The sequence below is a fragment of the Taudactylus pleione genome, unplaced genomic scaffold (assembly GCF_031769625.1).
Source record: "Taudactylus pleione unplaced genomic scaffold, aTauple2 ptg000726l, whole genome shotgun sequence".
In the NCBI taxonomy this organism is placed as follows: domain Eukaryota; kingdom Metazoa; phylum Chordata; class Amphibia; order Anura; family Myobatrachidae; genus Taudactylus; species Taudactylus pleione.
Window position 1 is genome coordinate 10,035,157 of NW_028285128.1, and position 144,179 is coordinate 10,179,335.

The 144,179-nt window shown below is 43.7% G+C and overlaps 2 protein-coding genes across 4 annotated transcripts; both read left to right on the forward strand.

The window, feature by feature from the left end:
• Window positions 1–9,719: 9,719 nt before the first annotated feature.
• SGSM3 (small G protein signaling modulator 3) lies at window positions 9,720–82,653 on the forward strand. Of its 3 annotated transcripts, none has more exons than XM_088456868.1 (22): window positions 9,720–9,845; window positions 38,632–38,814; window positions 41,389–41,474; window positions 41,602–41,668; window positions 41,861–42,069; window positions 44,538–44,645; window positions 46,237–46,380; window positions 46,476–46,671; window positions 46,855–47,000; window positions 47,991–48,218; window positions 49,451–49,505; window positions 57,902–58,029; window positions 59,432–59,587; window positions 59,676–59,730; window positions 60,707–60,756; window positions 66,578–66,730; window positions 75,992–76,062; window positions 76,193–76,241; window positions 78,323–78,408; window positions 78,763–78,885; window positions 81,380–81,440; window positions 82,178–82,653. In XM_088456868.1, exons 2-22 carry the CDS (start codon window positions 38,808–38,810, stop codon window positions 82,259–82,261), a joined length of 2,262 nt encoding a protein of 753 aa, XP_088312994.1. In that variant the 5' UTR covers window positions 9,720–9,845; window positions 38,632–38,807; the 3' UTR covers window positions 82,262–82,653. The 3 variants fall into 3 exon arrangements, with proteins under 3 accessions (XP_088312994.1, XP_088312996.1, XP_088312995.1); XM_088456870.1 differs by lacking the exon at window positions 9,720–9,845 and adding an exon at window positions 21,218–21,303; XM_088456869.1 differs by lacking the exon at window positions 9,720–9,845 and adding an exon at window positions 21,417–21,749.
• A 37,938-nt stretch (window positions 82,654–120,591) lies between these two features.
• On the forward strand, window positions 120,592–130,826 carry LOC148477344 (leucine-rich repeat transmembrane protein FLRT1-like). The gene is made up of 4 exons (XM_088456886.1): window positions 120,592–120,666; window positions 123,916–124,354; window positions 125,449–126,053; window positions 129,212–130,826. The coding sequence occupies exons 2-4, from the start codon at window positions 123,916–123,918 to the stop codon at window positions 130,043–130,045; spliced, it is 1,878 nt and encodes a 625-aa protein (XP_088313012.1). The 5' UTR covers window positions 120,592–120,666; the 3' UTR covers window positions 130,046–130,826.
• Window positions 130,827–144,179: the final 13,353 nt, after the last annotated feature.

The following is a 144,179-nucleotide window of genomic DNA, read 5'->3' on the forward strand; positions in this document are numbered from 1 at the left end:
AGGTGCAGGTGTCTGCCTTGTCGGTGTGGTTTCAGCGTCTGATTGCTCCTCTGGCTGATGTCCGCACCTTTATGCAAGGGGTTCTTCACATTCAGCCTCCCTTTGTCCCTCCGGTGGTACCTTGGGATTTGGCGGTGGTGCTGAAAGCTGTTCAGGGTCCCCCATTTGAACCACTGGGCTCAGTGGACCTCAAATGGCTTATGGCTAAAGTCGTTTTTCTTTTGGCTATTGCATCTGCCAGAAGAGTATCGGATTTGGGGGCTGTTTCTTGTCGTCCCCATTATTTGATTTTTCACCAGGATAGGGCGGTTCTTCGGCCTCGCCCTGGTTTTCTCCCAAAGGTGGTATCCAGTTTCCACATTAATGAGGAGATCATTGTTCCGGCCTTTCACTCTCCTGGTTTGTTGGCGGGTGAGGCCACGTTGGATGTGGTTCACGCTCTTCGCATTTATGTGGAGCACACCTGTTCTTTCCGGAAATCAGATTGTGTTGTACGGTTTTCACAAAAAAGGTTGGTCGGCCAATAAGCAAACCTTGGCCTGTTGTTTTTTTTGGCGATTTCCGATGCCTATGTTTTTGAGGGCATTCCTGTTCCGCCCTCTGTCACTGCTCATTCTACGAGGTCTGTGGGTCCCTCGTGGGCAGCTCGGCGTGGCACCTCAGCTGTGTAAGGCGGCCACACGGTTTACATTACAGACCTTTGTGCGGTATTATGCTTTTGATACCTTCGCCTCTCAGGATGCTTCCTTCGGGCAGCGGACTCTCCTTTCTGCACGGGAGTGTCCCCGCCCTTGAAGGGTATTGCTTTGGGACATCCCCAAGGTAACTTTCCTGTGGACCCTAAGGACCCTGAAGTAGAAGAGAGATGGTAAGAACTTACCTTTTTACGAGGTCCTTAGGGTCCACAGGGCGCCCGTCCTGATGCCCTGTGCTTCAGAAAGGTCTTGTTCTGGTCACCAGTTTTTCTGCCTCCTTTCTGTCTGTATGAGATTCTTGTGCGTGCCGGACTTTCTTCTTTCTTTTTCTCCTCCTCCGGCCTCTGGCTTGATACGTAACTGAGGTGCCTTGGCCGGGGGGTGGGGTATACGAAGGGTGCCTGGTGCACTCTGAATGGTTCTGAAGTTTTTAATTGCGTGGTGCCCGGTCTGGTTCCCAGCCTACCTCTACCCCCCCCCCTCCCCCAAGGTAACTTCCCTGTGGACTCTAAGGACCTCGTAGAAACAGAGATAACAAAGGTAAGTTCTTTCCATATCTCTTGTTTTTTTGTTGTGCTTTTCCTAGGTTTCCAAAAGGAACTAGGGATTAACTGTTTGGCAAGCGCTAAATATGCTGGAAAGTAAGCATTTGGATCTGCTCAACAGCCTACTGTTGAAGATATAGAAGAAACAAATTGTTTCCTTCACCACATACAGGACCTCATTCAGAGTCGGTCGAAGCGGCCGCACGGTCGTACGCCACCGATGTTCGCTATACTGCGCATGTGTAAAGTTCGCAATGCGTGTGCGCAAACTAGCCGCTACGATCAGAAATTTCTCTCTCCTTGAACACAGCCAGGTCGGTAGTTTGAGTGACAGATTGAGGCGTTTGTGGGTGGTAACAGGGGAAGGTGCTTGAAAAACGGGGGAGTGGAGATCCAAACGCAGGCGTGCCTAATTATGCGAACGGCGTTTTATGGGAGTGCATACGGTTTATGGGAGTGAATAATTAACAAAGTAGCGTCATGGCACATGTGACATGGGAGGTTTTTACACTGACATGATTGTAGAGCTTAAGAGAAGGTATGATCAACCTTAAGCTCTATGACCAGTTCCGATGGTCTCGATTAATCCTTATATGCCCGGGGATGACGTGTAATGCGTACGAGAAGGGGGCGTATTCTTTTGTCTTCCGGCCGCTTCCTCCCCTTGGTCGGCCAGCTACCGATCCGAACTTAGAGATGCAACTTGCGAGGGAATCATTTGCATATCCGGCCCCTTTTCCCGTACGACCGTGCGGCCGCTTCGACCGTCTCTGAATGAGGTCCTCAGTTCCTTTCACAACCCTGATATTTCCACCTCCATAGTTTCCAAAGCAGGTCCTTCCACTCCCTGGAGGTTACTAAACCACTCATTTATGCCCTTATCATTTCCCATCTTGAGTATGTAAAACCGGGATGTAGTTAGGTGATCGCTGCACGGGATGCAGGTGGTCGAAATCCCAGCGCCGAAATCACGACCCACGGGTAGAACACCGGCGCCAGAATCTCGATATCAGTTGAGATGCTGACGCTGGAATCCCAACAGCCGGCATCCCGAACGTAAGTACATTTGGCTGCGTTAGCTGTTAGCCGTGGGGGGGAGGGAGGGTTAGGTTTAGGTACCACCAGGGGAGGGTTGGGGTTAGGCACCACCGTAATTAGACATTTTGGTGCCCTGTGCCAGAAAAAGCATTGGTGCACCCCTCATATTTTAAATAGGGACAGCACGGTCTCGTGGGGAAGGGGCGTGGCCCCACAATAGTACCTCCAATTCAAATTACGCCTTACAATTTTGCAACCTTATTTACATTACACTGCACAGCAGTGTCCCTTATTCAAGTTACGCCAAACAGTAGAGCCCCTTACACATTATGCTACACAGTAGACCACTTTATACACATTATGCCACACAGTAGTGTCTGCACATAATGCCACAGTATTGACCCTCACATATTATGCCTCACCATAATGCCCCTTACACATTGTTCCACACATTAGTAGTGCCCTTATACACATTATGCAACACATTAGTAGTGGCCTTATGCACATTATGCCACAGCAATACCCCTAACACAGAATGCCACCCAGTAATGTGCCTTACACATTACAGCACATATTATCACCCCCCCCCCCCCCAATCCACTCCATGTGCGCCTGTTAGTTAATCATGGTTACATTAATTCCAGCCCCAGTCCTCAGTGTCATTTCCAGACCGAGCTCCCAGTGCCACTTTTAGCCCCAGCCCCTAGTGGCACTTCCAGCCTTAGCAAGTCACTTACCTTCCGCTGCCTGGTCACCCACTCGCCGCCAGCCCACGGCTCTTCTGCAGGGGAGACGTGACATCATGACATCTCTTCCTGCAGACACTGTGGGAGACTTTTACAGAATACAGTCACCGGCACCGCCCGCTCCAATATATATTAATAGCTGTGCCCCCGGTAGTGAAGGGGCTGGGTGCAGAATGTGTATGAAGTCCCGGTGGCTGAATAGCCGCCAGTTCATATCGAGACCCCGACAGGCAGGTGAGTACCCTATCCCTACCCCTCTCCTCCCCTTCCCCCCCCCCCTCTATCCCTCCCTTAGTGGTGCCTAACCCTTACCCCCCTTGCCGCACCCTAAACCTAACCCTCCCGGGGGGTTGACTAACCCTCCCCCCAAAAAAGCCTAACCCTGCTATACTCCCTAAACCTAACACCCCCCCCCACACGGCTAACTCTAAGGGTGCCCTGGACTTGCCTCGTTTGGTCTGGCGTCCTCTGTATTTTCTACGCCTATCTTAAGTCCCTTGCCAGGATTCGGATGCCGGTATTGAGACCGGCGGCTGCAACTAAATCCCTTGGGTGCACCGCTACTAATATGCATTGCAGAGGGTGCTAGGCAGTGGGGGGGCACTTACAGTTCCATGGTGGTGGTGATGGCTAGTTCCGCCCACAGGGCACCTGGGCTCCGTGCGGCAGAATCGGCCACACCACTCTAGTTACGTCCCTGGTAGTGTATGTCATAATTGTAAGATATATAGCTATCACAGTAATCCATTTTATGCAGCAGTTAGGCCATCCTGCGGAGCTGAATGTTTTTATTTCAGATGTGGGCACCATTCCAGAGTATTGGAGCAAAACGGGAGTCTGGGGGAACAGCAGAAGAACCTAGCACTGCGCTGGACATATATATATATATATATATATATATATATATATTGGTATTAATAATTAACCCTATATATGGGCTATAGCAGTGCAACCCTAAACAGTGCATGTTTTGCATATCTCCTAGTTGATGCACAGGTGTCTTCATTATAGATCCATAGGTGGTGCTAATTATTTCATTTGTAATACTGATGAGAACATGCTGCACTAGTAAAATTGTATTATACACTATTTATAGTGTGTTCATGGTGTGGACTGGCAACCAAAAACCCCTCTGCATCGTGGGCACCGAAGTGTGAGCAGATGCAGGGTGTTCCAGACAGATGGAGGACCCTATTGTAGGGGAGTGGTGGACTGCTGTAGGAGTGATTGCTTGCTTTAGGCTGTCCTTAATTGTATGACTTGCCTGGTGGTAAGGAGCCAGCCAGTAAGCTTAAATTGCATAGTTTATGTATGAAGTAAAGAATGTTTTACCACAGAACCAACAAAACATCATCTTTCACAGACGAAACAAAATTCTTGTCAGTTAAGATGATGTTTTGCCACTGTGGAGGAAGAGCCAGCACTTGGAGATCATCCCCAAGCGTCGGATCATCACGTGATTCCGATGACGTAATCAATCCGTCATTAGTGCCGGCTCGTACCGCACCCGGGATTTGCACATGAACAAAATCCCGGGTGCGACCCAACATAGATCTAAAAGAGGTATTAGTTTGCTATTTCCACTGAACAGATTTTTAGCTAGCGGACCACTGGGGAAGGTAGAGAGAAAGAAACTCCTATTGACCACCAATTCTATGACCCTGGTCAAATAAGCAAAAGTGCTACGCTATGTTAAGATATATGTGCTATATATCACTCAGCTGTATCATAGTAATCAAATGTTGAAATGTTTGTGAATTTAGGCCTCATTCAGAGCCGCTCGCAAGCGGCTCGATGGTCCCCCACTGTGCATGCGCCGCGTTCTGCATGCGCGAGGCCCATCCAGCTACTGCAGCTCAGTCGCTACGGAGCTCGCTATAAGACAGGGCGGCTGTCGATGGTGAGTGACAGCTCGCCCCATTTTGTAGGCGGGGAGGGGGGGGTGGCAACACAAACGCAGGCTTTCCCTTATGAGGCCCTACTGACATCATTACTGATGTTAGTAGTGGACTTCCTGCTCTATTAGAAGCTTAGCGAGCGGCCAGAGTAAAAAAAAAAGCATACGCCCATCACACCTGCGAGCTGCCTCCGGCAGCGAGCGGGTCTGAATCAGGCCCTTAGTTCTTTATTTATATTGTGTAATTGAAGTACGAGAAGCAGACAGATTGAGGGTAGGGAAGCATTCGGCAGCATGGCCCCCGCTGACTATATTGCAGGTCTGACAGGGTGATGTCGCTGACGACGCATGGCTCGTCAGCAACCTAGCGGGTACACACTGGCCGATGTGCCTGATATGTTGTCTGATCTGCCGGATCGGACGACATATCATCTAGTGCACATGTTCTCATACTCGGCCCTCAGGACCCCAAACAGTGCATGTTTTCCAGGTCTCCTTACATAATCACAAGTGTGATAATTAGCTCCACCTGTGGATCTTTTAAAATGTGTCAGTGAGTAATGAATACACCTGTGCTCCTGCTGGGTGACCTGGAAAATGTGAACTGTGTGGGGTCCTGAGGACCGAGTTTGAGAACCTCTGATCTAGTGTGGACCCGGCATAAACTTGTCAACACAGGGGAGAGGGGAGGAGACAGAAGCTGTCACAATAAAAGGGAAGGAGACATATGGTGGGGGGGCTCTGAGACAGAATATAGCAAATGCTGTTATACACTGGGGGAGAGCCTGAGGGTACGAGATAAAAGGCTGTAACATGCAGGGAAGGTAGGGGGTGTCATGCTGTCATTTTAGCAGGCTAGAGGGGGAGACAGACTGTTGCACAAAAGGGATGGAGGTGGGGGGTAAACAGGCTGTCACACACAGGGAAGGGTGAGGAGAGATAGGTTTAGCAGAAGGGCTGAGAGCTATGTAGGCGAAAGAAGCTGTCACACATAAGGGGGAGGGGAGGGGTCACATATGGTGATGGGTGTCAAAAGCAGGAGTGGACACAGTGAGTAGCTGTCACACATAGGAGGGAGGGAGACAGGTTGTCACACACAGGTGGGAGGGAGCAGGGGCGCCGAGAGGGGGAGTGAGCGGGTACAGATTACCGGGGCCCGGGCCCGGCGCCGCTCCCCCTCCCTCACAGCAGCCCAGCACACAGCGTGTGCTGAGCTGCAGTGGAGACTGCTCATGGCTGCTGAGCAGCAGCCACAGCAGTCTCCTATGCCTGTGGGGGGGAGCGATCACACTGATCGCGCCCCCCCTGGCTTTGAGCAGGGTTGAGGGGGCACAGAGTGCCCCCCTCCCCAGCACACACGACGCTGCATATCTTTTTTTTCGGGGAGGGAGCGTGGCCACGCCTCCCGTGCTTAGGCCACGCCCCCTTTTACCCGGGCCCGCCGCAGCTCTCAGCGGGCCTGGGAGGGAGACAGGCTAACACACAGTTGAAGAGATAGAAGGTTGGGAGTAGGTAGTGGCAGTGACGTGCAGTGAGGTCAATGGCTACTCACCCCCTACTCACTGTAACTCTTCCCTCACTACAGTAAGCTTCAGTGTCCATTGATTCTCCTACCTGTATCACTGTTTCTTATCTTGCTTCTGGTGACTGAGCGCCGATCTCTAAACACTGCACTGGTCACATGACACGTCCAAGGTGTCCATCAGTGCTCAAGGCCAGTGGTGTAACTAGGGTATTTGGAGCCCAGGGCAAATTTGAAAAGGGAGCCCCCCGATGTGCAAAAAAATGGGCGTGGTCAACATGACACACGCCTTTATTTTCAAACTGAAAATTCCTATCCATATGCACCTTAACCCCAGTAGTACCCCTTATACAGTACCCCCAGTATGCAGTTGTGGTCCCTCTTATGCAGGCCCATAGTATTGCCCCTTATACAGTATCCCCAGTAGTGGTCCCCCTTATACAGCCCCCAATTAGTTCTCCTTACTCAGTACCCCCAGTAGTGGCCCCCCAAAATGCAGTGCCCCATGTAGTGTTCCCCCTTATGCAGTGCCCCCAGTAGCAGTCCCCACAATGCAGTGCGCCCAGTAGCAGTATCTCCTTATGCAGTGCCCTTTATATGGTGCCCCCAGTAGTAGTCCCCCCCCCATGCAGTGCCCTTTATATAGTGCCCCCAGCAGTAGTCCCCCCCATGCAGTTTTCCCAGTAGTGGTCCCCTTATGCAGGCACCCTGTAGTGATCCCCCCTATCCAGTGAGCCCTGTAGTGGCCCTTCCTATTATTGCCCCCAGTAGTGGTCCCCCGAGTGCAGTGCCTCTAGTAGTAGGCCCCTTTTATAATGCCCCCAGTGGTAGTTCCCCCCCCCAAGTAGTAGTCCCCAGTAGAGGTTCCCCCTCCCGATTAAATGCCCCCAGTAGTAGCCACCCCTAGTAGAGGTCCTCCCAATAATGGCACCCCCAGTAGTAGCCCCCTCCCCCAATACAGGTCCCCCCAGTAGTAGCCACCCCCCTCCCCCGTTGTGCAGATAGGTTAAAAAAAAATAATATATATATATATATATATAAAAATATACTTACCTGAATCCACGCTGCTCCTGCTCCTGTCCGCAACGCCGCTCCCGCCCGCCAGTCCGCCGAGGCTGGCTCGCTCAGCATTATGGGACAGACGTCATGAAGTTAGTCCCATTACCCACTGCAGGAGCCGGACGGAAGTCTGGCTCTTGCAGTGGGTGCTGCAGCAGTAAATGAGAGTCTATCTGACTCTCATTGGCTGCTGTTTAACACACGCATCGCCGCCAGCGCTGGCGGCGATGCGTGTGTTATGCACAGCCTGAGCCCACCTCCTAGCGCTATTGGGCAAGTGCTCAGGGGGAGGGAACGGGCTCAGGTGTGAAGCACAGTGCCGGTCCTGTGTAAATGTGTAGCGCTGACCGCACTCAATGCAGTCGGCGCTACACTGGCTAACTAGGGCGGGCCGGTACCATGGCCGGCGGCGCCGCCGGTTCAATGGCGCCCAGGGCACATACCCCGCTCACCCTGCCCTAGGCATGCCCCCCCATACTCAGAGGCATGCCTCTATTAGCTCTCTTTCTGAGCAGCTTACTGCCTGTGGTGTGGCCCCGCCCCCTGCTTTGCAAGCAGTCTGACTATACAGAAGCGAGGCTGAGATATTGCTGCCTCATCTTTCATCTCCCTGCCATCCCAGGGAGCTCCACAAAGCTGGTGAGTGTTAACTATAAAAATGATGACAATAAACAAAGAAGCGGTTTAGAAATTATAAATAGCTTTTTTTGTGTTATTCTAATAATTTTTAAAACAAATCACAGGAGTATGACTGGAAGGCTTCGCCTACCCTGACTGCATGTTCCTGGATAGTGGGGACAAAAACCTGTCACACATAGAGCGGAGGAGACACGGGAAGTGGGAGACAGAATATATGACATGCAGGGAAGAGTAGGGTAGTGAGAGGCTACTCGGGTAGAGTATAGAAGGCAAAGGCTGCATTACTGTATACAGGGAAAGGGGAAGGCTGTCACTTGCAACTGAAAGACAGGCGGCAGGACATCACATGCAGGGGAGGGAGAAAGGCGGTTTGTTTGTTTTTCCTATATGGGCTAATGTTATTTTTCCCTGTGGGGACCCATGTGGTTTTTTGTATTTCTGTCGGGGTCCATTGTGTTTTATTACTAAGGATTCTGTATGGTCTGATGCATATTGGAACACTTTTGAAAAGGGAACCCAAATTTATATTACTATTCCACCTAGGACTAGATTTTTACGAACTACACAACTTCAACTATTTATATCGGTTATGCATCCCAAAATTCATCCCAAAAGTCCAGTTCCAGGCCCAAATTTAAGTGAATTGTGATAAGAACATATAGATATGAGGGTTTATACCACCAAAAGGACGCCAAAATATTTTTTTGCTTACGAAAAAATTAAGCTTGGGCCTGCCCCTGGGCACTTTATCTCTCCCCTAGCTTTGATAAATCTCTGTGGGGCCCATTTATTATTGATTGCATTTGCAATGCGATCTGAGCGTGATATTAGTGCCCATGATTGCATTGCAGGATGCGATCATATCGCCCGGATATAAAAAAATAGCTCCCGCTGGCACAGGGGCTCCGAAAGCAGCAGCCCGTCACCGCAATGTGCTGGGAGTGACGTGACTGCGTCATTGGTCTCTTCACTCCTGTGTCGGGGATCCTGCGCATATGTAGTCCATAGGCTACAGAGGCTTTCGCCATCTTCAGATGGCGTAAGCTGCGAGGACCAAGTTCCGGGAAATGCGAATCTGACAGCATCGCATCCCCCATAGAAAACTATGGGGTTTGCGGTGCTTGCAGAAATGGAGGGAGAGTAGCAGTCAGATATCTGCTGCGAACCCTCCACAATACATCTGGGGATACTTCATTTTGCGGGTATCCCCTGAAAACAGGTGTTTTCGAGGAATACACAGCAAATATGATAAATGATCTCTCTCTCTCTTTAATAAACAGTGCAAAATGCAGTATTTCAGACTGACAGTGAACGTTTCAATGTATCTATTTCTAGTGTTAACAAAGTTGAACACTCATAAAGGTCTGAAGTGTACCATAAAGTTATTTTTGCTCTGGTTGGGTCATTTAATCTGGAAGTAAAATAAACACGTACAATATAAGTTTGCGCTTCCCTTCCTTCTACATAACAACGTTGCGCTCTAATGCTATGTAATGCACTGAAAATAATTTAAATATCCATTCAAAAGAAATAAAAAGACTACATCTCCCTGCTAGCTGAGTATATGGCGCAGGCGCAGTGAGGACAGCGGGCTTAGGAGTGTAGGAGGCGCACATGCGCACCTGTGACGCAGCTGAGTCGCTGCCTGACACTGCCGGGGAGAACGCTGCAGCTCCGGGAGAGAGAGGAGATAACCGGAGAGAGGTGAGTAGCCGGGGCCGCCCTTGTACGTGCACATGGGTGTCAGTGACAGAAAGAGCGCTGGTGATAGTGGGGTGTTTGCATCGGAGGCAGTGATCAGGTCATGGGCTGCTATAGGTGTCTGCAAGGATGATACATAGGGCCAGCGCCGGCAGGATCAGTGTAATGAATGCTGACAATGATGCTGAGACTCGGTAACTGTAGTATGGGACAGTATATGCAGCCTGATCTCTCTCGCATAGACTAGTAGTTGTATCATCTGCAAATTACCTAGATCTGTCAGTATACATTTAGGCAGACATTTTGAAACTATCATATTTGGGAATTGCAACTATATACATTAAATTGGAGCATCCAGTGGATGGGTATAGTGAGAGAGAGTGTACTGCTGCTCATTTCTCAGTATTGATTGACTGTATCTGTGAAGATTTCTGTTACACAAATAGGCTTGCAGGTAACCCCTTAGTAGTATCTGACACTAGACTTAGAGCAAAGATAGGATTTTCCTACCCATTCCATAGCAGCAAAAGGCATGCGGCAGAGGATGCATTATAAATGGATCAAGTTTGGGGTACAATTGGGAAAATGCCGTGCACATGATTGTATGCAGCAGAGGATGCATTATAAATGGATCAAGTTTGGGGTACAATTGGGGAAATGCCGTGCACATGATTGCATGCGGCAGAGGATGCATAATACATTGATTAATTTGGGGAAAATTACTTGATTGCATTGGGCAGAGGATGTGTAATAAATAGATTATGTTTCTGGTATATTTTCAAAGTTTTCTTATAGAACAAAGAGGTATAGCTTGGAATAGCTGCACCCTAGGCATGGAGTTTGTTTGTCATCATCATACATGATCAATAATAAGTTGACAAGACCCCTATTTATCATGCACTATGCCCTGTGCATATTTCATGTTATGTCACCATGCTGAGAATTGCACTTTAATTGTACACAAACGTTGCCAACCCCATTGTCCATTACATTTGTGACAGGTCTTATTTTACCTCCCTTTATTATTAATTATTATTATTATTATTATTATTATTATTATTATTATTCTGGTCCCTCCTGCCAGATATTCCTTTCCAATGTGATGTATCATCGTCTGTGCCCTGAGCTCCTGCGTCTTCCTCATCCCTGTTTACACTTTTGAGTTGCTGATCAGGACCCTTCTTGGTAGTGGATGTGTTAATGGAAACCACTGTCCTGACGCGTGATGGCGAAGGAGCTTCTGCCCTGACGTGGGTCTGTGACTCACAGCTCTAATCACTCTGTTCCTGGTCTCCTTTCAGCTTCAGTGAAGGCTGTGTTGCAGTGGGCTGAATGGCCATCTGTCTTATACAATACTGTTGTTATGCTTGATATTGACTTACTTCACTGGTTTATAAATGCCAGGTTAATTTTTATCAGTCTTTTTAATACAAATGATTTGCCTAGATCTTTATCAAGATGGGTTTTTGTTACATTTCTTTTAACTCCTATTACAAAAGGCATTTTCTTCTGGCATTTATCCTGTACCATTACAACCTGAATACAATGCGCCATATAAGGCTCTGTTCTGCAACAGTGATGATGTTGCCTAGAATATTATCGGGTAACATCGTCATGATTTATTATCAATTATTAAATTTGATGGCTGCTATTCGGGGCAGTGGTTGCATGAACACACTGTCCCTGCGATGTTGCAGAAGGCACTGTTTTCAGGATTCCAAAAAAACAAAACCTTGCGTTTCTTCTTCTGGGCATGCTCAGTCATGTGCTTGCGAATAGACGCCGTCCCTAATTTGCGGTGACTGCTGAGTGTAAAGCTGGCCATCCACTATACAATTTTCTGTCGGATATCTGTCCATTCTGGCTGGTTGGAATGAAAACCTGGTAATGTATGGGAGCAAATGACAGTTGGTCATATGGTTTTAAACACTGAAAAAAGAACAAAAAAAAATTGTTAAAATTGGTTACATTTGTGTGTTGTAACCAATTTGTCTGAACGGCCATTTTTGTCTGTTTTCCAGTGTTTGTGAGCAAATGGACGATTGTCATTTGCTCCCATACATTACCAGGTTTTCATTCCAACCAGCCAGATTGGACAGATATCTGATATTGCATAGTGCAGAGGTTCCCAAACTCTGCCATTGCAGTCCATATTTTAAGGATATCCATCCCTGAGCACAGGTGACTTAATTAGTACCTCAGTCAATTTGATGGACTCAAGCATGGATAGCCTTAAAACCTGGACTGTAATGGCAGAGTTTGGGAACCTCTGGTATAGTGGATGGCCAGCTTGTCCCACTCCAGCCTGTCAAAACTCTCTAAACTGATTGAAATGTGTACACAGACTTTGAATTAGTCTGTATACATTTATATGATGCGCTTTTAGATTTAAAATGTATATATACATTTTAAATCTAAAAGCACATAAATATAAATGTATACAGACTAATATAAAGCCTGTGTACACATTTCAATCAATTTAGAGCGTTTTGACAGGCTGGAGATGGACTTGCACTCCGTGGTCACCGCAAAGACTAGGGCGGAGTTTCAAGATCCTGCAGGGACTTATGTGAAAATTTCCCTCTGTCCCTGCAGTTTTCGGGATAATTAAGGATTTTCTTCATATAATGCCATTCTGAGATGGCGTTATGTACAGTAAAGATTTTTTAGAGTAATTTAACGCTTTTTGCTTTGCTAGATACCAAAAAGTGTTAAAGCACTGTAGAGGGCAATGGCTTGCTCCCTACAGTACGATACTCTGCGATATGGGAATTAATGGAGAAGATAATTGCATTATCTTCTCCATTAACCCATTGCCGAATAGTGGAAATACTTTAAAAATGCAGGAATTACAGTTTCTGCAGGTTTTTAAGTAAAAAAATTATTGCTGAATAGACCCTATAATATTTTTCATGCGCAAGTAAATACCATTTTGCTTATGTAATCATGGGATGGTTGTTTTTTTTCTGTAGGTCCCAAACTAGAGATGGCCATCGACCATTGATGATTCATGATCATTGATGGTTTATGGCCGATGTTTAATGCTTTTACCATCAATGGGCAGAACCAGGTGGTTTCCCTCCACCGATGGCACAGCATAACCAAATGTTTTTTTTTTACAAGGTGCCGGGGCATGAAGTATAGCTCCTCCTCAGGCATCCACGAAACCCCATCCCCCAGGTTCATATTGGACAAGGGGCCAGTCAGTCAAAGAACAGGGATGACCATCGGTTGGTGAAACAATCGATGGTCATCCATTGCATAGTTGGTAACCATCGGTGGCCACTTGCTATATCACCATCGATCCTAAACCAATCTAATATTGGGGTAAATATGGACCTATATCCTTATTTGTTTTTTACTTTTACATATTCCAAGTAGATTATGTTACAAAAATGCAGAAAACCATGGCAACTTGCCCAGGCTCACATTCAGTCATAGACAAAAGGAAAGGAAAGAAGAAGGCTCTTTTTGTGGGGCACTCTTGTATCAAATAGTTTAAATTAAAATATAACTTTTATTTTATAATCTAAAATTATGGTACCTTGGGGTAAATGGAGGGGTACACTCAGTGAATGGGACTTAAAACTAGACATACAGATATATGACACAAACATACACATAAATGGTTCTATCACCAAAGAATGGCGAAAATGTTCTTCATTATACTTTGAGAATAGGAATTCTCCTGCAGGGTACATTCCATTAATAGTAGGAGTATTATCAACTGTGCAGGACTCCCAAATTTTGTGTGACAGAGAGAAAAAACAAAAAAATTGAATATTATTTTGATCACACAATTTATACAGAATTAGTCGTAGTGGTAAAGGTAAATCTTATGCACAATAATATGTGCTATACACACCCTCAGGAGATATATGCATATATGACTGCAACATACTTCACACATAAGATTGTATATATAAAGAGAGACCTTTGTCAATATACGTTGAGCTAAAGAAATTTCTCATCACTTTTGTATGTATGCCTATCTTGGCGCCTCCAAAATCTTGTTAGAAAAAACAGGGGTGGTCCACTGTTCACAATTCCAAAATATATAAAACAGAACACATATAAAGAAAATTACCCTTGAGTGGTGAAATAGTACGCTAGTCACAAGCCACACATGTGTACAAGTGGATTCATGAAAATAACATAGAGCATCTTGTGTATGTGTAATACAATACTATCCACGCTGAGGTAATCCAGCATAGGGTATGACACATGGGCTATGAGCGTATAAGGAGTCCCATGTGGGGAAGATACATTTTACCCTTTTAGAAGATAAGTGAGAAGGAAGTGGAGGTCGCCGTGTGCACCCGCCGATATAGTCCATCCATCACCGCTGCACTGCCTGTAGAAATCGGGACGCGCATTTCGCCTATTGAGCTTGGTCACCAGCACATGACTAGAGAGTCTCTGCTCTCTATTTAAATACTAGTCGCCGGGAATTGCTCCCGGTCTGATGAGAAGTGAAAGGGGATTGTCCATTGGTTATCCGGGATACATGATGTGTTCCTAATGTTATCTTACTGCCTATTGGATGGCTAGGTCACATGATGTAAACACTACTAGGGAAACGGAGTATGGTAAGGATAGCCGCTAGGTTAGATGCATGTCAGCGCTATTTTGGACATACTAAGTGCAGTTTCTAGGTAGAGTATATTAATTTATAAGGAATGGTATGAGAGTAACTCTTTCAACACAAACCTAACCAGAATAAGGGATTATTGGAGAGAAGTAAAATAGGGAAGATTGCTGAAAGGTCATAGGTAGAGTCAATTAGAATAATCCTAATAGTACTTTTTCACATTTATAAAGCAGACAAACACACAAACATATGAGGAGTCTGTCTGGCTATGTGTGTGTGTGTGTGTGTATATATATATATATATATATAATGTATTTAACTTGCATATTAATTCAACTGGTGAGTGTTAATAGCTCATGCTGATGTTTATATTTAAAACAAATACAAAGCATATGAGGTGAAGGAAGGAAATAGGATAGAATATCCCTACAGATCGCCTATGACTGCAGCTGCTGCATGTCATCGTGTATCATAGGATGGCATGTGAGCGTACAAACTCAGCATAGTAGGGAAAGGAATAAGTAAGATGAGCACCTACTGTTACATTGTATCAGCAGGATAGATCCTGATAAGTAAATTGCAGGAAATTTCCCTGAAAATCTGTAATGAGAGTGCTCAGGATTAAGAGAAGAAGAACAATAAAATAAATCCTCACGGGCGGAAACCCGTGCTGCTGCTAATCATGTATCGTCCGATATTGATGAAAAGTGAGCATTCGGGCCATGCATGAGGTGATTTAGAAATAAGGTTGAAGAAGCTGCAATTATGACAGTACTGCCGAATGAGTTTGCTCTGTTGCAACAGCATTGCAGTGCAATATAAACATCCCCCTCCTGCGTAATCGTATGCTTAAGATCACAATACCAAGTAAGAGTAATGCCACTGGATTCAGATATAAGGTAATCTGTCGTGGCATATGTGTGTGTATACGGTGAAGGTCAGGGATTGTCCATGACACATATCTCTGACTACTCTCCACTAGTCGAAAGAGATTGGGAGAACCTAAGTACTCTAGTCAAAAAATGAGAGAATTATGTATTAGATTCTGGTCAACTGTAGCTATAAATACACACATATTGAAGCTATCTATTTTATGACCCCACATATGTATGTATACAGTGTTAGTATAATCATATATGTACAGCCGTAGCATGTATGCAAAGTCTGCTGAAGGATAAGCGATATTTAAAAAGATGGATGGATTCATAATCTATTGTATATAGTGTAAGAAACTGAATGAGAATAAGGTGTGAGTGAAACAATATTACCCCTAGGTAGTGTATGTCTCATCAGTTGGAAACCAGGATGTGTGTCAAACTAATAAATTAATATTAGTGTAGTCAAGTGAGAGAAAAAAAGGAATAAGTGAGGAAGCAACCCAGAAAATGAGTATTGAATTAGTAAAAAAAAAAATTTATAATAAAATGAGTATGTTGATTTACATAAACATGAAAAAAGATAGTGAGAAAGCTAGTGGTAAGTGATGTATAGTGAGATATCAAGAAGTGTTCTCACAAAAGGAAAAGTGAATGAAGTCTTATCCAGATAAAGTATAAAGTACTAATCGAACTCACAAATTGAAGTCTATTAAGGATGTATTCGGCTACTGTGTAAGTATATGTCCTCATAGGAATACATTATAATTAATGTATTCATTGAGTCCATCTGGTGTCAGTGATCCAAGTTTGAAGGTCCAGGCACTTTCTCTTTTCAGTAATTCTTGAGTTAGTTCACCCCCACATATTCCTAACTTCACTTTTTCCAGACCAAAGATCTTAAATTCTTTATTCGACCTTTGATGATATATGTTTGCTCAAATCCGTGGAGGCATTTTTGATTGAACCAATATGCTCAAGTATACGATGTTTAAAGGCACGAGATATCATTCCAACGTATTTCATGTTGCAGTTACACGTGATACAGTAGATTAATCCCACTGCATTGCAATTCATGAAGTTCCTAATTGGAATATTCTGGCCAAATTTATCTTCCACTTTATTTGTTTTTAAGATAAATTGGCATGCTTTGCATGTGCCACATGGAAAGGTACATGTGAGTTTAGTTTCTCTTGGTGGATTCTTAATAAAATGGCTCTTTACCAATTCATCTCTTAAGTTTCTTGAACGTCTCCAACTCATGGAGACTTTGTTCTCCAAAATTTTGGATAGATCTTTGTCCAAATGGAGTGTGTGCCAATGTTTTTGCACAATATTCTGTATCTCCCTCCACTCGTGACAGAAATCACCCACAAAGTGTAGTTTGTCCATTTTTTCAATATTATCTTTTCTTGGAAATATAAGCAATTCTCTCGGGATGCCTGCCGTAAGTTTTTTAGCTCTTCTGATAGAGCGCTTGTTGTAACCTCTTTCAAGGAGTCTTTCAGCAAGTTCACAGCTTTTCTTTTCAAATATTGTTTTATCAGAGCAATTGCGTCTCAATCTACGAAATTCCCCTTTGGGCAAGTTTTCTATGGTTGGTGGAAAATGTGAACTTGTCTGGTGTAGGAGATTGTTAGTTGCTGTATCCTTTCGGAATAATTCCGTTTGGACTAGGCCTGTGGGATCTTTATAGATTGTGAGATCAAGGATTGGTACTGATTGGTGACTGACATAGTGCGTCAATTTCAAATTTATCGAGTTATTAAGTTTATTGATAAATGTCATCAAAGATTCTTCATCACCTTCCCAAATCATCACGATATCATCTATATATCTCCACCATGCAGAGATATATTTAGTAAGGTTCTCATTATCCACATGGAATACTGTTTCTCTCTCCCACCACCCAAGAAAGAGGTTTGCGTATGTGGGAGCACACGCTGCCCCCATTGCCGTACCTCTTATTTGTAGATAGTGGTGATCTCCAAAAGTAAAATTGTTTTTCGTAAGTATAAATTCGAGAAGTTCCAAGATAAATTAATGAACCTTATTAAATCCTTCCATCATGAGGAAATATTTGACCGCATGGAGTCCAAGCTTATGTTAGATGCTCGTATATAGGGATTCGACATCCAGGGTCACTAATATCTGATGTTCATCTAGTTTTATGTCATGTAGCTTGCGTAGTACATCTGCTGCATCTTGGATGTATGAGGGTAAGCTCAACACATGATGTCTTAGGTGGAGATCTACAAACCTCCCTAACTTTTCTGAGATCCCTCCAATTCCCGAAACAATGGGTCTTCCTGGAGGTTCCCTTAGATTTTTATGTATTTTCGGCAGTAAGTAAAAGGTAGGTGTTTTGGGATATGGTGTTGAGAGGTAATCATCTTCCTGTTTGAGAATTGTCCCATTGGCTAAGGCCTTCTTCAGTATCAGATTTAAATGATATTAGAGTTATCCGTAGGATTGAAAAGTATCCTTTTATAGCATTTTACATCTACTAATTGTCGCATAGCTTCTTTGACATACATGTCCGTGGGCCAAATTATGATGTTGCCCCCCTTATCTGAGGGTTTAATTACTATATCGTGCCATTTTTTTCATTGACCTCAGGGTTTGTATTTCACTCTGGGTCACATTCAGTCATTCCTGCCACTTATACAGATGTGCCCGTCTACATCTTTGCCACGTGCCCGAGAATGGGCTTGTGCATCATGTTTGCTCCCTTGACCCATACAATTGCATGGAGCAAACGCTGCCGCGCCTGTTGTACTGTCACATGCGTGCGCTGCAAATTGCATAATGTGATACATGCGCATGTTTGCTGCTTGGAGGCAAATATGTAGCAGGACACATCTGTACCTTTTGTACAATTAGTTCATAAATAAGAACATTTTAATTATCATAGCTAGCCTGATGTTGGAACTGTGCAGTGTTCCATAAAGAACAAGGCAGGCAAAACGTAGCAGGTCACAGCACCATTCACTCGTATTTGTCCTACTTAGTGCAGTTTTATAATAAATGTGAATGTCTGTGTTTATCAGTTAGAGACCGTATAAAATGGGTCTGTCAGCGAGAACAAATGGAGACATATTGTCTATTTAATAAAGGGTAAGAGCCCAATTACAGTGTGACTTGCAATAGGGTGATTTTCTTGCCTGCACATACATCAAAGGGGTTAGTGATGTCTAAAATCAATCACACCTCTGAATGGGGAAGCACAATTATCAAGCGTCGATGCGGTACATAGTTTACCGATTTACTTGTTCTGTTATCTCAGGATGGCATCCAACAGAACAAATAAAAAAAAAAAAAATGCTAATGTCTTAAGGTGCCCACACACATAGCGATATTTTACCCGATCTGGCCGATTCCGACGCATTGGAACGACAGATCGTGTAAAATATGGCCAAATCGTGAAGAAATCATGAGTACTCACTCATGATGCGATGCGCGTCCCCACAGGTCGCAGATCGCATCTTACAACATGGCAGATCTGACAATCTCAAGTCAGGATGTACTGGAGTAGTTAGGAGGCACGATAGATAGTGTGTCCAATTGGCAACGTTTTCGGACCAAATCGTGTGCAGGACTGCCAGGGAGCTCCCAGGGAGAGTTCAGGGGGAAATCGTACACATCGTGTGATTGAGATCACATCGGTATGTGTGTGGGCACCTTTACAATAAAGCACTTTTATAATTGTTATATTTAAAACTTTCATAAATAAATGTATAATTTTTTTTAATACTTTAATGATAAAGAAAAATGGTGGAACTGAGAGCATGCATGTGCAAAACTACTGAAGCTGGCCTGGTGAGTGGGTAACATTGCAGTTATTGCCATTGACTGTCCTGACAATATGTTTGGGATAAATGCAGGCACTTTTATTCTATTTATAAAACTTGTATTGATCTTGTGACCCTCCAGCTGCTGTGGTGTTATACATCCCAGCATGATCTTTTGATAACTTATTGAGGCGGGGGCCTATTTGTCGGAAAGCTATCTCTTCTTATGTGTCTCCGTGCTTCTTAAACAGGAATGGCACAGTGGTTCGTTCATTTTCCCACTGTTTCCACCTAAATCCCTACGTGTCTCTAGGGGAGGTAGAACGTTTTTGTTGGCTATAAGCTCTGCAGCCAAGAAAACCATACTTCAAAATTGGGTAAACCCAGGCCCACCTGTATTTAATTTATATAAAGAGAAACTTTACCACATCTTCTGGATGGACTGAGTGGAGACCATGGGCACGATTCTATTCAACTCAAAGTGAATAGCACCGGGAATCGGCTCCCGGAGCTATTAAATTCATATGCGCTGCTAAGCCAGATAAGGATTTCTTCTCGCATCCCGACTAAACTTCCCGACGCGAAAAACAGCATCGTGCCGGGAAGTTTAGTCGGAGAATGCCCGTTCTTGCGCCTAAACACCCTGTTTAAGGTGTGAGAACGAGCCTTCCCCGACCTTGCTTTCTTGTCGAATTGAATATCTCCGAGAGCTCATTCCCGGCACTATTCACTTCGCTTTTAGTTGAATCGTGCCCCATGTTTGAGAAAGGGAAACTAGTGGGTGTTTTTTTTTATTTTATTTTTTTTTGGATGTTTTGGTAAGATACATTGGATCCCTGCCTCTCTCTATGCAGAGAAATATTCACAATTGCTTACATCTGACATCATGGTATTGACTGAGATTGCTGGAGGGCGATCCCCCCAATTGATATATAGGAGTATACGCTTTTATCTATATATTTTATAATCCGGGGAGCAGGTGACACATCTCATTCATTGTTCACTTTCTAAGTGAACATGTATTAAAAATATATTGTTTCAGTGTGTGAACTACACTTTATAACTTTTGAATGTTTACAATGCTGTGATTGGTCTTCCTTGAAAGATTGAAGAAAAATTATTCATTGTTATTTTGTCATTATTGTGACACTATTGTACAAGTCTTTATGATGTAATGATATGTCTTGCTTCAATAAAACCAATATAAAAAAATAATAATAATTACCTTTATGATATAGAAAAGTAGAATCGGTACATATATAGAATAGTTTTGCCAAGAAGCCCAATCTATTAATTTTAAATAATAATTTTCAGATAATAAAATGAAATGGAAGAGATCACAGAACAGGGACAGAACTGAGAGCTACTGAATTTGTGTATTCTCCTGTGTGTTCACTTGGCAGTAAAAGGGTTACTGGACGTTTTTGGTCAGCTCTTTAGACAAATTCTGCTTGGAATAAAACTATGGCCCCTATTACTTGTCTAGTGGGTATTGAAATTCTAAAGGTTTAGCACTGAGTTGCCCGGAGGGTCTGGGAAATGTATTACTTGTATGCAACTTAGCTTTTACTCGCAACAGGTTGAACTACAGAGGTTATGCCCGAGGGAGGGTTTCTGGGTATTACCTGACAGGTGTTACACGAGCAAGACATAGTTTAATTTTTTTTTCTTTTTGTTTGTTCTGAGATATATGTTTAACTCCCAAGTATTTTTCCAACACCTGTCAAACAGTTAACATGGTAACCATAATGTAGAGAGAGTATGATTCCTCACAATCAACAGTATTTATCAAATTAAGCTCTAAACTTCAGACTGTTCCATATGTTGAACCGTCTGCGAACGAACCTTTAATGACTGAAATAACAAATACAAAGGAGCCAGTTCAGTGCTGAAAGCAATGGGAGGGTTGTTACACTGGATTATAGCCTGCAATATCTGCAGCCTCTCTCACAAATGGAGTAACTATGTTAATAGGGCTTCTGGTGTGCCACCCAGCTATGATAAATAAGCTGATTCCAAATAGCTGTAGGTTTTTGTAATGTGAGGGGGAGGGTGGAGATCTGGGAGAGCAAATACTAGCAGCGCAGCAGGATGTGCAGATCAGGGAATTTGTTCCTGTGTTATTGGGCGAACAGCAGCAAAAGGAAAAGGGTGGGAGGCAAGAAACATCTATGGTAAAAGGGGATCCCCAGCCCCCAGCAGCGGTGAGTCAAGATCTGAAGCAGTAAGAAAAAAGGATCCTATTTCTTCTGCTTCCTCCCATATGTAGAGATCCTTTAGGCAGCTGTGTGCTCCCATGCACCTGTTGGCTTTTTGTGTGCTCTTGACTACACAAATCTTTGTGGATGGAGGAACAGAAAATTGAGCTCAACCAAGGTGTTCTGCTTTCTGGTGCTTGATATTTAAAGGCTATTGGATAAGTGCACAGGCATTCTAAGCTGTCTAACGTGCCTAGGAACAGAGGGGGATAAATGCAATACTGGTGTTCTTTAACTCTCCAGAGCCGCACCTGCCCCGTGTGTATGTGTGAGGTGCTGTTAGTGACACGTCAGTGACTAGACACACAGAGAGATTGGTAACTGCGTGTACAGGCTGAGAATACTCCATCTCGTCTTGCAGCACAGATCAAAGTAAAGACTAATACTTTTAGGTATGTTAATGAATGTTTACGTTGTGTCATTGCAGCTTTACTGGTCCTGTGACACCTTCTCCGTTCATATATTGCTATACATACTATTTCTACTTTCAATTGAGGCACTCCGTTTAACCCACATAAGTTAAACAGGCACGGAAATAAAGGTTTTCTAATTGGTGTGTGCATAATGCCAGGACTTATAAGTGTATTTGTCCAACTGTTTGATACAAATGAATATTACACAAAAATGTCTGATATTTTCATGCCATTAATCTGGGAAAATTGATAGAAGTTCTTATTACAAGGACAATGGCTAACGGACCAGCTTGCTTTACAACGTGCTATATTCTTCAAATATATCATACTATAATAGATCAATAATCAATCAAGATGTGGGATTTGCAAACTGTTTATTGTTGTTCTGTAATATTTCCTAGATCCATGTTTTCCACCTCTCTCTCTTAAATTTAGTTCAGCTCACAATAGAAGGCTCTGGCTGATCTCCATGTAGATAAAGTGCCTGTAAATGCCAAAACACTCTCTCTCTCCTGCTTGTCCTCTAATCTGTACACCAAGTACATTGCTGGTCGAGAGGTCTGTGGATTCACAGTCAACAGGAGATAAATGGGGAAAGATTATATTCTGCTTTATGTCTCCCACACCTCCTTCCCTCTACATTTACAGAGAGGTTTCCAAGGAGATGGCAGACCAGCAAGAAAAACCAGTCTGACCCCTTTCAAGATGCCTTTTTGTCATTTTATAGCTGAATAATGCTTAACGCCTTACCTTTCAGAAAGACGACAATATAAACTTCCAGTGTTTCAGGCCAATCTACATTTCTCATCCTCTGGCTCTTAGTTATTCCTTTGCTATCTTTTCTATTCATGTTTATGTAGATTGTATACTTATAGGCAGAGCCCTCTCACCACTTTGGGGTATATTTACTAAAGTGTGGGTTTTTAAAAGTGGAGATGTTGACCTTAGCAACCAATCAGATACTAGCTATTATCTTCTAGAAGGTGCTAGATAAATGTTAATTAGAAACTGATTGGTTGCTATGGGCAACATCTCCCCTTCTAAAAACCCACACTTTAGTAAATATACCCCTGTCTTGTTTGATAATTCTCAGTCTCCTTTTATTACTTGTGCTTGTTCCCGGCTGTAAAGCGTTGTGGAATTTGCTTGTTTAATAATTATAATGGTAGAATATACACATATCAAATATCACTATACAATCAAGGAAGCTGTAGGTGAAATACTACATTAGACAAGAACAGTCTTTTATGGATCAGGATCATAGGTGCAGATGTATCAAACCGTGATCACTCATTTTTCAGCAAAAAAAAGTGGTTTATTCTCGCTTTTCCGTATGTAAGACAAAGCTTGACGTGTAGGAATTAGTGGTTTCTACAGCAGCGCCTAACTGATTGTGCTGTAACGCTGCCACCATAGCTAGTTATGGTAACTTACCAAGCAAAGAAAAGTGTAGTTTTTTTGTCAATTAATACATTGGAGGCGATTTATTGTTAGGGGGAATTTAGTTCCCTGGAGCTATTCAATTAATTTAAGTGATGGACGTTTTGTTGCGCAAGTATTACCGCAAGAGTGGCTGCTTAACGCAGCTAAGTGCCAGGAGCGATGACGTTACAGCACGCCCGGCACTTGCGATCAGTCCCATAGCCCTGCTTAAAGTGGATTTCTGATGCAGGGTTAACCCGGGCAGCTCCCTGGTGTAAAAGGGGAGAGGGTTGGATCGCCGGGTCGAGTGACCCAGCAATCCAACCCAGGTAAATAGCAGGGTTTAACACGGGCGTAGTCCGTGAAACCCTGCTGTGAGAACAGCGCACTCAGGGTCACGATGACCTGGAGTGCGCTGCTAGCCGGCCGATTGTTCCGGCTTCAGTGGCGCTTGGAGATGACGTCATCTCCAAGCGTCCACTTTTTTAAATTCTGGGTCTGATCCAGATAGGAACTCTGGCCCTGACTCAGAGCCGGACGCTCTGACCGAGCGCTCGCTCTGAATCAGGGCTGTCCTTCTTAATTTTTAGAGCGGCCTCCTGGCCGCTCGTATAGTTGTGGGTGACCACCCACAGCTATAGCGAGCGGCCAGGAAGATGGTCGCGATGGTCAAGACCATCGCGACCATCGGGCTTGCGACGAGACCCTTGTGGTAGGGTCTCGTTGCCGCAAACCCTGGAGTGCTTTCGGCTCTATCAGAGCCGAAGGCACTCCCACTGCCATCACTTGTGATGTCAGTGGGGCCGGCCCAGACGGTAGGCGTTCCCATGGGAATGCCTCCATCTGGGCAGCCCCGGCCCGCCCACCAAAGGGGGCGTGCTGTCACTCACCATCGACAGCACGCCCCCTTTGGTGCGAGACCCGGAGCGACGGTTTGCCTGTCGCTATCCGGGTATCGCGCATGCGCACTGGGCAAACATCGACCCGCTGGCGAGCGCTCAGCGCTCGCGAGCGGGTCTGAATCAGGCCCTATGTTCCAGCTCCGGGTCAGACCCAGAATTTTGGTGGAAAAGGGGTATTATTGTAACACCTCTCTGTTGATTCAAGGTGTCTCACATCGCTGAGGAAATAGACATCTTAATACATCTTCCCTATAGTTCCATCTGTACGAACTGGCATATCTAGAAGATGATATCAAATATACTAGAGAAAAATTGCTTAACAGTCCTGAAGCTGGCTGTAAAGTACTAGAATATACACTAAAGTGCCAAAAGTCGTGGGATAGCAGTATGTAAAGGTAATGGTAGGTGGTGTCACCATGCTGTAACATCTTGGAAATGCCCAAACCTGCATCATTTGTAATCTGAAATCTCGTGTGTCAGTTTGAACACATGTGATTCCATTTCCGAAGTTGTGTGGACATTCAACATTCCTCAGAAGGCATTACCACCCACCATGGACAGAGCAGTGGCCGATCACTGGTGCTTTATGATCATAACCAGTGGCATCTGGCCAGAATTGTCCGTGGTAACAGACAAGCGACACTGGCTCAAATCATATCCACATGTAATGCAGGAGGTACCAGACTTTTTTCCAGCAGGTCAGTGCAGCGTTCTTTAGCTTCCATGGGATATGTGAGCAGAAGACCCACCAGAGTGCCCATGTTAACACTATGACATCGGATACAGCGACTCACCTGGGCTCGTGACATTGCTAATTTGACCCTGGAGGATTGGCAACATGTGGTGTGGTCCGATGAGTTACTGTTCAAGTTTCATGCTGATGATAGGGTACAGGTGTGGCGCAGATATCATGAGGCCATGGACCCCAGTTGTCAACAAGGCACCGTGCATAATGAAGTGGGCGGTGTTCACGTAGCATGTGTTTGGTCCGCTGGTCTCATGAACCCGTCATTTACCGCTGATGACCGTTTGCAGCCATTCATGGACTTCATGTACCCCCACAACAATGGAATAATCCAGCAGGGTAATGTCCCAAGTTGTCCAGAATTGGTTTGAGGAGCATTCTGGAGAGTTCCAACAAATTTTGTGGTCACCATGTTGGCCTGACATGACCCCAATAGAACATCTATGGCTCATTGTGGAGAGGTCCATTCACACCCAAGAACCTGCATCTACAAATATCAGGGACCTGTGGGAAGCTATCCGGCCGTCATGGGTCAACATCTTTCCAGAGGTCTTCCATCCACTTGTGGGATCGATGCTACGTCGAGTTGCTGTACTACGCTGGGCTAGAGAAGGTCCTACATGATACTAGGCACCTATGATATGACTTTTGACACAGTAGTATACACAATGGCCCGTATATAATGGTTTTATCGTTAATTAAACCCTAGCAATTGTGGCATTCAGATGATTGTCCTATTTATAGAGCAAAGTGTGCAGGAAATATTCAGTTCTTTATTGCCGTTTGCCTTATAGTGACATTGGGTTAGGACTGGCCTGCTCTTTTAGATTACAGGTAAGTCAGGCGGAGGTGGCTAAGCTATTCGGGCAGCTAAAGCCCCAAAAGGCATCTGGTCCGGATGGTATATCTCCCTCTGTCCTGAAAGCCTGTGCTGAGCAGTTGGCACCTGTTTTACAAGGATCTTTAATAGATCTTTGGAATTGTGTGGTCCCGTCCTGTTTTAAATGTTCCACAATTGTCCCTGTCCCGAAGAAATCTGCCATTTTCAGTTTGAATGACTACAGACCGATCGCTTTGACGTCTGTGGTCATGAAAACTTTTGAACGCCTACTATTGAACCATCTGAAGGCGGCTGCAGGCCCTCGTTTGGATTCCTTGCAGTTTGCCTATCGGGCAAATAGGTCCGTGGAGGATGCGGTCAATATGGGGCTGCATCATGTTTTGCAACATATTGTCCTACCTGGTACCTATGCAAGGTTTCTGTTCATTGACTTTAGCTCGCCATTCAACACGATTGTCCCCTGGGATATTGTACTCCACACTGATGTATTTGGGGGTTCCAGTATCTACTTGTGTGTGGGTTATAGATTTATTGACAGGAAGCAGTATGTGAAAGCAGGGGAGGTCACTTCATGTGCACGGTGGATCAGCACAGGGGTTCCCCAAGGGTGTTTCTTTTCCCCTATGCTTTTTTCTCTGTATACCAATGACTGTTGTGCTTATGAGCAATCTGTGAAGTTTTTGAAATTCGCAGACGATACCACTGTTATTGCTTTGATTAAGGATGGGGATAAGTCTGCATATAGGAAAGAGGTGGCACAGCTGGCCTCATGGTGTTGCAGGAACAACCTTGAGTTGAATCAGCTCAAAACAGCAGAGATGGTTGTGGACTTTAGGAAGAGTTCTGCCCCTGTGTCTCCACTTGTGATAGATGGAAATGCTGTGGCTATTGTTGACTCCTTTTAAGTTTCTGGAGTCCACAATTTCACGAGACCTTAAGTGGGGGCCTAACATCGATGTTATTGTCAAGAAAGCACAGCAAAGATTGTATTTTTTGCGGCAGCTTAAAAAGTTTAATCACCCCCGTGAGTTGCTGATTCTCTTTTACACTGCCATAATCGAGTCGGTGCTATGTTCCTCGGTTATAGTCTGGTTTGGTTCAGCGTCTGGTAATGATAAGTGTAGGCTCCAAAGGGTTGTGAGAACAGCGGAAAGGATTGTTGGGGTAGGTCTCCCCTCAGTTGAGGAGCTGTTCCTGTCTAGGGTAAGGAAGCAGGCTATTAATATTGTAAAGGATCAGTCGCATCCTGGTTGTCCCCTGTTTCAACTACTTCCGTCAGGCAGGCGTTATAGAATACTGCCTGCAAAAATTTCCAGACATTATAATAGTTTTTATCTGAAGGCTTTTAGTTATTCAGCAAACGAATGGGAGGATTTGCTTAACTCTGTAGTATGTGTTTTTATGATTGGCTGTGAATTGTTATATATGTGTTCAGTAACCGGAGCTAAATTCCGGGTATACGTTTGTATACTTGGCCAATAAAGATTCTATTCTAGTCTTATCTGAAAAGGAATCAGAGTTTGACTGCGACACAATATTTAACAAAGTTAATTATAAATTGTGATAAAAAAGGCACTTGGCCACTTCAGACCTGAGGTAGCAACTCAAGCAATTTGGGAGATGTATAATATTCAGTGTTTTATTGTTTGTTTTTTTACATTGATTTGATTTATTTTATTTTTTTTTGTTCAGTTTTTCTGTGCAATTTGTTTTTATAAATGTACCAAAGGAAATTTCAGTGTATTCATTTCTTCATGATTTCTCCAGTCAGTCTTTAGCAACCCCCTGGGTCATTCCTTCAACAAATTGTAATAATGCTCCACCCTTATTTGTGCTGCCAATTATATTTTTTGTCAATTGTTGAAAAATATATTTGCTCTGATTACTTATCTATGACTCAAGTATGTAGGGCACATTTGTCAGGCCTGTATTTGTGACCATGCAGAAATCAGATTCTCAGTTGTCTTTTCTCTTTCTTACAGGTATTTTATTTATTGCATGTAAGATGCTTAAAATGCATCAAAAATAGCCAAAAACAGTTCTCCTTATGTGACCTAATACAATACACATGGGTTTTTGCATATTTATACTATGTTCATTATAAAGCTCTTCCATAAACTTAGCCTGACCAATCTATGGGTGCACATAGTACTCTAGGAACATTCAATATAAAATTGACTAGTAACATTGAACAAAACACACTTGAGGAAATCTGATCATGTACAAATCCTGGTATTCCATGCAATATCAAACATTGCTTATACGTAGTTATAAGCTAAAACTGTATTGTCCTACCTGTCACTGCCGTTTGGTTCTGTTTATTCTGTTGAAAGCTGCATATTGCTATGTTTCTGAGGTCAGACTATTTTACATTCCTAGCAGCTGACTTTTATTAATTAAATAAGATGACCTATTTACCAACAACAAATGTTCCCTTCTCTATTTCTGACTGCGCCATATGTCTATTAGGAAGAAAATTATAATGATACACTAGGAAAACAGCTAGACTTTTCCATGCTTATATAGTTTGACTCCACATCTACAGCACAATTCCACCAACTGAGATATCACCACTTCCTGTCCCCATACTATCACAGACACGCGTGTATGACAACATACCTCGTACATCAGGGCTTGACAAGTTTTTCTAAAATCTAGGAGCCAGGATGAAAGTGTAGGAGCCAGACCACCGTGCCCCCCAAAAATTACAAGAGTGAGTGAGGTGCACAGCTCTGTGTGTTATGCAACTGTTATACACACTATACTAGTCCACAAAATGGTCACAGTTGAATGGATACAGTAAAACGGAGGTCCCCTCACTGCTCTGCACAGCTCCCCTGCTCCACCCTCCAGTAATAACGGACCACATTTCACATAAAATAATGGTGTCAGAAAGTACAACAACACCCCCCCCCTCATGGTCACACCACTATCCCTCTGAAGCCGCCCCGTAATCCCTGGCCACGCATAGACCTTACTACCGGAGAGCTCTATGCAGACTGAGATAGGAGACATTAGACAGCTGGGACGTACAGGAGGATCAGCGTAGACTGGGACAGACAGCAGGGATCAGAGCAGGCCAGGATGGAGAAGAGTCATCAGCGCAGGCCGGGACGGACACGGGCACAGCAGTCACTGCAGGCGACACTCAGCACATGCACTCCTGTGCATGATATGAACACCGCAATACTATAGGCACGAATGTCTGCCAGAGCTGATGAGGATCTGCTTCCTCCCTCACTGCAAAATCTGGTAGCCATGACGATCTGGCCCCCGGGATTTGTCGAGCCCTGTCGTAGATGCCGTTCTAAATTTAAGTTTAATGCTCCTTTACACTTTTAAGGACTTAAAAAGAATAGAATGCGTAGCAATTGTGGCCCAATATCTGTGTTCTATATAGGTATTTTTCTATGCACCTTTCCATTGTAATAGAATCAATGATTCCTATAAAACATTTTGCCTACCATGCTGTGAGCAGAATTCAGTATAAAGAAGTAAAATGCTCAAAGTAAATTATTTTACAGATGATCCCACCAAGAAAGGCTGAAATGTTCTCGGTTATAGATCTCCAAAGTGAATGCTGGGAAAGTGTACTAGATATAGATCTGTTATATAATCACCTATCCAGAACAGTACAGGTTGTGCCTTTCATTGGAGGTTTGCATATTGTAACGTGTTTTAGCCTTATAATATTTATTAATCTTCATGGGCTGAGGATTAAATTTTTTTTTTTTTTTTTGGACCAACCATTTTGTGTATGGTCTGTAAGCTTTATATGGAGGATTTAAAGGTCTGAGGACAAGGCTAGTGTACAGCTCCAGTCACCTGCAAACCTGAAGTAATAAGACTACTAGACACGAAGAAATAAGGGATGTAGTTACTATGCCGGAAGTCGGGATTCGCGGCACTCAGAATGCCGCTGCCGGAATCCCGACAAATAAGACATGGCATATTTGGGCAGTTTTATATTTTTTATAAAGTCAGGTTCAAGGTGTATTTTGATAAAGTAAATCTGTCTACCCTATCTGGTGACCTTGATTCTGATGCGTTTCTAATCTAACATCCTGGATATAACATTGCAGGTAGTATGGATGTTTCTTGTAAGTTGTTCCAGGGGAACAACTTCCCCTGTAGTGTTACAGGGGACATGGTTATGTTCTGTACTATGCCTTATAATATATAACGGCAATGCAACTTTTCTAAATAATTATATAGGAAATTTGACTTAAGTTTTGTTTGTTGGAAGGTCAGCCTATTCTTCGCAATGTGCTAGTGCGCACATCACCATACACTACTAATTTATCTACGCACCTTTATGGAGTATAAGGAAAAAACTTGCAATGTTTCAGGTTGAACTTGACAGCCACACCAAACATGTGAATTGCCCTCAGAGGGAACTATTCTATTCAACGCAAAGTGAATAGCGCCGGGAATCAGCTCCCAGAGCTATTCAATTCATTTGCGCTGGTAAGCCCGACTAAGGATTTCTTCTCGCATCCCTCCGAGGATGCGAGCAGAAATCCGACAAAAGTTCATGCACGATGATGTTTTCTGCCCTTAGCGCTGGGAAAACAGCATCACGCCGGGAAGTTTAGTCGGATAATGCTCGTTCTCACGCCTAAACACCCTGTTTAAGGCGCGAGAACGAGCCTTCCCCGACCTAAGTTCGCGCAGTATTGAATAGCTCCGGGATCTCATTCCCGCCGCTATTTACTTTGCGTGGAATTGAATCGTGCCCTTAGGCTACATACACACTAGTGTTAATATTCTACAATGCAATATAGACTCATGTAAATGGCTGTGAAAATTTAAATTCATTGTGCTACGTCCATGTTCAGAAGCTGTCTAGTATATTTTATTGTCGTGGGCAACACGACAGCAACGAGCCTATAATAAGTGGTTTTAGGTAAATCAGAAAAGCTGACTCATCAAAGGGTGAATTAAGCTCTTGATAAAAGGACTTATTTTTTCCTTTGTCCTATGTAATAATGGGGGTACTGCTAGTGATAACCACTATTGGAGAAGCCTATATATATATATTACGGATCATGATTGTACACCATGTTCGGGTTACCTGATCCTCAAATAGCTTTTCCAGAACAGAAGCGCTAAGAAAATGAAATAAATAATTTAAAAAAATTATTTATATATATAATTAACCTACCCTTGATCCTAACATTCTCTCTCCTACCTTTTGCCTCCAAACTCCTTGTGACTGTATTGTTTACAAGCGCCTCGCCACATTTCTTTTCTCCCACTGCCTCCTTGACCCTTTTCAGTCCGGCTTCCGTTCTCTCCACTGAAACTGCCCTCACGAAAGTCAGCAATGACCTCCTTGCTGCCAAATCCAAGGGCCTCTACTCTCTACTCATTCTCCTTGACCTCTCTGCTGCTTTTGACACCCTCTCCTGCTGCATATCCTTCACTCCCTTGGTCTACGTGACACTGCTCTCTCCTGGCTGTCCTCCTACCTCTCTGACCGTTCTTTCTCTGTTCCCTCTCACGAACTCCCCCCCCCTCCCCCCTCCCTCCCACAGCCTCTTACAGTAGGTGTTCCCCAAGGTACTGTTCTTGGACCTCTCCTATTCTCTCTCTATACGTCCTCTCTAGGTAAACTCGTCCGCTCTTTTGACCTCCATTATCTCTATGCTGACGATTCCTCACCTGATCTTACCCTCTCTACTGACTCATGTCTCCCACTGTCTCTCTGCCATTTCTTCCTGGATGTCCCAATGATTTCTCAAACTTAATATGTCTAAGAATGAGCTGATCGTCTTCTCACTTTTCCACATAACCTCATTTCCCACTATTTCTTTATCAATAGATGGCATAACTATCTCACCTCGTCCCAAAGTGCGTTGTCATCCTGGACTCTCCTTCAAGCCACAAATTCAGAACCTCTCAAAGTCATGTCGTTTCCATCTCAGCGTCTGATCTTGGAAATACTCCTTTCTCACCCAGGATGCCACCAAAACCCTCATACATTCACTGGTCATCTCCAGATTGGACTACTGTAACCTCCTCCTATCTGGCCTCCCCAATTCCCATCTCACTCCTCTCCAGTCTGTCCTCCAATGCTGCTGCTCGGCTCATTTTCCTCTCCAAACGCTCTATATCTGCCTCCACTGGCTCCCCTTCAGTTTCATAATCCAATTCAAGGTTCTTACACTCACTTACAAAGCCCTCACCCTTTCCTCTCCCATTTAGATCTGTGATCTCATCTCCCTTCACTCTTCTGTCCACCCTCTTCGTTCACACGCCGCCTTTCATGCCAATTGATTACTTCCTCTCACTCTCGCCTCCTAGATTTTACCCGTGCTGCTCCCCAACTGTGGGACTCCCTCCCTCTCCACATCAGACTCTGCACCTCTCTACAATCATTCAAACAAGCTCTTAAGACCCATTACTTCATTAAAGCCTTCCAGCTCTCATCCTAACTTGCTGCTACATCTTCCTTCCTCCCCGCCTACCCCATCTGTGTTACACCTGTTTGTCTGCCCCTCCCTTTTAGAAAGTAAGCTCTTTCAAGCAGGGCCCTCTACCCTCTTACTCCCCACTAGGGCAACTAACACTTGGCTGCTTATGTGGGTGTAAATGTTGCTAATAAATAGCTATGTTTATTATCCATGTCCGTGTCCTGCATTGTATTGTATTGTAAGTCGCTGGTTACTTAGTTGTTTATGTACTTAGTAAGGTGCTGCGGAACACTTGTGGCGCCATATAAATAAATGCTAATAATAATAATAATCTTTAAATAATGCAGTACTGTTTAAATTATAATTATTTATAAAAAGCAAAATGTTCTTGTAAATTATACAGGCACCACTGCAGCTCGCCAGTGTCTTTCACTTGTACCTTCCTGTCTTTCAAATTCCGTGAATAAGGTAGCACATGAGCCAGGCAGCAAGGGATTTGAAAACTGGTTTAAGTGAAAAAAGTGGCGTGGTTATGGTGAGCTACAATTATTAATTCAAAGAAGAAAAACAAACTTTATTAAGTGAAATAAGTTAATATCAATTTTATTCAAGGTTTTGGGGTCTATATACTAAGACGCAGAGAGAGATATAGTACAAATCAATCGGCACCTAACTATCATTTTTCTAACACTGCCTGTAAAGTGACAGGAGCTGATTGGTTGGTACTTTATCTACGTTCATTTTATCTCTCTCCAAGGCTTAGTACGTAGACCCCTTTATATACTGCTGTTGCCCATGGATCACTAGCTAGGGAAAAGGGTCGGGGTTAGTACAATGTAACGTGTAGGAGATGGTGCATCTTTAAGTCAATTTATTAATCACTTTACTCATATTCTGCTTGTGGGCTACAAAAGGCTTATTCAGCCTGAGACAGTTCTGGTATGGGCGTAGTGGATTGGCACTTATGATGTTGTAGGCGAGCCATGCAGGCTGGTACTTTGACCCTTCCTTCCATCCACATAATACCCCTCCTCAATCCTCTGAGATGAAGAAGATTGACAAATGGTGTGGAGAGAATATGCAGAGTTCCTTTCCCCCGTCAATCCCCTTACCTTAACCTCTCTCTCTTTTACACTCTCCGCAGTAACTACCACACTTCTCTCCTCGCAGTTACCCCCTCCTCATCAGACTTGCTTCTACTTGTTCCCCTTATCTTTATCATAAGTAACCCCCATTCATAATTGTCATCAACTCCCCTCATCTATCTATCCCCTCATCCTTAGTCAATTACCTCATAATCATTAATTTCTCATGCTGTGATAACAGCAACTGCCCAGTTCTCCTAGATAACATAGGGGATGGAATAGGATGGCACATTGATCTCTTACTATTTAAATAGTAACAAAAAGCATAAAAAAATATGACCGAAGTGTGCCGGGTTGATCCTGATTTATTATCCATGTGCCAGTGCCGGGCTGCTACATGGTCTTCGGCTGCCTGGCACCGACACAAGCCATTTGTCCCTTGGCTATGTCTGCCCCCGTCTGTATTGTCTTTGTGGTTTTTTTTATGCTTCTTGATACTATTGAAATTTGTCTGACGCGCATCTTTGTAATTGGAAAGTTTCATTTATTTCAGTGAGATTTCATTGAAAACGCAATGACGTGAGATTAAAGCATGATAAAAAAAACCCTGCTTAAATGTACTTGTGAATGCTTAAATAACCAATGTAGTTTGTAGTGTGTGTGTGTTTCTTATTGCATATAAACTCCGGTGTTCGAAGGGATGTTGTAGGCATCCCGGCGTGCGGGATGCCGACGGTCTAGATACCAGCGCTGAAATCCTGACAGCGTCGGGATCCTGGCACCAGTATCCCGACCACCGGCATCCCGAAGGTAAGTATCGGCCGTTGGGGGCTGGTTAGGGTCAGGTACTAAGGGAAGGGTTAGGTTGAGGGGGAGGTTAAGTTTATGCGTCGGGGTGGGTTAGGGTTAGTGCTAGCATACTTACCTATGGCTGTCGGGATTCTGACTGTCAGGATGCCGCTGTCGGTATTCTGACCAGCGGAAATCCATACTCAACCCGTGTTCGAAACCATAGAATCATAACTTGATCAAATTATGTTATCTCATCTATGTGACCGTGACCTTAATTTCTATAGCAAACATCCTGGATATTACTTTTCAAGTACTGTTGATATACTTTTCTCAGCATTGTTCAAATATAAATCAAGTTAAATTGTTGAACTTTATATTTAAATCGCTTTTTATATTCCCTTCATGTATGGTCTGAGTATTTTTAGTAGAGATGAGTGGTTCAGTTCTACTTGGTTCTGTTCGCCAAATTAGCGCAAGTTCAGATTTATCTTGTTGCTTATCCAAAACACGTGAGAGCCAGATAGCCAATAAGATGACGTTTCTCAGTTCCGAACAGAGCAGAACCGAACCGCTCATCTCTTAATTTTAGGTATGATCTCGCTCTACATTGAAATAAAGGGGATGCCTACAGAACAGTATTTTTACTGTTGTTATACATACTTTTACCATTTCTGGCCAGCAGCCCCGAAGCCTTGAATTTGCTATACATTAATGCTGCATGCAGGGAGTGAAAGGCAGCTTGTAAATTGTAGGTATAAAGTCATGAGACAGTGTTCTGTTTTAAAATGGAAATTGCATTGAAGAACACGAACTACACAAATGAAAAAAAAAAAACACATAAGAAACACTGCCTGCAGTAATATACAGGTTTTGTGTATTTGTATTTTTTTTTTTAAGTGTGTTTTCACCTTTTAGCTATCTACCACTCTCCATAAAAGTACTTTTTAGCAAGGAATCCTGCCACCCCACCAAACGGGATGTAGTTATACCGGTCTCAATCCCGACACTGTAATCCCGGCAAGGGATTTATCATAGGCGTCGAGGGTTAGTGGGAGGAGGGGTAGGGATAGTATATTTACCTGCGCTGTCGGGATGTTCACCCTTTGGGCTGCCGGCGTCTGGATTTGAACCGCCGGGTTGACGTCCGGCAGTCAGTCATACTGATTCCCACCAAACTACTAGTGGAAAAGGTGGAGAATAAACAATGAAGAAGAATTTATTTTAATTTTCATTAGAATTCTTTATATTAATTTAGAATTGTGTATATACTCTCTGTATGATTGTTTTATTCACCCAAGGTATAATGTCAAATTTTTATAATACATTATACAAAAATTAATAACCCTCACTCGGTTTATAGGAAGGGGGGGTGGAGTAATTTTGTAGGGTAGCTAACTGGGTGTGATCTTATATAACACTGGCTAATGTGCCAGGCTTTGCCTGGGATTTTTTACTTTCTCCACCTCCCCTTATGTGTTTGTTCTTCCCCTCCTTTTATTGTTTATCACTTTTTTCTCGCTTTCATTTAGATTTTTTCTTATGTGGTTGTTGGTCTCTTTTAGTCTCTCTTAATTTGTCATTTAGTCTCTCTCAACTTTTGTGTCTCTATCTCTTATTTAGGACCAAATGGAATAGCATGTGAATTGTGGCAATTTGCTTTGTCTATATAAAAAGTGACTGCTGTAAATCTCGTAGGTAAATCAGCAAAATCTCAGCACTTGCTGCAACCAACAGGCTATTACATTTAGACCTTAAGTCTCTCTTTGTTGGTTTCTTTCTCTGCTTTAGACTGTCTCTATTTTTGTCTCAGCCTCTCTCTCTTATGTAGTCCCTCTAAACTTTGGTCTGTCTCTCCTTTGGGGGGGGGGGGGGGATTTATCAAACCTTCTAAGAGCATAGCAACCAAGCCTCAACCTATTATTTTATAGAATCTACTTTATAAGTGCTAACTAGGTGGTGTTTGGTTGCTCTCGGCAACTTCTCCACTCTTTAGGAGGCTTGATAAGTCTCCACCTCTGTCCTTTTGTGTTTCTGCTTCTCTTTCCTGTAGTGGTGTGGTGTAGAGGATAAAAGTATGCATGTTGAATTGGTGCACGATAGAGAGGAGTTGGGTATGAAATACCGGCAGTTGGGATGCCTGGTGTCAAAATGCCGACAGCGACGTCTCGATTCCCCGGTGTACCTTCGTTCGGGATGGCGGCTGTCAAGATTCTAGCGTCGGGATTCGATGGCCGGCATCTCGTCCGCCGACATACTATAACTACATCCCGATAGAGAGTCAGTAAATCGGAGAGTGTTGGAGGTGAGGAGAAAAGATTTTCATAGATAGTGGCTTCTGGGCGGTTGTGATGGGACCACCTTTCAGGCTGACTGACTTGTTTTGGTGTGTTTTTTTTTCCCTGTTTAATGTATTTTCTTACTGTAGTTGGCACGGGCAGTGCACATAATGGCGGACTTGTGCTTGAGCAGCCGTGGTAAACTTGCCTTAAGCGGTATTTGAATGCTCACCTGAGTGAGTTGGTATACATTTATGGAACTGAACCTAGTGCGACAATATCACGCTAGGAGGCGTTAGTAGTGTTCTTGCTAGACTGCGGGAAAGGCAGGGCGCAGATGGTCCGGACACGGAGTATCTGTGCGCGTCGAAGGCGCGCTCCAGAAAGGTGGGCGTGACTGAGCAGGGGAGGGGCGTGTCCTTGTAACAAGCCCCCAATTAGTCACACTTGGGGGACGTGCCCTGCACTTATTGAGGTGCTGAACTTCCCCCAAGCTCTCCCTTCACGGTGAAAAGATGCATGGCATCTATTCACCTGGTGGAGATAGCTCACCGCAACTTTTCCTACCTGTGGGACACTGTGGCCCGTGGGTGGGAAAGGCACAGGGCAGGCTTTTTTTTAGAAGGGTGCCGTTAAAAGGCCAGGGTGTACTTTGCCCCTTGAAAATCGGGCAGGGTGCACTGCCCCACTAAAACAGCCTAGCGGGAACACTAGATAGTGAACCATGTATTCTGTGTGAGGCTGGAGGGATCCGCCCACACAGGGTAGAAAAAGGTAGTGTAATTACACCTGAGGGCTGCCCAGTGGATTCAGTCTAGGGAGTACTGAAGGTGCATACACACGTAACGATTTTGTTACCAACGATTTTCTGTCAGATTATCTGTCAGATTTTTGAAAGTGTAATGAACGATTTTCTGAACTACAAACGATTTGTGTAATTTCCCTTAATGAAAATCGTTCAGTTGGTCAGTCAGAGTGAACTGCAATCTACAAACGGGAACGCGCATGAACGATAATCGTTCATCGTTATAACTCAGAAACTGAACGTTTTTTCAATGATGGAATGATAACGACGTCGTTATTGTTAAATCGTTCAAAAAATCGTTACGTGTGTATGTATCCTTGAGGCAGACCAGTGAGGCTGCAAGTGAAATCCGTCCAAAGAGGACTGAGACAGCCAAAGCCCAGTGTGCCGTGCCAGGCCAGTGGAGAGCCAGGAGGTCATGTCCAGACCTGCAGTCAGGCAGGAAGGACCACAAATCTCTAAGACTGTGTATGTGAAGTTGTAACTGCCAACTACAGGCCAGGAGGCCGTGTCCAGATCTACAGTCATCCAGGGAGGACCAGAAGAGAGACTTTAGGCCAAATTAAATAGGATGAGAGTTTAGAAAATGTGAGAGTTTAGCAGTAACCTCTCACACTTTTCAAACTCGCCAAATGTAATAGAGTCCAAGAACATGCAAACTCGCATGTTTTAGACTCAAACTCTCACGATTTAAAATCTCATCCAGGTCTGTATTACTTATATATCGGATTTGACTGTGTATTGTTATTAATGAGACTATATGTAAATGGCTGTTTGTTGTGTTGTTGTTGTTTTTTTTTTGGGGGGGGGGGTTCATAGGGGTGGGGGGGGGATTTTGTTTCTTATATTGAGTTTTTGATGTGAAAAAAGTTTTATAAATAAACTCAATTTAAAAAAAAAAAAAAATCTCACTCAGATGTTTTCCCATTTTGAAGATAAAACTTGACCAATGTGACAGGTTACTGCTAAACTCTCACATTTTCTAAACTCTCACCCTATTACTTTTATCCCTTTGTGTGACTTGCAAGCCAGGCCAGGAGGCCAGTATCTTTACCTTTGAGAGACATCACTAAAAGTCTGTTACATTCGCTGACTAGCTGCTCCATTATAGTCAGGGTTCAAGCAGTGAGGTAGTGCCCTGCAACCATGTTGTTTATTATTTTGTTCCTGAAATACGGACAGTAAAGCACCATTAATTTAAATGTAACCTGCAAAGCTGCGTGTGGACCTTTATTATGCACCTCCTCACTGCACCACTGACCTCTCTACTGAGCTAATTACCCCAGATAGCTCCCACGAGTTACTAGGTCTATGCGCTAGGTTTAAGATCTCAAATAATGCCTTTTATATGGTAATGAAGTTGCATTTTTGAAAAATAATTTTCAGCATTCATTCATTATTTACCTGTTTGTATATAGATGGTATGCAGTGACTCACACGTAGCTTGTGTTTGTGCATGGCTAGCCCTTAGGGTGCAAACATTCAGGGACATAGATTGAAAACAAAACCACAACCCTTGGCAAGAATGTGTTACTGAATACGCCACTTGCAATGAAATTGTTCTTGATTTCCAATAGAGAACATCTGCTGCCAGCACACTACCCCCCATAAGATACTGATGCTACATCCGCACCTTGTGATCACCGCAAGTTCCACTCTTGAGCTCCACACGGTACCCTGAAGACCGCCTTTGTGACTTGTCTGGGCCATAGGCGAGGATTAACCCTGAGGCAGCAGAATTTACTCTGGCACCATGTCAGGTAAGAGAGAGACTTGCATATTTCTTTGTGAAGTGTATTATGCATTTATTGAATGTAGAGATTATTATTTTTTTGTTTCCTTTCTTTCTGTGCACATTGTAATATGTTAAAGAATGATGCCTAAACTCTAAAACTCTAATAACATATATAGCTATTGTTGACCGATGAGTATTTGGTTTTTCATTCATGTAGTAAAGTTTTCATGTCTTCAGACCATTTACGAGAGGCATTGCACATCTGAATACAGATATGTCCACACACACCTATCCTCAAATAGCCCCATTTTGTACGCCACGAACTTTGCGACCTAGCCGCGCCATGGGACTTGTTTTAAAATATGCGTCTTACTCTGCTACTTTTATACGAATTCCTTTGCAACAAAAAATTACTAATCCGAAGTATTTAGTACGCTATTAGCGACTTGGGGCATATTTCAGAGATAGACACAGTGCCGATGTTTTTGCAGTTGATCGATTATCAGTGGTCTGCATTCGCCTGGTTCGCAATGCACATGTGTCAATTTCCATAACTGTCGTCTCTTGAAGTGGGGATTTATTCATAGGGGATTCGCAAAGTGATTGGCAGGAAGAGACAGTTTGTGGGAGGCAGTGGGTGGAGGTGGCGGCAGAAACACAGATGTGTTGCAAGCGTTTTCGTGGCTTGTCCCTGACTGCGATCCCGTACGCAGAAAAAATGGCTCTGGTGTATGAGTCCCATCAGCCATTCTGTGAGATCATGGGGTTACCAAGCTTCGTCTTTGCTCGCAGTCGCTTGGATTGTCAAAGCTGCTGGTGGGCGTCTCCATACAAATCCCAGCGGCTGCGATATTTGCATATTTTCGCACAGCCACTGCATATAAATTTGTAGCGGTGGTGGCATTAGCGTACATCTCTGAATTGGGCCCTTAGGGCCTGATTCAGCTTTATGAATAGAGTAAGATATAGCAAGTAACCGAACCCGGCCACACCATATTGCAATGCAAGGGGTGCAAATACATACATTTTATTTGCATGCAGGGTAAATATTGGCTGCTTTTGCATGTAGCCCCCAAATGCTGCACAGATTTATTTTTACACTGCAATGTACATTTTAATTTGGACACATTCCTCCCAAATCTAAATCTCTCTGCACATTTTAAATCTGTCCCACCGGCAGTGCAGCATGGTTTTACCAAGATGCACAGTTACTTGCTCTTTCTTACTCTATTCCCAAAGCTGAATCTGGCCCCTAGTACACTATAAGTGAATAAGAAGCAGAGTTCAGGAAAAAGTACGTAATCTGGGTAAAAAGGCAAAAGTCAAAGGTCCTATACAAGTGACTCGTACCACTCGTCGTTAAACTTAATCTGCTACCTTATAGCAATACCTTTTGTGACAAAAAATACTCATCGTAAATACAGTACTTAGGGGGTGATTCGGCTTCGGATGGAATTGCAAAGCTGCACTCAGACAGCTTTGCAATTCCGTCCTTGCTGATATGCATATGCAACAGGAGGGGTGTGACACCCTCTGTATGACACCCACCTGCTGCATTTGTGATCCTAGCGCTGCAACCTGGACGTGGGCCAGCTGAGTAAGTTGAAGCTTACTCAGGCTGGCCGGCTTGCGAAGCCAGGAAACACTTTCCAGGAAACACTTTCCATAGACGCAGTTCCTGGCCTTGCCACTCCTGGAAAATGGGGCCGACACCCCCGTTTCCAGGAACGCCGGCCATCCCTGCTCCCGCACTGCCTCTTAAATGCCTCTGCCTTAAATGCCTTGTGCGATCACACAGGACCCGTTCCCCGATAATCGGGAATCTGCGTTCAGCATTGCATGTACCTTCAATGCTGAATCAGGCCCTTAGTACACAACTGTATTAGCTACTTCGTACACTATTCGCGAATGCAGATGCAAAATTCAGGAGAGAGCACAGAAATCGCTACCCATGGAGGAGCATCTAAGTTGCACTAGGCATCTCGCACCATATGGCGTAAAAAGGATGGAAGTATGAGGACACGTGTAGTGGATGTAGACTGGAATTCCAGGTGTAGGGCACATAAGTGTGGGATGTACTCATTTAAAAAATGCTGTAAAACCCCTGGATAATATTATATATATTTATTATATAATATTATATGTGCTTTGGCCTGGTGGTTCTTTTTGGATCCCTCCCAGCTACCCCTGCGGCGCAACTGTCCTTCAGCGCATGCGCAGAAGAACTTAAGAGGGACTTCTGGGTCATAATCCCAGAAGTCCCTATATCGCAAAGGACAGCTCTTATGGGAGAGCTGTCTTTTTTTGCTAGGTACATACCCACAATATTATCGCCAGTACGTACCCGAATTGGTGGTATGTACGGTATGGCAAATGCAATGCTTAGTACATCCCACCCATAGGATGATAATGATATAAGAGCTTATGGGAAGTGATTGTCCTGGAGAAATATAATGAAACATTACAAATAGCACCTAATTAGACATTAGGCTGCTGAAATCTAATATCTAATTGGCACATATGTGTTCTATAATACATGTTCATAAACAAGCCCTTCTGTTTAGTTACTAATGTTGCCTTCTTTATAACCAACTTTTAGGGAGTTGCACACCGTCCCCGGGCGGGTCCTTCTCAGCCCTCACACCAAGCATGTGGCCACAGGATATACTCGTAAAATATACACAGGTATGAGCCAAATCTAGGGAACAATTAGCTGGTGAATATTTGTGTGCCCTAGTTTATTGGTTTTACTTGTTTAATTAGCATATGCATTTTTATGTATAGATCTTTATCATTTTATACCGATTTGCAGAAGGAGCAATCTGTAGAACAGCCGGAGTTTCGCTATGATGAATTTGGTTTCCGAGTAGATAAGGAAGGTGAGAATGTTGCTTTTCAAGTAGTATTTGGAGAACAGGTTTTTTTCAGTGGGTATAAGGAAATCATTCCTCATAATGTCTTCTCACCTCTAACCATTTACCTCCCTCTCATTTATTTCTGTCCTATACTTTTATTTTATACTTGCATCTATCACTTTGTTACCAATGCCATCTTTACTTTGTATGTTACAGATGGAGCAGAACCAAATTCAAGCAAGCTCTTAGGTATCCCCTTGACAGAAGACCCCCAGCAGAGACTAAAGTGGCAGGCCCACCTGGAATTCACTCACAATCATGATGTAGGAGACCTAACATGGGATAAGATTGATGTAACCCTCCCTCATTCTGACAAGTTGCGCTCTCTCGTTCTTGCTGGGATCCCCCACAGTATGAGACCACAGGTATGAAGCAGAGAAAAAGAAAATCATGGCACACCTTTCCACACTGAAAGTGTTTATTGCTTGATTAAAAAAAGACAAGTTGACAAAGCTATGCAAGCAATGAGTAAAGCTAGACTCTTTATATACACCCATCAGCCATAATATTAAAACCACCTGCCTTATATTGTGTAGGCAGGGCAGTCGATCGCTTCGACGGGCCTGGGTACTGGAGGAATGTGGCCAGATACTATGCGCGCTCAGCACAGGGGCTGCTACAGTGTGTGGGGGGAGTTGATCAATGCAGTCGCCCTCATCTGTAACCTGCCCACCTCTGTATAGCAGCGCAGCCACCCACAGTGCCACATCAGGCGATGAGAGAGAGGAGATTGCTGCTGTGCACTGCAATACCTATGCCCAGGTAAATAAGGAATAAACACCCAAACACTGCAAATCAACCCCCCTCCCCCCTCCACAAAGCCCTTGTGCATAGGTCCCCCTTTTGCTGTCAAACAGCCCTGACTCATTGAGGCATGGACTCCACAAGACCACTGAAGATGTCTTGTGGTGTCTGGAACCAAGATGTTAGCAGCAGAACCTTTTAAGTGCTGTAATTTGCAAAGTGTGGCCTCAATGGCTCAGACTGACTTGTTTTTCCAGCATATTCCACAGATGCTCGATTGGATTGAGATCTGAGGAATTTGGAGGCCAATTCCTAAATAACCTTGAACTTTTTGTCATGTTCCTGAACAAATTTTGCAACATTATTCTGCTGAAAGTGACCACTTCCATCAGGGAATATAATGTCCATGAATGGGTGTACTTGGTCTGCAACAATGTTTAGGTAGGTGGTACTTGCCAAAGTAACATCCACATGAATGCCAAGACTCAAGGTTTCCCAGCAGAACATTGCCCAGAGCATCACACCGGCCACCTGCTTTCCTTATTCCTGTAGTGCATCCTGGTGCCACGCACCTAGCCGTCCACATGATGTAAAAGGAAATGTGATTCAATAGACCAAGCCACCTTCTCCCGTTGCTCCAGTGTCCAGTTGTGATGCTCACCTGCTCATTGCCGGCACTTCCGGTGTTGGACAGGGGTCAGCATGGGCACTCTGCAAGCTGCAATGCACTGTGTGTTGTGACACCTTTCTATCATAGCAACATTAAGCTTTTTTGCAAGTTGTGCTACAGTAGCTCTTCTTGGGATAGAACCAGACAGACTAGCCTTCGCTCCCCACGTCCACGCCTGTCACCAGTTTATCGGTTGTCCTTCCTTGGACCACTTTTATTAGGTACTAACCACTGCAAGACCTGCCATTTAGGAGATGCTTTGACTCTGACATGGGCCAAATTTGATTAATAGTCGACAAAGTCGATCAGATCCTTACACTTGCCCAGTTTCCTGCTTCTAACACTTCAGCTTCAAGAACTGAGTGTTCACTTGCTGCCTAATATATCCTGCCCCTTGTTAGGTGCCAATGTAGTGAGATAAGCAATGTTATTCACATCACCTGCCAGTGGTTTTAATGTTATGGCTGATGAGTGTATGCAACAACATACTGTACGTCAGTAGCTTTAATTTATTGCACAGATCTAGAGTTTTCCATAATTCAAGCAACAAAGGGGGATATTATTATTATTACATTTTATTTCTAGAGCGCCATAAGTGGTCCGCAGCGCCGTACATACAGTAAAGGGTACACAGAACATTACATTACAATACAGTAACCAAAATATAAACAGAACACAAGTAACAATTAGCAACACCATTCTCCATACACAATACAGCTCTGAAGGTGAAGGCTGTTATAGAAGTGCTGGAGAAGAAGGCTGTGAGACAGTGTGGGAGGAGGACCCTGCTCCTAGGAGCTTACAATCTAGGGAGATGCATCAAAGCTTCTAAATAGTGGGCCAGTGGAGAAGTTTCTCCCATACCGACCAATCAGCTTCTACCTATTATTGCATAGACTGTATTTGATAAATGCTTGCTAGAAGATAATTGGTTGAAATAGGAAACTTTTCCACTTGTCTGCTTCACTCTTAAGAAGCTTTGATACATCTCTCCCATAAGCTGTGAATGATTTGTCTAATTATGCTATCCTGTTAGGCAATCCTGACTTGTGAAACAAAGCAACAACATATTCTGCAATCATGAGGGAAAGCTGAAACAATGCTCAGATCACCGTAGAACACTAGAGTAAAACTCTTGTAGCTTTAGTAAATAATAAAGCTGCCCGAAATAAATGCAGGTCTGCTGTAAGAGTACCCCATAGACAGCCTGAGTGGACCTGGTTATCCTGTTGATATTTCTCTGCCGTCAGTGCCAGCAATATGTCATAGACTTTGTTTAATTTCTAGGCCTTTACATCTTCCAAAATGAATGACAGATTGCCACAGCACTTTATACCCTTAAATTCGCAAACATTTAAAATTCATTATGTGCAATGCTTAATTAAACAAGGATCAATAACTTATTGCATTATGACCCAGCTCTGGATGCGACTCTCTGGTGCCCTGCAGAAGAAAAGGAATTCAGAGATGACTTATAAAGATATTGTGCGCAACAGCTCCAATGACGAGACTCTAGCGGCTAAACAGGTACTGAGGACCATTTTCATACAATGCTGACAAACTGCTTTCTTTGTGTCCTAAGAGTTCTACTTACCTTTCCATTGCACATTGCTTTTATGTGAAAGGAGTATTTATTTTATTATTATTATTTATTACCAGTTATTTATATAGCGCACACATATTCCGCAGCGCTTTACAGAGAATATTTGGCCACTCACATCAGTCCCTGCCCCAGTGGAGCTTACAATCTATATTCCCTATCACACACATACACACTAGGGCTAATTTGTGTTGGGAGCCAATTAACCTACCAGTATATTTTTGGAGTATGCAATATTATGTTCTAATTGCTAATGATCTAAAGCAGCAATCTGTGAAAATGAGGGATTTGTTTAACATAAATCACAATTGTAGGTTTTAGGATAATGGTCATTTACCATTTCTTCGTTTGTTTGATTTTTTTTTTGTTTTGTTTTTTATAGGCTACTATTAATGGTTTCTAATTTTACAAAGTGCCATGGATAACCATGGCAACCACAATTACTTGGCACGTGCGATAGATAGCAGAGAGGCTTTGGAATGTCTCTTTGAGCTCTTTCTGCACTGTAACTTTCATGTCTACCATTCTACCATCACATCATCTGCTGAAAGCTGTGTGAGTCTGGGTCTGGCAGCCATATTTGTTTTCTCTCCTGAGAGACTTTGAAAGGATATTATGATTTTGTAGCGTCAGACCAGGGATGTTGAAAGGGCCCGGGTCAGTCACCCCCCCCCATCTCTCTTTCCTGTCAGTGGCGCTTCAAATGGGGTTTTACATGTGTTTTTTTTATTGTTTTATTAAAAAAAGGGGCGTGGCCACACCTCCCGCGATTGGCCACGCACTCCTCTTCACCCGGGCCGGCTCTTTACAGCCCTGGATCAGGCGTATGCCTGAAAGATACTTAAACATGCTATTTAAAAAGAGGTTATGGGATTGCTTCTTTTAAAGAGTTACAGTTGTATTGATTGTGCTGTTTTAATTTCATGATGGAAGGTTTTTTTCGGGGTTTCTTGTAGTATTGTATTCTAGTTACAATCATGCAGTCAGATGCTGTGATTGATTGACTTTTAATCTCTTCTTATTTTTACTGTACTGCGATATGCCTGAAGCTGTGCATGTACTAGTTTATTGCTGTCATTTACATATAACCTGTTGCATTACTCCGCAAGTTTATCATTTTGGAAAAATGAAAAAATAAAGTACTAAATCACAAGTAGTTAAAGATGTAAGAATTTTTTGCATTGTGAAAAAAATTTACATTTATACGTCAATAGTTTCCATGCTTGTCTTCAAATACCGTGCCATCTTAGAAGATATACTGTAGCTGGTTTTCTATTAAGTAAAATGATTGTAGCACACTTGCTCATATAAATGGTGATGTATCTAATAGGGAAAAAAAACATTCTGTCAATGTTGTGTGATTTATGAGCTTAATTAGAAGTCTAAAGTCTGCTTGTCCGGCTCATAGTAATTCATTGTAACAGACTGTTGGTACTCTCTCTCTCTCTCTCTCTCTCTCTCTCTCTCTCTCTCTCTCTCTCTCTCTCTCTCTCTCTCTCTCTCTCTCTCTATTCTCAGATTGAGAAGGACTTGCTCCGCACAATGCCAAGCAATGCTTGTTTCTCCAACATGCAGAGTGTGGGTGTACCTCGTCTCAGACGAGTGCTGCGTGGGCTGGCATGGTTGTACCCTGATATTGGGTATTGCCAAGGCACGGGCATGGTGAGTCTTACAGAATGTATGCCACACATACTGTTATCTTGCAGGATCCCTGGTTTTACACAAGCCAAGGTTTCTAAAGCTCTGCCCCTTGTCAGGTGGCCGCGTGCTTACTGCTCTTCCTAGAGGAAGAAGATGCCTTCTGGATGTTGTGTGCCCTTGTAGAGGACCTAGTGCCAGCCTCTTATTTCAACACCACTCTGGTAGGTGTTCAAACAGACCAGCGAGTACTGAGACATCTCATTGTTCAGTACCTCCCACGGCTAGATAAGCTGCTGCAGGAACATGATATTGGTAAGTTTGTATATACTGTACCCCGTATACATGATTTCACTAAGAGAATGTTTATCTGGCACCTGAACTGGTATGCGCACCAGCATGATTGTTGTGCATCGCTATTTTCCTCCTCTCTGTATATTGTTGTGCATGTTCTGTCTTATACTGTGTGTTTCTTTCTCTCTCTTTCACGGTCTGCAGAGCTGTCTCTCATTACTTTACACTGGTTCCTCACTGCGTTTGCCAGTGTAGTGCACATTAAACTGCTGCTACGGATCTGGGATGTATTCTTCTACCAGGGTTCCCTGGTCCTGTTTCAAGCCACCTTGGGCATGCTAAAAATTAAGGTGAGACCAGTTTTCCACACCTATCTTTTGTCAGAAGCCTATACTGCATTTGTTTTTACCATCTCTTGTGTCTAATTCATAGTGGAATAAATAGCAACTGACTTCTATTAACTCCATGTTATGTCATTAATGTCGCACAGAATCTGCACATTACTAATACTACAGCTCATTTAAGCTTGCTTAGGCATGATTTGCATGCTATAGGGCCTTCTGTTTGTGGATAGCCACATACAGGGCAGGAGGCTCGAGAGAACTTAGTAGAACTTTTATAGTCCCCCTGCAAAATACAATATTTGTTCCAACAGCCTCCATTGTGACACAGCGATGTACCCAAAGTTCCCATAAGCAGGTCAGGAGGGCATAACGCTTTAATAGGAAGATAGTGGTTGTTTATATACAAACATTCAGGCTTCATGTATGGTAGTTTGTCACACAGCATCAGCTGATACTTGTAGCAATCCAGCTCCCACACCAACTCCCAAGCGCTTCCACATTGGAAGTTACACCACTATTATGTGGCCACTCTCCAGGCCAATAACGAGGAGGGTATGAAATCAGCTATGTGAGAGGCAGCTTCTGGGCAAAAGCAACATAGCTTGCTGGAAGAGGCTTTAGTCCTTACCAGGCATTATTTTCCTTGTCTCCTCATCTTGGGTAAGTTGATGGACCTTGTCACTGCAGCAGAGGGGCACAGTGCACTCCTGGCCAATGTTCCCCATGCCATGAGATACTGTGCTCTTTGTTTAGCTATAGGCCCCGTCTCATGCAGTAATGTGTTTTTTTTGCCCATCTATGGGTCTCTACAAATGTACTTTATTTTTTTATTAATCTGTTTGAACTAAAAATAAGGCAGCTTGTTTTTTTCCTTTGCCTTCAGTATGTCTATATATGCAAATGCAAATTGTATTTATTTTTTTTAAACTGGAAACTTCTTTATTAAACCAACAATTTTGTCTAAAAAGCTTGACCTAGCAATCTTCCTGCCCGCAGGAGGAAGAGCTCATCCAGTCTGAAAACTCTGCCTCCATCTTTAACACACTGTCAGACATTCCATCCCAAATAGAAGATGCAGACATGCTGCTGCGAGAAGCCATGATGATTGCAGGAACACTTACGGAGGTTATGATAGAGGCTCAGCGACGCAAACATCTGGCTTATCTCCTTGCAGACCAGGGCCAGCTGCTCAACTCAACGGCTACTGTCCCTAACCTATCCAAGGTGAGGAGCATGTGGGATAATGATCATTTATGCTTCATATAATTCTGGTAACAGACAGTTATGTCGGTTTCTAAAATATCTAATTTTCTGCCACCAAATATATATTAGTTATGAGGGTACAACTCTATATTTTTAATGATTTTGCGTAATACACTTTCCTTCTAAAAATCTATCACAAATAATATATAGTTTTTTATTTCTACATATTAAAATTAATAATGAGGTCATTCCATATCAAGTGGATATCGCCTGACCATCTCCAATTTGGTAAAAATTTTACATGAAGGTTGGCATACAGATGTGTCCTATATCTATCCTCAATAAGCCACGCAGCGCGACATGTCGGGCAGTTTTCTTTTCCCAAGAATCCATCTGAGTTGCAGGGCGATGCCGCTAGGATGCAACAGGAGACTCTGCTAATTAATTTGATATGCAACACATGTATGTCTGTGTGCGGCTGTGTCTGCAAACGGAACTTGGCGTGGATAAAAGCTGCTGTTCCTGCACCGTAGGACTTCACATGCTGATTGAGAGACTCAGTCGCGCACAGATATACAAGTGTTGCAAATCAAATTAATCAGCACAGTCTCCTGGTGCATCACTTTGCGGCTTAGATGCATTTTCGGCAAAAATAGACGCCCAGCGCTAGCAGTCTCACGGTCCTGGCTTCCCAAGATGGGCTATTTGGTTCGACTGCAGCAAAGATGTGTGAGGACACGTCTGTATATTTCAGACTAACTTTGGAAAAATGTTAGTTCGCACTATGCAAAGGTAGCAAAGCTTTGTTCCTCAAAGTGGGGGTGGGTGCAACTGTCACCGACTCCGTAATGCATAATCAGTAAGTGGGGACAATCCTAAAAATTGGTCCACTTGACATGAAATGACCCAAAGAACAGTTGCACTGTATTCTTTTTTTCACTTTGAAATACCCTTAAGGATAAATATTTAGATTCCATGTTGTTGGCTGCGTACAGGTTGAATAAAACAATAGGTTCCATTGTTTAGCATTGGCTCTCTTGTCATTACTGTACTGGTAATTTGTACTTGCTCTGTGTACTGATAACATGTGAGAGTGGTGTCAGCACATGAATTGACCCTGTTTCCATGCCTGGAGTGCCAGGAGCTGTGTCCAAACCACATAGATGGTTACATTGGGTGAGATCCAGCAATGAGACCAAGTTAGATCGCTGCACAAACAGGCCCAAGAGTATTATCTTACCTTCTCCTTGCAGATAATAAGAAGGCAGAATCAGCGCAGGAAGTCTGGAATCACAACACTCCTCTTTGGTAGGCATTGATTCATTCATAACCGAAGCAATTCCATGTTCCTCCAAACTGAAAGTAACATGTTACATTGATGACATTTCCAACAGACTATACGGTACTGCAAGGATTCTGGCTATGTAGAACTAGATAAATGCAGCATACTTAAAAATTCAAAAGCATTACAATGTGTAATTTTCATCAATTTACCCCTCCACTCGTGTGGACCCCACACACTTTCCCGCTATACAGGAAAAAATAATAATGCAGATATTTCCTGTATTCCAGCATGACTGTTATTGAGTTAGCTAGATAACGGTAGATAACAAAATGCTCCCAGACAATATATAGTACAGCTCCTCTTTTTCTGTATATTTTCCTGTCTCTAGGTAGGTCAGGCAGTGGTTTTTGTTTTCTTTAGTGTAGGTGGTTACATGTATTTTTTGTCCTGCCGATGTACTATATATGGTCAAGTTCGGTTCGGATCTGACTGTTCGAGAAACACCAGTCTGCTACCTCCGGGAGTAGGGCACACCTGGACTTCAACGCCAGTGTTCGGAGAGTTGATGAGGGGGCTGGATTACTGTTCAGCTACACTCCAGGCAGGATATAGGACTTGGAACATTTTAACAGCATTCCCTCTTCTTAAGGCAGAGCCCTGGGAATAACCATAAATAGCCGACAAGCACCTGCTTGAGGTAAGCCCCTAAGTTAGGAGTGCTTTATATTGTACATTATTACTGGAATAGTTGGTTATCGTGTACCTCTGTACGGTACTCTTGTACTAAGAGCCAGTGGAAGGAGAAAAGAGGAACAATATACAGCAAAATAACATTTTCAGAGCTTGTCGCAGACTCTGGGCCTGATTCAGTTTTGGGAATAGAGTAAGATATAGCACGTAACTGATCATCTTGGTGAAACCATGCTGCACTGCAGGTGGGGCAGATGTAAAATGTGCAGAGATTTAAATTTGGGAGGAGTGTGTCCAAACTGAAATCTGAATTGCAGTGTAAAAATAAAGTTGTGCAGTATTTGTTGGCTACATGCAAAAGCAGCCAGTATTTACCCTGCATACAAAAAAAAAATGTATGTTTGTGCACCCCTGGCATTGCAACACTGTTTGTCCAGGTACACAGGGCCTGATTCAGACCCGCTTGCGAGCGCTGAGTGCTCGCAAGCGGGTCGATGGTGCCCAAGTGCGCATGCGCACTACGGAGACGGCTCTGTCGTGCGCATGCGCGAGACACGAATAATTAAGGGTCTCGCACCAAAGGGGGCGTGCTGTCGATGGTGATTGACAGCACGCCCCCTTTGGTGGGCGTGCCGGGAGCGTGGCTGCCCAGACGGAGGCGTTCCCATGGGAACGCCTACCGTCTGGGTCCGGCCCCACTGACATCACTAGTGATGTCAGTGGGAGTGCTTTTGGCTCTGATAGAGCCAAAAGCACTCCTGGGCTTGCGGCAGCGAGACCCTACCGCAGGGTCTCGTCGCAAGCCCGATGGTCGCGGTGGTCTTGACCATCGCGACCATTATTTTGGCCGCTCGCTATAGCTGTGGGTGGTCACCCACAGCTATGCGAGCGGCCAAGAGGCCGCTCCAAAAGGTAGGAGGGACGGCCCTGATTCAGAGCGAGCGCTCTGTCAGAGCGTCCGGCTCTGAATCAGGGCCACAGTTACTTGCAATATCGTACTCTATTCCCAAAGCTGAATCAGGCCCTCAGTTGCTGAATGTGACAAAGTCTTTGTATAGCATGCAGTTCTCAAACAAAGTGAAAAAAATTATCTGGCAGAGCAGTTTAAACTGTCTATTGCTTGGGGGACTCTAATACATTTTGGGGAAATTAAAGAAATACCTAGGAAGATTAGTATATGTGTGAATACACACGGACGCACAAGCGCACTCAATCCAATGTCCCTAATTCCTTCAGACCTCAAAGATAAAGGATTTTACTTTTCCTTATTTTCCTCATAATAATTTCTCAGATGTCTTTCACACGGTATACAATCGGGAAACCGGCTGCCTTAATACTGACAGCCGGATTCCCGACTGTCATATCGCGGCGAGGGTGAAATTCCAGGCATCTATATCTAGACGCCTGTCATTTCCCCGACGTCGGGAGACAGACGCCCGGCATCCCGATCGAAGGGATGCCGGGCACCGTGAGCGGACAGCCGCTGGGGGGGGAGGGCTAGGTTTAGGGCACCCGGGGGGGTCTTAGGGTTAGGCACCCCCCCGGGAGGGTTAGGGTTAGGCTAGGAGGAGGGAGGGTTAGGGTTAGGCACCCCGGGGGGGGACTTAGGGTTAGGCACCCCCCCGGGGACTTAGGTTTAGGCAGCGGGGAAGGGGGGGTTAGGGTTAGGCACTTGGAGGGGGGACTAGGGTTAGGCACTTGGGGGGGGGGGGGGGGGTTAGGGTTCGGCACCCCTAAGGAAGGTTAGGGTTAGGGGGTTAGACCTTTGCGACGATCGGGTTTCCAGCGCTGTCAGGCTTCCGCTGCCGAGAACTCTGTTTTTGTCGGCCAGGCGCTGCCGGGAATCGAACCGCCGGCGGTATTTCATACCGATTCCCTTTCACACTACTATGGTCCAAAGAGACTCAACAGATTTGTCCATGCCAGACATTTTCCCATGGAATTGGTGAATTCAATCCTCTCAGCCTACAGCAAAGGTGATTTATTCACAACCATAGATCTCCAGGACGCTTACTCATACTCCAGTGGTGGTTCAGCACAGGAAGTTCCTTTGGGTTCTGGGATAACATTTCCAATTCATCTGTACCCCTATTGTCCTGGCAACGTCTTCAAGAATCTTCACATAGTGCTGTGGACACTGGTGGCAAGATTAAGCAAGCAAAATATGACATTATTTGGATGACATCTTGATGTACCAAGGACTTTCCTATCACCATCTACAGATCCCACTGGACAACAGTTTGGAGAGGGCTTCAGCTACATTTGAGTCTGTTGTATCACAAGCAGGTTATCAAGAACTACTAATAGGAATCTTACATGTTGGCAAAACTTTTAAACCAAATACACAGAAAATGTCACTCATGGGGCCAAATGTAATAGGGTGAGAGTTTAGCAGCAAACTCCATCATTGGTCGAGTTTTATCTTCAAAATGGGAAAACATCTGGATAAGATTTTAAATCGTGAGAGTGGAGTTTGAAAAACATGCAAGTTTGTTCTGTTGCTTTGTTCTCGGACTCTTACATTGGCCGAGTTTTAAAAGTGTGCGAAAACTCTCACATTTTCTAATCTCTCACCCTAATACATTTGTAGCTTAGATGCCTTTTAGCATGTAACTGCAGTTGTTGCATTCTGAGTCTAATACCAGGAAATGGCGGTGGGGGATAGTGTAAAAAAAAAAAAAAAAAAGGGCATGTTCTGCAGGACATACTCCTGCCATTCGGCAGCGATATCCTCAGCTGCCTATCCAGTGGCTCTAACATGGGCTGGCCATTGAATCAGGAGAGGAAGAGGAGAACTACACTATCCAGCACTCCCTTCTGCTCCACATGATCATCTTCTGCAGTAGTATGGCTGATCAGCAGTGGGAGCTCACCGGACCCGATGTTGAGATGTTTGCTCTGAAGAACCCAGAGGTCATGTGGAGCTGGGACATAGAGTACAGGTCATGGATGCTACCAAGCTGAGAACACACAGGGAGGACTGTGTAGAGGTGTGGGGAGAATGTGAACACTCGTTTCTCAACTTTTGTTTGTCACTGTGGCTGAAGCAGAACAATTGATGTCCATTGTGCCAACAGGATTAGGTAGTGTATAGAATATCTGCTACTAATTACTCCGTCTCCATGCAGTAAGTTGTACTTGCTTAGCTGCTTGTTTTTATACAGCTCTGATGCATGTGACTGAGAGTCATTAGAGGTCCACGTGAATGATCATATTTAAGAAAGCGCATGATGATGGGTAAAGTGACTGTAGTGTTCACATAATCTGCCTGAGTAATTACTTAACCATGAGTTCGATTCACATATAAAAAAAATAAATAAAATGAACAATGTTCATGCATCTCTATATGCAGATACAGACTTGTTGTTTTTTAAATGAGTTAAATGTGGAATAAAGAGAAAATCTGATTATAGCTGCAGTTACAGTAAGTGCTTATGGGCAGAGGAGGTTAGATGCAGTATAAAATTCATGTGTTTGATAGGGGCGTGGTATGTTAGATTGACAGTTATCATGTCGACAAGGTTGAAATGTCCATGTAGACAGTAACCATGTCCATATATGGCAAGTCGACAGGGTAGAATGTCAACATAACTAACCTGGTGAGCCAGTGGTCACCTGTTCCTGATGGTTGCAGTGACCCCAGCGTGGTTTCTGGGTCCCAGCAGTCATGTGACTGTCACTTTCAGCGCATACCAATGGCAGAGCGGTGGTTTTGGTTCGTATTTTCTGCCTAACCCTAATATCTACCCCTGAACTCTCCCTGCAGCCTAACCCTAACCCTCCAGATGGCGCATATCCATAACCACCGGCATGCTATGATTGTGAACATTTCAGATGCCAACATTGTGAATGCCAACTTTTGCAGATGTCGAAAATGTGTCTGGATCCCATTTGATAGGCATTATAAGGGGCATATGGCTGATCTGACGGGCATACAAGGATATGTGGGGGAATCTGATGGACATTTAGGGGTATGTGGGAAGGGAAACATGGAGTTTGAGGGTCATCTGGGTATGTCTGAAAGTATTTATATACATATTATATAATAGATTTCAAAATCTAGAAATTATGATGGGACCCATAACCAATAAAGTAGGACCACAATTATTTTAAATGATGACCCACATAATTGTGAGCTTGCTTCGATCAATGGAATGTCTAATATGCTAGACTTCAGTACTACTAGGGAGCTCACTTCCTGACCAAGATAGCCGAAGGTACATGGTTACGGAAAGAGAAAACACTTCACATTAAAGTACTGCAAAGCAGAGCAGTAGGGAAAGCAGTTAAACTTTTTCATCAGTGCTTACTGGGGAACCATCTCCAGAGTATTTTTAAATCATAAATTGCCAGGGAGGCACCAGAAGCAAAGCTATGATGGTGGAATAGCAAAGTTGATAGCTTTAGCAGAAAGAAATCTAGAGTCCCTTCCAGTATTCCATGTGACGGACAAGGAAAATGTAGTGGAAGATTTCCGAATTCCGGTTATTCCAGGGGAATAATCTCTGAATCCGGAAGGCTTCCATATACTGATAGAAAGTTTCAGACATTATGACAACAAACCAAATTGTATAGTTCTTCTTCTGGCAAAAAAGTTTCAGGGACAGGGAGGTGGATGCATTGTCAGTCCCATGAACATCTCAGCTAGCCTCTGTGTTCCCTGTGTTTCCTCTCTAATCTTGCATGCTAAGAAAGATCTAAATGGAAAAAGTGGAGGAGATGGCAATCCTTCCTTCTTGGCCTTGGCATCTGTGATTTCTGGTGTTCTGGGAGATGTTTCAGGAACTATGGCCTCTGCGTCTTTATCGAGATTTTTATCTCTAGGGTACAGTCTGTCACCCAAACACAACTAGTTTCAATAGTATGAGATATCACACACTCTTGCAGGTAACTCTTCAATGATATATTAGGAAGTCTCGAAGAGATGACACTGAAGGTAATGGTCCTAGTTTCAGTTACTTCTGCAACAATGGTCCAAAAGTTTTCAAGTACTGTTCTACAAAGACCCATTTTTAAATATCTTAAATAGCAGGTAAGTTACCGCTGGGCCACCAGGGACGATATGTCGACATTCTAACGTCGTCATTTCATTAGTGTCTACATGACAAATGTTGACATGGTCAATGTCGACATATCATACCACACCCGTATTACACAGTTTAAAAGGGGAGAAATCTGCACTTGGCAGATTTGGTGAGAGCAATTACTATATATTTATATATGACAGAGAGTCATGCTCCTTCCAAGCAAGCCATTTACAGAGGGATCAGAGAAGTAAGAATATAGACATAAAAGAGAAGTGGCCTGTAAGGTGCCATAAATACTAAGATCTCAGCAGGTTGGACATCTATCTATCTATCTATCTACTCTTTAGTTACTTTCATTATATGTTCTCCTACCTCCATGATGGCCCTGAGGGAAGCAGTGAACAAGTTTCATTCCTCCAGGGAATACCCGATGTTGCTGGACATGTAGGATGACTACGTACACATCCTTATCTGGGACTCTTCCTTTGGCCTGTCCTCTGCCCCATTGGTCTTTACCAAGGTGATGGCGGTAATGGTAGCTCACCTTTGGTCGTTTATTTTTCTTATTTGAATAACCTTCTTAAGGTCTCGTTTGCAGCCATTTTAAATTCTCATGTCCATCTGACACATCAGACTCTTATCTCATCGCTGGATTATATATTTCAAAAACTTCAATATGACTGTCCCAGATATTACTCTTCTTGGGGATGATATTCAACACATCCCTGGAGAGATAGTCCACCCATTTGTGCGCCTCTTGGGGAAACTAGTCTCCTCCTTCGAATTCGGCTGGTTCCACTCCTGGAGGCTTCAGCTTGACCTACTCTTCAAGTGGGACAGCTCTCACCTTCACCTGTACATGGTCATCCGCCTTTCCCCTCAGACTGACTATCTCTCCTTTTGGTGGTTGAATTCCAATTCTCTTAATTTAGGTCGACCGTTTCACAATTTGGAACTGAACGTTGGTAACCATGGACGTCAGGCTCTGGGGCTGGGCACAGTGGTTCTCCTGAATCAATTTCATGGCCTCTGTTCCCAACAAGAAGCCCTCCTACCAATCTGTGTACTGGAACACAAGGCAATCCTAAACGCTTTGCAAGTGGCTCAACCACTCCTTCAAGGGTGTCTGGAAAAGATTTGGTTTGACAAGGCCGCAACTGTGGCGTACAATTGTCAAGTGAGTAGAAGGAGCGTCTATGCATGAAGGAGACAGTACGTATCCCCAAGTGGGAGAAAGGTCTTGTTCCTGCCCTAGTGGCTGTCTTCATTCCCAGGGTTGACAGTTGGGAAGCAGACTTCTACAGCTTTCAAGATCTTCACCCCGACGGTCCCTTCATCCGGATGTCTTTCAGGATCTAATGGCAAGGTGGGGGTTGCCGGATGTTTATCTTTTGGCGCCTCTGCTAAACCAAACCACAAGATTCATCTTTACTGCAAAACAAGCAATCCAGGAGCTCTAGCTGAGGACAGTCTATCAGTGGAACTTTCAACTGTTTTAACTTCAGTTTCCTCTTCTGCCATGGGTCTTCAAAAGTTTCAAGAGAGAACAAGAGAATGGTAATCCTGGTGGCTCTAGATTGACCACGTTGGTCCTGGTACTCTGACCTATTTCAGCTTCAGAGAGATGATCCATGGCCCCTACTGTTTTGTCCAGACCTGTTACAGCAAGGGCCGTTCGGCCATCCTACCTTACCACGATTGTGTTTTGACAGCGTCGCTGTTGAGTCCTCAGTACTGAAGAGGAAGGGGTTATTGCAACAGTAGTTATTCTTACTATGCTTGGTGCCTGTAAGCCGGTTTCCACTGCTTATTACCACTGCATCTGGCAGGCTTATGTGCCTAGTGTAAAATATGTGGTTTTCCTCTCATATCTTCTCTTTTTTTTTTTTTTCTTCTCCAGACAGGACTGGCCGTAGGTCTATGGCTTGGATCATAGAAGATACAGGTGTCTGCATTGTCTGTATTTGACTTTCATTCCTTTTATTTAAACATTTCTGCAGGGAGTACATAAGCTACAACCTCCTTTTCTTCCTTCCACTGCTCTGAAGGAACCATTAGACGCCGTGGACCTTAATTGTCTCACTTAGGTTTTCTCTTGACAATTGCCTCGGCCATGAGAGTCTCCAAACTTGGTGCCCAGTCTTATCACTCTCCTTATCTTATTTTTCATGATGACAGGCGGATCTCCTTACTAAGTCTTTTTTCTTGCCCAAGGTAATTTCCAAATTCTATATCAATTAGCCTGTAGTGGTCCCAGCCCTTCCAGACATGGATTCTTTGGTCCAGGGTTTGGATATGGAATCAGAATATGCGGCATATGTGGCTTAAGTTTTTGTTCTGTAGCCTTCCATCCCGTATTACTTGGGAACTTTAATTCCTTTTTCCTTGAAATACTGCATGACAGCCCAGATTTCCCACCCATGTTAGAGATTATATATTTTTCAGAGACAGAGTGGTGAGTTAGGAAGAGGCAAAGCTGCACCATATACTGTCTGGGGTATGTTTTTATCTCCCTGTTCTAATTTACAACAGAAGCTCCCCCTTCTAATAGCTGCTTCATGGAAGGGAATTACTCTTAAATATAATATGCTGTATTTTCAAAGTTATGGGGAAATTTTAAGAAACGTTAGTTCAATATCTCTTGAAATAAGTGAGTCTGTTTGGCTTGGCGCTAAATATTGTATATTGTCTCTCCAAAACAGGCGAGGATGACTTTGAGGCCCTAAAAGCCAAGAACATAAAGCAGACAGCATTGGTAGCAGATCTACGAGAAGCCATCCTGCAAGTTGCTCGACATTTCCAATGCACAGACCCTAAAAACTGCAACATTGTGAGTCATGCTGTAATGCTGGTTTGTCTATGACACAGAAAGGAAAGAGAGGTCTCAAGTAATCTCTCACTCACTACCCCTGAGAGAGACTGCCGTATTATCCTTAATGTCCGATCTGGAAGTGTCCCGGTAGTCATATGACCATGGAATATGGTCAAATGCACAAAAAAAAACAATTTTCTAGACCAATCAAATGTATTTTATTCTGCAAATAGTTTTAGCAAGGGAACAGCTGAGGCTGCATCTCTAACATAACATGAATTTAAAAAACTGCAATAAACTACATTATAAAGTAAGGGCTGGATGACCTAATTGTTGAAAGTAAATAGGTACTAGAACAACTATTAGATTTGTATGTCATGCAACTTAAAAATGGTTCAGGACATGAATGGTCCACTAAAGCAAAGGGATGGGACTGATTGGATGATGGGCATTTAGAGTTTCAGTATAAACACAGGCTTACATATTTATTAATGTCCAGAAGAGGTTTTAATTGCTCTTCATAGATTAATTCTTATTAATAATAAATCTTCCTCTCCAATTTTCCTGATCCTCCCATACAACGTTGGCTCTTTTCTGCCTAATCACTGTCTGGCATGCCTGGAGATAGTTACCTGCATAGAATTGGCACCTTAGAGACGGCATGCGTACAGAGCTAGCACATGTTTGTTACTCAGAAGAGAGCATAAGACCTATGCTCTGTCCTCTGCTAAGACATATCATGGCCAGCACTAGATGGGATGACTGGTAAGTATGGGGGACCCAATTCTTAATTATAACTAATACTAAAGAGCATAAAGTAGAGTGGAACTTCATTTTTACTAGGACTTTTTAATACCGGTCAGATGGTAGACCGTAACCATGTCGACATCCCAATGTCCACATAAAAGAGTAGAGGGTTAGGGGTATGGATTCGGGTAAGGTGTAGGGAAATAATACCGGAAAACAACGCTCCTCAGGCGTCTGTGCCAGAACTACACGTGACCGCCTGATGATGAATGTCGACATAACAGTTGACTATTCATACCACATTCCTCAGGGTAACTGGCCATTTTAATCAAATCTATATCTGCTTGTCTACCTGAATCAAATATGGTTTTGGTCTGCAGAGATGAGGCATGCTAGCTGGCTCTATTATTTGACAGTCATTGGCCCATATTTATCAATGCGTGATATTGTTATCACTCGTTACTAATCTTACTTGGTGCTCCAACCAATCAGCTCCTAACTGTCAGTTTTCAAACATGACAGGAGCTAATTGGTTGGAGCACCATTCAAGATTAGTAATAAGGGATAACAAGAATAACACTCATTGATAAATCTGGGCCATTGTGTTTAGAAATAAAAAATAGTTCATAAATTACGCCAACAACTTTTTTTTAAGCGCCCATTCTTATCCCAGGACATGACTCCTGATTACACCATGGAGAGCCATCAGAGAGACCATGAGAATTACGTGTCCTGTTCACGAAGCAGACGCCGCAGGGCAAAGGCTCTTTTAGACTTTGAGCGCCACGATGACGATGAGCTTGGCTTTCGCAAGAATGACATCATCACGGTATGACCAATTGGCATCTAAGTAACAACAAGCAAAGAAGTGATTGTAATGCATAGGATAGAGTAATTAACAAGTTTTATGTTTTTAGATTATTTCTCAGAAGGATGAGCACTGTTGGGTTGGAGAATTGAATGGGCTCAGAGGTAAGTACATCTGTTTACAAAAAGGCAATAATTATCTTGTTACCGCCCACATTTTCATTCCATCTCCTTATAACATTGCACGAGTTACAGTCATTTGAACTCCTGAAAGCTATATTTTGTGCATCTGCATACCTGGAGGAGAACACACCATGATGCAGACATCTAGCATGTTGAGTCCGTCAGAATAATGCGTTTTGCACCACGTAATAAAATACTGGTATGGAGAATCCATGTGTTAAACATGTTTGGCTGTCGAGAGCATACACTGACCCAGGTACTGGGAGGAAGGGGTCTAACCATGTCCATAACCCCTTCCCACCAAAAATATGAAGCTAATACTATATGAGACGCCTCGTGCTGCACCCACCATGAGTTCTGCCCTCTCTTCCCTCCACACATACTATACTGCCTCCAGCCTGCCCTGCTGAGCATCAGGGGCCCTGCACGCACAGGATGAGACCACATAGACACAGCACTCGCTGGACACTCACCGGGGCACTTGTCTCGCTACGGCTGCTGGTGTGCTTGCCCGAGGTAGCCCTGGGGTAGTCGGGAGGAACGAGGGGGGGGGGGACACTGGGTGGAAACACGGAGGAGGGGAGGGGACTTGGGGGGGGGGGGGGGGGGATAGTGCTGCAAAAGGGTAAATTGTTCCACTTGGCAGCTGACCTGTGCCCCTCCAATCGGCAGTACCCACTCCCCCTTCCTCTCAGTGCCCCTGGTGGCTGATTCTGTGAAATAATGTTATATAATACAATTTAAGGGGTTACAGCCAGTCAGGTAAGATGTAAAAAGTTTGTCCCACAGTCACTGTTGGACAAAATGGGTCACAAGTTAACAGAATTCTGTGGTCAATAAACATACAGTATGTCCTGACTCAGATGTAAAGTCATTGCCTGACATTATCAATTAAGTACTATCAGTTATTTAAATGTCAATTATTTTCCATTTTGTAACTTCAATAATGTTTTTTCAGGCTGGTTTCCTGCAAAGTTTGTGGAGATACTTGATGAAAGAAGTAAAGAGGTGAGAAGAGGAATGTTTAAAAATGAATTACCTAGTGTCCATTAACCTAGCCAATTTTTATTACATTTGTATACATTGTTCTATATTGTAGATAATTGTGCACATGTGTCTTATTCTGTATATAGGTGATTACTCTATATTTATTAGCAACAACTATGTGCAGTAGACTCCTGTTGCTCTTGCTTATTGAGTCTGGTGCAGTCATAAATGGTTTTAAGGGATAGAATATATGGGCCAAATGGTTCTTTTCTCCTTCATCCACTAGGGGACACTGGAGTTCAAGACAGTGGGGTATAGACGGTGGTAGAGCAGAGCTTGGCACTTTAAATAATTTAAAAGTGTGACTGGCTCCTCCCCCTCTATGCCCCATCAGCCCCAGTTTTTAGAATGTGCCCGAGAGAGCCGGTCGCACATCTGGCTGTCTCCAGCCTTTTTCATATTTTTTATTTTTCAAGCATTGAGGACAGGCAGACTGCTTGCTGTGACAGTCTGCCTGCTACGGGGGAGCCGCCGGGAGGGCACCACACGGCTACTGCAGCCTGTGTCCGGTGACCCTGAGGAGGGGGCACCAGCAGATGGAGTCATCGGACCCTGCGAGGACCCGCCACTGCTGACACCGGCATGTGTCCGGGTTCCTCGCCGCCCCCTCAGCCCAGCATCCCGGCCGCAACAGCCCGTAAGTATATCCCACCACTCCTGACTAGCTGGAGTGGTGGACGAAAATGCTGGGCTCAGGACAGCGCGCGCTGCGCGGCTGTTACACAGCCTCCTTCCCCTGCCAGTAAACAGGCAGTGTCGGAGCTGCTGATGAGACCCGCTGCTGCACTCGGCAGTCAGCGTCCGGGTCTCTGGCTTATCCTAGCCACTGTTCCCCCTCTCCTATTTAAATGAGGGGATGGATAAAGCAAGACTGCTGCGTCCCACTGCTACCATAACGGGAGTCTGCAGCCCCGCTATTATAGCCCTGCATAACGAGGCTGGGGCGGGGCTTAAGGAGCCGCTCAACGCGGCTCTAAGTTGCCGCGCTGGTGCTTGTATGAAAGCACCCCCCCCACCACCCCGCCCTCCCCCCGCCCCCTCTGCTCAGGAGAGAGGCTGGAAGACAGGACCTGCCATAGCTGAAATCGGCAGAGTCCGGGTCTCCTGCCCCTTCCCCAGCATGGCTGTTAGTAGGCTGACAGCGGTGAGGTCTGCGTTGCACCGCGCACCCTCCCGCCCTGTATGCTGCGTTGTCACTTGCAGGGAGGTGCGGGCGCTGTTGCAGTGCTTGTACAGGGAGAAGGCTTTCCGGTGGCGCGCACTCCACGCGCTACAGACCTGGGCCCTCCATTTCAGTATTCGGGCTAGGCATAATACAGCACTGCCTTAGCGATTAGCAGCTCTCATCTATTAACAGGAGGAGACGCTGCGTTACGCAGTTCCTGGCTGTGCTGAGCAACTTTACATGCCCGCTCCTCCAAATGATGATTAAGCCCCCCTCGCTTGTGTAGGAGCCATGATCGCTCCTCCCGTGTTATCGGCATTGGCTGGACCTTCAACTACTCCGCTTTTATGCGGTTCTACTGCGGGGGCAAGTAGCGCTGTGTTGACTGGAGTATATCAGTGGCTCACACAGTGTGGTAATTCAGGAATGCATACAGTCCAGCGACTGCAACAGTGCCCCTGCTTCCCTATTATGGGCAGCAGTATCTACCTGCACACAAGCAGTATAGCTCAGTGCACTACCTGCAGCAGGGAGTGCTTTAGCACTGGTTTCCTACGAGACCCCTCCCTTTTTGGGAGTGCTTCAGTAAATAATAGGATGTCCGTCACTGTATGACAGGAGTATTCCCAGCTAAATACGCTGTGCTGACGGGACACGGTCCCGCCATTTTGCCAGACAGTGTAGTGGTTAGCGTTGCTGCCTCGCAGCAGTGAGGTCGTGGGTTCTCTTCCCACCGTGGTCCTAGCTGTGTGGAGTTTGCAAGCAACGGGTGTTACCCCCTGTCATGGCTTCCCCTTGGTTCTATAAAGGGCACCTGGCTTAACCTAATTAAAGATATATAGTATGTATAGTACTTGTACTAGTCATTGTTCGGGTTGCTGGGGCCAGAACTTATGGTTATAGCTTACCCGTAACCAGGGTTAGCACATTATTGCGTCCCATCCCCAGGCTTATGCCTCATAACCCTGAACACGCTCTATCTCGTCTGTTTTTGGAAGCTAAGCAGGGTCAGGCCTGGTTAGTACTTCGATGGGAGACCACCTGGGAATACCAGGTGCTGTAGGCTTATATAGGTGCCAGCACATATACTACATTATAGGCTGGTTTTAAAACCTTCCAGTTCTGTATAGTACTAGCTACTGTGCATAGCTAGTTGTTAGCAGAATGGGAACTAGCGTAAACCCCTGTTTGCACTATAACACCGCGTTATGCGGTTCTGAGAGGGGCCAGTTACTCAGCCGGTGCACATTCCCGGCTAGAGGCGCTGGGCTGACGGGACACAGTGCCGCCATTGCAGCGCAGGGTATTACCCACTGTCAGGCTTCCCCTTGGCTTTATAACAAAGGGTGCCTAGCTTAATCTAATGGCCTGATATCATAGCCTGTGAAGGTTACTCCATGGTGTACTAGCTACTCAGTTTAGGCAGAGATCGTTTTTTTTTGATTCCCTCTTCAAAAAACGGGTTATTCTGGAGCTAAAATAGCTCACCTGAAGCACGCACGCTCATAATATATAAGGCGAGTACACCAGTAACAGAAGTCCCAGGAACGACACCAGTCTGGGACAGCACGCTGCTAACACATCTTGCCTCTACGCCATAACAGAATGACGGTCACATGAGCAGCCTCCCGGCGTGGAGGTAAGCCACGGTATATATATATGTGTGTATGTATGTGTGTATGTATATATATATATATATATGAGTATTTTATACCAGCCCTGCTTTAGAATATATACATGCTGGAGTGAATTTGTCCATCCATGGCGCTAATTATGCTCAGGTTCTATTTTAAATTTTATCGTCGCCTACTAAACTTGTATGTAGGTACACGTATGCATATGTGGATATCGCGTCTTATCCTTACCATAACATACTAGCATAATTAAAGATGCTACGATTGGAGGCTGGACGCTCCTGATGCGGTAGTTGGTACAATGACTCCGCTTTACACTATCTCTCCCTAGAAATTGGGTTGTGTGTGTGTGTGTGTGTGAATATATAATGTTTATACTTCCACATTCATTAGGTTTACCTATTATTCCACGGATGCGTAGCCGTCTGGGTTTACCATAAGCTGTAGGCTATATCCATTCCTATTATATGGTGGTTCTATAAACTAGAATCATGTTCTGCAGCTTACATAGTGATAGTCACAATTCCCTGGGCATTGCTTCCAGTATGGTCCCTATACATGTCCTGGGGCGCGCCCCATTCGGGGGATCTATTCTCATTACAACTACAGTGGTGCACTTGTATTAATATTTCCGAACAGGTACCCTTCTCAGTATCTATTCCGGTACTCCATATTTTTGTCGCATATCTCAATAAAATGAGTCTCAAAAGGGCCTTAGGTACAATTCATACCATGAGGCCTTGGGCCGCCCACAGAACAGGCTCAATTTAGAGTCCTGTTATACGACCACCTTGTCTCCACTAACATTTTATTAGTTTCCACAGTAATTTCTACTGCACTTCTCCAGACTAAGGTCCGTGCTGTGGAGCATTGGTCTTCGCCCACTGAAGCTACTCTTTATACCTAACATGGCGGGTTGCTGTGTGATAAAAGGTCAGTGACATTCTACATAGCGTCCAGAGTGCTTCTGGTCGCTCACAGGTAAGAGCTTACCTCACTAATGCCTAGGAAGATGCTCCTATTTCATGCAACCTGACATACATAACGTTAATCTCCCATACGGAGCCTAGCGGCTGTCCTAGCAGCCCTCTGCTCTTTTAATCAGTTGGCTCTACACTTTAGAGTTTCCCTGGTGTGTGGGTGCATAGTTTGTACATTGAGATTAGCGACACTATTCTACTAGAATCTGTTGGGGTTATGGACCAAAGCGCATCTCTGGGCTAGTGCACATCTTTACATAAGTGTGACAGTCACTATGTTCCACGCAGGGGGCCTGGTTGGGTTTTCCTGTTCAGTATATGTTTATATTTTATCACACTAATAGGTACCTGACGGGTACTTGCATGGTTGTCCTGCTGCCCTGGCCTTGCTGTGTGGGATGCTTCCCTATATTGGTAGCTCTCCCTGGGTGGGGTTACATTCGTGCTCCTTTACTGCTAAGTTCCTGGTTGTTTTCACACTATGTTCGGGCCGGCAGTTGGTACTGACTACGCACTTCCATCAGGTTGGAAGTTGTCTTTTTATCCCTGTTTTCAGTATGGGTTATACTGCTGTCTGACCCTCTGAAAGGAATTGTAGTCTCCATCCTCTCGTATTCGCCTCTGCCTCATGTCCCGTGGGATCTCCACACGTTGGAGACTTCTATGGTGTAACCTTTCCGCTGGTTCACAACTTTGTTGTAGTGGGACCTCAATTATCGTTCCAAGCGATTGTTCGGTCTTGTCTTTGACCTCCCAGTATACTCTTTATTGGGAGTCTGTGGACAGGATCAACTTTGTATCTGTTGATTGGTATTGTCATACTTCTATCTATATGATTATGACCAGCGGTGCTGGGATTCTGCTGTCTGCAGCTGTTGCAGTTTCCTGTGCAGACTCTAGTACGATTCACGAGTTTTTCTCGTTTTCTGCCCTTCTCCTATGGATTCTTGTTGGGGCTCTCTGCTACCAGCTGTCTGGTTTGGTCTATTTTCAGCCGCTTCTCAACTGTGATTGTTTTCTCGCCAGCCGTTCTGTTCATTTTGGCTTCCGCTGTGCGTACGCTGTGGAAGTTCTTCTGTGACTGTCTCCTGAGGAGTAGTGTTTGTCTACTGTGCTCTACGACACTTGATCCTCTGCCTCTGCTGGGCCTATTGTTCTTGGCAGTCCCTATTTCGGTTTGGCCGAGGGGTCAGCAAGTTCTCCGCGCTTCCCACCCAGGAGGTTGGCTTTGGGACGTCCCCACTGTCTTGAACTCCAGTGTCCCCTAGTGGATGAAGGAGAAAACAGGATTTTGGTACTTACCGATAAATCCCTTTCTCCGATTCCACAGGGGACACTGGACGCCCGCCCAGCGCTGCGTACCTGACGTTTTGTTGGGTTCATTATATGGTTGTGTGACTGCATGGTTCCCTGTTATGGGTTCCACTGTTCTCATTCAGTCGGTCTTGTTCCGTTCTGTGGTCTTCTCCTTCTCCTCGTTTTCTTTTCTCTTGTCCTCCGTCTCCTCTCGGGCTCAGTTCTTAAACTGGGGCTGATGGGGCATAGAGGGGGAGGAGCCAGTCACACTTTTAAATTATTTAAAGTGCCAAGCTCTGCTCTACCACCGTCTATACCCCACTGTCTTGAACTCCAGTGTCCCCTGTGGAATCGGAGAAAGGGATTTATCGGTAAGTACCAAAATCCTGTTTTCTGTCATCAAATTCTATGTTAAAGGCAAATAAGTACCTGTTACCCATATTCTGTCCATTTGTGTTTGTAAAGATGCCTTGCAAAATGCATCACCAGAGTACCTGCTAACACCTCTCCTATCATTTATTTTTGTCCGTTCACTTTATCTCCATTCAAGGCTTAGTAAATAGACCCCTGAGCTGCGTAAATGTAACTATAAACTAGAAAAATTGTAAAAAAGGTGGCTCTTTGACTGGTAGTGCAGATTAAGTTTATATTCAGGTCTCACATTTTCAAGGAACATGGCTCAATGTTGTCACTTTATTTTAACATAGTATTCGGTTGCTGGGGATGACACTGTGACAGAGGGAATCACCGACTTGGTTCGAGGAACATTGTGTCCCAGTATTAAAGCTATATTTGAGCATGGGCTAAAGAAGCCATCTCTATTGGGAGGACCATGCCATCCTTGGCTCTTCATTGAGGAGGTAAGAATAGATTGGAATTATAGAGAATATCAACCTTATATTTTTGTTTTGGTTGCACAGTTTGATAGCAGTGAAGACTTTGGGCAGGCAGAATACACACATCTGGTCTGTTATTAAATAGAGTGTAGCAGTTATCAGATCTGCGATTTTGTTTGTCAAGTGGGGTAGAGAGAATTGCGAACATATTCTCTCCCCATCCTTGTGCTTATTTTAACCATTTAGTCCATTTTCCCTTTCCAGTGGCATCAGTGGAGTATGTGTTACCCTGTGCGCAAAACAGTCACCCGAGTGAGCCCGATGCTGTACAATAACATTGCATTGCATCGTCACTGAGGAGGAGCTGACATTTTGGTGTTGCTCCCTAGATTGGTGACACCTAGTTCGAGCCGCACCCTCTTAGTGATGCCACTGTCCCTTTCCCTCCATTGGCTATGTCTATAGGGGATTGCTGGTCAAAAAAGATATGCTAAGGAGAACATACGTTGTATGGTGCAGCACAGTTGTGCAATGGTTAGCTTTGCTGCCTCACAGCATTGGGGCCATAAAATTGATTCCCCCTAATGCCCTATCTGTGTGGAGTTTGTATGTTCTTGTGGGTTTCCTCCAGGTATTCAGGTTTCCTCACACAATAATTAACTCTGCGGTCCATGTGGTAGGGAATATAGATTGTGAGCGCCAATGGTGAAGGACTGATGTGAATGACTAAATATTATCTTTAAAATACTGCATAATACATGTGCACTATATATACAGTATAGGGAACAACCTTAGATTCTGTCAACTGCAGGAAGCACATTAACCCAAGTTCTCCATTTACTTGATGTACTCAAACAGACTGTGTCCTCTTCTTTCATATTATTTAGTTTTATAATGTTTTCCTTGATGGAGTGGAATGATGAGTGAAGTCCTAGCATATCTAGATATGGGGAACCTGTTGGAAGTGAATATTGTAGTATATTTCTCCTTCAGCCAATGAACAGTTAAGTTGAGTAGTAGCACACAGCGCCATGCAGTGGATGCACTCAGGTATATAAGACAGCATTGTGTGTCTTAGGGGTATATTTACTAAAGTGAGAGTTTTTAGAAGTGGAGATGTTGCCCATAGCAACCAATCAGATTCTAAATAACATTTAACTAGCACCTTCTAGGAGATAATAGCTAGAATCTGGTTGCTATGGGCAACATCTCCACTTCTAAAAACTCTCACTTTAGTAAAATTACACCTTAATCTCTAATAAACAGCAGTGTGTCTCTTACATCATTAGTTTTTATTGGTGGTTTATAAATAAGAACAATAAAGTGGGAGAGGGGTAAATGAGGTAGAAACTGGGAGCAGGGAAGGGGTACATCCAGGGAAACGCTAAACAGTGTAAGCACATTCTATAAACCACTATAATAATATACTGAAGTGGCAAAAGTCATGATATAGCACTATGTAAAGGCAGTGATCGCGCTGAGCGAAAAAAATTGTGGGTCCCAGGGACCCCTCACTTTAAAAAAGTGGGGTCCTACTCCACTTTTTCTGGGTCCCATCATATTATGAGAGCAGGCAGCAGTTGGGACAGTGCTGAAGGCAGGTAGAAGGTTGTGTAGAGGGTGCTAAAGGCAGAAAGAAGTTGGGATAGATCTGGGGGTAGAGGGGAGTATAATGGCAGGCAGTGCTGAGGCTAGGGGTAAGTGCTGACAGCAGTTGCAACAGTCCTGGTATTCTGCCAATGAAGTCCTAGTGGTCATGCATGGAATGGGATTGAAATGCCGGCGGCTAAACGCCAGTTCATATCCGTTCAAATACCGACAGCGGATGCCCGACAGGATCAAGATCCCAACAGAGGCAGGTAAGTACCATAACCTCCCCTGTCCCCGCTTAACCCTCCCATAGTGGTGCCTAACCCTATCCTCCCCCCATAGTGCCTAACCTTAACCTACCCCCGGGGGTGCCTAACCCTAACCACCCCTTACCGCTCCCTAAGCCTAACCCTCCCTGGGGGGTGCCTAACCCTGACTTCTCCCTGGGGTGCCCAACCTTAACCCTTCCCCCCCCCCTAGGGCTGCCTAACCCTAATCCCCCCCACAAAACCTAACCAGCCCAAACCTAACCCTAACCCTGCTAGACTCCCTAATCCTAACCATCCCCCCACTGTGGCTAACGCTAAGGGTGCCCCGGACTTACCTTCGTTTGGGATGGCGTCCTCGGCGCCGGGATTATGATAGGCGTCGGTATTTCGACGCCTATCATAAATCCCTAGCCAGCATTCCGCTTTTGGGATTGTGACCGGAGGCATCCCGTCGTGCATGTGGAACATCAAAAAGACAGTTGCATACAAACAAAAAACTCGCATTCTACAGGTTCTAGGCCTAAACCACTTCATACCCAAAATGTACAGCCCCATGACAGCATAGCAATAATGCCAACAATCAGGTACTATAGCAGATAATATATAGTACATAACATTGTATAATAGCAAATTTTAATCCCCACAGACATCTGTCAAGCAATATGCATACAATATACAAAAGAATAATATGCTAAGCAATACATAAACAGTGCAACTTGCCAAATAGTGTAACATGCCAATTAAAATGCCCAGTAAGATACCCCTGTTCTGTGCCCAGACAGATGCCTAGGATGTGCATAGCAGGATGCACCATGATATCCTCAGGTGTTACTAAGTTAGTAACTAACAGTACATAAAGCCAGAGTGTGTGAATTCTTTATATATGTGTTGCTTCCTAAGACACAGACACTTATCCCATATACCCAGCAAGCAGCAGAACAAAAAAAAAAACAGGAAAACAAATGTTATACAAATAGTTATTTCCACACATGACCATGGAAGCCCCACACAGAGGAAAAGAGAGGACTCACTAGAATGTGTGGCATGGAGGATTGCGGCCATCCCATGGCAGTGCTGTCAGCTACCACTGCTTACTACCAGGGTCTAAGAGGGGATTCCCCTCTGTGCAGAACGCTTTGGTGGAACTACAAGTCCCAATATGCCCTGCAGATTGCAAGTCACCGGCTGCCCACTGCCGAGTCCCCGCCATGCTCACTTCTCCACCCTTCAGATCCCGGATCTGCAGCGCAGCTGGTAATACTTCTGTGATCACTGGCTCCGCTTTTGACTGCTCTCCCTGCATCTTGGTGGCGGCGCTGCCATTTTCCTTCTTGGGCGGCATCATGAGACCTGGTTGCTCAGACTAATATCTGGCATCCCATTACTAAGCAGTGAGGAGGAGGCGGCTCCACTGACACCCACTGAACAGAACCGCGTACTACATCTGGCCATGTTTGTTGTGCCTAGCGGGCGGCAAACTTGGGATGGGGCGGGCATCCTCCTCACTGGTCGAGGAGCCGCTGCCGCCCGTGCTGATAGGTTGGGGAGATGTTGAGGAAGTTACTGGCCGGCTGCTGCGGTGCGCACACAGCGCGTCCTTCCGGACCCACTCGTTTAAAAAAATCGAGTCCCACTGTGCCTGTAGCGCGTAAATACGCGCTATAGCGCGTATTTTGCGATCACTGTAAAGGTAATGGTAGGTGGCGTCACCGTACTGTAACGTCTTGGAAATGACCATATCTGCATTAGTTGCAATCTGACATCTCGTGAGTCCGTTTAAGCACAGGCTGCTCATGGCAAGGCGACGTGAATTATCGGAGTTTGAACGGGGCATGATAGTGGGAGCCCGATGGATGGGGCATTCCTTTTCCTAAGTTATGCGGACATTCCACATTGCTTGATCTACGGTGTCATGTGTGTACCAGGAATACCTCGTGGAAGGCATTACCACCCACCATAGACATTGCAGTGGCTGACCACATGTTTAATGATCGTGACCAGTGGCATTTGACACTGACACAAATCACATCAACATTCAATGCAGGAGGTACCAGACACACATCCAGCAGGTCAGTGCGGCTTTCTTTAGCGTCCATGGCATATGGGCGCAGAAGACCCACCAGAGTGCCCCTGTTTACTCGACACCCGACACAGCGCCTCACCTGGGCACGTGATGCGTTACCTTATGACGGGTGTGGCACAGACCCCATGAGGCCATGCAGGCTGCTGGTGGTTCCATAATGTTGTTGGATATGTTCATGTTGCATGGGTTGGGTGTGCTTGTCCACCTGAACACGTCATTGACCGGTAACCACTACATTGCATTACTTGATGACCATTTGCTGCTCTTCATGGACTTCATGTGACTCCGCAACGATTGAATAGTCTAGCAGTATAATGCACTGTGTCCAGAACTGGTTCGAAGAGCATTCTGGAGAGTTAGGACGAATGGTATGGCCACCCAACACGAACCCAATCGAGCATTTATGGGACGTGGTGGAGAGGTGCATTCGCACCCAAGATCCTGTGCTTCTAAATATCGGAGCTGAGGGAAACTATCCAGATGACATAGGTCAATATTTCTCCAGAGGTCTTCCGTCCACTTATGGAATCGATCCCACGTCGAGTTGCTGCACTTCACCGGGATAGAGGGTGTCCTACACAATACTAGGCACTAGGAATCTATCTCATTACTTTAGCACTTCAGTGTATAATAAACATACATTAAGTACTGAGGGGCCAATTAGGGATAGACTTGGAGAAATGGCAGGCCTGGTCAGGGTCACAGCTACTACCTCAATGGGGAGATAATAGGACAATCTCAGAAAATATGGTGCAATCTATACGCCTTGTGCCACAATTACGCCAATGAAATTTGGAGCTCATTGGCAAAATTGTATGGAGCTTATGAGGCGTGATGTAGACCATAAACAACGGTTTAATCTGCATGGCTGGTAGGACTGAGACATTTCAACATGCTGTAATGTTATAACCTTTCTAGTGCACTCAGGATAGCTACCTTGACTAGTACGCCTGTGAGTGGGATGGAAAATACATGGAACTGATGGTTATGTATGGGCTGTACTTCTATCTTTAGCACGCTACAACTTCCCCATATTTCTTATAACACAACCCCAGACTATTCTACATAAAATTGTTAATAGCAGCAGAAAATACTATAAGACAAATGGCCTCTAGTGTCTAGAGATGGCAGTTTTTAAGTGTAAACTCACAACACCCATGTGATACGAAGTTTTCTGAATCCTCAATGAAAGTCCTTGTTTCATTTATGCGTGCTACTGTCAATTAAACATGGGAATCTGGTCCTGAAGTCTTATTGCACACAGGGTCTGAAATCTGGTACTACTTGCTATTAAACAAGGGACTCTACTGTAGTCGTGAAGTCTTAGTGCACACTGGGTCTGAAATCTGATGCTTCTTTTTATTAAACATAGGATTCTAGTCTTGAAAGCTTAGTGCACAAAGGGTCTGAAATCTGGTGCTACTTGCTATTAAACATGGGAATCTAGTCCTGTAGTAAAGCCGTGTATCCACTTGCCGATTGAACGATTATGACATCATGATCATTCAATCGCTCATTAATCGGTTAGTATAATGTCGGAAACGACCAGCGATGTGCGCTCCCGCTGGTTGTTTCCTACATCAATCATCGCCTGAACATGACGGTCAATCTGCCGATAACAACAGATTGGCCATGTTCAGGGATGAGGGAGGGTGCCTGCACTGAACGACGTATTGTTTAGTGTAGGCACTATAAGGGATGAGGAACGACTGTACGATTACAATGTTGTAATCATACTGTTGTTCCAAGATCTACAAGTGGATACGCACCTTAAGTGCACACAGGATATGAATTCCGGTGCTACTTGCTATTAAACATAGAATTCTAGTCTTGAAGTCTGCTAACAAAAAAAATAATAATTGAAAGCTACATATATGCATACTTGCCAACTCTCCATGATTGTTAGGGAGACACCCTTAAATAGCAACAATCTCCCTGACTCCCTGAAGAGCCTAGCAGTCTCCCTGATTGCACCTTACCCCCATTATGAAGTCGTTTTATATTTTTAAAAAAAAAGCCGATATATATACATTGAAATGGGATAATTAGAATAATTTCCCTGCATTGGTTATAGGGCACAATGATCCCTATGGCTACATGCAGTTTCTGAATAGAAACCGTGTGTGTTCATCGCCAAGTAGATCTTTCTAACTGCTTTGGGGCTCATTTACATTTGTATGTAAATTAATTTTGACACATCAGTCAGATGTAGCAGTACACGCCCACTTTAACGTGCACTTATTGGTGTTTGCTTCCAAATATCCCTGAACTGCCTTTTCAAAAGTAGGCAAGTATACGTCTATGTGTTGGCAAAACCTGTATATACTGATAAGCCGGGCCACATGGCAGGCTAATAATTTTAGGATCCCTCTGCCATCCACTTCACTGAAGGCTCAGATCTGTAATTTATACAATCGCTTACAAAACACATTAGGACCTGGGCTATGTCTTATCACCTTTTCATATTAATGGGGGAATTCAAGTAGCCGCAATATGCCGCTTTTTTGCAAAAAAAATGGCTTATCCTGCAAATTTGTAATTATTTTGCTAGTTATGGTTTTTTGCGGGTGTGAATTCTCTATAGCATAAAGTCGTGAAAAGTTGGGGAAAATCCCTATTTCAAGGTAAAAATGTCAGGACTTTGGGCCTGATTCAGACCCACTCGCAAGCGGCTGTCCGCTCGCAAGTGGGTCGATGGTGTGCACTGCGCATGCGCACGACGGCGGGAGCTCCGTCGTGCGTATGCGCCAGACGCGACGAGCGAAGGACTTTCCTTCGCTCGTTGTGTCTGATCAAAGGGGGCGTGCTGTCGATGTTGATTGACAGCACGCCCCCTTTGGTGGGCGTGCTGGGGGCGTGCCTCCCTGACGGGGGCGTTCCCAAGGGAACGCCTACCGTCAGAAGCCGGCCCACTGACATCACTAGTGATGTCAGTGGGAGTGATTTTGGCTCTGATAGAGCCAAAATCACTCCGGGCCTTGCGGTTGAGAAACTCAAGACCATCGCGGCCATCAACCTGCACGCTCGTATAGGCTGTGGGTGGTGACCCACAGCTATACGAGCGTCCAGGAGGACGCTCCATAATTATGGAGGAAGACCCTCATTCAGAGCGTGCGCTCTGCTCAGAGCGTACGGCTCTGAATGAGGGCCTTTGTTCAGAACCACTTGTACACCCTACTTAACGACTAATTAGGCAAAAATAAGTTTTTAATTTGCTTAATTTGGCCAATAATGACATGTAATTTTTTGCGGTGAAAAAGAGAAGTGTATGAAAATGGGATAATAGATGTGGGACAGGTATATGGGTGCTATATGAATGGGGCGGTGGGTGTTAGAGGCGTATTTTGAAGGTTTTTTTAAAAGGGTCTTTAAATGACACAAATACTTAAAGGCATTTTTATGCACCCCCAATTTAAGTAGAACATTATTTTGCCCCCCAAAAAAACACCTTCTATCATTATTTGGCTGTTTAGAAATATGCATAAAATAACCATTTGATGCAATTTAAGAACCCCAAATACTTTTATTAGGGCCACTAATACACTTCTATATTGTTATCCTATATCACTTTGCCTATTTTTGGGGTACAGGTAGATTTCCCCTATATTTATCGGCTGTTAAAGCAGGAAGAATTTTCACACTAATGCCACTTCGTAACTTTTGGGATTATATTGCGCAAAAACATGCGCATAGATGCAATAAGCGGCATTCATGCGCGATAGGTGTGAAAACTTAGTGCACGAAAAATTACTGCATAATCGCGGCCAATTGAATTCCCCCCTAAATTGTAAAAATCGGAAAATATTCTTTAACAATGTATTTATGAGACCGCAATGTTTCTATGTTTTTAAAGCATATTCTATTAAAGCTTTTATTTTATGTTTAGGATAAAATAAATTATATAAAGTTTATTTGCTGTGTGAATTGAAACATTTCATGTTTTACTGTTTTGCATAACAAAAAGAGGACGAGGCAGAAAAAGTGTTGACATAACATTATAGGGGGTATATTTACTGAAATTAGTTTTTAGAAGTGGAGATGTTGCCCATAGCAACCAATCAGATTCTACTTCTTTATCTAGCACCTTCTAGAGAGTAATAGCTAGAGTCTGATTGGTTGCTATGGGCAACATCTCCACTTCTAAAAACTCTCAATTTAGTAAATTTACCCCATAGAGTATGGAGAACAAAAAATGCAATCCTAAATACAAGTCAAACATTTACATTCCTCCACTTTTATTTTATTATGATTTCACTATATTATACTAATAATTCTTTATTAAATACAGGTTGAGTCTCCCATATCTAAATATTCCGAAATACGGAATATTCCAAAATATGGAATATTTTTAGCATGACTGAGATAGTGAAACCTTTGCTTTTTGATGGTTCAATGTACAAAAACTTTGTTTAGGGCACCAAATTATTAAAAATATATTGTAAAATAATCTTCAGGCTGTGTATGTTTATATGAAACCTAAATTAATTTCATGTATGTACACAAACTTTGTTTGAGCCACAAAATTATTAAAACTATTGTATAAAATGACCTGCAGGCTGTGTGTATAAGGTGTATATGAATCATAAATACATTCTGTGTTTAGATTTGGATCCCATTCCCAAGTCATTTCATTATGATATGCAAATATTCCAAAATACGGAATATTCCGATAGCCAAAATACCCCTGGTCCCAAGCATTTTGGATATGGGAGACTCAACCTGTATATTGATTCTCTCCCATGATAGGTCTGTAAAACAATACAGCTCTTTTGTCGTCTTCAGAAAGCGAGACATTGCACTCTAGTTGTTTGTTCGGTATGTAGTCCAGAAGCCGGTGTCGAATAATGATAGGCGTCTAAATTCCGACGCCTATCATCAGCCCCGCGCCGAAATCCCGACGCCCGGCATACCAAACGTAAGTGAGCCGGCGCGTCAGGACATGTTACCTGGGAAGGGGGGGTGGTAGGTTTAGGGACTCCCGGGGGGACTTAAGGTTAGGCACCCTCCTGGGATGGTTAGGATTAGGCTAGGGCAGGAGGGGGGTTAGGGTCAGGCACCCCCGGGGGGAGGTTAGGGTTAGGCACCCCCCGGGAGGTTTAGGGAGCGGGGAGGGGGGGTTAGGGTTAGGCACCCCTAAGGGAGGGTTATGGGGGGGAGAGGGGTGGATTAGGATACTTACCAGGCGCCGTCTGGATCTTCATCTGCCGGACTTCCGACGTCTGTATTTCATCCGCCCGGCTTAGGTCCGGTGGTATGTCATACCGATTCCGTTTGTTCCTATACAGAATAATGCGGGATCATAACTGGATTGTCTTTTTATGCATTGTGTTTATGTTCCCTAAGGCTGCCAGTCGGGAAGTAGAGAGAGACTTTGACTCTGTGTATTCACGCCTTGTCCTGTGCAAGACTTACAGGTAATGTGGTCAAAACAACTCTGAATTATGGGTGCTATTTTATAATTGTTTTTCCTGCCGTACGGTCTGATTCGAATAAATAGCAAAGCTCTGCCTGTATATGCTGGAATAGTTATACTTTCTCTTACAGATTAGATGAGGATGGCAAAGTGTTAACTCCAGAGGAGCTGCTATATCGGGTATGTAGATTTTCTAGTTACAGGAACATTTCAGACCTGGTTGTATTGAGCAGAGGACTTGAAGGGGCTTTTTAGTAATGTTATCAGTGCACCCTTCCCAATGCGCATTCTATTGGGATAGCGGCCAGCGGGTGCAGAGATGGCAACAGGATTGGTTGCAGGATACTGCCCTCTCCTTGCTGTTCTCCTACCTTTCTGACTCCAACTCTCTCCCTACTTCCTCTACTAGCAGGTGTTCCCCAGGTTCTGTTCTTGGACCTCTCCTATTCTCCCTTTATACGTCCTCTTTAGGTGAGCTCATGAGCTCTTTTGGCCTCCAATATCATCTCTTTTGGCCTCCAATATCATCTCTATGCTGATGATGCTAAGATCTACTTCTCCTCCACTGACCTATCCCACCTCTCTCCTTGTATCTACAGCTGTCTCTGCTATTTCCTCCTGGGCCTCCCAGTTTTATCTTAACCTGAGTACACACCTGGCCAAAGGGTCGGCCTACCTATCTGACGATTGCTAAGTGCATGCACACTTACCAATCGTTCAGCCGATGTGTGTCTTTCCAGCAGTAATTTGAATACGCCCACCCTTCATATTCAGTTACTTCTGTGAGCAACATATCGGGCGGTCGGCCATGCAGACAGCCAGCTGAAACTATATATCTGCTAGATATATCGTCATCGACTGTGGTGCAGGGCCAATCAAATACAGATGTGTCCTCTTGCATCTTTGCCAATCGCGCTACAAACATGTGCACGCATCGCGCCACGCGATTAGCCGCATGCGCTAAGCCATGACTAATGCTGCGTTCGCACATGCAGTTCTATGGAGTCGCGGGTGCGAATGCAGCTCTTGTACCCGCTCGCGCCATGCGTGGCACGATTTGCTGCGAAAGCGGCAGAGCTGCAACAGGATACATATGTATACCTATGAACAACGCTCAAGTGTGTACCCAGCATTAAACTTCTCATGTGTAAGACTGAGCTGATCTTCCTACCCTCTCGAATAACCTCACCTCCCACAATGTCATTATCTATTGACAGCACCACCATCTCCTCTAGCCTGCAAGTGCCCTGTTTTGGAGTTATCCTGGACTCCTCCCTCTCTTTCAAACCACACATTCAGTAACTTTCGCAGTCCTGCTGTTTACATCTCAAAAATATCTCCAAGATCAGAAACTTTTTCACCCTGGAGGCCACTAAGACACACATCCACTCGCTGGTCATCTCCAGACCGGACTACTATAACCAACTCTTATCTGGCCTCCCTGTCTTCCACCTCTCCACTCCAGTCTATCCCCTGTGTTGTTGCCCGGCTCATCTTCCTCTCCATACGCACTAAATCTGCCTCCCGTCTCTTACAAGCTCTTCACTGGCTCAGTTTCAAATCACAATTCAAGCTTCTCACCCTTACATAGCACTTTCCTGAACCTCTCCTATTTACACCTCTGACCTCATCTCCACACTCCTTCCTGCCCACTTCCCTACACAAATGCCACCTCTTAACTGATTACTTCCTCCCACTTCCAAGTTTTTGCCCGTGCTATACTCTCTCCGTCAGACTCTGCACCCCTCTACAAAACTTCAAATGGGCTCTCAATTCCCACTTATTATCAAAGCCTTTCAGCTCTCATCCTATCCCACTGCTCCATGCTGTTTGCTCAGTGTCTCTCCTCTGTCACCGCTGTCTGTCTCCCCCTCCCCTTTAGAATGTAAGCTCTCACAAGCAGGGCCCTCTTCTCTCATGCACTTTTTGTACCCTCACTTACACCATCATCTTTGCCACTCCCTGCAATGGCACCAAACCCTTATGTTCTGCCTCCCTGCTGCTTATTTGGGTATCTATGAATGTCGATGCAGCAATGTTTATATACCTTGTCCATGTCCTGTACTGTACTGTAAGTCACACTTTTCTTATTTTGTTCGTACGGTTTCTGTTTTATATAATTTGTAAAGCACTGCGGACCTCTTCTGGCTCCATATAAATGAAGGATGATGATTTATATGGTTTAATCCTAATTATTTCTTTGAGCACCTTTTTTGTTTCTTCCATATTTCATCTGATAAACGTTGGTCTTTTCTCACTAGGGGGTGCAGTCTGTGAATGTAAGCCACGATGCAGCTCACGCACAGATGGACGTCAAGCTCCGCTCACTCATTTGTATCGGACTTAAGTAAGTAAACATGGGTGCCAAACTTAATACAAAGATCTTCATTCCATTATGTCTTGCCAAATGTTACATTTTAATAAAATCGAAGGAAAATAAATCTAATCTTAAATAAACATGAGTTTAAATGATCCATTGTGTAAGTAAACACAGTAATACTTATAATGCAGAAGAGGAAAAGTTACATAAAATGATGACAACGTATGCAGAAAAGGTTACAAATAGAGATAAGTGTAAGCAGCAGCATTGTTCAGAGGAAATAGCCAGTTTTTAACTTATATTTTTGTAGAGAAAAATAAAGATCACCGCAACAGTTTGTTTTATAGTTGTATATCTACATACGTTTTGCTTATACCCCAGTGAGCAGGTCATCCATTTGTGGCTTGAAGTGCTGTGCTCCAGCTTACAGACCGTAGAGAAGTGGTATCAGCCGTGGTCTTTCCTGAGGAGCCCGGGGTGGGTCCAGATCAAGTGTGAACTGAGGTGAGCGAGCGGTTTCAGATATCTACGGTAAATCCTGGCCGCTCATGTAACACAGCCTCTCCATGTTGTGATGATCTCTGAGAGATTACAATTTAGAATTTTAATGAAAGAGTAGACAAATCTCCATAGCAGCAGCTGTCAGAACAGATCGAATCCATCACCGAGGGCTTTAGCTGTGGACTTTGATTTGCCAAAGATCGCTTTAAGCAATTTGCTGTTTTTTTTATACTATATGCCCGCACCACACGCTCACATGCAAGGCTGTAACTAGGCGCGTGTAATTGGTGCTGCCGTGCCTGGCGCAATATAAATGGGCTCTGTGGATATATAAACGGGTAATATAAATGGGCTCTGTGGATGGCACTTAGCAGCCAGAATCGCTGCTAGTGCTGCCCGGAGTACCCTTTAGACGCTGTAGACGTAGTGTCGCTGGATGCTCTGGGTAGTGCTTTACTTCCTGGCACTGGTGGCTGCATCTAGTCAGGGAACATGACCAGCACAGGGCACACGGTGCCACCCTGTTACGGCACTGCATACATAGACATTCCTAGATGACAGTGTCATGTTGTTTCACCTCCTATCACAGCTTACCATGTTCTCATTGGTGCATTATACTTTGTCATTTTTGCAGCAGTGGACTTTACCAGCCAAATGCCTGGTAGAGTGATTTTGTCTGTATCCTGTAACACAATGCATAACTTGTAATCGCTTGTATAATGGCTGCGATGTGAAACCCATAATGCCAAAATTAGTTGTTTCCTATGGAAAAATGCACCATTGGGAGTATATAATGTACATAAAAAGCTATTAATTAAAATGCAAGAGTTTTGCTGCAATTTTTTTGGTTTGTAGTTTTATTTATTTTTTAATGCATTTTTCTTTAATATTGTGAACACTTTTAATTGGTATAAAGTCACTTTGCAATTACAGGTTGAGTCTCCCATATCCAAAATGCTTGGGACCAGGGGTATTTTGGGTGATGGAATATTCCGTATTTTGCATATCATAATAAAATATCTTGGTAATGGGATCCCAATGTACACACAGAAAGCATTTATGTTATATATACACCTTATACACACACAGCCTGCAGGTCATTTTATACAATATTTACAATAATTTTGTGGCTCAAGCAAAGTTTGTGTACAGAAATGAAATTCATTTATGTTTCATATACACCTTATACACAAAAAGCCTGAAGGTAATTTTATACAATATTTTTTAATAATTTGTGCATTAGACAAAGTTTTGTACATTGAACCATCATAAATCAAAGTTTTCATTATCTGTCATGCCAAAAGTATTCCGTATTTCGGAATATTTGGATATGGGAGACTCAACCTGTACTTATTATATATCCCACTTTGTATTGAGCGCACAGTGCACTATTTTGACACTTTGGAAATCTTAAATTTGTCTTATTTTAGAAAGTGTCAACTAGATATTGTTATTTTTAAATTGAAGCCTGGAGTCATTGTTGTTTGGACAAAGGGTAGATAGACAGGTGCACTTTTGTGGGGTGTACAAAAATAAGTAAAACATAAAAAAAACACTTTGGTTCTGAAAATTTGCAGAGCTTTTCTCACAGTGCAAAGAAGCAGCATTACTGGGGTGGACGGTTAAACTCGTATAAATAGCCGGCCCTGTACGGGTTACCGCACAAGCATAGAGCTTGTTGCTTAAGGGGAACATACCGGAAATAAATGAAATTAATTTACCAGATTTGTATGTTTATCGGTGGTGTCACTAGGGGGGGTTACGGGCCGCACCGCATGACACCATCCAAGGGGTTGACCCCAGTATAGCAAAGCTGCTCTGTTGTTTTGGTGTCACCCCCACGGGTGGTGTCACCAGACAGAGCTGCAGCGGTGATGGATGGCTCGCATGCACCTGATGAGGCCTCTGTTATATATTACTCCTATTTTACCCCCTACAGCAACACTATGCTTTGCTTTCTTTTATATCCAAATGTAATAAAATAAATAAATAAAAACTGACAGAACAAGCAAATAAGTTCAGACCGCAGTGCATTGGGATGTCTAGTCACAATGAGCAGTTGAACAATAGTAATTTAGTTTAATAAAGATGTTGGGCCATTAGAACACAGGTGTTCCTGCTCCGATATAAGTTGTCACCTAGAGCATATGTGATGTACTGGTAGTGGGCTCACAGGAGCCACAATCCCATCTTGGACCAACTGATAAATTGGGCACACTACTGTACGTTACACGAGTGACCGAAGTCCAAAATTAGAGGAGTGTTTCTGTATAGCATTTCCATGTCACATGTGTCTCCACGGTCTTACTGAATTGATGTAAATGCACTCCATGATAATGCTATTAAGTATCACATGCTTACTAAAGCCAGTCCTGTGCATGTATCATAATGGCATGCTTGGAAATTTAATTGTATTTAAAAATGAGGTACACATCTGAATGTCTTGTTTACCTACGAAATAGAGGACAAAAATGAATCCGTATTCCCATTTCTCTAGGGTTCTTTCCAAATTTGCCTTCAGTTTGTCACCAGACTGGGAATTACCTGTGAAAAGAGAGGTAAGTCAGAACAGAACAGAAACGTCATAAAGATATATATATTTTTTTTATTATATGCTCATTTTTTTTTTTCATTATGTTCTCTCTCCTGCCTGCAATACTTGGGGGTATATTTGCTAAAGTGCGGGTTTTTAGAAGTGAAGATGGTGCCTATAGCAACCAATCAGAATTTAATTGACATTTATCTAGCACCTTCTAGAAGATAATAGCCAGAATCTGATAGGTTGCTATGGGCACTTGTAAAAACCTGCAATTTATTAAATATACCCCTCGGAGTACATTGGCTAGTATTTAGAAAATGCTACAATCTGCTTTTGCAATGGTGCAGTACGTAAATAGAGTTTCAACTAATTGGACATTTGCACTTGCATATGAGGGGTTACTTGCTAGGAAAGTTGCTTAATCCTTGTTGAACAGTAAGAAAACATTACAATTACAGCACAATAAGCAATGACTCTTCTGGTGGTGAAAACAGCGATGGGTCCTCTTGTGGTGACTGCAGGCTATTACAAGTTTAATAATGTTTGGTGTTTTATAGTTTGTGTTTATTGTTTTATGTGTTATCCGTGTATATATTATATGTGATGAGGTGAATTGATAATAAAATTAAAATTATAACAAAATTAGTAAATTAACATTTGTAGAAGTAACTATATATGTTCAACAATTAGTTACATAATATTGAGTTTAGAAACAAATCTATTTATTTAAAAAATGATGACATTATTATCTTGCAGGAAAAGGAGAAGAAGCCACTGAAAGAAGGCGTGCAGGATATGTTGGTAAAACACCATCTCTTCAGCTGGGATATTGACGGTTGATGGCGGCTATCTTATTGGGCCCCTCAAGCTTTAAAACTGACCCTATGGAGTCGGACAGAACCTCACTCCAGCAATGCACTTTTGTATTACTATTCTACTGCCAAGAACTCTTTCCAAAAAATCTTTTGTTAATGTATTATGCTCTGGATTAACGCTCCAATATGAATGTAGAATGATGGGACAGAAGGGGCTTTGTGACCAGTCACAACATTTGCTAAGAAGAGAATGTGTCACATTTTATGGATATTCTGCACTTGAGTTCTTTTCAATCTCTCTAAGTCAGATTGAATTTGTCTGGCTTGCAGGAATAGTCAAAGGTCATAAAAGTCCTATAGCTGTGTGTACATAAAATATATATATATATAATAAATGTGTGTATATTTTGAGACAGATATGTAGATTTTTTCTTTTGCAATTTGTTTCCTACCAATGTGGGGTCACCACTGAACCACACGTCCTTTCAGAAACTCTGGCCTTCATGTAATAGAAATAAAATATGTATACTAGGCTTACATTCCATAATGTGTTATATATACATTGTTATTGCACAGTTGACTTTCTCCTTTTTTTTTTTCTTATTTTATTTTAAACATAGTAGTAGTACAGATGTGTCCTCATATAGCATTGCTAGAGTCACTCCAAACAGCGCCTCTCTGTGCATCAGGTCCTGTGCGACTTGCACCAAGCCTCTTATTCGCACTAAAAAGAAATAACTGGATGCCAGAAAGCTACTTAGCTAGATCAAATTAATGTGCAACATTGTACATCTGTATGCGAATGAATCTGTATATAATGAGCTTACGGTGCAGTGACTGCAGCTTTTTCCAAGTTCTGTTTGTACAGGTTGAGTCTCCCATAATGCTTGGGACCAGGGGTATTTTGGATATCGTAATATTCCGTACTTTGGAATATTTACATACCATAATGAGATTTTGGGAATGGGACCCATATCTAAACACAGAAAGCATTTATATGTGTTATATACCCCTTATACACACATGGCCTGATTCAGAGCTGAACGCTCTGACCAGAGCGCTCGCTCTGAATCAGGGCCCTCCTCCATGAAAATGGAGCGGCCTCCTGGCCGCTCGTATAGCTGTGGGTGACCACCCACAGCATATGCGAGCGGCCAAAAAGAATGGTCGCGATGGTCTTGACCATCGCGAACATCGGACTTGCGACGGAGACCCTGCGGTAGGGTCTCCCTGCCACAAGCCCTGGAGTGATTTTGGCTCTATCAGACCAAAAATCACTCCCACTGACATCACTAGTGATGTCAGTGGGGCCGGCTTCAGACGGTAGGCGTTCCCATGGGAACGCCTCCGTCTGGCAGGCACGCCCCCAGCACGCCCACCAAAGGGGGCGTGCTGTCAATCAACATCGACAGCACGCCCCCTTTGGTGCAAGACCCGGAGCGATGGAAAGCCCGTCGCTCCCCGGGTCTCGCGCATGCGCACGACGGAGCTCCCTCCGTCGTGCGCATGCGCAGTGGGAAACATCGACCCGCTTGCGAGCGGGTCTGAATGACCCCCACAGCCTGCAGGTCCTTTTATACAATATTTTCAATAATTTTGTGGCTCAAACGAAGTTTGTGTACATACATGAAATTCATTTCTGTTTCATATACACCTTATACACACAGTCTGAAGGTAATTTTATACCATATTTGTAATAATTTTGTGCCTAAACAAAGTTTCTGTACATTAAACCATCAAAAGGCAAAGGTTTCACTATCTGTCATACTAAAAAAATTCCGTATTTCAGAATATTCTGTATTTTGGATATGGGAGACTCAACCTGTACATGTCCTTTGCGGTTAAAGTCGCATCTCTAGTACATGGTGAATGGTATTTTACTTCATTTGCAATGAGAATAAAATGCAAATTTAAAGAAACACTTGCTATGCTACACCGGCACGGCTCGGTCGCGCTGGGTGTGTGGCACCCTATGGCTTATTGAGGCTTGGTGTATGAGGACACATCTGTACATAGGATAAAGGGAGTACCATTATAGTATCACAACATAATCAAACTGAAGGCTACAAATCCACGATAAACCGGGAACATTGCACATCAAGGCATCTTAAATAGTGCTTGGACATTGAAAACATAGTAAACAAATACTGTACATTTGCTATGGAGCAAAAACCAACAAGAGGTGAAATGTGTTCTAAAAGGAGAGGAGAAAAGGGAGAAAGCAGGTGGAGGTGAGGGAGGAAAGCAGGTGGAGGTGAGGGAGGAAAGCAGGTGGTGGTGAGGGGGGAAAGCAGGTGGAGGTGAGGGAGGAAAGCAGGTGGAGGTGAGGGAGGAAAGCAGGTGGAGGTGAGGGAGGAAAGCAGGTGGAGGTGAGGGAGGAAAGCAGGTGGAGGTGAGGGGGGAAAGCAGATGGAGGTGAGGGAGGTGTTGCTGCATCTTAATACAAGAGTTTACATTTTGGCCAGTTTTAAACGGTTTGTAACTGCGGCTCGTCCCCAAGGAGACCATATTTTTTCAAAGTGACCGAGTGACATGGAGAGTGGCAGTGATGTGCTCCATATGGACAGACAAATAGTGTTACTGGCAGCCAGGAAAGGGGGGAGCAGGGTTTTTTCAATGTGAAGCACTTTGACATTTATCGATATTTCGGATTGGTTTGAAAGTATTTGACGTACAGTAGATTTAGGATCCTGTGGGATAAGTGGAGGAAGAAGTGAGTGTAACGAGGGAAATTGGCATATACGTGTAAGTTACAGACATAAGATCATGGATCCGTTACCAGTAACCTTTGTAAAATAACTGCTAATAGCTTTGCATGTCTCAGTATTCTGTTCATTCAGATTTTTTATATTTTAAGCTACTGACTTCACAACAAGTTGATCCAAATCAAATACCATCTTGTAATATTCCTAAATGTGTACGTAAACTTCCATTTCCTGACAGAGCATGTTATTGTGTGTAGTCTTTTTTCATAAAGTGCAAACATTAATAAGCCATTTTAGATTGGACAAGCCCTCTACAGTCTCCTATTTAATAACGTTACAACCTGGAATCGGGTATGCAATGAAACATTTCTTCCTCAAAAATAATCTAAAAAATTAAATATTTCTACTTCAGGGTCCAAAGGGGGTCCACAGGGTTGACCTTGGGATATAGCTGGATCTGGATCCACGGGCACCACACAGTTAAAGCTTTTGCTGCTCCCAGGATGCACTTGTGACCATCCTCCTCTATACGCCGCCCCCGAGCCACAGGCACCTCAGTTTTAGTTGGTGCCCGGCCGGAGTCGGGTCATCTTGTGCAGTGGGGCTGCAGTAGCAGCCCCTAAGCTTATTTTTAAGAAGAAAATAAATTTGTTTATTTCTCCTTCATCCACTAGGGGACACTGGAGTTCAAGACAGTGGGGTATAGACGGTGGTAGAGCAGAGCTTGGCACTTTAAATAATTTAAAAGTGTGACTGGCTCCTCCCCCTCTATGCCCCATCAGCCCCAGTTTTTAGAATGTGCCCGAGAGAGCCGGTCGCACATCTGGCTGTCTCCAGCCTTTTTCATATTTTTTATTTTTCAAGCATTGAGGACAGGCAGACTGCTTGCTGTGACAGTCTGCCTGCTACGGGGGAGCCGCCGGGAGGGCACCACACGGCTACTGCAGCCTGTGTCCGGTGACCCTGAGGAGGGGGCACCAGCAGATGGAGTCATCGGACCCTGCGAGGACCCGCCACTGCTGACACCGGCATGTGTCCGGGTTCCTCGCCGCCCCCTCAGCCCAGCATCCCGGCCGCAACAGCCCGTAAGTATATCCCACCACTCCTGACTAGCTGGAGTGGTGGGCGAAAATGCTGGGCTCAGGACAGCGCGCGCTGCGCGGCTGTTACACAGCCTCCTTCCCCTGCCAGTAAACAGGCAGTGTCGGAGCTGCTGATGAGACCCGCTGCTGCACTCGGCAGTCAGCGTCCGGGTCTCTGGCTTATCCTAGCCACTGTTCCCCCTCTCCTATTTAAATGAGGGGATGGATAAAGCAAGACTGCTGCGTCCCACTGCTACCATAACGGGAGTCTGCAGCCCCGCTATTATAGCCCTGCATAACGAGGCTGGGGCGGGGCTTAAGGAGCCGCTCAACGCGGCTCTAAGTTGCCGCGCTGGTGCTTGTATGAAGGCACCGGCGCTGGCTTATGCTCATTAGCCGCTGTAGAGCGCGGTACAGCGCTCTTAGCGGTTGGTTGCTGTGCCGGTGCTTATTTGAAGAAGCACCGACGCTGGCTCTCACAGCGCTATGCCTGCCTAGAGAGAGAGGCTGGAAAATAACAGCGCTTGTAGTGCAGAGTCCCCGTTAGCGGGACGGGGTTGATTTACCGCCATTAATGTGGCGTTGGGGGCGGGGCTTAGCGGCGACCCGGCCAAGGCCAAAAGCTGGGCTCAAGGACAGCGCGTGCCACGCTGCGGTTAGAGCTAATGAGCACAGCTGCGCCTTTGTACGGGATCCCCCCTCATGTAGTCTGCACTGCAGCAGCATCCCTAAGGTTAGTAAGCGGCTCACTGTAATAATGGCGCTTCCCTGTTCAACGCTCTGGAACATCCTGCCTGAGCAATGCCAGCAGTCAGTTCCAACACAGATGGGCAAGCGCTGACTCCCCCCCCACCCCCCCCCGCCCTCCCCCCGCCCCCTCTGCTCAGGAGAGAGGCTGGAAGACAGGACCTGCCATAGCTGAAATCGGCAGAGTCCGGGTCTCCTGCCCCTTCCCCAGCATGGCTGTTAGTAGGCTGACAGCGGTGAGGTCTGCGTTGCACCGCGCACCCTCCCGCCCTGTATGCTGCGTTGTCACTTGCAGGGAGGTGCGGGCGCTGTTGCAGTGCTTGTACAGGGAGAAGGCTTTCCGGTGGCGCGCACTCCACGCGCTACAGACCTGGGCCCTCCATTTCAGTATTCGGGCTAGGCATAATACAGCACTGCCTTAGCGATTAGCAGCTCTCATCTATTAACAGGAGGAGACGCTGCGTTACGCAGTTCCTGGCTGTGCTGAGCAACTTTACATGCCCGCTCCTCCAAATGATGATTAAGCCCCCCTCGCTTGTGTAGGAGCCATGATCGCTCCTCCCGTGTTATCGGCATTGGCTGGACCTTCAACTACTCCGCTTTTATGCGGTTCTACTGCGGGGGCAAGTAGCGCTGTGTTGACTGGAGTATATCAGTGGCTCACACAGTGTGGTAATTCAGGAATGCATACAGTCCAGCGACTGCAACAGTGCCCCTGCTTCCCTATTATGGGCAGCAGTATCTACCTGCACACAAGCAGTATAGCTCAGTGCACTACCTGCAGCAGGGAGTGCTTTAGCACTGGTTTCCTACGAGACCCCTCCCTTTTTGGGAGTGCTTCAGTAAATAATAGGATGTCCGTCACTGTATGACAGGAGTATTCCCAGCTAAATACGCTGTGCTGACGGGACACGGTCCCGCCATTTTGCCAGACAGTGTAGTGGTTAGCGTTGCTGCCTCGCAGCAGTGAGGTCGTGGGTTCTCTTCCCACCGTGGTCCTAGCTGTGTGGAGTTTGCAAGCAACGGGTGTTACCCCCTGTCATGGCTTCCCCTTGGTTCTATAAAGGGCACCTGGCTTAACCTAATTAAAGATATATAGTATGTATAGTACTTGTACTAGTCATTGTTCGGGTTGCTGGGGCCAAAACTTATGGTTATAGCTTACCCGTAACCAGGGTTAGCACATTATTGCGTCCCATCCCCAGGCTTATGCCTCATAACCCTGAACACGCTCTATCTCGTCTGTTTTTGGAAGCTAAGCAGGGTCAGGCCTGGTTAGTACTTCGATGGGAGACCACCTGGGAATACCAGGTGCTGTAGGCTTATATAGGTGCCAGCACATATACTACATTATAGGCTGGTTTTAAAACCTTCCAGTTCTGTATAGTGCTAGCTACTGTGCATAGCTAGTTGTTAGCAGAATGGGAACTAGCGTAAACCCCTGTTTGCACTATAACACCGCGTTATGCGGTTCTGAGAGGGGCCAGTTACTCAGCCGGTGCACATTCCCGGCTAGAGGCGCTGGGCTGACGGGACACAGTGCCGCCATTGCAGCGCAGGGTATTACCCACTGTCAGGCTTTATAACAAAGGGTGCCTAGCTTAATCTAATGGCCTGATATCATAGCCTGTGAAGGTTACTCCATGGTGTACTAGCTACTCTGCCTAAACTGAGATCGTCTTTTTGATTCCCTCTTCAAAAAACGGGTTATTCTGGAGCTAAAATAGCTCACCTGAAGCACGCACGCTCATAATATATAAGGCGAGTACACCAGTAACAGAAGTCCCAGGAACGACACCAGTCTGGGACAGCACGCTGCTAACACATCTTGCCTCTACGCCATAACAGAATGACGGCCACATGAGCAGCCTCCCGGCGTGGAGGTAAGCCACGGTATATATATATGTATGTATGTATGTATGTATGTATATATATATATATATAGAGTATTTTATACCAGCCCTGCTTTAGAATATATACATGCTGGAGTGAATTTGTCCATCCATGGCGCTAATTATGCTCAGGTTCTATTTTAAATTTTATCGTCGCCTACTAAACTTGTATGTAGGTACACGTATGCATATGTGGATATCGCGTCTTATCCTTACCATAACATACTAGCATAATTAAAGATGCTACGATTGGAGGCTGGACGCTCCTGATGCGGTAGTTGGTACAATGACTCCGCTTTACACTATCTCTCCCTAGAAATTGGGTTGTGTGTGTGTGTGTGAATATATAATGTTTATACTTCCACATTCATTAGGTTTACCTATTATTCCACGGATGCGTAGCCGTCTGGGTTTACCATAAGCTGTAGGCTATATCCATTCCTATTATATGGTGGTTCTATAAACTAGAATCATGTTCTGCAGCTTACATAGTGATAGTCACAATTCCCTGGGCATTGCTTCCAGTATGGTCCCTATACACGTCCTGGGGCGCGCCCCATTCGGGGGATCTATTCTCATTACAACTACAGTGGTGCACTTGTATTAATATTTCCGAACAGGTACCCTTCTCAGTATCTATTCCGGTACTCCATATTTTTGTCGCATATCTCAATAAAATGAGTCTCAAAAGGGCCTTAGGTACAATTCATACCATGAGGCCTTGGGCCGCCCACAGAACAGGCTCAATTTAGAGTCCTGTTATACGACCACCTTGTCTCCACTAACATTTTATTAGTTTCCACAGTAATTTCTACTGCACTTCTCCAGACTAAGGTCCGTGCTGTGGAGCATTGGTCTTCGCCCACTGAAGCTACTCTTTATACCTAACATGGCGGGTTGCTGTGTGATAAAAGGTCAGTGACATTCTACATAGCGTCCAGAGTGCTTCTGGTCGCTCACAGGTAAGAGCTTACCTCACTAATGCCTAGGAAGATGCTCCTATTTCATGCAACCTGACATACATAACGTTAATCTCCCATACGGAGCCTAGCGGCTGTCCTAGCAGCCCTCTGCTCTTTTAATCAGTTGGCTCTACACTTTAGAGTTTCCCTGGTGTGTGGGTGCATAGTTTGTACATTGAGATTAGCGACACTATTCTACTAGAATCTGTTGGGGTTATGGACCAAAGCGCATCTCTGGGCTAGTGCACATCTTTACATAAGTGTGACAGTCACTATGTTCCACGCAGGGGGCCTGGTTGGGTTTTCCTGTTCAGTATATGTTTATATTTTATCACACTAATAGGTACCTGACGGGTACTTGCATGGTTGTCCTGCTGCCCTGGCCTTGCTGTGTGGGATGCTTCCCTATGTTGGTAGCTCTCCCTGGGTGGGGTTACATTCGTGCTCCTTTACTGCTAAGTTCCTGGTTGTTTTCACACTATGTTCGGGTCGGCAGTTGGTACTGACTACGCACTTCCATCAGGTTGGAAGTTGTCTTTTTATCCCTGTTTTCAGTATGGGTTATACTGCTGTCTGACCCTCTGAAAGGAATTGTAGTCTCCATCCTCTCGTATTCGCCTCTGCCTCATGTCCCGTGGGATCTCCACACGTTGGAGACTTCTATGGTGTAACCTTTCCGCTGGTTCACAACTTTGTTGTAGTGGGACCTCAATTATCGTTCCAAGCGATTGTTCGGTCTTGTCTTTGACCTCCCAGTATACTCTTTATTGGGAGTCTGTGGACAGGATCAACTTTGTATCTGTTGATTGGTATTGTCATACTTCTATCTATATGATTATGACCAGCGGTGCTGGGATTCTGCTGTCTGCAGCTGTTGCAGTTTCCTGTGCAGACTCTAGTACGATTCACGAGTTTTTCTCGTTTTCTGCCCTTCTCCTATGGATTCTTGTTGGGGCTCTCTGCTACCAGCTGTCTGGTTTGGTCTATTTTCAGCCGCTTCTCAACTGTGATTGTTTTCTCGCCAGCCGTTCTGTTCATTTTGGCTTCCGCTGTGCGTACGCTGTGGAAGTTCTTCTGTGACTGTCTCCTGAGGAGTAGTGTTTGTCTACTGTGCTCTACGACACTTGATCCTCTGCCTCTGCTGGGCCTATTGTTCTTGGCAGTCCCTATTTCGGTTTGGCCGAGGGGTCAGCAAGTTCTCCGCGCTTCCCACCCAGGAGGTTGGCTTTGGGACGTCCCCACTGTCTTGAACTCCAGTGTCACCTAGTGGATGAAGGAGAAAACAGGATTTTGGTACTTACCGATAAATCCCTTTCTCCGATTCCACAGGGGACACTGGACGCCCGCCCAGCGCTGCGTACCTGACGTTTTGTTGGGTTCATTATATGGTTGTGTGACTGCATGGTTCCCTGTTATGGGTTCCACTGTTCTCATTCAGTCGGTCTTGTTCCGTTCTGTGGTCTTCTCCTTCTCCTCGTTTTCTTTTCTCTTGTCCTCCGTCTCCTCTCGGGCTCAGTTCTTAAACTGGGGCTGATGGGGCATAGAGGGGGAGGAGCCAGTCACACTTTTAAATTATTTAAAGTGCCAAGCTCTGCTCTACCACCGTCTATACCCCACTGTCTTGAACTCCAGTGTCCCCTGTGGAATCGGAGAAAGGGATTTATCGGTAAGTACCAAAATCCTGTTTTTTTCACTCTACAGAGCGGCAGCATCAGACTGTCCATTAGGACGTTCACACTGCCACTCCTACACCCCGCTGGCGCTGCGACGCCAGTACAGCTCTGGGGATCGCAGCGGGATCCCGGAGTCTGTACTAGCAGGGCTCCGGGACCTCCCAAGACTGCTGCCGGATCGCTGGGGACAGGTAAGCCACGAGCAGCGCTAACTTGCGTTGCTTGCAGGGAAATGCAGTCTTTTGCCACCGGTCTCTGGGGACAGAACGGTGGCGGGCTCCCCCTATCCAGGAATACCCCGCGTGTCCGTTAGACCACCAGGGAGTAATGGCTGGAGGCAGGAACCGGCGTCCCTGGGGTTAATGACTAGCCAGGGGAGAGAGCCTTCCCTGTTTAGCGGCTCCTCCGCTCAGCTCAGCGCGCCTTTTCTCACGTGTACTGGCGACGCTGAGCTGTGTTCCCCATGCGGCCACTCCTCCTCTGAGGTCTCAGGCGGCCATCTTCACATGGCACAACGCAGATCTCAGGCAGCGCGCGGACCAGTCCCCCTGTGTACCTCTCCCCTGCTAAAGGACAGTGTACACAGCACTATAGCCCTCCCAGGCACTGAATCTGGGCGGTTGATTGTAATGGAAAGGTGCAGTGAGTATTACTTTCTGCATGGTATGTGACTTTTGCTAGTGCTGCCTGTCTGTGCTGTTTTCTACTTACTGTCAGCTTATACCTATCCCTTTCCTTCTCCTACGGCCCGGCAGGTGTGTGGGGGAAGGGCGTTTTCTGTGGACCTCACGTGTATAAATCACGTATTTGTGGGGTCAGTCACATACAGTTGGGGGCTACACAGTACCATATTGTGGGCTGTTGTGTTGCATACCTGTGAGTGCGCAGGTGTTAAACACCATACTTCTCTATTGTGGTGAGAATACACATCGAATATATATTTTTTCATGTCTGAAGAGGAGATTGCGCGTTCTGTGGCACATGTGGTGTTCTCCTGCAGACGCTGTTCTGCGGGAGTGGAGAGGGAGGATTTATCTCAGGATGGTCTGTTCGGGCGGTGCTAGCTATTGCCTGCTCCCTCCCTCTCAATCCCCTACGTTGCAGGACCCTCCTTGGGTGATTTTTTTTACAAGCGCATGGTGTCAACCGCGGACCATCTGACGGTCCCGACTGCTGTCCCTACTAGGGCGTTGCACCAGCCGACCATCCCCCATTCCCCGGGTATTCCGCAGTTATTGCAGTCTCCCCCTGGGTCTCAGACTGTTGGTCAGTATACGGGGTTGCCTATGTATGTTCAGTCTACCCAAGTGACGCAGCAGTCTGTGGTGCCCTTTCAGGGTTTTCCTCAGTCGGCTCCTCCAGCCTGGGTGGACTTACTCTCCAGCTCTGTCCAGAGTTTGGCGGCCTCGTCTTCGGCTTTTCAGCCGATGTTACAGGGTGACATGCGTCTAAGCGTCCAGTGCTGGCTGCGCATTTAACGAACACTGTCATGTCTTCGGATGACGGGGAGGTACATGAGGACTCTGACTCGGACGTCACGGCTTAAGAGGTAGAGTCCTCCATTAATGTGCCGGCATTGGTTAGGGCGGTGCGGGCCATCCTTCACATTGAGAATGATGCCCCGGTCCCTAGGTCGAAGTATCCTAATTTTAAGAAGGCCAAGGTGGATACGACTGTTTTTCCCCTGTCTGACCAGCTGACGGATCATATGGCGGGGGCCTGGCAGTTGCCCAGTAAGAGATTCCAGCCACAAAAACGGCTGGCATCCAATTATCCGTTTCCTGAGACTCATTGCAGGAAATGGGAAACCCCACCGGCGGTGGATTCCCATGTCACCCGCTTAATCAAAAGCGCTACTTTGCCCTTACCGTCTATCTCCTCCCTGAAGGATCCCACGGACAGGAAGGTGGAGACTTGTTTGAAGTCCATTTACTCTCTCGGGCAGTGGCCCATCCGTCCATGGCCATCTCCTGGGTGGCTAAAGCCTTTGAGAGCTGGGCCAACGCATTAGAGGATACCTTTCCAGATGATGCTCCGGATGTCCAGATAGCATTAATTGGACAGATGAGAGATGCTGCATCTTATATTGGGGAAGCGTCTTTGGATGCAAGTCTACTGACCTCTAGGGTTTCGGCGGCAGCAGTGTCTGCTCATCGGTCCTTGTGGCTGAGGTCCTGGAGAGCGGACGCAGATTCTAAGAAGGGCCTGGAGGCCTTACTCTTTAATGGGAAGTTGCTATTTGGTCCAGACTTGGACAAAATAGTGGATTCTCTGGCTAAATCCAAGTCAGCTTTTCTCCCTTCGACCACAACACGTGCTAAGGTCAGGAGCTCTGCCTTTCGGTCCTTTTGGGTTCAGGGTAAAGCCAAAGGTCAGTCCTTCCCGAGGCAGTCGGTGAGCAAGGCCGCCTCTAAGCCCAAGAAGCAGGCCTGGAGTGCTAGGCGCCCTTCTTCCAAGCAGGAGGATAAACCTTCTGGCTGATGGGACTGGCATCCCTCTGGGGGACCCCAGAGTGGGAGGCCAACTTCTTCAATTTGCCCAGTGCTGGCACAATACCACCACGGATGCCTGGGTTCGAGAAGTGGTATGCCCTGTCTTTTCGGCACAGACCGCCCCACCAATTTTTCTGCACGAGTCCTCAGGACAAAACCAAAGCTTTACAGATTCAGGTAGCTATAGAGTCCTTGCTGAAAGCAGGGGTCATTGTTCCCATTCCTCAGTCACAAAGGGGGATGGGGTACTACTCTACTCTGTTTCTGGTGCAGAAACCAAATGGTTCTCATCGCCCTTTCCTCAATTTGAAGTCTCTGAACAAATTCCTCAGAGTTCCCAAGTTCAGGATGGAAACGTTACATTCCATCATTCTGGCGATGGAACCTGGGGATTACATGGTCTCCCTGGATATCCAGGACGCCTACCTCCATGTTCCTATAGCACCTTCACACCAGCGGTATCTGAGGTTTGCTATACTACAACATCACTACCAGTTTCGGACGCTACCCTTTGGCCTCGCCACGGCACCAAAGGTATTCACCAAAGTGATGGCTATCATGGCGGCCCACCTTCGGAGCCAGAATATAAGACTGCTACTGTATCTAGACCTCCTCTTGCTGGCGAGCTGTCCGGAGGTACTGCTTCAACATCTCCCCCTGATTATCACTTGTCTGCAAGAGCACGGGTGGTTGCTAAATTGGAACAAGTCTTCCCTGATTCCATCACAACGGATGGTTCATTTGGGAGCCCTGCTAGATTCTCGTCAGCAAAGGATCTTCCTGACTCCGGAAAAGGTCTCCTCCCTGCAGCTGTGGTTACACAGTTGCCTGAGCAGTTGCCGAGTGTCGGTTCACTCACCAATGAGAGTTCTGGGGTCCATGGTGTCGGCATTCGACATGGTGGAATTTGCCCAGTTCCATTCCAGGCAGGGGCTGATTCTATCCTAATGGAACGGGTTACCCCACCGGATCCGGTCTCAGATGCTGGTGTTGTCCCGGAGGTTCGGCTGTCTCTAGCTTGGTGGTGTCAGACAGCTCATCTCGTCGAGGGGTTCCCCTTTTGGATCCCGGACTGGGTTCTGCTCACAATAGATGCTAGTCTCCGGGGTTGGGGGGCAGTGACAGGCTCGTTGTCACTTCAGGGCCGTTGGACTGCGAAAGAAGCCGTTCTCCCCATCAACATTCTGGAACTGTGGGCCGTGTACAGTCGTCCGGCACCGCTCTTCACGGAAGGGCAGTACAGGTTCAAGCCGACAATGCCACCACAGTGGCATCAACCACCAGGGAGGAACTCTCAGTCGTGCTGCGATGTCGGAGGTGTCTCGCATCCTAGCTTGGGCGGAAGGCCACCTTCCAGTAATCTCGACAGTCTTCATTCCCAGACTCCTCAATTGGGAGGCGGACTTCCTCAGCCATCACGACGTGCATCCCGGGAAATGGTCTCTTCACCCACAGGTATTTCAACTACTCGTGGACAGATGGGGGCTGCCGGAGCTGGACCTGATGGCCTCCTGTCACAATCACAAGTTTCCCGTGTACGGGTCAAGGACAAGAGACGCAGGCGCAAGTCTGGTAGATGCACTGTCAGTGAAATGGACGTTTCAACTGGCATATCTATTTCCTCCGATATCCCTGCTGCCTCGGGTCCTGCGGAAATTCAAGCAGGACGGCGACACGCTTCTGCTGGTGGCTCCTGCGTGGCCCAGATGTCCTTGGTACTCCGATCTGCGGAGCCTCTCCATCGACGCTCCGTACCGTCTTCCTCAGCGTCCCAACCTGTTGTCTCAGGGGCCCTGCCTTTACCCGGATCTGGGTCGGCTGTCTTTGACGGCGTGGCTCTTCAGACAGCCGGCTTGAGGTCTCGGTGCTTCTCAGGCTCTGTTGTTAGTACCATGCTTTGGGCATGCAAGCCTGCTTCTGCTAGGATTTACCACAGAGTGTGGCACACTTAATTTCAGTGGTGTGAGTCCAGAAACTTTGATCCTCAAGTGTTCCGGGTTTCTAGGATTTTGGCTTTTCTTCAGTCAGGTTTGGACCTAGGCTTACGTCTTGCCTTGCTGAAGGTTCATGTGTCGGCACTGTTTGAGTAGTTCCAACGTAGGATCGCTACACTGCCAGATGTTCACACCTTTTTCCAATGAGTTCTTCGAATCCAGCCTCCCTTTGCGCCTCCAGTGGCTCCTTGGGACTTTACGGTGGTTCTTCGGGCCTTTCAGGGTCTTCCTTTTGAGCCTCTTGAGTCGGTGAAACTCAAGTGGTTGACGTTTAAGACTGTTTTTCTCCTGGCAATTGCTTCATCCAGGAGGGTGTCAGAATTGGGGGCGCTTTCCTGTCGTTCCCCTTTTCTGATTTTTCACCAGGACAGAGCGGTGCTTCGCACTCGTCCTGAGTTTTTGCCTAAAGTGGTTTCTAAGTTCCACATTAATCAGGATATTGTTGTGCCAGCTTTTCAGTCACGTGATCTTTCAGCTGGTGAGGCTTCCTTGGATGTAGTCCGTGCTCTCAGAATTTATGTGGACCGGACTGAGGGCCTGATTCTGAGCCGGACGCTATGTGCGGACGGTCGTTCCAAAAAAGGGGCCGGCTATTTAAATTGAGAGCTCGCTCTTCGCGGTTTGTCTGTCTGAGCGAGCGAGCGAATGAAAAATGCGCTCGCTATTTTGTAAAGACGCCCCTTTGCCGTTCGCAACACGTCATCTCCGGTATTTATTAGATTAATCGGGTACATCGAAAGGCATCTGAACTGCTCGCAGTGCTTGTGGTAGGTTTTTCTTACCACTATCACTGCGAGCAGTTCAGGCTAAAAGACAACGAAGTGACGTAGTCGATGACGCTCCTTTACTAATTATGCACTCCAATTAAACGCCCTTTTGACCATTTGGCACACCTGCGTTCAGATCTCCACTCCCCCGTTTTCAAGCTCCTTCCCCTGTTACCACCCACAAACAGTACATTCTGTCAATCAAATTAGCAGCCCCTCGCTGTTTTGCGAGCGCACGATTTCCGACCGCAATGACTGGTTTGCGCATGTGCATTATGACACATACGCATGCGCAGTTGTGCGAACATCGCTCAGAGCAAACGAGCGGCTCTGAATCAGGCCCTGATTCCATTAGGAAGTTTCATTGTTTGCCTCTTTGTTGGCAGGCCAACCCCTCCTGTGAAAACCAAACAAACTTTAGCCCATTGGCTTTGTTCTGTTATTTGTGAGGCTTATACACAGGAGGGTTTACCTGTTCCAGCCTCCTTTAAGGCTCATTCCACTCGGTCTGTGGGTCCTTCTTGGGCTGCTAGACGGGGCGCCTCTGCTGTTCAGCTATGTAAGGCGGCCACCTGGTCTTCCATTCAGACATTTTTGAGGTTCTATGCATTTGACACCTTTGCCTCTCAGAATGCATCCTTCGGGCGCTGGATTCTCCTTTCTGCACAGGAGCGTCCCCGCCCTTAGTTGAACTGCTTTGGGACATCCCCAAGGTCAACCCTGTGGACCCCCTATGGACCCTGAAGTAGAAAACAAGAGATCTGGTAAGAACTTACCTTTGTTATCTCTGTTTCTATGAAGTCCATAGGGTCCACAGGGTACCCGCCCTGACGCACCTGGCTTCATATGGGTTGTGTGGCTGGTCACTGGTTTTCCGTCTCCCATTTCTGTGAGTATGGTTTCTTGTGTGTTTCCAGTCTTCCTTCTCTCTGTTTAGTCTCCTCCTCCGGCCTTGGCTGCTTACCAACTGAGGTGCCTGTGGCTCGGGGTTGGGGTATAGAGGAGGATGGACCCAAGTGCCTCCTGAGAGCAGCAAAAGCTTTAACTGCGTGGTGCCCGTGGATCCAGATCCAGCTATACTCCAAGGTCAACCCTGTGGACCCCATGGACTTCGTAGAAACAGAGATAACAAAGGTAAGTTCTTACCATATCTCTTGTTTTTTGATAGATTATTGAAAACCTTTTTCTGCATATTTGTGAATGTTATCGATCTGTATGCTTTCAATTTTCAAACACAGAATGTTACAGGGTATAGCATAAGTCTTAGGTTGGGTACCCAATAGATGATCCTGGATCGTGGCCGTTAGGACAACCAATATAACGATACATTGGTCGCCTGTGCACACAGAAGATACAAGGGTAAATTTGCTAAGATTTGAGTCTGATCGAGTTTTTGTTTTCTTAAACTCTATTTGCTTTGCTGAAACTCGGGTGATTTTCCCGTTTTAAACTCTCAAATTTACTAAGAAGTGAGTTTAGCTGAAAGTGAGTTGGCCGATGGTGACACAGATGAAGATTTCTCCCCCGAGTAGCAGGTTTAGATGAGATGTCTCACCCGACATTGTGGTGTCTTCTCTCTGCAAAACTCTCCCGAGCAAGCAGCCTGCACTTATCAGTCAGATATGTGAAGGCTGCTTGTGTGGTCTACCTATTAAACAAAGGTTAAATCTTAAAAGAAAATGACATAGGGTCCCCCCCAAAAGCATAACCAGCCCCGGACTGCTCAGCCAGTCCTGGTTCCTAAAATTACGTGCAGGTCCAGTGCTGGTTTTAAATATAGGAAAAAAATGCGTAGGGGTCCCCCTATATTTAAAACCAGCACTGGACCCAAACTAACCAAAGTGTAATGCCACAGCCAGGAGACCGTATCACCGGGTCTCCAGAGCCAAAGCATTAACACCCAAAACCGGTCAGCCCAAGCCGGGGATCTCAGGGGAGGTGGGGTCCCCCCTCTCCTGAAACCCCAGGCTTAGGCTGCAGCCCGGGGCTCTTCCCCGCACCCCTGGAGCGGTGGGTACGGGGGTAATAATGTGGTATATAGTTCTAAACCATTGTAATTTACAGTTGAACTACAGGTGACAGCATGCTTGGCACTTGTGGAACTACAAATGCCAGCAGGCAGCCGGCACCCATACCTTCACTGTAAATGAAATAGTAAAAAAACCACAGTACACACACACCATCAAAAGTAAAACTTTAGTACCTACCTACCTCACTCACACATACTTACATGTGCCAGCTGGACACTGGCTGCTGATGTCAGGGTCCTCTCCGTGAAGGGGATTTAGACATTACCATTGTAGCACTACCAGCACTGCCTTAGCTATTAAGCAGCTCTCCTCATCTACTAATCTCAGGAGGAGATGCCGCGTCTCGCAGCTCCTGGCTGTGCTGACATATTATCACGCGATGCAGCGCTGTGTGACAGTCCTGCTCCTCCACAGCAGCACATCAGCCAGTGCTCCCGTGAGTTTAGCCCCTCTCCTGTCCAGCAGGAGAGGTGTTCTTTTAATGCGGGGTTTGTCAGGAACCGAGTTTTCACTCTTGATCGCTCCCCCCCTGTGTTCCTGGCGCCGGCCGGACCATCAACATAGAGTGATAAACGCTTCCCTCTTAAGGGCAGTAGTAACTACCTGCATAGAAGCCGTATAGCTCAGTGCACTAATACTTGCTGCACTGATGGTGATGTCTAGCTATTTGCGGGTGTGGTATAAAGAGATAGACAGTAATTAGATAGACACCAGATGTTAGACAATCGTTAGACAGGTACAAAAGTCAGACACACTAAAGTTAGACATGTATAAAAGTCGACACACAAAATGGTCGACGATTTTTGTTGTTTTTTTTAAGCCCTAATCTTCACCCTAACCCTCCCCTTGGTGTCTAACCGTGGGGGTAAGTGCCTAACCCTAAAAAACGAAGAAAAAGAAAGTTGTCGACCATTTTCATGTTGAACTTTTGAACCTGTCAACCTTTTGTACATGTCGATCTTTTTACATGTCTAAATTTAGTGTGTCTGACTTTTGTCCCTGTCTAACTATTGACTGTCTAACATCTGGTGTCTATCTAATTACTGTCTTATCTATAGTCCGGAACCCGCTATTTGCTGCCCCTCGCGTGGTTGTACATGCTGAGCGGGTGCACTATAACTCCACTTTATGCGGTTCTATTGAGGGGGCAGCTTGTTTCTGCCGGTGCTCTTTCCCGGGTGGCAGCGCTGTGCTGACTGGACATTTTGCACACACGCAGTATTTCCTTTTGCCCCGGCGCAGTGTAAGAGGCTTACCTTTCACTTCTGCAGCACATATATATGTACAGTATGTGTTGTGTGTGTGTGTGTGTGTGTGTGTGTGTATGTATATATATATATATATATATATATATATATATGTATATTACTATTGATATATAGGTATACCTATATTTCTACAATCTCTGCTCATCAGGTAGTCTGCGGACACAGCGCCATGCACAGACCCTCTATCACAATAGAGAGCCAAGCCTTAATCCAAATGCTGAGAGGCAAATAATGTAGCCTGCGGGCAAGGAGAACTCCCCATTGTACAGGTTCTCAAGCCAGCGTTGCGGCTGAAGGGGTGAGGCCTTTGGTCGGTCCTCCCAGATCATCCCTACTCGGGATCGGGAGTACCAGATCGTGCTGGGCATCCCTGTTGCCCAGTATTAGAGGCCGGGATGCCCACTTCTCTGGCACTGTGCTAATGGCGGTGGCACTGCGGAGTTCCCCACGGGACAGGTCTCCCATTTATATGCTAAGAGGGCTCCGTCAATAAAGAAAAGCACGCAATTTTGTGAAGTGTTACATGTAATCAGCGTGTTGTGCAGTGCGCCCCATATGCAAAGTATTTTCACTGAAGCATAGCTTCCTAAGAGTGATATTTTCTGGCGAGACCAAGCTTTAGACTAATGCTATTATTTTCTAGTGGGCTAATAACAGAGCACACTCTATACATAGCTCACTTTCCGAGTGCAGTACTTCTCCCATAAGTATAGGTATACCTATAATTCCACAATCGTAACCACCTAGTATTACCAGGAGCTGAGGCTGTGCATAAGATCCTATATATTTATATATTTAAATCTTGTGTGCTCACTTTGGCAGCATGTAAACTATTTTGTAGCTGGGTTTCAATGTCCAGTGTACAATTGATTAAGTGGCTCAATACACCAAAGTCATATGCTGCAGCTTAGATTGTGATAGTTACAATTCCCTAAGACATTGCTAAACCTCTACTTCTAGTACACCAATACATGCCTGTGGCCTTCTTGTATGTCCACACTTGTATATAAAGATATGTACTTACATAGGTGCTCTTGGGGCACTAGGTGTCTAGGTTAAGTTCAGACTGTTCTAACAGGGGCATTCTGCCTCACAACTTGTAGGCCTTGGGTTTTCGCATTGCGACCTTGGACAATATTTAGCGTAGTTCTATCCCTGTCCGTTAATATCTAAGACGCCCCTTTTTCGAGGGGACTATTATTTAAAACTGCAGTAATTGGCTCCAGCGGTGCACTTGGTCAGCGCCCGGTACTTATAAGACCCTAAGGGGTAAATTTACTGAGATGGGAGTTCTATTAAGAAGTGATGTTGCCCATAGCAACCAATCAGATTCCAGGTATTATCATCTAGAAGGTGCTAGATAAATGAGAAGTAGAATCTGATTGGTTGCTATGGGCAACAACATCACTTCTTAATAGAACTCCCATCTTAGTAAATTTACCCCTAGGAATGCAGTAGTCTAAGTACTATATAAGCATTCTGATCTCCCGGTGCAGGAGTCTGACAATAAACTTATCTTGTTGGTACTAACTCTTCCTTTCAAAGAAATTCACTTCTCATGCAACTATGTATATGTATGTACGTACGTGTATATAATTATATATTCCCATTCTTCGTATGACTATTTCATAAGAATCGAAAAAACCTGTTTAAAATCCCTAACGAGTTATGAATATAGGTATATCCCTTTTCTTGGGATAACTAACACACTCTATATCTGCGTACAGGTATCCTTTCAGTATGGATTCCGGTACTCCATAATATTGCCTTGTTGCAGACTAAACAAGTCTATCTCAGCAAGATAAGTCTCTCAAGCGGTGGTGGATTCCTATCAGAATATAGAGAATCCAGGTTCTATTCCATTTAAGGGCTTAATTGGTTAAAGTGCAGCTCACTGTATTTAAAACTACTATGCCTGAAGGCCTGAGGGCCACCCGCCAGGAGGTTAGGCCGGGTTTGCCTGGGTTGTATTATATTGGTGGCTATCAAGTAAGTCCTTGTTTCTACAGTTCATTTTTATTGTTTTCAATTTCCCTCTCGTTGTGACCACTTTAAATGTCAAGGGTCACTGGTGGGGATCCATTGACATTTCTATCTGTACCTTGACTGGTACAGGCTCTTAGTTAATATCTTACACTATCCTGTGATTCAGCTTTTTTGGCTAATACGCACAGCACAATATAAGTGTTAATGTAATGATTCTTACACTAGCAGACCGTTTTGTGGTGTTATTGTATAGTCTCTATATGGATACACATCCCTAATGGAACACTCCTCAAGTAAAGTTATAGAATGCGGTCCTGTTCTATATCTCCACTAACAATTCTGCTAGTTTTCTACTGCAACATCTCCAGTCTGAAGTCTGAGCTGCAGAGCATTGGGTTTTAAGCCACTGATGCTACTCCTTATACCTGACGAAGCGGGTTGCTGTGATATGGAAAAGGTCAGTGACTTTCTACGTAGTGTCCAGAGGGCTTCTGGTCGCTCACAGGTAAGCGGTCTTACCCCACTAATGCCTCGGAAGATCCCTTCCGCACCCTAGCTGCTGTCCTAGCAGTCATTCGCCCTTGTAGGGTACCTGTTCAAATTAGTTGGCTCTACTCCTTGGAGCTTTCCTAGCGTGTGGGTTCATTGTTCCAGCGTAGTGATTAGTGACACTATTATACTAGATTCTGTTGGTATGCTATATTCTGGACTGAGGTGCATCTATGGGCTAGCACTCAGGTTTACATTAAAGTGTGACAGTCACAGGTTCGATTCCTATGACAGCAATGTTCCACGCAGGAGGCCTTCTTTGGTTTTACTGTCCTGTATCTGTTGATACTTTCATTACACTGACAGGTACCTTCATGGTTGTTCTAGTGCACTCGCCTTGCTGTATAGGAGGCTTCCCTACTGGGTAGCTAGCTCTCCCGGGGTGGCTGTTGTATCCGTGATTATTAATAGCTAGGGTATCCCAGTTATTTTCATACTATGTTTGGACAGAAGCTGGTACTGTCTACAAGCTTCGCCTGGACTAGCAGAAGGGCTCCTGTTGCTGTTTATCCCTCTGTTCCAGAATTGGTTGTCCTGCTGCCTGACCCTCTTCAAGGACTTGTAGTCTCAATCCTCTCGTTACCGTCTCTGCCTCATGCCCAGTGGGGTCTCCACTTGTCTACGATCTGACCCTTCTGCTGTTTATAAAAAAAAAATTAATTAGTTGGACCTCAAGAATGGTCCTGGTCGACTGTTCAGTATTTGGCATTGGCCTTCGTGTATACTCTTTGTTAGAGTAGTCTGGGACAGGATCAGCTCTGAATCTGTATATCTGTATAATTATACATATATCGATATAATATGTTTATGCTGGCAGTGCTGGGTTTCTACTGTCTACGACTGTTGCTCCTTCCTGTTTTACACTCTGGTACGGTTTTCTCGAGTTTTGTTTTCATGTTACCACCCTCCTCCTATGGATTCTTGTTGGGACCTCTGCTCCCAACTGTCCGGGTTGGTTTGTTGTCAGCTGAGATTACGGTGCTCTGCCAATTCTCATCTACTGTTGTACACTGGATAGCCGTTTTTCTGTTCTATTCGACTCACGCTGTATGTTGTGAAATTTTCTTTTCTGCAAGGAGTTCTGATTGTCTCCTGTGCTCAACAATGCTTTATCCTCAGCTTTTGCTTTTCTATTGGACTTACGGTTCTTGGCGGTACCTGGTTCGGTTTGGCCGCGGGGTTGGCAAGTTCTCAGCGATTCCCACCTGGGAGGTTAGCTTTGGGACGTCCCCACTGTCTTGAGCTCCAGTGTCCCCTAGTGGATGAAGGAGAAAACAGGATTTTGGTACTTACCAATAAATCCCTTTCTCCGATTCCACAGGGGACACTGGACGCCCGCCCAGTGCTGCATATGCTGTTTTGTTGGTTCATTATATGGTTGTGTGATTGCATGTGTTCCCTGTAGTGGGTTCTTCTGTTCTCCTTCAGTCGGTCTTGTTCTGTTCTGTGGACTTCTCCTTCTCCTCTTTTTCTGTTGTCCTCCGTCTCCTCTCGGGCTAAGTTTCTTAAACTGGGGCTGATGGGGCATAGAGGGGGAGGAGCCAGTCACACTTCTAAATTATTTAAAGTGCCAGGCTCTACTCAACCACCGTCTATACCCCCGTAACTAGATTGATCAAGAGCTCTACATTACCCATTCCTGCAGCATCCTCATTGAAAGAGGTTACAGATAAAAAACTTGATAACTATTTAAAATCAGTTTTTTCATTATCTGGAGCTATTACCAGACCAGCTATGGCTGTACCCTGGATAGCCAAAAATGGATGAAGGCTCGCTACAGTACCAGAAAACAGCTGTCTCATCTCAGGCAGATGCAAAAGGCAGCTATGTATATGGGGGAAGCCGTCTTGGCTTCTAGGGTATCGGAAACTTCAGTTGCGGCTCGAACGATCTTTTGGCTAAAAACCCTATAAGGCGGATACAGGGTCCAAGAAGGCCCTGGAGTGATTGCCTTTTGTTTGGAAGGTACTGTTTGGACCAGAGCTGGATGACATAGTGTCTTCTCTGGCAACAACTAAATCTGTGGGGGTGCCATCTACGACTACCCCCTAAGTATAAGCAGTCGTCAGCTCGGTCCTTTCGCCCACAGGGTAGGACAAAGGGGTGTGTCTCAGTCTCAGAGTGGGAGGCTGACTTCTACAGTTTCTTATTCCTGGCATCAGACGACTATGGATGCCTGGGTCCGAGAGGTGGTTTCACATGGTTACGCCATCACGTTCCTGAGGCATCCTCCTCAGAAGTTTTTTGGTACAACCCTTCCGGTAGATCTGGTTAGATCTTTGGCCTTCCAGGACGCTATTGGGGCCCTCCTGAGGTCGGGAGTCATAATCCCCATTCCTGTGGCGCAACAGGGAAGGGGTTATTATTCAAATTTGTTTTTGATTCAGAAACCAAATGAGTCGCATCGCCCTATCCTTAATCTGAAGTCTCTCAACAGATTCATCGATGTGCCCAATTTTCATATGGAAACCCTGTGGTCAATTATGCTGGCAATGGAGCCTGGAGATTTCATTGTCTTCCTCTACATACTGGATGCTTATCTGCATGTTCCTATTGCAGTATCTCACCAAGGATTTCTGAGAATGCTGGTAGATCAGCTACATGACCAATTTCAGGCTCTACCCTTCGGGCTGGCCACAGCCCTTCGGGTATTTACCAAGATAATTGCAGTCATGATGGCTCATCTCAGATGACAAGGAGTCAGGATACTGCCTTATTTGGACGACCTCCTGATATTAGCACAATCTTGGGAGAGGTTATAATGTCTGCCCTACAAGAGCATGGCTGGATAATCAATTGGAAAAAGTCTTCTCTTTCTCCAACTCAGCAGATGGTGCACAGAGGATTCTTCTACCAGAGGACAAGATTGCAGCACTACAATCTCATGTGCACAGTCTACTTTGCAAGCAGGAAGTATCAGTTCACTTGGCAATGCAGGTGCTGGGCTCCATGGTGTCCACATTCAACATGGTGGTTTATGCCCAGTTCCACTACAGGTCCCTGCAGCAATGGATTCTGTCTCATTGGGATGGTATCATCGGATAAAGTCTCAGATGATCCACATCTCGCCAGAGGTTCGGCTCTCCCTCACCTGTTGGCTGCAGACGACTCATCTAGACAAGGGTCGCCCGTTATGGGTCCCAGATTGGGTACTCCGCACCACGGATGCAAGTCTGTGAGGATGGGGGCAGTGACAGATCTTCACACCTTTCAGGGAAGGTGGATGGATCAGGAAAGTTGCCTACAGATAAATGTTTTGGAGCTTTATGCAGTGCACAGAGCGCTCACTCTGGCGCATGACCTACTTCAGGGCAGGCCTGTCCAGATTCAGTCCGAAAACGTGACTGCGGTGGACTATATCGATCATCAAGGAGACACACGAAGTCCGGCAGCCATGAGGTAAGTGACAAACATTCTGCTGTGGGCAGAATGCCATCTTCCAGCAATCTCGGCAATATTCATCCCAGGAGTCCTCAACTGGGAAACGGACTTTCTAAGTCTTCAGGACATACAGGCCGGAGAATGGTCTCTTCATCTGGACGTCTTTCAACTCCTGGTGGACAAGTGGGAGACTACCAGACGCAGACCTCATGGCGTCACGCCACGACCACTTTTTGCATCACTGAAGCCCTCTTCGTGTTTTGAGAGTGTTTCTTGTGTACATCGTACTTCCTTCTCCACGTTCCGTCTCTTGCCATTAGGCTTGTTTACAAACTGAATGCCTGTGGCTTGGGGCAGGGTATATAGGGAGGAGGACCTGTGCATGCAGGGAGCTTCAAAGCTGTAAGCTGTTTGGTGCAATGGATCACTCCAAGTACATACCCCAAGGTAGATCCTGTGGACCCTATGGTCCTTGAAGAAAAAGAGTTAACTGATGTATGTTATACCATAATGCTAATTATCTGCATATTGCAGGGTGTGAGAGAAGTGTAACACCACAGTGTCCATACACTTTGTTTAATGTATCACTGTTGGAGGTACTATTTTTTTCTTTTCACCATTATAATGAATTGGTGTATTCTTTTTTTAAGCATTCAGATTTGAACTCTTTCAAGGCCTACTATGCTGGTGTATGTCACTGAGTAAAGAATTTTATATCGTTATGCTATTATGAGAAATATAATAGCATCTATTTTATATATGTTAAAAAAAAAAAATCTATATACTGTACGTATTCTCGTATTTTAATCTTTTAATATAGTCACCTTTTGTGAACAAGTGTTTGACTTTTGGTGCAAAATAAATATGGATGACTAGCTACAGCCACTTCTGATTAGTACAGTACATCTCGATCCCTCTAACTGCTGATATAGAGATTATTAGTCTGGCTGCTGCGGTCTAGTCACATTATTTAATTGATAATTGCCATACTGTCCGTGGCAAGAAAACAGATTACTATTAGATTTTTTTTTTGTTTAAAGAGGAAGACAAGTAATGTTTGTATATATTTTACTTAATTAGAACTCTTATTTAGCAGTTACTTCTGAATGTCATTTTTTTTTTACATGGTAAATATTTTGGTTTTAACACTGTCCAGGCACAGATAAAACAGTCTTATGTATATGATACTTAATTTAATTTGTATACTCTGTACGGGCATGGGTACGAGATCCCGGCGCTCAGACTCCTGACGCCGGATTCCCGAATGGTTGGAAAAAACGCCACTTGTTGGTAAGTATACTACTGTTTTATACCAGTACCAAGCTGGAATATATGTTACCCTTGTAGAGCTGGGCTCCTCACAAGATGCGTGCAGTTCTGCCAGCTGCTGAAAATGTGTGGCCTTTTTTTTTTTTCTAGAAGTAAAATTTTACTCCAGCTTTTTTTTCTTACCAAAAATGGGGCTGATTCTGCGTAGAAAGTGAAACAAAAAAAACGGTATTAACTTTGCGCCTTGGTAAAATCATATTGCACTGCATGTATGGGCTACAGGCAAAATCAGGCCGTATTTACCATGCATGCAAAACAAATAAAGGTATTTGCAACCCTTACATTGCTACATGATTTGCTCAGTTGCTAAGTTACTCATGTTGTTTTGGTTTGCTCCGAATCCGCCCCTGTGTGTCCAACTGTACATCAGCACATTGTTTAGAAGGAAGATGAGGATACAGATAGAATGGGAAGAAGTGATATTGTTGACAGTGAACAGCACAAGAAGAATGTCGTGGGCATAATAGTTACACGGTTATAATGTTACGTAAAGCATTTTAACCACATCAAATCTATCACTTAAAACATGATGCTTTCCAATCAAGTTATTTTGCTGACATGGTTAAAATGCTTATACAGTATATTGGGTGTTGAATCATAAGAAAATGGTTCAACAAAGAATTTCCCTTTTTGGTGCACTCTTCTATAAGACAACATTGTCTAAAACTTACATTTTAATGATATTTGAATGTAAACATTTTTTTCAATAGATAATTTAAATATAGGATATACCTGCAGACAATTTAAACAAATGTATTGCTGCAGTATTATCCTCCTTTTAAGGATAATGTATCTAAATATAATGCTTTGTTCTTAATTTTGGCTCATTTAGTATATAGAACCTGTTAGCATACTGTAGCAACATGCATAGCTCTTAAAACAAAATTCTTGCAACTTTCAAAAATGTTTTACTCCTTGTTGCGGTTTAAAAAAATAGGACATTGTAGAACAATAAGTGAGGTATTTATTAACCAGTATTTCCTGGTACAGATTGTGTCATATGTTTCTAATTTCTATATTTTAAGACTTATATCAGGTTATTAATTCCTTCAAAGTATAAATTCAATGTCTCAGCGTTACAATCTGTGTATAGGATAGGTTATGCGCTGCAGAAAATCACCCTGTCGACCTTTTGTACTTGTCTATCTTCATCCATGTCGACCTTTTGTCCCATGTCTCCCATTTGCTGTCTATCTAGATATTGTCAACCTTTATAGTGTAGATCTATTGACTGGAACCCCTAGGGGGGGAGGGTTAGGGTTAATTTACAAAAATAACATGTTGAACGTTTGAACCTGTCTAGCAACTGGTGTCGACCTATTAACACCACGCCCAAGCTGGTAATAACAGTCTCCAGATGGGCAGTGTGGTTATTGTTTTTTCCACTGATTCTCTCTCCCTGCATTGAAACCTAATTCTATCTATATACTTCTTTATAGGTCTTTTTTCCTGTAATATATATTGATCATTATGAGGAACATTTTGGGGGTTGATTTAGAAAGATGTCCATTTTTCATCTTGGCTGGTGCTGCGACACGCCGCAAACGCATGCCGCGAATAAGGGGCCTCTAGCGGGCGCCTGCGCAGCTTTTGCATCTGTGATCGCATGGTGCAATCCATGCCGCAGCATAGTGTACTGTGCCGTCCTGGTGCGTGGTAAGTCACATGCCGCGACTCGCGGGTTCATTCGCCGCTTATGCGGCCAAGATGGATAAGGACACATCTGTACTAAAGTTTCTAAAACAGACAAATGGAGGTGTTGCCCATAGCAACTAATCGGATTATGTCTATCATTTTCTAGGGTACAATAGAGAAATAATAAATATAATATGATTGGTTGCTATGGGTAATACCTCCATTTTTTCGAAGCTTTAGTAAATCTACCCCTTTGTCTGTATATGCTAGAAGGACCCATCATGCAACTTGTCCATTGTTTTTATGCTTTGTTGAGTGAATATAGAATTTTTTTTTCTTATTGTGGCCAACTGACAGGTACACAAACAGTATTCAGGGCAAGGGGAGTACAAGCCTTTGAGAGGGCAACCTGCTCTTTCCTATGATGGAAATACTTACAGGTTGTACCTATGATCATAACTTTATCTAGCATATCTTGACATGTTTATTTAAGTCAACTTTTGCTTCCTATTTTAGGGACAAGATTGATGAGATCCGAAATGAAATGGTATGCTCTTCCTCAGCTAGTGACCTGCTCAATTCGCTACCTGTATCCTCTGGCACATTCTCTTCATTTGATCTCACAAATGAAGATGAAGTATCTTCCCTCTTCTCATCCTCCTACTCTATTACCTCTTCTCTATATCCTATACCCTCACAAATCAGTAAAGCTCTGTCTCCTGTGCTTATCCCAACCCTAACTAAAATCTGTAATCTCTCTCTCTCTACTGGCATCTTTCCATCACTGTTCAAGCATGCAGTGATTACTCCTATTCTGAAAAAACAAAACTCTGACCCCAACACTCTCTCAAATTACCGTCCTATCTCCCAGCTCCCATGCCCCTCCAAGCTACTTGAGAGACTTGTCTACACTCGCCTCACACACTTTCTTAACTCACACAACCTATTGGACCCACTTCAGTCTGGCTTCCGTTCCCAACACTCCACAGAGACAGCACTGACTAAGGTAGTAAATGATCTGGTCACTGCCAAGGCTAAAGGCCATTACTCACTCCTAATTCTTCTAGATCTCTCTGCTGCTTTTGACACTGTTGACCACTCTCTTCTCATACAAACACTACAATCCCTGGGTTTTAAGGACACTGCTCTTTCTTGGTTCTCTTCCTACCTATCTGATCGCTCTTTCACTGTTCGTTTTTCTGATTCTGCCTCCTCTTCGCTACCTCTATCAGTTGGAGTACCTCAAGGCTCTGTGTTAGGGCCTCTGTTATTCTCAATCTATACCTCCTCTCTTGGCAAACTAATCAGCTCTTTTGGATTTCAGTACCATCTGTATGCGGATGATACTCAAATCTACCTATCTTCCCCAGATTTATCACCAACTGTACTAGTCCGTGTCACTGAATGTCTTTCTGCAATTTCATCTTGGATGTCATCTCGCCACCTGAAACTTAATACTTCTAAAACAGAATTAATTATATTTCCACCAGCCAACAACAGTTACCAACATGATCTCTCTATCACAGTTGATAAGTCGACAATCCACCCTGCCCCACAAGCTCGCTGCCTTGGTGTCATCCTTGACTCTGAACTGTCCTTTGTTCCCCACATTCAATCTGTCTCTAAATCGTGTTACATACATCTAAAAACACATCCAAAATTCGACCATATCTCACACAAGACACTGCAAAAACTGTAATCCATGCACTTATTATTTCCCGCCTTGACTATTGCAATAGTCTCCTTACTGGTCTTCCCAAAAACAGGCTATCGCCATTACAATCAATTATGAATGCAGCTGCAAGGCTTATCTTCCTTGCCAAACGTTCATCGTCTGCTGCCCCGCTCTGTCAGTCCCTCCATTGGTTGCCGGTTTTCTACCGTATTCAATACGAAATACTCTTACTTACACATAAGGCTATTAACCAAACCACACCAACATACATCTCTTCACTCATCTCAAAATATCGCCCTACCCGACCTCTCCGCTCAGCACAAGATCTGCGTCTCTCATCCCCATGCGTTACTTGCTCCCACTCACGGTTACAGGACTTTCTTAGGGCTGCACCCACTCTATGGAATGCCTTACCACGCAAAATACGACTTTCCTCTAGTCTCCAATCCTTCAAGCGATCCCTGAAAACTCACCTCTTCAGGCAAGCTTATCAGATCCCAGAACCGCCCACACAACCTTCATAGTTTCCATATCTAATTACATCCCCTTTTACAGTCCACACATAACCTCACACATTGTCTTTCTCTCACATCCTCATGACATTTGGCCGACATTCCTGTGTGACTGGATCATGCAGCCAACCAAGAAACTGTGCATTGTGGCTGGACCAAGATGCAATATATAGCACCTATCCTTGTGTATTACTGCCTATTTCCCTATAGATTGTAAGCTTGCGAGCAGGGCCTTCCTACCTATATATCTGTCTGTTATTACCCAGTTTTGTTCTATCAATGTTGACAATTGTAAAGCGCAATGGAATATGCTGCGTTATATAAGAAACTGTTAATAAATAAATAAAATAAATAAATAAAATAACTAATGCTAAGTACACCTGAACAATTTCACTCGCAATATGTCGACAATATGATTTTCAGATTATCCAATTTCAAACATACAGACTAGCAGGTGTGGATTGGGCCACCGGGAGCACAGAACTGTTCCCGGGAGAAATATCATGCAGCAGGACAGATCTGAAATGACCAGGGCTGTAAGGAGGGAGGTGCAGCCGTTACCGTCGCACAGGGTGGGATGCCCTGGAAGCAGAAGTAGTCACCCGGCCACTGCAACGTGACCTTCTCCAGCACCCACACACTTTGTGGGGAGAGAGGTCACCTGTACGTTTGCATGACGCGTCCTCAGGACGCAGCGGCTACTGACGCAGTTAGCCCGTCATTAAGTAAGGGTTTGGAGGGCTCATTTATGACTGTGCACAGGAGGCGGCAATGGAGGCACAGGGAGCTCTGCAACCCTGATAAGGGGCTGAGATTATTGTACTGCTTAGAGGAGTACTGACTGATAGATCTGAAGTTTTATAGGGAAAGTTTTTTCCTCCCATGATCAATAGTTTATCTTGTATATAGTCAGTTATTACAAGCTGCTGATTGGTTTGCATTGTCTTTGTGAACAATATAAATAGTTATTTTACACTAGCCATGGTTTATTTTGGCAACACTTATTTTGTTTTACGTTTTTTTTTCCTTCTAATTTTCTGTACAACTGATTTAATTGTCTTCTGCAAGACGGGGCCTGATTCAGAGGTACACACAATGTCTGTCACTGAATCACGTCATCGTAGGCCCATCCCCTGCTTTACAATGCCTGTAATATCGACATTCCAAAGCCGGGGACGGATTCGTGATCATGCAATTCCACCGCCATACCCCCACACCGTCCACTTACGCCACTGCTACACCGACCTGGCTGCCCCCTCCCGAATGGGGCAGCCTGAAAGTCAGTACGTATGACTTTACGTGCATTTATAAATGTTATAGCTAAGTAAAAATGGTGTGCAAGGAAATTAATTTCACAAGATGACCTGCAAAAATAGATTAGGGGGTTTATATGCGAAGTGTTGGGTTGTTAGAACCGACGCTTCTGTTTGTGTTTGTGCCCGATATTTAAAAGAGCAGTGCTTTTACTAGCCTAGTCTTGCTAGTAAAAGCACTGCCCTTTTAAATATCGGGCACTAACACAAACAGAAGTGTCGGGTTTTACAAGCCAACACTTCCTAAATAATCCCCTAGGCAGGGTTGGACTGGCCCACAGGGGAACAGGGGAAATCCCCGGTGGGCCCCACTGTCTGTCGGCCTCACTGTCTGTGGGCCCACCCCTAACTCTAGGTGTCAGATTCCAGGCCTCAAACGATAGATTATTGCTCTATTAGATGATCAAGTTACCAGGAACACTGATCAGCATGGGGGCTTGGTTCTCTACTATAGAAACTACACCAAGATTTGCCCATTGGTTAGCCAAGCATCTGTGGTGGCTGACCATACTCCCTCTGGTGGATGACCACACCCTTTAAGCATGGGCCCCTATCACTGTCTTCCCCTGGTGGGCCCTTCATGTCCCAATCCAACACTGCCCCTAGGTTTCCTACTTCAATAAAAAGTAGTTGATATTTTTGCCATTCTTCGACGCTTCCTCCTGCTGCGCTCGGGTAACAATTCTGCAACATAAGCAGTACATTAGCACAGAAACCACTTACCTTTCTAAATTAATCTGATCGTGCTACAAGTTTTTTGTTATCATACAAATCTGCAATAACAAACGAGAGAAACGACAACGTCGGGGAGATGTATCAAACCTTCTGCAAATGGAGATGTCCATAGCTGATGGCTTGGTAGCTATGGCCGACACCTTCACTTGTCCTATGCACATCTTCCCCCTATGATGAAGTAATGCTTTACCTCACCAGCGCACAGACTGCCAGCATTATAGATCAATTGTCAATTCTCTAGGCTGGAAAATACTTCAATGTTTTTAAAAACTTTTATTGACGTTAAAATACAGCTGTGAATTATTCCCATTATGAACAGATCAGCGAGTGAAGAAATGACCCTGGAAAATGATTTCTACTGTATATATCCTCATAGGAGTATGAAGCACATACAGAAGTACACAAGCGGGAGTATTGGTGTGGTGAATGTGTATTTTATACCAAATAACTTGTGAGATTAGAGCAAATACAATGCTTACAAGATGTATTTTGGTATCTATATATAGAAAGAAAGTTTGCATCAATTTAAAACAAAGGTCATAGCACTTACAATATAATGCTTGGCACACACATTGGCTAAAGAATATTCATATACAGATGATTTATATATTATATCAGATAACCAGTATCAAATAATGGGGCCCATTCGTCAAAATATAATTATTACATGTGATAATAATGGTTTCAACTCACTGCGAGTTCAAACACAGTTTAGGAGGCATTCATCATGCCTCCTGCCCTAAACTATCACTTCCGAAAATCTGATGTCTCTAAGAAGCAGTTTTTCCGGAGTGAAAGACTTTTCTCCTGCACTTGGTCAGTTTTCACTGGCTGTCTCCAAGCTGTGCATGTGCCTCCACCCCCGGCGTGGGTGTACGATCCAACCACTTCAACTTTTCACTGTCTCCCTCCCCATCTCTTCCTCTCCAACCCTTAATCCCTCCCTATCGATCCCTTCCTTTCCATTCCTCTCCCTCCCTGTTTCCCACCCCCCCTTAATCGCTTTCCCTCTCTCACCCCCTCACTCTCCAGTCTTCTCCCTCCGTTTCCCTACCTTCATCTTCATCCTTTTGTTTCTTTTTACTTAATCCCTTCCTCTCCGTCCTTACTTCCCCTTCCATCCTTTTCATCTCATCCCTCCCTCTCCATCCCTCCCTCTGCCTCCCTTACCTTTCTAACCCTCCCTCTGATCTCCCTTCCTCTCCATCCCTACTTCCCTTTCCATCTCATCCCTCCCTCTGCCTCCCTACCTTTCCAACCCTCCTCCTGATCTCCCTTCCTTTCCATCCCTACTTTCCTTTCCATCTCATCCCTCCCTCTGCCTCCCTACCTTTCCAACCCTCCTCCTGATCTCCCTTCCTCTCCATCCCTACTTCCCTTTCCATCTCATCCCTCCCTCTGCCTCCCTACCTTTCCAACCCTCCCTCTGATCTCCCTTCCACTCCATCCCAGTTCCTCCATCCATCTATCTCTCTCCGCTCCCCCTCCCCTCCTGGGGAAGCACTGGCCTCGAGAAGCTGTGTGTAGGTAAAGCTAGCTACACACTATACAATTATTGGGCCGCTTTGCTAATAATCGAGTGATCGGCCTGATTTATTGTATAGTGTGAATGAACAATTGTTTTAACGTTTCTCCAAAAAATAAAAAATAAATAAATAAAAAAAACGTCCACTAATGCATTTTTTTGATTATCCGATCAATCGGCCAAGAATGGAAATCTCAGCCTCAATTTCCTGATATCGAGCAGTGTGTGTGCATTTTCGATAATATGCCCATGTTTCCCTGTCACTATTTCATTCTCCTTGTTGGTGTACATATGCAAAATGAGTGTGGTGTGGTAGAAAATCGCTAGCTGCTAATAAAATAAATTACATAATGTGTGTCACAGATATTGGGGCTGGCAATTTGCTGAAAAATCGGCTTCTTTCTCGTCCCGATCAAAAAAAATCTGACAGTGTGTAGCGAGCTTTCCACTCGATCCAGTTACAAAGCAATAGCAATGATCAAGTTAAGGAATGGGAAAACTTTGTAGACCTAAATGACATTGGAGCCTTCTATACATCATGAAGCAATAATGTAACCAATAACTACTAAAGTTGCTCATCTAATAAAAAATACATTTTAAACTAATATTAGTATGACAGTTGATGAGTAAAACGTCCAGAAGCTTGTACCAGTGGAGGTTTAATTGACACATTTGTGCACATTTATGCATCGTTGCAATATAAGATATACATTATAATAAAGCCCAATTTACTACAAACAATAACACACAAGCAGATATTTTTTGGAACCAGTGTGTGATTTTATAAATACAGATGGAAGTAGGAAAATGAAAAGTAGGACAGTTAGGGACAAAAGAGAAAACACAGGATGGGGGAAATAATAACTTATTAGATCCATCCATGTAACATGGAACTTGCAAAATCCATATTGCTTTTGTGTGTCATATTTAGTCAAACATTTGTAGCATATTATCTCTGCTATTTTTCTAAATTCAGTGTGCATCGGGATCTGAAATGAGTCTTCAATTAGGCTTGTATGCAGTGGTATTACTGCTAATAATGACAAATCTAATATAGGCAAAATATACCTTATATGACAGCAAAAATTTAATTTGAATCAGTCAGATAATCTTTATGCATGCACATAAATGTGGTCACTAGTGAGTAAGGTCTTTGTGTGTGATCATCTCACCAACAACACATCATAAGTTCAATCCATTTTAATGGCATGTATAAAAGATAAACCAGCTTTGCAATTTATGAGAGGATCAATCAAGCTAGAGGTCAAATGGGGTCTTCTCACTATTTTATTGGCTGGTACTTGTATTAAATGCATTAATTCTGATTTATGTGGACCTGGTATATCACGCAAATTTGTTCTTTAGAATCCACTGCAGAGAGCGTAGAAGAATTCAGTGGTATTATCGGTTAACAAAAATAAGCAAGTGGGCCTAAACATACAAATGCATTATCAAATGTCACAGAGCCATAAAATAAAGTAATAGGGTTATCAGTGGTGTGAAAATATAAGTGGAGCTCCATAGGACATGCACATATTTTTCTCTGATTGGTGGCTTATTTTCTGTGTACTGAGAGACTGCCCATCTCACCGAACAATGGCTCAACAATTTCAACAAATAATGGCTTCCCATAATGGAATTACAATTTGCAGGCTAAAGGCTAACTGGCACTGCTAGTGAATGCTGACCTGTGCTATCAGCAACAGCACAATCAGCTAGACCTTTGTACTCCTCTGGAGAAGGCTGCATTCAGAACCGTCTCTGTGGGATCAGAATTTCCCACGGTGGCTAGATTTTTTTTTAGTGACATATTGCGCAGTGAATACAGAAAAATGTATTATACATGCGGTGTCAGACTGGGGCATGAAGGGCCCACCGGGAGAATGCAGTGGTAGGAACCCTTGCTTAAGGGGTGTGGTCATCTACCAGAGGGGGTGTGGTCAGCCACCACCGATTCTTGGATAACCATTAGATAAATCTTGGTTAGTTTCTATAGAAGGGAACCAAGCCCCATGTTGATCAGTGTTCCTCCAGGTAACTGATACCCCTTTTCCACCTAAATTCCGGGTCTGACCCGGAGTTGGAACAAAGTTCCTATCCGGATCAGACCCAGAATTTTGCTGGCGCCGACTCGGGATATTCCCGAGTCAGTGCCGCTCACACCGCAGTCGGGTCTGCATAGACCCGGCTTTTGTGGAGTGAAAGTGGTCGCTTGGAGATGACGTCATCTCCAAGCGCCACTGAAGCCGGACCAATCGGCCGGCCAGCAGCGCACTCCAGGTCATCGTGACCCGGAGTGCGCTGTTCTCACAGCAGGGTTTCACGGGCTACGCCCGTGTTAAACCCTGCTAGTTACCTGGGTTGGATTGCCGGGTCACTCGACCCGGCGATCCAACTCTCTCCCCTTTTACACCAGGGAGCTGCCCGGGTTTCAGCTCCGGTGTAAAAGGGGTATGACTGTCTAATAGAGTAACAATCTATAATTTGCGGTCTGGAACCTGACACTTAGAAGGGAGGGGGGAGTTGCCCATGGCAACCAATCAGCTTTGATGTTGCATATAAAATATTGTTCTATAAAATAAATAGGTAGGAGCTGATTGGTTGCCATGGACAACTTCTCCACTGGCACACTTCTCCAGTCGTTTCACTGCTTCATACATCTACCCCACAATGAGATACAACCCCAACCTGCTCACCATGAGGCAGAAATCCCTGCAGGAATCAAGTCTGCATAAAATTATGCACTCTTCTCCCATAATTCCCTCATATGGTGAAACAAGCCACATGCTGATAGCACTGAGACTCATCCTGGTACCCAGAAGACGGTGAGTGCCAAGTACTGTTTAAAAATAATCAAATCATTAAGAAAAACAAGCCCTGACAACCATTGACTGCTTGGGCATACTTGCATTTGTAGTTCTACAAGCATCAACATGTCAGGTGCTGCCAGAGCATGCTGAAACCTGTGGAACTAGAAGCCCTGACTACCAGGACCTGTTGGAATTTACTGTACATGTACCACACAGTCACCTAATTGTAAAATAGACAGACAACAATTGTTATATTTGATTTGCAAATTATCCATATTTCACATTTACTACTTTATTATTCTCTCACCATAGAGAATATCTTTCTATCTATCAGTTAACCAATAAAGCATATGATAAAACTCCTGATTGATGATGAGGGCACAAGTCTTAAAGAGCAACAATGCGAATAAATGAAAGGAGTCAATTCCAATCAGAGGACTTGTGAGTCATTGATTGGAGCACATAATGACCCCTAAAGGTCAATTAAGTAAACTTATTGGCATTGCAGCTCCACTAGAAGCAAATATCCATCACTCGGGTTCCTTAGTTTGAATCTGTCAGACCTTCTTATTAGACTTGAATTGTTATACTTCATGGAGAAGTCCAATAATAATGGTTATTTGTGGCATGGCCCCTGTCCCATTCTCTGCACTTTAAAGAATTATGAACTGCTTTTCGGGAGAAGTTAACCCACTGGCCTCTGAAGTCCATGCTGATGCTTCAGAAGGGTAAATCAAATTGACTAAGGTACTAATTAAGTCACCTATGCTCAAGCATGGATACCCTTAAAACCTGGACTGTAATGGCAGAGTTGTTGCAGAGTTGAGGCGGTCACTTCACTCCGAGCACATCACAGGGCAGACTCCATTAATAGCCCCTGTCTCTGCATGTGCTACATAATACATTCATGTACTATAAAGTCATGGCCACTAATATTGTGCCCAGATCGCAATGCAGATCGCACCGCTCACACACAAAGCCTGAAACATCGAACACAGATCAGGCGGCCATCAGCCTTCTGAGTAAGTCTAAGATACTGCTGGCTCGTGCTGGCTCCAGACACGCAGATGGCTCTCCTGCTGCGAGCATGAATGCAGTGGCTAATTATGCACACTGAAAACAGCGTTTAAATGACCCGACATGTCTGCGTTTTTCTAACCATCCCCTCGTTACCTCCCCCAGACGCTGACTACTCACTTTGTGAGTGACTCCTCTCTGCGAACGTGATCTCAAAACAATCACTGCCCCCAACAAGTACCCCAACAGGTCATGTTTTAAGAATTTCAGTCCATGGAAACAGGTAGAATAATTACTGACCCAACAAAATAGATGTGATTAAAGAAACCATGAAGATATGACTTGTTAGGGGTAATTGGGGACTGGTGTTGTAATCCCCCATCTATTGTCAACCCACCAATTACAGAGGTTTCAAATTGGGATTTGAGTTCATATATTTAGGTAAAACGCAAGGAAATTTGGTGGTTATGCCGACTACATCCCGATGAAAGGTTGCCTTTTAGCTCACGGTTGGGAGAAATGTTCCCTTATTTCATTAAACAAATCCCAACTGTTTGACTATTCTTGTTATATTCTCGACATTTACATACGTAACTATGCTAACACACACACTGTGCTGACAGTTTTTGGATGGCAAAACAACATGGTGAACTTTGGAGCTCATTCATTTCCAAACACTAATATAATACCCAGCCTGATAAAGTATAAGGTAAGGGAGATTGCCCTTATAATTGTAAATTTGTAACTAAACAACTGTTCAAGATTGAAATACTGTATCTATAAAACATTACCTAAGTGAAGATAATTATTCAGACAGCCATTGTGAATGCTTAGAGGCTGCTTGTACAATTTTCCTTTGGAGAGTATTTCAAATCTGTAGATTGCTGTGTTTTCTTACCTTTTACTATTATATAAATTTCCAATAGTGTCCTATACATGCCGTGGTGGCACAACATTGGCTGTGTGAGTTTTGATTACCACTACTATACTTTAAATCTGTAACAGCTGACTACTTTTTAATGTTGTGTAACTGCTTTCCTCCCATACCAAGAGCTGTAATCACACACCAATCCACTGTGTGTTTTGTTCCATATGTGCTTTACAAATGATGGTATGTGGATACAAACTAGCACCAGTCATCCCTAAATACACTGTACAACAAATTAATACTTTTTATTTGTTCCCTTTCTAAAAATATTTATACATTACTAATTTGAGGTCAAGAAAAACAAAAATTATTTCAGAATGTTTTTACTAGCTCTATTTTTTTTAGCTACACTACCTGCATTATACTGTATATACATTAGTAATATAGTCATAGTAAAAAGATATTTTAAAATAATCTGATATTTTCTTGATGGAAAATAAATAACAGTTGTTTTAATTCAATCAATCACAAATAAGAACACAAAACGAAACAAACATACAGCATACGAAACAAACATACAGCATAGGAAAGTACTATCTAATATAGTGGCCTATTCATGGGGGTGCTTTCTCTTTGCTTGTCGCTTGTACTCCTCTTCTGGGGCATCTCTTGTCACTGTCCAACAGTAGTGATCACCTACCCTGATATCCTTGTTCCATTGCTGAAATGTCTTGGTGGATCGCTCGCTATGCTTGTCACTCAGTGCACCACAGTTATCTTGTGTGGGTAATCCCGTGAATCACATATATTTGAATAGGGGAGGGGACAAATAACTGATTCATTTAATTGGGTCATTAGGCCCCGCCCCCTCTGCGCGGAACGCAGATTGCTGGTAAGATTCTCCCCATTCTGCCCACTTCACTAGGAATACCCCTACATCGTCATAAATGGGCTATATCTCAGAACTTGGAGCTAACTGAGAGTTTTAAATGTCATATTCATTCTTTGCATGCTGAGATCAATTAGAAGTAACTATTTTCACATCGGAAACATTTTCATTATTGTGCAGTGATATTACCACCCCTATTCCCCTCTCTGTATTCTGAGTTTGCAGAGTGTTGTGACATGGAGATACTATGGTGTATGGCGCATAGGTCAGTTACATACTGTATACTGTACTGTAAATGATGCTTTGAGATTTATCAACCGGACCTGCAAGATACAGAAAACTTCTTACACAGCAACTAGACAGGACATGTGTTTCCTAAAACATTTCCTGTCAGTTTCACTCACTGAAAAGAACTTGTGACAATGGCAGGAAACGTCATCCTCCATCCACATCCCTTTCTCTTCCTCTCCTGACATGTGGTAGGAAAACAATTTTGGATTATGACACCGCACTGTCCATCCTAAACAGACCAGGGACTAGATTCATCCACAGACCTACTGCACATTTCCCCTACAGAAAGGTTTGCAGAGACAGGTAAGGACCGCCAGAATATATTTCTTCTATTGTTTTATACATCTATATTCCTAATATGTGGATTATAAACAAAGCTTCACGTCTAGTTAAGTAACATAAGTGTTTATTGCTATACTATGTATAGTTGCATTGCAATCTCTCTGTATATACATCTAAACTTATACTATCAGATAATATAAAAAAAAAGTCAGCATTGCTAGCACAAGGTGTAGAATGTAAAACATAAATAACAAAAGAAGACCAGAGAAAGATCCATGAAAAGGCTTTTTAGATGAATCCATAATAAATACTAGGTGGTATATTTAGTAAAGTCTGCATTATTAGAAGTGGAGATGTTGCCCATAGCAACCAATCAGATTCTACTTAACATTTAGCTAGCATCTTCTAGAAGATAATAGCTAGAATCTGGTTGCTATGGGTAACATCTCCACTTCTAAAAATTCTCACTTCAGTAACTTTACCTCCAGGAATTTATCAAAGCTTGGAGAGAGATACAATTGTGAGATATAAAGTAACTACTTAGCTCCTAACTGTCATTTTTCAAACACAGCCTGTGCAATATAACTTAGAAGCTGATTGGTTAGTACTTTCTCTTTCACAATTTTATCTCTCCCCCTTCTTTGATAAATACCCTATAAGAGAATAAATTAAGGCTAGTTATATCATTTAGATACCTGTAATCAGAAAAAGTCTAACTCAATGCAAAGGGAGCACAAAATAGTATTAAAAGATAATACTATTACTAATAATATTAGATATTTTACAAAAGAAAACAAAACAGAACAACATGAAACATTCTAGTAAAAATATCTTATTTGTTTCTTATCTATTCAGTTTTATTATAGTTTAATTGTTTTATACTTTCTTTCCAGTCAATTAGTAACTGATGAAATATATAAAATGTAAGCCATCATTATTGAGCAATTTCCTAATGGTTTCTTTACACAGCACAATTTTTAAGCATTAAAAGTAATTTAATACATAGTAACAGCTGTAGAGTTGGAATCATATTTTTAAACAAATGCATTCAGAGATCATAAGCTATGAAAGAATAATATACTATTAGAATGATACATTATAACTAATACTCCTAAATTGAAAATAATATTTTCTTGTAAAGATTTGTGAATTAGGAGGGTACTGTATTTATCAAAGCTTGGAGAGAGATAAACTTGTGAGAGATAATGTACCAACCAATCAGCTTCTAATGTACATTTTACAGGCTGTGTTTAAAAATGTCAGTTAGTAGCTGACTGGTTAATATGTTATCTCTCAAGCTGCATACACACACAACAATTTTGTTACCAACTATTTTATGAACGTTTATCTGTCAGATTTTGTTTTATAGTGTAATGAACGATTTTTTGAACTACAAACGATTTTTGCATATTCCCTTAATGAAAATCATTCAGTTGGTCAGTCTGATTGAACTACAAACATGAACGGGCATGAACAATAATCGTTCATCGTTTTAACTCAGAAAGTGAACAATTTTTTCAACGATTGAACAATAAACGATATCGTTATCGATAATCGTTCAAAAAATCGTTGTGTGTATGCACTTTCACAATTTTAACACTCTCTAAGCTTGAATAAATACAGTACCCCTCTAATTCACAAATCTATACAAGAAAATCTACTTTTCAAGTTAGGAGTATTAGTTATAATGTATCATCCTAATAGTATATTATTCTTTCATAGCTTAGGAATATCTTTGATGAAACTAGTAATGATACAATGTGTCTTTCAACCTGTTCTCTTGTCCCCCACTTGTCCTCTTAGAAAGTTTGATACATTTCCCCCTTTGTGAAATTGCTATCACTGTCTTTCTAATGCTGGGTACACATTATATGTTGTATTGTATGATGTATCGTTTCGCTGCAGATCAGAACAATATATCGTACACAACCTATATTGTGTACAGCTGATCTGTCGTTCATCGCATACTCCCATCTGCTGTTCTACACGGCAGATGGGATGACGCAATGAAAGATGCCATACCGTTACATGTAACCATACGTTGTGCCTACATACACCAGATCGCGCAGTATGTACGGTGCACTTGATGTATCGTTACATCGCATCGTTCCATCACTGGGTCGCACCATCGTATGGTGTGTAGCCAGCTTTAGAGCTTTTAGCCACACATTTACACTCATGCCATCGTATAGATAAGAAGAGTGTATATTATTTACTTATATTGAGATATTCAGTATCATCATGGTACACACCAACATGTATTTTACTGCATATGCTTTTTCAAGGTTGACTTCAATAATAATATTTCCAAATAAATACAAATGATGACTATTACCACTTTGAAAAGGCTGTGGCCCTCATTCAGAGGCGGTCGCAAGAAGCAATCGCTCACTCTGAATGAGGGCAGCCGCTTCATTTTTGAAGTGCGGCCTCCTGGTCGTTAGTTAAGCTGTGGGTTACCACCCACAGCTTAACGACCGACCAGGTTGATGGTCGCGATGGTGATCACCATCGGGGCTTGCGACGAGACCCTAAGGTTGGGTCTCGGCAACCGCAAGCCCCAGGGAGCTTTCTACTCTGATGCAGCAGGAAGCTCCCCACTGACATCACTAATGATGTCAGTGCGGCCGCCCACAAAATGGTAAGCGTTCCTTAAGGAATGCCTACATTTTGGAAACCACCCCCCCCGGCCCGCCTACAAAACGGGGTAAGCTGTCGATCAACATCGACAGCCGTCCCTTTTGTAACAAGCTCCGGAGCGAGAGAGTTTCTCGCTCCGGGGCCTGTGCACGCGCAGTACGGCCGCTGCGCGTGCGCAGGGCTACCCATTGACCCAGTTGCGAGCGCATCGGTGCTTGCGACCGGGTGTGAATGAGACCCTGTATTCCATGTATCCTTCCTTCCCATCATCTGCCGCAGGTCTTACCAGTAATCATTCACCATTTCTGAGCCTGCATGTGCTGGTTCTGTGGTAAAGATCATTTAGGCAATGTAAACTTATTGGCAGAATATGGGGGAGACACAGGACAATAAACTGTGTCATGTCCAACACGTGTTGCAATTTAAATTAGGGAGCTTGTAGTTGCTTCAAGTGGGCTCGTAGTTATTGTACATATTTACTATAGTTTTGTGATTGGCTGTATAACAATCCTCACTTTCTTATTTCATTACATTATGAGCAAGCATTTGAGAGTGAGAAGGTAAAATTATTGAACTTGACAATAATATTTATTTACGTGGCTTTATGGATGTTCGATGTCTTCTTGGCAGATGTTCACTATGGGATGGTCATATTTGATGCTCATGGCAATAGTGATAAAGACCTGGGTTACGTCACAGCCAACTCCCCTGTGCCCTGAAAGATGTACTTGCCTTCCTCTTCAGCGCCACATCCTGTGCCCCAATGCCAACCTCACATCGATTCCATCTGAAATACTAAACAACACGACAGAGCTTCACCTGCAAGACAACAACTTCTCGTTGCTACAGTCTAGTTTTTTGCAGAATCTGCCAGAGCTCAGTGCTCTCTATCTGAGCAATTGTAACATCAAAGACATCCAGCCAGGTGCATTCCAAGAAGTGACAGGCATACAACACCTGTACCTGGACAGCAATGAGTTACACAGGTTTGAAGAGGGTACATTTAGTAATCTGAGCAACTTACTGTATCTACATCTGGAGAAAAACAAAATCGAATATCTGCATCCAGGTACTATAGAAATAAAATATGTTGCCATTTATTTCTCTGTTGTGTGAACCACATCTCTCACAGCGTCCTGGAACTTATGATTTTTCAGATGGTTTCAAACAGAAATAGCAAAAAAAAAAAATTGCAATTTATTTTCTGTTATGTTTTGCAAACAATACACAGCTGGTGATCACTAGATGAGGGAGGCTAATACAGAGCTGCATATTAAAGCCTGCTAGCTATTCTCAGTGTTGTTTTCTTCCATATTCTGAGACATTATTCATATGCGACCAGGGCATACACAATTATACACAGACAGATTTGAAATCTAGAAAAAGGAACTGCAAGGTTAACATAAATAGACTGATGGGGTTGGGTAACCCCCCCCCCCCCCCCATCCCTGGGCTAAGTCTCATACTTACCCGGATCTTTTGTTCGGGATTCCGGCAGTCGGGATATCAGTGCTGGTATCCTGATACCCTTCAGGATAGCGGCATCGGTATTTTGCTGGGGCGGCGGGATTCTGGTACCAGTATATTGGCGGTCAGCATCTCGTCATCCGGCATATTGACTACATCCCTACTGATGTATTTATAGTATATTTTTCCTGATCATTTCCCACTGTATACTGTTCTTTTTGTCTTATTCTTGCGGCCCTATGTCAGAGGTTCCCAAACTCAAGGCACCCTAACAATCCAGGTTTTAAGGATATCCATGCTTGAACACAGGCAATTTAATTAGTACCTCAGTCAATTTGATTTAACCAATTGTGCTCAATCTGGAGGATGGCGTTTGGGAACCTCTGCCCTGTGTGCATTATTAATTATGAATGATACTTTGCACTTCACTTGTGCTGTTCACTTTGCCAAATGTTTGTCCCCATGTACTGAAGATTTGAACATTTACAAATAGTAGATGCCGCCTGGTGGGAGATGAACTGTAAATCAACATGAGAGAATGTATAAATGCCACCTTTAATCAGGCAAGTAACAAATACAGATTGCCAGACAGGTGTGGAAAAAGTATAATACATGAAAACCTAGACAAAATGGATAAAATAGTGTACTAATATATTTCCAATCATTGATAATTCATATGCTGACTCTTTCTTCCAGGTATATTTTCATCTCTGAATAAACTTACTGCACTATATTTGAATTTAAACTCACTGACAGAACTGACTGACGGTTCCTTGAAAGGTCTGGCCCAGCTACGCTGGCTTGATTTAGGGTTCAATGTACTCTCCAACATATCTCGCATGGCCTTTGATGATGCGCCCTATATCCGCAACCTGAATTTGGAGATGAACAACCTGACCAGGGTTCCTTCCTCCAATCAACTCAGAAGTAACCTCCAGAAGTTGCGACTGAGTGGGAACAGAATCAGAAAACTGACATCTATTTCCTTTAGTAGAAACCTGAGGTCTGTCAAAGAATTGTATCTGGACAACATGGCACTGGAAAAAGCTTCATCCTTAGCCTTCAGTAGAATCCGCATGCTTGAAGTGCTTGACTTGAGGAACAATAGTTTGACATCTCTCCCTGTGTCTCGAATTAAGAGCAGCACAAAGATCTATCTCTCTGGAAACCCTTGGAGATGTGACTGTTCCATCATTGCCCTCTACATCCGACTTTTGTTGAGAGACAAGAATAACCCAGAGCAGCATGTGCAGTGCCAGAGTCCCAAGGCTCTTGAGGGCAGAAGTCTAACTACATTGAATGTAAGGCTTAGTGTTGTTCAGCAAAGATTACCACCTTTTGAACAAATGTCAGACATTATTCTACACTTAGGGTTTAATGAGAGTTGAAGGCAAATTGGCCATATACTGTATGATGCTACTTTGCAAGCACAGAAATGAATGCGTACAGTCAGGTGCATAAATATTGGGACATTGACAGAATTTTCATATTTTAGCCTCTATTCACCACCACAATGGCTTTGAAATGAAACAAACAAGATGAGCTATAACTGCAGACTTTCAAATTTAATTTGAGGGTAATTACATCCAAATCAGGTGAACGGTGTAGGAATTACAACGGTTTCTATATGTGCCTCCCACTTTTTAAGGGGCCAAAAGTAATGGGACAAACTAAACAATCCTAAATCTAACTTTCACTTTTTAATACTTTGTTGCAAATCCTTTGCAGGCAATTACAGCCTGAAGTCTGGAACGCATAGACATCACCAGACGCTGGGTTTCACTCCACTTTTTAGCCTTAAAAAACTCTTTGCTTTTGCAGTATGCTTTGGAGCATTGTCCATCTGCACTGTGAAGCACCATCCAATGAGTTCTGAAGCATTTGACTGAATATGAGCATATAATATTTCCCGAAACACTTCAGAATTCATTCTGCTGCTTTTGTCAGCAGTCACATCATCAATAAATACAAGGGAACCAGTTCCATTGGCAGCCATACATGCCCATGCCATGACACTACCACCACCATGCTTCACTGATGAGGTGGTATGTTTTGGATCATGAGCAGTTCCTTTCCTTCTCCATACTCCTTCTTCCCATCACTCTGGTACAAGTTGATCTTTGTCTCATCTGTCCATAGGATGTTGTTCCAGAACTGTAATGGCTTTTTTAGATGTTGTTTGGCAAACTCTAATCTGGTCTTCCTGTTTTTGAGGCTCACCAATGGTTTACATCTTGTGGTGAACCCTCTATATTCACTCTTGTGAAGTCTTCTCTTGATTGTTGACTTTGACACATATACACCTACCTCCTGGAGAGTGTTCTTGATTTGGCCAACTGTTGTGAAGGGGTTTTTCTTCACCAGGGAAATAATTCTTCTGTCATCCACCACAGTTGTTTTCCTTGGTCTTCCGGGTCTTTTGGTGATGCTGAGCTCTCCGGTGCATTCTTTCTTTTTAAGAATGTTCCAAACAGTTGATTTGGCCACACCTAATGTTTTTGCTATCTCTCTGATGGGTTTGTTTTGATTTTTCAGCCTAATGATGGCTTGCTTCACTGATAGTGACAGCTCTTTGGATCTCATATTGAGAGTCGACAGCAACTGATTCCAAATGCAAATGTCACACCTAGAATCAACTCCAGACCTTTTACCTGCTTAATTGATAATGAAATAACGAGGGAATAGCCCACACCTGTCCTTGAAATAGCTTTTGAGTTGATAGTCCCATTACTTTTGGCCCTTTAAAAAGTGGGAGGCACATATAGAAACCGTTGTAATTCCTACACCGTTCACCTGATTTGGATCCTACACCGTTCACCTGATTTGGATGTAATTACCCTCAAATTAAATCTGAAAGTCTGCAGTTAAAGCACATCTTGTTTGTTTCATTTCAAAACCATTGTGGTGGTGAATAGAGGCCAAAATATGAAACTTCTGTCAATGTCCCAATATTTATGCACCTGACTGTATATTCACCTATATACAGAGTAATAAGCATCTTGCGCCCATCTCCTATGCTTGGTTTGCTACTCTTCATCATCAGTAAAGCACTTGCACCGGTCTATATTTTTGGTATTCAATTGGGTGAGATTTTTTGGGGGGACGGGGGGGCTGCTCATTTATTTTTTTCCCGTAGCTTCAGAGCAACTCTAATTTTTCCTAAAATTTTTATTTTTAGGAAAAATTGTATGGATTTGCTTCTGAAGCCCTTGGACATCCGCTAATGACTAAATAAGCAATTAAAAGTTTCCATTTAGCTAATTAGTCCATAATTACTTACCTTCTGCACTTCCCTGACATGCTGTCTTCTTCTGCAGCTGTGTGAGTGACCCCCTGTCAAATGTGTGTGTGTGTCAGTGTCAGCAGCAGGATCTAAATCTCCTATAAGTCTCCAAGCATCCTCCTCCGCAACTGGACCGAGAATTCAGCCTGGCACCAACGGTGCGGCTAGCTCCTTTTCAGTTACAGGACTCTGACATCATCAGTTACTATCCACTTGGACATAAAGTGGGAATAGTAACCTGCAGCAAGTGGTTTAATAGTGCAGAGGGTTCCTGTGTAGTCTCCATGTGAGCTCAGCTCCCACCTTCTTCTCGCCAGAGTGTATTGCTCAGATCTCAGGGAAAATGTCACCCATGTGCACCGCAAACCCTGCATCCATTATAGATATTCCCCTGAATATAGGGGAAGACAATCTGATATTCCACAATTGGATGTGGTTTCAGGGGATGTAGTCATCCCGGCGTGCAGAGTGCCGACGGGTGAAATACCGGCACCAAAATCCCGCCAGCAGACTCCTGACCACCGGCATCCCGAAGGTAAATATGAGGAATTAGGGGGAGGTTAGGGTATGGGGTTAGGCACTAGGGGGGAGGGTTGGGTTTGGGGTGCGGGGCGGGGAAGGTTAGGTTTAGGCACTAGGGGGAGGTTAGTTTTAGGCACCAGAAGGGAGTGTTAGGGAAGGGGGAGGTTAGGGTTAGGGGTAAGGGTTAGTCTTACCTTTTTACCTTATGGGTGTCGGGATGCTGCTGTCGGTATTCTGACCAGTGGCATCCCGACCGCCAGAATCTCATACCCAACCCCGTTTCAGTTGTCAGCCTCCTAATGGCATGCTGATAAATCCTGCAGTTTGCATCTGTATACTAACCTTCATCGGATTAGTACATTTACTGTCTAAGTCCAGTATTGATTTCTCTACATCTGAAATGGTTAATAACAGAGAACAATAACTTGTACACAGCTGCATAGCATTGGTAAATGTACTGTATTGTAAATTACGAATAGCTGAAGTTGTGTGGAGGTATGGAGAAGATACTGGTGCTGTACAATTCAGCACAAGTTGTGGAAGAACTTTAGATTCTTTAAAAAAAAGTTTATCTTGCTGTTATATTAAATCAAATAAGGACACTTTAGTATATTGTCAAATTTAACTGGGAAATCTAATTATTTTCTTTATCAGATATTACACTTGAACTGCAAGTCCTTAACTGAAGATTCCACAACTGCTACTCCAGGAAACAATACTGAAGGCAAATTGGTAAATTCATCCCCCGGCATGGCAGTTACCACTAGAGCACCTACAACAATATACAAAATATTCACACCAGCAACATCAGTTTCTACTACATCAAAAAATATAGTGAATGAGGATCCGTGCCTTGCAGATTACATATCTAACATTGTGGTGATACCAATGGGGGAGGAGTCACTCGAGGTTTCATGGTCTGTCTCTAGAACTTTCAAATCCTTTGAGATTGTTTTCTCTGCAGGTGATCACAGGGGTACACTGCACATTTTAGGAGAGCCAATGCATGCCCAACTATACCATTTAAATTCTGACACAATCTACACAGTTTGCATTGTACCCCAGAATATAGGCATTGCAAAATGCCAAAAGCCAAACTCTAAGCAGTGTGCTAATGGTCAAACGGATGGCGTTCCAGAGCAGACCTATCATGTCAAGTCTCCAACTAAGACCGGCAGCTCTCCCTTTGTGATTATTGGGTCCTCAGTAGCCGCTGTGGTGCTTGTGGCAGCTGTTTGTTTCATTCTATATACTAGGCGCTCCAATAACTTTCAGTTCCAGCGTTACCATGATGAAGATGGAATAGGTGGTGGCAGGAAGCAGGATACTGATCCAGACATGTTGGACGGTGTTTATGAGAACGTTGATGAAGACCGACATATTTATGTCACTGCATCCAGCTTATGGGGAATGGATGACGAAAAACTTGACTGTAGTTTAGCTGACTCTGTACCCTTACCTTCATGTCCAAAGTATGTTACTCTCTGATTCTCGCTAACATTGTACATTTTACAGATATTAACGCAAATTTAGGTTACACTCAGGGGATCATAAACCAAATAAGTTACATACAATAGACTGAAAAATAAAGCAAAAATGGACCTGTCCATAAGAGCTTACAATCTAAAAGGTGTAGGGTCTCTTGATACATACATAGCCGGTGTAACATATGTAATTGCTGGTGGTCCGGTGGAGAATGTGTAGCATTCCATTATAAGCTGCCAGTAATAAAGCAGTCATTGGTAAGTGGCATTTCTGTGCAGCTACCAATAGAGTGTAACAGCTGGAATGGGGATGGACAGTGGAAGGCGGAAACACAAAACATCAACTAGTCACTTTAGGATTCTTAAAACAGTCACCTGCTGGCAACCTTAACTATCCCTCATCATTTGTCTTAACTGTGCATCCTTCCTCTGCTGGTATCATCCAACTCAAAAAGCCTGTGGGTCCAGTGCATTTCTATTGCATCATGCTTGCTTCAGTAACAAAACCAGGACACTTGTCCCTATGTTCAACGGCAGCTGCCCGTACCAGGCAGGTAATAGATATCACCTAACAAGGAATAGGGAGAGCAATAAAAACCAATTAAGATTAGCTGCAGGCCAGGCCAGGCCGGCATCTGCATGTTAACTTCAGCAGGCGGATTCTGCTTGTACTCTACAGAGGTGCGAACAGAATATGATTACCATAATGTGCGGCTAATTGAATCCACCCATAACAGTTATACCTGTAAGATATCATATGCAAAAAATATTTCTTTTCATTTTCATTATTGCAGAAATAAATGTTTGGAATGAAGCAGGTCTAAGCATTATTCTTTGAGCAAATGGAGTTAAAAGGGATGGGTACAGGACAGCCAAAATCCTGACAGGGTTAGGATACCGACATCTATCGGTAGGTATCCTAACCCTCCCTCCCCAGTGCATGAACCTAACACTTCCTCCCTATGTGCCTAAACCTAACCTCCCCCTCCCCGCACACTAAAACTAACCCTCCAACACTAGTGCCTAACCATTACCTACCACCCCAACCCCCGCTACTTACCTTCAGGATGCTGGCGCCGGGATTTTGACAGGTGTTAGGAAACTGAATGTATCTCGATTTAAAACATCTGTGTCAAAGTGTGCCAAACCATCATAGTCCACAGTGAATAAATGACAAGGCTCTCTGTGATATGATAAAGAAGACCTTCCATGACTCCAGTGCTGGATTACAAGTGGATGGTCGGGATTCTGACCGACGGGATCCTGAGCGCTGGCATCCCGTACTCAACCTGTAACCAGGGCAGTACATGGACCTGACTCTCCATTCGGTGGTGGTATTCTGTTTCTACTTACTGGTAGAATTGCAGATTGTGAAGTAATTGTCAGTCAGTCAATGGGGAGTCTGGTGACTGGAACACAAGGGGCTCTATTTATTAACATTATTTTTACTAAAATAAAGTGAAAAAGGGTGATTTCACACCCTTTTCACATTATTTTAGTTTCACCTGTAGTTATTACAGGGCAATTGGAGTAGAATTAGTAAAATTCTACTCCAACCCCTAGTATCACATTTTTAGTAAAGCAGATCGCATTTCCCATAATTGTAATGGGAAATGTGATCCGACCAGAGTTATTAAAAATAAATTGTAAATAAATACCGGGGGTAGCCCTGTGATAATAAATTGAAACATTTTTTTTTTTACTTACCTGAATCCAGGGACCGGTGATCGGGCCTCCGGTGATGGCTCCTCTCCGGTCAGCTGGTCTCCCATAGTGCACTGCGGCCTGGTCATCAGGTGATTGGGTCCCAGTGCACTATGGGAGATCACCTGATCGGGAAGCCCGGAGAAGATCACCGGAGGCCAAGAGGATGCAGGTAAGTGTAATGAAGGGAGAGGGGGTCGCGGGTGGGGGAGGGAGGGTCGCGGGGGTCCATGATCGCGGGGGGTGGGGCTTAGTGCCAGGAGGTGGGGCTTAGCGTCGGTGGGGGGTAGCAGCGACGGTGGGTCGGCGCATGCGCGGGCTCTTAGTCGCGGTATTTTCTCCGAAAATAGCGCGACTAGAGTGCGGAAGGGATCAGCAGGGACAGAGCTTTATCACAAGCTCTGTCCCTGCAAGGGATTTATAGTAAATCCCTGTGATATTGCCTGAATTCGCAATGCGAATTCACTCGGTAAAATCACACTACAATCCGCATTCAATATGCGGATTGTAGTAAATAGAGCCCAAGGAGAGGAGACAGAAGTATAAACTAAGGATGAGCTGCATAAACAATGGCACACAATAGAAAACATACAGATGGGGGAAGAGCACAATATAAAACATACAGATGGGGAGGAGAGCACAATATAAAACATACAGATGGGGAGGAGAGCACAATATAAAACATACAGATGGGGAGGAGAGCACAATATAAAACATACAGATGGGGAGGAGAGCACAATATAAAACATACAGAAGGGTAGGAGCGCACAATATAAAACATACATATGGGGAGGAGAGCACAAAATAAAACATACAGATGGGGAGAGCACAATATAAAACATACAGATGGGGGAGAGCACAATATAATATATACAGATGGGGAGAGCACAATAGAAAACATACAGATGGGGAGGAGAGCACAATATAAACATACAGATGGGGAGGAGAGCACAATATTAAACATACAGATGGGGAGGAGAGCACAATATAAAACATACAAATGGTGGCGAGAGCACAATATACCACATACCGATGGGGGAGAGCAAAATATAAAGCAAACAGATGAGGGCGAGCACAATATAAAACATACAGATGGGGAGGAGAGCACTATATAATACCTACAGATGGGGGGAGAGCACAATATAAAATATACAGAGGGGGGGAGAGCACAATATAAAATATACAGATGGGGAGAGCACAATATAAAATATACAGATGGGGAGAGCACAATATAAAATATACAGATGGGGAGAGCACAATATTAAATATACAGATGTGGGGAGAGCACACTATAAAACATACAGATGGGGAGAACACAATATAAAACATACAGATGGGGTAGGAGAGCACAATATAATATCTACAGATGGGGAGGAGAGCACAATATAAAACATACAGATGGGTGAGAGCATAATAGAATACATTCAGATGGGGAGGAGAACACAATATAAAACATACAGATGGGGAAGAGAGCACAATATAAAAAATACACATGGGGACAGTACAGTATAAAACATACAGATAGAGGTAAGCACAATATAAAACATACAAATGGGGAGGAGAGCACAATGTAAAACATACAGATGGGAGGGAAAGCACAATATAAAACATACAGATGGGGTTGAGTACAATATAAAACATACAGATGGGGTAGGAGAGCATAATATAATACATACAGAATGGGAGAGAACAATATAAAACATACAGAAGGGGGGGAGAGCATAATATAAAACATACAAATGGTGGCGAGAGCACAATATACAACATACCGATGGGGGAGAGCACAATATAATACCTACAGATGGGGGGGAGAGCACAACATAAAATATAGAGATGGAGGGAGAGCACAATATAAAATATACAGATGGGGAGAGCACAATATTAAATAAACAGATGTGGGGAGAGCACACTATAAAACATACAGATGGGGAGAACACAATATAAAACATACAGATGGGGTAGGAGAGCACAATATAATATCTACAGATGGGGAGGAGAGCACAATATAAAATATACAGATGTGGGGAGAGCAGAATATAAAACATACAGATGGGGAGGAGAGCACAAAATAAAATATACAGAGGGGGGAGCACAATATAAAATATACAGATGGAGGAGAGCATAATATAAAACATACAGATGGGGAGGAGAGCACAATATAAAACGGTATATACTTTAGCATCCCGCTGCTTGCAATACCGCTACACGCGACACCGACAATGTAACATCGAATAGTGAAATCCCGATTATATTATTATACCGACCATGTTAATTTACCGACAATTTGAGAGCAGAAAAACCAAATTACTGACAATTAATATACCGAAACTTATTTTAGGTTAGCGATAATTCTTTCCCGATATCATCCTTTACCGACATTATTGTTTTACTGAATAAAGATAATATAGAATAATGTAAAATACAGATTTTAGTTAACCGAAATGTTCAAATCACCGATACACATTAACCTAGAAATTTCAAATCCTGACTCAACACGCAAAGTGCTAATGCCGACTAACAAATCCCGACATGACTCCATATACAGATGGGGAGGAGAGCACAATATAAAACATACAGATGGGGAGGAGAGCACAAAATAAAATATACAGATGGGGAAGAGCACAATATAAAACATACAGATGGGGGAGAGTACAATATAAAACATACAGATGGGAGGGAAAGCACAATATAAAACATACAGATGGGGGAGAGTACAATATAAAACAAACAGATGGGGAGGAGAGCACAATATAATACATACATAAGGTGGAAGAGCACAATATAAAACATACAGATGGGAAGAGCACAATATAAAACATACAGATGGGGAGAGTACAATATAAAACATACAGATGGGAGGGAAAGCAAAAAATAAAACATACATAAGGGGGAGAGTACAATATAAAACATACAGATGGGGAGGAGAGCCCAATATAATACATACAGATAGGGTAGGAGAGCACAATATAATACATACAGAATGGGAGAGCAAATATAAAACATACAGATGGGGGGAAGAGAGCACAATATAAAACATACAGATGGGGAGAGAGCACAATACAAAACATACAGATGGGGGGGTAGAGCACAAAATAATACATACAGATTGGGAGGGGAGCACAATATACAACATACCGATGGGGGAGAGCACAATATAAAATATACAGATGAGGGAGAGCACAATCTAAAACATACAGATGGGGAAGAGAGCACAATATAAAACATACAGATGGGTAGAGTACAATATAAAACATAAAGAGGGGGAAGGAGAGCACAATATAATACATACAGAAGGGGGGAGAGCACAATATATAAAACATACAGATGCGGACAGTACAATATAAAACATACAGATAGAGGTGAGCACAATATAAAACATAAAGATGCGGTAGGAGAGCACAATATAAAATAGACAGATGGGGGGACAGCACAATATATAAAACATACAGATGGGGAGGAGATCACAATATAAAACATACAGATGGGGAGGAGAGCACAATATAAAATATACAGATGGAGAGGAGAGCACAATATAAAACATACAGATGGGGAGGAGAGCACAATATAAAACATACAGATGGGGGAGAGCACAATATAATACATACAGATGGGGGGAGAGCACAATATAATACATACAGAAGGGTGAGAGCATAATATAATACATACAGATGGGGAAGAGAGCACAATATAAAACATACACATGGGGACAGTACAGTATAAAACATACAGATAGAGGTGAGCACAATATAAAACATACAGATGGGGTAGGAGAGCACAATATAAAACATACAAATGGGGAGGAGAGTACAATATAAACATACAGATGGGGAGGAGAGCACAATATTAAACATACAGATGGGGAGGAGAGCACAATATAAAACATACAAATGGTGGCGAGAGCACAATATACCACATACCAATAGGGGAGAGCACAATATAAAGCAAACAGATGAGGGCGAGCACAATATAAAACATACAGATGGGGAGGAGAGCACAATATAATACCTACAGATGGGGGGAGAGCACAATATAAAATATACAGAGGGGGGGAGAGCACAATATAAAATATACAGATGGGGAGAGCACAATATAAAATATACAGATGGGGAGAGCACAATATAAAATATACAGATGGGGAGAGCACAATATTAAATATACAGATGTGGGGAGAGTACAATATAAAACAGACAGATGGGGAGGAGAGCACAATATAAAACATACAGATGGGGGAGAGCACAATATAATACATACAGATGGGTGAGAGCATAATAGAATACATTCAGATGGGGAGGAGAACACAATATAAAACATACAGATGGGGAAGAGAGCACAATATAAAAAATACACATGGGGACAGTACAGTATAAAACATACAGATAGAGGTGAGCACAATATAAAACATACAAATGGGGAGGAGAGCACAATGTAAAACATACAGATGGGAGGGAAAGCACAATATAAAACATACAGATGGGGTTGAGTACAATATAAAACATACAGATGGGGTAGGAGAGCATAATATAATACATACAGAATGGGAGAGAACAATATAAAACATACAGAAGGGGGGGAGAGCACAATATAAAACATACAAATGGTGGCGAGAGCACAATATACAACATACCGATGGGGGAGAGCACAATATAATACCTACAGATGGGGGGGAGAGCACAACATAAAATATAGAGATGGAGGGAGAGCACAATATAAAATATACAGATGGGGAGAGCACAATATTAAATAAACAGATGTGGGGAGAGCACACTATAAAACATACAGATGGGGAGAACACAATATAAAACATACAGATGGGGTAGGAGAGCACAATATAATATCTACAGATGGGGAGGAGAGCACAATATAAAATATACAGATGTGGGGAGAGCAGAATATAAAACATACAGATGGGGAGGAGAGCACAAAATAAAATATACAGAGGGGGGAGCACAATATAAAATATACAGATGGAGGAGAGCATAATATAAAACATACAGATGGGGAGGAGTGCACAATATAAAACGGTATATACTTTAGCATCCCGCTGCTTGCAATACCGCTACACGCGACACCGACAATGTAACATCGAATAGTGAAATCCCGATTATATTATTATACCGACCATGTTAATTTACCGACAATTTGAGAGCAGAAAAACCAAATTACTGACAATTAATATACCGAAACTTATTTTAGGTTACCGATAATTCTTTCCCGATATCATCCTTTACCGACATTATTGTTTTACTGAATAAAGATAATATAGAATAATGTAAAATACAGATTTTAGTTAACCGAAATGTTCAAATCACCGATACACATTAACCTAGAAATTTCAAATCCTGACTCAACACGCAAAGTGCTAATGCCGACTAACAAATCCCGACATGACTCCATATACAGATGGGGAGGAGAGCACAATATAAAACATACAGATGGGGAGGAGAGCACAAAATAAAATATACAGATGGGGAAGAGCACAATATAAAACATACAGATGGGGGAGACTACAATATAAAACATACAGATGGGAGGGAAAGCACAATATAAAACATACAGATGGGGGAGAGTACAATATAAAACAAACAGATGGGGAGGAGAGCACAATATAATACATACATAAGGTGGAAGAGCACAATATAAAACATACAGATGGGAAGAGCACAATATAAAACATACAGATGGGGAGAGTACAATATAAAACATGCAGATGGGAGGGAAAGCAAAAAATAAAACATACAGAAGGGGGAGAGTACAATATAAAACATACAGATGGGGAGGAGAGCCCAATATAATACATACAGATAGGGTAGGAGAGCACAATATAATACATACAGAATGGGAGAGCAAATATAAAACATACAGATGGGGGGAAGAGAGCACAATATAAAACATACAGATGGGGAGAGAGCACAATACAAAACATACAGATGGGGGGGGTAGAGCACAAAATAATACATACAGATTGGGAGGGGAGCACAATATACAACATACCGATGGGGGAGAGCACAATATAAAATATACAGATGAGGGAGAGCACAATCTAAAACATACAGATGGGGAAGAGAGCACAATATAAAACATACAGATGGGTAGAGTACAATATAAAACATACAGAAGGGGGGAGAGCACAATATATAAAATATACAGATGCGGACAGTACAATATAAAACATATAGATAGAGGTGAGCACAATATAAAACATAAAGATGCGGTAGGAGAGCACAATATAAAACATACAGATGGGGGGACAGCACAATATATAAAACATACAGATGGGAGGAGATCACAATATAAAACATACAGATGGGGAGGAGAGCACAATATAAAATATACAGATGGAGAGGAGAGCACAATATAAAACATACAGATGGGGAGGAGAGCATAATATAAAACATACAGATGGGGGGAGAGCACAATATAATACATACAGATGGGTGAGAGCATAATATAATACATACAGATGGGGAGGAGAACACAATATAAAACATACAGATGGGGAAGAGAGCACAATATAAAACATACACATGGGGACAGTACAGAATAAAACATACAGATATAGGTGAGCACAATATAAAACATACAGATTGGGTAGGAGAGCACAATATAAAACATACAAATGGGGAGGAGAGCACAATGTAAAACATACAGATGGGAGGGAAAGCACAATATAAAACATACAGATGGGGTTGAGTACAATATAAAACATACAGATGGGGTAGAAGAGCACAATATAATACATACAGAATGGGAGAGCACAATATAAAACATACAGAAGGGGGGAGAGCACAATATAAAACATACAAATGGTGGCGAAAGCACAATATACCACATACTGATGGGGGAGAGCACATTATAAAGCAAACAGATGAGGGCGAGCACAATATAAAACATAGAGATGGGGAGGATAGCACAATATAATACCTACAGATGAGGCGGAGAGCACAATATAAAATATACAGATGGGGGGATAGCACAATATAAAATATACAGATGGGGAGAGCACAATATAAAATATACAGATGGGGAGAGCACAATATTAAATATTCAGATGTGGTGAGAGCACACTATAAAACATACAGATGGGGAGAACACAATATAAAACATACAGATGTGGTAGGAGAGCACAATATAATATCTACAGATGGGGGGAGAGCACAATATAAAATATACAGATGTGGGGAGAGCACAATATAAAACATACAGATGGGGAGAAGAGCACAATTTAAAACATACAGATGGGGGGGAGCACAGTATAAAATATACAGATGGAGGAGAGCAGAATATAAAACATACAGATGGGGAGGAGAGCACAAAATAAAATATACAGAGGGGGGAGCACAATATAAAATATACAGATGGAGGAGAGCATAATATAAAACATACAGATGGGGAGGAGAGCACAATATAAAACGGTATATACATTAGCATGCCGCTGCTTGCAATACCGCTACACGCGACACCGACAATGTAACATCGAATAGTGAAATCCCGATTATATTATTATACCGACCATGTTAATTTACCGACAATTTGAGAGCTGAAAAACCAAATTACTGACAAATAATATACCGAAACTTATTTTAGGTTACAGATAATCCTTTCCCGATATCATCCATTACCGACATTATTGTTTTACTGAATAAAGATAATATAGAATAATGTAAAATACAGATTTTTGGTTAACCGAAATGTTCAAATCACCGTTACACATTAACCTAGAAATTTCAAATCCTGACTCCACACGCAAAGTGCTAATGCCGACTAACAAATCCCGACATGACTCCATATATAGATGGGGAGGAGAGCACAATATAAAACATACAGATGGGGAGGAGATCACAATATAAAATATACAGATGGGGAAGAGCACAATATAAAACATACAGATGGGGAGAGTACAATATAAAACATACAGATGGGCGGGAAAGCACAATATAAAACATACAGATGGGGGAGAGTACAATATAAAACATACAGATGGGGAGGAGAGCACAATATAATACATACATATGGGGGAAGAGCACAATATAAAACATAGAGAAGGGGAGAGTACAATATAAAACATACAGATGGGAAGAGCACAACATAAAACATACAGATGGGGGAGAGTACAATATAAAACATACAGATGGGAGGGAAAGCAAAAAATAAAACATACAGATGGGGAGAGTACAATATAAAACATACAGATGGGGAGGAGAGCCCAATATAATACATACAGATAGGGTTGGAGAGCACAATAAAATACATACAGAATGGGAGAGCAAATATAAAACATACAGATGGGGGGCAGAGAGCACAATATAAAACATACAGATGGGGAGAGAGCAAAATATAAAACATACAGATGGGGGGGTAGAGCACAAAATAAAACATACAGATTGGGAGGGGGGCACAATATACAACATACCGATGGGGGAGAGCACAATATAAAACATACAGATGAGGGAGAGCACAATCTAAAACATGCAGATGGGGAAGAGAGCACAATATAAAACATACAGATGGGTAGAGTACAATATATAACATAAGGTAGGAGAGCACAATATAAAACCATACAGATGGGGAGAGCACAATATATAAAACATACAGATGGAGAGGAGAGCACAATATAAAACATGCAGATGGGGAGGAGAGCACAATATAAAATATACAGATGGGGAGAGCACAATATAAAACTTACAGATGGGGAGAGCACAATATAAAATATACAGATGGGGAGAGCACAATATTAAATATACAGATGTGGGAGAGCACACTATAAAACATACAGATGGGGAGAACACAATATAAAACATACAGATGGGGTAGGAGAGCACAATATAATATATATAGAATGGGAGAGCACAATATAAAACATACAGAAGGGGGGGGAGAGCACAATATAAAACATACAAATGGTGGCGAGAGCACAATATCCCACATACCGATGGGGGAGAGCACAATATAAAGCAAACAGATGAGGGCGAGCACAATATAAAACATACAGATGGGGAGGAGAGCACAATATAATACCTACAGATGGGGGGGAGAGCACAATATAAAATATACAGCTGGGGGGGAGAGCACAATATAAAATATACAGATGGGGGAGAGCACAATATTAAATATACAGATGTGGGGGAGAGCACAATATAAAACATACAGATGGGGAGGAGAGCACAATATAAAACATACAGATGTGGGAAGAGAGCACAATATAAAACATACAGATGGGTAGAGTACAATATAAAACATAAAGATGGGGAAGGAGAGCACAATATGATACATACAGAAGGGGGGAGAGCACAATATATAAAACATACAGATGCGGACAGTACAATATAAAACATACAGATAGAGGTGAGCACAATATAAAACATAAAGATGCGGTAGGAGAGCACAATATAAAACATACAGATGGGGGGACAGCACAATACATAAAACATACAGATGGGGAGGAGATCACAATATAAAACATACAGATGGGGAGGAGAGCACAATATAAAATATACAGATGGAGAGGAGAGCACAATACAAAAAATACAGATGGGGAGGAGAGCACCATATAAAACATACAGATGGGGGAGAGCACAATATAATACATACAGATGGGGGGAGAGCACAATATAATACATACAGAAGGGTGAGAGCATAATATAATACATACAGATGGGGAAGAGAGCACATATAAAACATACACATGGGGACAGTACAGTATAAAACATACAGATAGAGGTGAGCACAATATAAACCATACAGATGGGGTAGGAGAGCACAATATAAAACATACAAATGGGGAGGAGAGCACAATGTAAAACATACAGATGGGAGGGAAAGCACAATATCAAACATACAGATGGGGTTGAGTACAATATAAAACATACAGATGGGGTAGGAGAGCACAATATAATATATATAGAATGGAGAGAGCACAATATAAAAACATACAGAAGGGGGGGGAGAGCACAATATAAAACATACAAATGGTGGCGAGAGCACAATATACCACATACCGATGGGGGAGAGCACAATATAAAGCAAACAGATGAGGGCGAGCACAATATAAAACATACAGATGGGGAGGAGAGCACAATATAATACCTACAGATGGGGGGGAGAGCACAATATAAAATATACAGCTGGGGGGAGAGCACAATATAAAATATACAGATGGGGAGAGCACAATATTAAATATACAGATGTGGGGAGAGCACTATATAAAACATACAGATGGGGAGGAGAGCACAATATAAAACATACGGATGGGGGAGAGCACAATATAATACATACAGATGGGTGAGAGCATAATATAATACATACAGATGGGGAGGAGAACACAATATAAAATATACAGATGGGGAAGAGAGCACAATATAAAACATACACATGGGGACAGTACAGTATAAAACATACAGATAGAGGTGAGCACAATATAAAACATACAAATGGGGAGGAGAGCACAGTGTAAAACATACAGATGGGAGGGAAAGCACAATATAAAACATACAGATGGGGTTGAGTACAACATAAAACATACAGATGGGGTAGGAGAGCACAATATAATACATACGGAATGGGAGAGAACAATATAAAACATACAGAAGGGGGTGAGAGCACAATATAAAACATACAAATGGTGGCGAGAGCACAATATACAACATACCGATGGGGGAGAGCACAATATAATACCTACAGATGGGGGAGAGAGCACAATATAAAATATACAGATGGGCGGAGAGCACAATATAAAATATACAGATGGGGAGAGCACAATAATAAATATACAGATGTGGGAGAGCACAATATAAAATATACAGATGGGGAGAGCACAATATTAAATATACAGATGTGGGAGAGCACACTATAAAACATACAGATGGGGAGAACACAATATAAAACATACAGATGGGGTAGGAGAGTACAATATAATATCTACAGATGGGGAGGAGAGCACAATATAAATTATACAGATGTGGGGAGAGCAGAATATAAAACATACAGATGGGGAGGAGAGCACAAAATAAAATATACAGAGGGGGGAGCACAATATAAAATATACAGATGGAGGAGAGCATAATATAAAACATACAGTTGGGGAGGAGAGCACAATATAAAACGGTATATACTTTAGCATCCCGCTGCTTGTAATACCGCTACACGCGACACCGACAATGTAACATCGAATAGTGAAATCCCGATTATATTATTATACCGACCATGTTAATTTACCGACAATTTGAGAGCAGAAAAACCAAATTACTGCAAATTAATATACCGAAACTTATTTTAGGTTACCGATAATCCTTTCCCGATATCATCCATTACCGACATTATTGTTTTACTGAATAAAGATAATATAGAATAATGTAAAATACAGATCTTTGGTTAACCAAAATGTTCAAATCACCGATACACATTAACCTAGAAATTTCAAATCCTGACTCCACACGCAAAGTGCTAATGCCGACTAACAAATCCCGACATGACTCCATATACAGATGGGGAGGAGAGCACAATATAAAACATACAGATAGGGAGGAGAGCACAACATAAAATATACAGATGTGGGAAGAGCACAATATAAAACATACAGATGGGGAGAGTACAATATAAAACATACAGATGGGGAGGAGAGCACAATATAATACATACAGATAGGGTAGGAGAGCACAATATAATACATACAGAATGGGAGAGCAAATATAAAACATACAGATGGGGGGCAGAGAGCACAGTATAAAACATACAGATGGGGAGAGAGCACAATATAAAACATACAGATGGGGGGTAGAGCACAAAATAATACATACAGATTGGGAGGGGAGCACAATATAAAACATACAGATGAGGGAGAGCACAATCTAAAACATACAGATGGGGAAGAGAGCACAATATAAAACATACAGATGGGTAGAGTACAATATAAAACATAAAGATGCGGTAGGAGAGCACAATATAATACATACATAAGGGGGGAGAGCACAATATATAAAACATACAGATGCGGACAGTACAGTATAAAACATACAGATAGAGGTGAGCACAATATAAAACATAAAGATGGGGTAGGAGTGCACAATATAAAACATACAGATGGGGGGAGAGCACAATATATAAAACATACAGATGGGGAGGAGAGCACAATATAAAACATACAGATGGGGAGGAGAGTACAATATAAAATATACAGATGTGGGGAGAGTACAATATAAAACATACAGATGGGGAGGAGAGCACAATATAATACATACATATGGGGGAAGAGCACAATATAAAACATAGAGATGGGGAGAGTACAATATAAAACATACAGATGGGAAGAGCACAACATAAAACATACAGATGGGGGAGAGTACAATATAAAACATACAGATGGGAGGGAAAGCAAAAAATAAAACATACAGATGGGGAGAGTACAATATAAAACATACAGATGGGGAGGAGAGCCCAAT

Excerpts from the sequence above, each read along its gene's own strand:
- SGSM3 (XM_088456868.1), top strand. Across the intron at positions 78,886-81,379 it reads CAGATCAAGTGTGAACTGAG|GGTTCTTTCCAAATTTGCCT; the intron begins GTGAGCGAGCGG and ends CCATTTCTCTAG. Across the intron at positions 81,441-82,177 it reads AATTACCTGTGAAAAGAGAG|GAAAAGGAGAAGAAGCCACT; the intron begins GTAAGTCAGAAC and ends ATTATCTTGCAG.
- LOC148477344 (XM_088456886.1), top strand. The coding sequence starts at position 123,916 with ATGTTCACTATGGGATGGTCATATTTGATGCTCATGGCAATAGTGATA. Across the intron at positions 124,355-125,448 it reads AATCGAATATCTGCATCCAG|GTATATTTTCATCTCTGAAT; the intron begins GTACTATAGAAA and ends TCTTTCTTCCAG. Across the intron at positions 126,054-129,211 it reads GAAGTCTAACTACATTGAAT|ATATTACACTTGAACTGCAA; the intron begins GTAAGGCTTAGT and ends TTTCTTTATCAG.